Source organism: Lathamus discolor, chromosome 24 (genome assembly GCF_037157495.1).
Source record: "Lathamus discolor isolate bLatDis1 chromosome 24, bLatDis1.hap1, whole genome shotgun sequence".
NCBI classification, from domain to species: domain Eukaryota; kingdom Metazoa; phylum Chordata; class Aves; order Psittaciformes; family Psittacidae; genus Lathamus; species Lathamus discolor.
In genome coordinates, this window is record NC_088907.1 from 2,708,192 (window position 1) to 2,841,467 (window position 133,276).

Genomic DNA, 133,276 nt, shown 5'->3' on the forward strand with positions numbered 1-133,276 from the left:
AGGGAGAGGGGGGCAGAAAGGCAAAACCAACCTCCATGAAAACCCCGAAACCCACGGGTTTGAACAAAAGCCGCCTCGTTGCGGGCAGGATGCACCCTCCGGCGTGGAGCCACACAGCCCGTGGGGCTCTGCTGGGATGTAGCACACCGCGAAGCCCAGTTTCCATCCTCCTGACGGGAGGTGAAGCACGTGGAGCCTCATGGGGATGCTTTGCCTTTGCTATCTCCGGAGGATATCGACCGCCGGAGAAGCAGGGAGCAGAGCGGAGCCTGGCTCTCCTCGTGTCCCAGATAACGCTGTCACCCCACAGGAACCAGGCTCGGCTCAGCAGAGAGGCCAAAGGGTGAAGGAGATCTGTCAGAGCCTCCCTCCTGCTGTGGGATACCCGGGAGGGACGAGTGGCCGTGCTCTGCTCTCCATCACTCACCATCCACCGAGAGCATCACCCGGGGTCCCTCGCTCCCCCTCTGCCCGAGCTCAGCACCACGGTGCTGGTTTTTCCAAGAGGCTCATTCCCAAGAGCCGGATGTGACCCGGCAGCCAAACCGCAGCTTCCCCTTCCAGCAGCACCCGAGTCAGCATCATGTGCCTCGGGCCGTGCTCCCTCCATCCCTCTGCTTGCCTTAAGTATAGGCAAGAATTAAACCCAAAAGGCAAGGAAGGGGGGAAAAAAAGCACCAAAAGCTTCAAGTTAGGGCCAGCTTCAGAGAGGAAAAGACCAACAAAACCTGCTCCAGCAGCAGTCAAGGCTAAGCACATAGCAAATGCATCCATTCCCAAAGGATTCGGCACCTTCCCACTGCAGCTGCTGCTGACCCGTGATGTGACCTTGGGCTGCAGCGACCGCTGGTACCTCTCTCACGGTGCTGGGGGCCATGGGGAGCATCCATGCTCCCATCCTGCAGGGTCCCTGGCCCTAAGCTCAAAGTCACTTGTGCAGGAGGTACCCGCTGGCTCTGAACCTCTCCGGGCACGAGGGACTAATCCTGTTGTACAGATTAAGGAAGCATCTTGCCATGTGATGGGGTGGAAATAGCGCCCGAGGCTTTTCCCTGCTCCGACCCACGGCTATCCCGACTTAGAATCATGGAATGGTTTGGGTTAAAGGGACCTTAAAACTCATCCCGTTCCACGGGCAGGGACACTTCCACTGGAGCACCTTGCTCCAAGCCCCACAGCCAGGGATGGGGCATTCACGGACTCCTCCCTCGCTATGATCCCCTTCGATTGTTAACCCTCATCCCAGGATTTACTTCCTCCCATTCCCCAGGTGCAGAGCTCGGTTGCTCCTGCTCCATCCCAGGACCAACCTGCGCCCCCCTCCCCGTTCCCTTGGCACCCCCACCTCCGCTCCCTAATCCCCCCTAATCCTCATCCTCTGCCTCCGCCTCGCAGAGCCCGGATGGCGCTGCCTGCTCCAGCTCGGCAGCGCAGATAACTCACTATCTCCCACCCCAATCTCTTCCAGAGTCTATTTTCTTCCTGCCCGGAGCTGATTTCTCTCACCTAATTGCCCGGAAAGCTCTTTTCCCTTCCTCTAATCAGCCTGGAGCAGACTTGCTGGAGATAATTGTGCTGAGACCTGAGCACCCTCCTCATCTCCGTCTCTTCAACACTCCCCTTTCTTCCCTGAACTCAGCTGCCGGAGCTGCCTTCCTTGGTCTATTACAAGGCTCTGTTGAGTTACTTAAGCGCTCGTGCCAATGGGTACCCGCATCCCAGAGCATCTGGGACAGGCCGTGGCTCAGCGTAACCGGGCTTGCAGCGAATGGGCTTGCTCCAGGTTGTACAATGGTGTGAGCAGGAGCGAAACCTGCTGCTTCCCTCGCTTCTGTTTGCCCCGAGGAGCTGCATCCCACGACGGGCTGCATCCCACTGCCCACAGCCACCAATACGCTCATCTTTAGGCCACGCTGTGATTTGACCTCAGAGCAGCCTTCCAGTGGCTGAAGAGGGATTACAGGGATGCTGGAGAGAGGTGCTCGTCATCAGGGACTATAGAGACAGGACAAGGGGCGATGGGTTCAAACTGAAACAGGGGAGGTTTAGATTGGATATAAGGAAGAAGTTCTTTACTGTGAGGGTGGTGAGGCCCTGGTTGCCCAATGGGTTGTGAATGCTCCATCCCTGGCTGGTCATTCCAACCCCACGGCAGGGGGTTGGAACTCAATGGTCTTAATGTCCTTAACCCTCACTGTTCCAGTATCAAGCTCCAATAGCCCATCACACCCAACCCGATGCCCAAGGGTCCCTGCAGCCCTTGGGGGACCCAGCTGGGACCGTTTTCCTCCCATCCACCCCATTGCAGCCCCATGGAAGGAGCCATGGGGGTTGTGCCCCCAGCTCTGGTGCCCGGTTCTCGCTATCACCAACCTCATCCCCCTTCCCAGGCTCATGCAGCCACTGTTTGCTTCTGGTACCCAACTGCCCTCAGTCTCTGATGCTCCTTCCATCAAGTCGGTACCAAGGGCCACCAGGACCTTTCCTTACAGCCACCACAACATCTAAACCCTCGGGGCCTTCACCTAATTGGTGTAAAACCCGATTGCTGTCTCTAATCGCTCCCAGACCCTGATGCACGGATCTAATCGCTCCAAAGCCCTCTCACACCTCTCTGTGCATCCTCCTCCATAGGTTCCACCCCCCCTTCCCCTCCCCGCAGGTGGCTTGGATCTCTTGACTCCCTAATCCCTAATGCTTGATCTCTTTAACTAATCCAGGCAGGATTTGGCACCCCGCTCCCCTGCCCTAATGCTGGCAGGAGTGAAAACCCCACCCTGGACCAATTCCCTCCATCTTTCCCCCTTCCTCAAAGCAGCAAAGCCCAAACCATCGTGGGTGTGTGTTGGGAGGGGTGTTTCTGCCTGTTCCTCCCCTCCGATCCCCATGGGGGTCACAGTCCCCTCTGGATGGGATGTGATGGGCAATGGGGTGATGCCAAAGGAATCTCCCCTTGCTGCCGGGACGGGGTGCACCGGCTCGACCAGTTCCCACCCTGCTGCACCCATGGGAGGGGAAGCGCCGGGACATGGGATGGGGATGAAGGGAAGGGGCTTTGTGCCGCTGCTGCTCCCATAGCTCCATCAGGAGCCCTTGCTGGCAAAGGGATCCACTGCGGCCTTGGGGCTGGAGCACAGCTCACCCCAGCCGCCTCTTTCCTCCTGGTGAGTCACAGCCGCTGGGTCAAGCAGAAGAAGCTGCATGGAAAGGAGGGGGGGCACATTCACAAGCACCAGGGGGGCCGGAGCCCAGCTCCAGCCCCAGAGCTCGTTCCTTGCCCCGGAGCATCCGTGCTGAGCAAACCTTCCCCTTCCCATGGCCCTGGTCCCTGCTGGCTCAGCAGCACAAGGGGCTGTGGGGGGGTGAGTCAGGGCTTGCTCCCGGTCCAGCTCAGCCCCATAGGGGAAGGGGTTTGGGGTGCAAAGCGCTGCCTCCCCCCCCCGCCCCATCCATCCATCCAAGGGGTCGGATGTGGCTGCAAATCCCAACTCCAACCTCCCCTCGCTTCCGTTTTCCTTGCTCCTGCCACCTGGGCATGAGCCAAAGCTGCCCCCAGAGCTGCTGGGATGGAAACTGCACCAAGGAGGGGATGGGGCTGCAAAGGAGCTGGGAATTGGGGCTCACCTGGAGATGCTACAGCAGGGGTAGGAGAGCTGGGGCCTGATCCTTGCTCCCTCCCTTTGGAAGTGGAAGTGAATCCCTGTGCTTGAGGGTTTCCCCACACCCCCCACAGCTCCTGGGGGGGGGGGGTTTAACCCCCCTGCGATGGCTTCAGGTGCCACCAAAGCCCCCCCTGCGCCCAGGGAGGGAGGAGGCAGGAGGATTCCCAGCCGCTTCCCAGGTCCCTGCCTTTCGCATGGGAGCGCATTCCCAAAGCGGAGCAATGGGAATTTGCTGTGTTTGTTTGCAATCCAGCGCTGACCCCGGGACTGGGAGGAGAATGAGTCAGCTCGGAGCAGGATTCCTCCTCAGGCCTCTCCTTCCAGCTCCCACAAGCTCCATTTGGAGACAGAGCAACCAAAGGGGTGAATTAAATTGGTGCTTGGGAGCAGGGACAGGCTCCAGCCTTCCCGAGCCTGGTGCGGAGCAGGATGGAACCCATAGAACCCCCCCCACCCCTCAACGCAGGGGCTCGCAGGAGGATGCTGCCCGCATCCCCAGGAGCTCAGCGCTGCTGCTGCAGCCCTCCAAGGGTTAAAGCACAGCCCCGGTGCTCCTGGTCCCCAGGGGCAACGTCTTCACCCAGCCCCTGGTTGCTCTGCCTTGGGGATGCCTGGGGGCACAGAGCTCCTGCGCTGAGGGATGGCAGCCCCAGCCCAGCTCTGCGGGAGCAGCAGGGATGCTGGGAGCATCGCATCCTTCCCAAGCCCGCTCTTGGCACCTTTCCCTTCCTCATCCCAGCCCCAGCCTGGCCCTCGGGAGCCTGGTTCCATCCCTCCCTGCCTGAAACCAAGCTCCGGGAGACAGAAAGTGATTTCACCCTGCGGCTTGGGACCGATATAAAGGGGATGAATCCTGCTCTGGATGGAGCCGGGGGCACCCACACTCAGCAGCCACCCCTCCACAGCACTTCTGGACAAGAAGGAAGGGGATGAGATGGGGTACTCCCCATGCTCCTAGGGAGCAGCAGAGCAGGCTGCCTTCCCCATGGGCAAGAATCCATCCCTCTTAAACCACCCTTTGCTGCTCTGAGGGCCAGGTCCCTCTCAGAGGATGCCACAGCCCATGGGGGCAAAGCAAGCGCCCATCCCAGCCTCACCAAGGAGGTGAGCACAGATGTGACCGCATCCATCCTCCTCCTTCCCCCCATTCCCACAGCAGGGCTGGTACCCAAGCTCCTCACCATGGAGCGCTGGTACCCGGGATGCTCCAGCCTGGCATGTCTTCCCGGCGTTGCCACGGCAACGGCAGAAACACAACAAACAGCAACAACACACTGCAGACAGTCGGCAAACATTCCCTCTTATTTCCTCCCCGGTGCGGTTTGTGCTTTTTCCCCCCTTCTCCCACGAGGAAGCTGCTGCCATAGGAAGGGAACGACAGCACCATTCGGGAGCATCCCGCACCATCCCGGCCGGAGCTGCCATTGCGAAGCCCTTGGAAAACTGTGAACCCTGAACAGAACCCGAGCAGGATTGAGCCACTCACCTCCCTCTTTAGTGCTGCAGGTGAGGTCCTGGGGTGCTGAGTAAGGTGAACCCCTCCTCTTACAGCCGCTGGGACATTGGAATGCCCTCACCTCCAGGCTGGGATGCACCCGGTCCAGTCTTCTACAGCAGCCTCTACCCAAGTGGGTGCTCTCAGCACCCTTTTGCACAGGCCAGGGAGGCCGTGAGCATCCTCAAGGCTGAAGCAGGAGCAGGGAGAGGGTTGGGACTCGGCCCCATGTGCCCATGGAGGGGTTCTGGGTGCTTGGACACCCCGAGGCAGTGCCGCAGCCACGGCAGAGCAGGGGATTAGTGGGTGCAGCGCGGGGCGCGGGCTTTCCAAACGGGATTAGCATCGCTGCGGCACGTGATGCCGGAGCGGAGCAGTGCTCCGGGAATGCGGCCTTGGAGCCAGCACCTGCAGGAGCAGAGCTCCCAACAGCCCCATTCTGAGCCCAATTGAACAACCTGGCTTCCCACTGGGGTCTGGGGGTCCTGCAGGGGTGCTGGGGTGGGCAGAGGATGCTGCCGGGACAGCGAGCTCCCAGCCCTACGGCCCTATACACACACATGGGCTCCGATGCACAGCTCTGTTAACCCTCTTTCATACCCTTTCCTCCCTCTTTATTTTAAAGCCCACCCCTTGGGCAAGCTCCTTTCATCGAAGCCCAGCCTGGTTTAGGTTGGAAGGACCTTAAAGCTCCTCCAGCTCCAACCTCCTGCCATGGGCAGGGACCCCTTCCACTGGAGCAGGATGCTCCAACCCCTGTGTCCAACCTGACCTGGAGCACTGCCAGGGATGGGGCAGCCACAGCATCTCCATTCAACCCATTCCTACGTCCCATCACCCTCACAGGGAAGAGCTTCTGCCTAAGAGCTCATCCCCATCTCCCCTCTGGCAGGTTAAAGCCATTCATTCCCCTTGGCCTGTCCCTACCTGCCCTTGTGGCAATTCCCCCTCCCGTCAAGGCTGTGCCATGGTCACATCCAGGACCCTGCAGCGAGAGGACTGGTGGGCACCTCCGGTCCCTGTGATGCTGCAGGGTGCTCAGAGCGCCCAGAGCCGCTGCGTTCCCCCGGCTTGCAATGACATCTAGTGGAGCTGCCTCGGGAGATGGCTCAGCCCCAGCGAGCTGATGGGCTCCTTCAGCATTCCTGGTGCTCAACTTTCCCCTCCAACCTCCTCTTCCCGGAGCCAGCACGGAGTTCCAAAGCATGGCACAGCTTTCCATGAGCCAGAACCATCGCCTTTTCCCCAGCACCACACCAAGTCCCCTCCAGCCTGTGCTGAGATTGAGGCAAGGATGGAGAGCTGGGGGTTCTCATCAGCATCCTTTACATCAGGCTCCAGCCCCAAAGCGTCACAAATGAGTAGTTTTGGGGTGGCAAGTGGCTGCTGGTGACAAATAAACCCCCCCTCAAGGCACAGATGGAAGAACACCGATAGATGGGGACCAGAAGAACAAAGGCAAAGGAGGTAACCAGTACCAGGCACCCAAGTGTCTGAAAGTGGCCTCAATTCCCCTTGCAAGAGCAGAGACGATGCCTCAGGGCTGAGTCCAGCTTTGGGGATGGAGGAACCAGCACCAGGGAGAGGAGAGGACCACAACGCTGCTGGGAGGAGAAAGCAGCACCCAAGAACGGTGTTGTTTGATAGAGAGGTTTATTTAGGGCACGTGAGCAGAGGCAGCAGAGCAGGGATGCAGCGCACACACACACAGAGCAGCTTCGAGTTAAAACCCCATCAAAACCCCATGAACATCAAATCCCAAAGACAAGAGACCCTCAATGCCAAGGTCCCAGGGTACCATTAACCCCCTTGGAAGGAGCTTCCATGGAGGACAAAGTGCTTTAAAGGCAGCTCTGGCCAAACTCAACCATCCTGTAACAGTAACTCAGCACCAGAGCACGGCCCCAGGGGACAGAGCAGCCACGATCCTGGCTGAGACAGGGCCTTGGGCTTCACACCACAGCACGGTCCGGAGGAGAGGATGCATCCCTGCTCCTATGCCCCAAGGACAGGAGCAGCTCTGGAGCCCCCTTCCTCTGGTTCTGCTCCCAGCCTGCAGGAGCAGGCAGGGAAATCCATTGTGAAACCCCAAACCTCTCCTATTGCACCTTCATTTACCAGAGACGGGCCCTGGGGGGGGCCGCACAAGTTACCACCTCCATCCTCCCCCTCTGTCTACCCCTATAATAAAGTCTAATTCTGACCTTTCCCCACCTTTAAGTGGGAGGAAGAAATATATATATATTAAAATACCTTTATTTCATCACTAAAAGCACCTGTAGTGTTTGGAATGCGGAGCATCCTCGGGCAGCCCAAGCACCCCCCCACACTCCAGGTTAAAGCTATAGAAGCTGCAGGAGCCGCATCCTTCCTGCAGGAACAGTGGGTACCAGCTCTCATCAGCGTGAGCCAAAGGACTTGGTGGGGGGCCAGGGAAGGGAAACTTCAGTGCAAGCAGCAGCTTCCCCCCCACAGGGACACGATGCCCCAGGACCACTGACCCGGAGGCTTCTCTTTGGCATCTTTGACCCCCCCCCCCCTCCCAACCCACCCCATTACTTCTTGAAGAACTTCTTGTTGAGGAGGAAGATGAGCAGGTTCACGTTGACCTTGGCCTTATCGAACATCTTCATGACTGCTACACCCTCGTATTGCAGCTGCAGCAGGTCCTGGGGCAGAGGAGACCGTCACCACCACCCACCCTGCACATCCCACCCGCAGCATCCCGGTCCAGCATCCCCCAGGGACAAGGGGACCAGCACGGAGCTGGGTTTGCCCCATGGAGGTGCATGGTGATGTTGTCCCCATGGGCTCCAAGTCCACCCCAAGACCCAGCCGGCTGTGGGGACACCATCAAGCCCTGGGGCACCATGATGTGCTCCCTACCTGGTAGTGCAACTGGAACCTCTCCATGTCGATCCCCATGAACTTGGCTTTCACCTGGAAGCGGCCCGATTCCTCGCAGGGGATGATGTCAAAAATCACGTTCCTGAACCTAAAGGGACAGAGGCACCGGCTGCCAAAAGGGGCTTCATGGCTTTAAACACAAGCAAGGAGCAGGTCACCCACCCAGTACAATCCAGACCCACAGCCCAAACCCCTTCCAAATCCCAGCTCACGCAGTCATGGAATGGTTCCGGTTGGAAGCGACCTTCAAGCTCACCCAGTCCCAACCCCGTGCCATGGGCAGGGAAACCTTCCAGGCTATTTTCCTCTCCTTGCCCACTGCAATAGCTCAATCCCATGGGATGGACCAGGGGCTACGTACTGGCTGTGGGGCAGGTCCTCTATCTCCAGCAGCACTCCCTTCTCGAAGAGCCGGGCCGCAGTGTAGTGCAGTGATTGCAGCTTCTTGTTCTTCCCACTGACCCTTGAAGAGAAGAGCCCATGGAGCTGCTCTCCAGGCACTCATGAGCCTTGGGACCCCCCAACAGCAGCTCCAGGACTCAGAGCATCCAGAGAGCAATTAGAGGGGTTTCGGTAAGGAAACGTACCTGGTGCTGGCTGCCAGGTTGTCGAGGCAGGTCTTGATGTACTGGTTGTAATAATCAATTTGCTCCTCGTAAAACAAGGTCTTGGCATTGAGGCCCTGCAGGGTCTGTCTCAGCTTCAGGAGCTCCCCTTTGCGATGCTGCCGGTAGCGCCTCTGGTTCCGGATGTCCTGGGGGCAACGATGCCAATAGAATTCATTGGGAGCTTTACGGAAGCATCAAGATGCTCAGAGAAGCTGCAGCTCCCCCCATCCCCGGCACTGTTCAATGGGGCCTGGAGCAACCTGCTCTAGGGGAAGGTGTCCATGCCCACGGCACGGGGTTGGAGCTGGGTGAGGGTCTTTAAGGTCCCTTCCAACCCAACCCATTCCAGGGATTCTATGCCCAGAGCAGGAGCTCAGGTGGGTTTAGAGGCGACCTCCTTGTCCCCAGCCCACCTTGGCCAGCTCATTGATGAGCTCCTGGTACTGATGGGCCGAGTCCAGCAGCCCCAGGCTCTCCAGGCGCCGCAGGTTGCGGATGATCTTGCGCTTCTTCTCCTCCATGGACAATTGGCTGTTGGCAGCCAGGGACCGGTTGCGCTGCAGCTTGGCCGGGGTCTGCGCATCCCGCAGGGCTCTCCTGTGCATGAGGTGGGCATGGGAGGCTTCCTGGGGATGAGGAGAGGGAGAGCGTGGAGCGTGGCTGGAATGGGATGCGAGGAGATGGAGCAATCACCCCCCCACACACACACAGGAGCCTCTGCCTATCTGCTGCCTCTGAAGAACAGAGCCACACCAGTGCTGGAGCACGGAGCCTTAGGGCTTGGACACCTTTCTGCCTTCTTTGCTCTTGCCCCAAGCACTGTGTTAGCCCAACCCCAGCAGCCGCACTGCACATCCCACCTCATGCTCCGAGGCCCGTGTCCACAGGATCTCCGGGAGGGAATCTCCTGGCTGGGACTGGATCACATCCACCAGCATCTGCTTGGTGCTGGAGGCCAGAGGGAGAGAGGTCAAGGACCCGGCTCCAGCCCATCATTCTGCTCCACTGGAGCAGCACCTCCAGCTGCATCCCAAGGGTTTCCTGCCCTCTTTGAGCATCCCAACCCCGTGGAGCCTGCAGAGCCCATGCTCACCTCAGCAACAAGCTCCTGCTGTCGCTCTCCTCGCTGCTGGCCACTGGCACCAGCTTCCCGCTGAGGGTGAGGGACATCTCCACCTTGCCGAGCTGGGAGAGCATCTCCTCGGCGCTGGCATCCATCGGGCTGGGAGCGTTCTCCCCTGCGAGGGCAGAGAGAGCCCGAGTTGGCCTCCGAGGAGTGGTTTTCCCCATGCCCAAAGCAACCCAATGAGAGCTGGGAGGAGGAAGCAGCTCGGAGGAGGCTCCATCCTCCGAGGCGCTGGACCCCAGGGCTGTACCCACCGAGCAGGGCCTGGAGCGTGGGGAGCTCCCCGAGATCCTCCAGCAGCGCGTGCAGGGGGTCCCCGTGCTGCGGCGCGATGGAGTCCTGGTGCTGGAGCAGAAGCTGGCGGGGAGGGAGCGAAGTCAACGGGGCAGGAACAGGGAGAAAGGGCGGCGGGGAACAATCGCACCCAAGGGGGAAGGAAGGACAAGGACAAGCAGCAGAGAAGCTGCAGAATAAATTGCTTGCTTCAAAAGGGGTTGGGGAAAGGGCCAGGAGGAGCTGCGCTGGTGATGGGATAGAGGAGATGCAGCAGAAAGCCCAGGAAGTGGGAGCAGAAGAAACAGAGCCTGCCCGAAGCAGAGCACTGTGTGCCCTTCTGGGGTCCCAACATAAGGGGGACACAGAGCTCTTGGAGCAAGGCATGGAGCAGTGAAGTTCAGGTTGGAGATCGGGCAGAAGCTCCCCGTGACAGGGGCTTGGAGCTGGATGAGCTTTGAGGTCCTTTCCAACCCAAACCAGTTTGGGATCCTGGGTTTGAGGATGAGTTCGATGCCCTCACCTTGTGCGTGTTGATGAGCTCCCCCAGTGTGATGTAGATAACGGGTTTGGCCACTGCCACCATCTCCGAGTACTCGTCCATGTTAAACCTCTCCTCCGGCTCAGGGACGCAGCAGGCAGCAGAGATGAACCTCCTGCAGAGACGGGGACAAGAGGAAACGGCCTCAAGCTGCACCAGGGCAGGTTTAGATGGAGCTGGGGACCAGCCCCTTCCCCATCGGAACAGGCTGCCCAGGGCAGGGCTGGAGGAAGTGGTCACCCAGTGCCATGGGTTCGTGGTGGCCTTGGCAGTGCTGGGCAGTGACCGGACGGGATGATCTTCAAGGTCTTTTCCACCCTGGTTGATGCTCTGGTTCTATAACTCTAAGGCAGCTCAGCCCCAAACCCCCCCCCCCAACCCTCAGCATCCCCCTGCCATGGTGATGCCCACCTGAACCGCTGGTGGGTCTCCTCCAGGTACCGGTTGATGCCGCAGAGATGCGCGGTGTCCCCATCGAAGGGCTTGCGCGCGGCCGCGTGCTGCAGCACCTTGGCGATGGAGCCCAGGCTGCGGCGCTGCTCGGGGTGCAGGCTCGCCCCGGCGCACAGGTCCACGATGTCGAAGCCGTCGGGGGCCACCACGGCCGGGTTCATGTAGCGGTAATAGAGCAGGTTCCCCACGACCTAAGGCACGAGGCAAGGCAGGGTGATGGGGAGCAGGCTCATGGCCAAGGAAGGGGTAGCTCAGCAGGGACGGGGGCTCCATCCTTGCACTGATGCTCCTGGAGGGGAAGCAATGCAGGCCAGAGCCCACCATTGGGAAAAGGGTGGCTTGAAGGGGTTTTTAAGTCAAGAGGACTTGATCTTTGAAAGGGAGCCTGGACCTTTACATGCACATTCAATGGGATGCCCCCATGCTGTGCAGACCCCCCCCTCAGACCCGGGGTACCTTGTCAATGTCCTCTGCCGAAGCCTCGGGGAACTTGTCAGCCAAGGATGTCCTCAGGGTTTTGGCCATGTAGCGCATGCCATAGCTAAGGAGAGGGCTGTCAGCGTGTGGGGCAGCAGCAGCTCGGCCACCCTGCCCCATCCCTACTGCCCATCATCCCCCCTTCGGGGGACGGAGGAGCCCATAGCAGGGGCTGGTGGCTGCAGCATCCCTCAGCCAGGAGGATGGAGCCAGTAAATACAGGGCCAGGAAGCCCCCCCATCACCCAACCTCCCTTTCCATGGCCTTCCAGCCAGCAGCACTGCAGGGATGTGCCCAAAGACCCTCGAGATACGTACGGGATCTTGTCTACAGAAGAGGTGATGGCAGAGACAAACTTGTCCGTCATCATGAGGAGGTTGTGGATGGAGATATCCAACCGCCTTTGGACCTCGGGGTAGCTGAGAGCCTGCTCGGGGCTGACCTCATACGGGAGCTTGCTGTGAACAGAAAGCCAAGGTCCCCATCACCATCCCGACACCCATCCTCACCCCGTGGGCTGGGTTAAGGACAGAGCCCTCCTTGCCCTGACCTTTTCTGGCCGCTCTGCGACTCGCTCTGGTTGATCCAAGCCTTGTAGATGTCCACAGGGTCGGTGCGGATGCTGAGGGTCTTGTCCTGCAGGACCTGCTGCACCGGGGCCCCCAGGATGTGCCGCAGGGCGTTCTGCCCGCGGGCGTTGCGGTAGAAGCTGACCACCATCCGGATGACCGTGGCGTTCCCCAGCAGGATGTCATGGACGTGGTCCACCTTGGAGCTGGGGAGAGGCAGGATGGGTGGTGTAAAGGGGATGGGCTTGTTGGAGCACGACCACTGGGGATGGTCTCCAACGCAGGAGGCAGCAGCCAAAGGACATCGCTGCATCCGAACTGCTGCCCCTGCTTCAGCCTTTTCCCGGTCCTGAACGCAGGAGAGGGACCTGGAGGGTATCCCTATGGGATGCACGCACCTGATCTCCTCCTGCAGCGCTGCCTTGAAGAGCTGGAGCAGCAGGAAAGCCTCCCGTGGGGTGGACGCGTAGTTGTAGAGCGTGAAGATCACCGACTCCATGAACTTGGTGGACTTGCTCTGGGGCATCTGGAAGATGAGCCTGGCCAGGTACCCGGGCTGCGTCTGCAGGGATGAGGAACACCAGCATCACCCCAAAGGCCACAGGGTGCCAGGCTCCCTGGCTCTGATGGGCACCGCAGAGCCCCACCTGCAGCAGGTAGAAGAGGTGCTGATAGGCCTCCAGCTTCTGCCGCTTCTCCTTGCTGAGCGACTTGAGCCCCTTCTGCTTGTCCATGGACATCAGCTCCGAGAGCTGCTCCTTGTTCTTCTTGGTCAGCTTCTTGCAGTGGCAAACGACCTCCTGGAGCCACACGGGCAGAGGGGAGAGAAGCGCTGGGGCTTGCCAAGCTCTCCAGCAAAGAGCCTCAACGCTCCCCCATCCCTTTCACCACCCCAAGCTGTGATGCTAAGGAGGGGAGGACCAGCTCTGCAGCATCAGGGGGCCCAAGGTCGTCCCTGTGCTCCCCAACCTGCAGCGTGATCCTGTTCTTGACCAGCAGCCCAATCTTGATGTCCATGAGGTCCAGGTCGCTCTCCAGCTGCCGGTTGGCGCGGATCCTCTTCACCACCTCCTCCTGCAGCCGCAGCACCTCCGACTCTTCCCAAAAGTCCTGCTGGCTCTGCTCCAGCAAGTGGATGAAGCGCCGGAGGATGCTCAGCGGTGGGCTCCTGGCGTGCACTGACACAAGGCACAGCACCACCAATGGGCGAGACTCAGCACCACCTCCATGGTGGACCCTCAGACCCCCTACCCAAAGCAGCATCTTCTTACACGGGACAAGGTGATGCCACGAAGCCTTTGGGTGCAAAGGCACGGCAAGATCAGCCCCAGCGCTGCTCTACCCGATGCCAAGGGCTCACACCAAGGCTCTACTTGCCATAGGGACACTGGTGGCCAACTTGCCCCCACCTCCCCGCCACCCAGGGCCAACAAGGAGGGAGGCAGAGCCCCCTTCCCAGTTAATTCGCAGAGCAGGGATGAGCAGGAACGTACCCAACATCCTGTAATCCCCGCGGGCCCTATGGGCTCGCACAAAAGCCTGGATCTTAATCACAGCTTCAACCTGCCAGGACAAACAAGGGGGTGAGGGATGTTCCCCTACGGGGAGCACCCAGCTCCCTGCTCCCACCACCAGGAATCTGCTTCCCCCAACCAACACAGCCCTTTCCCCTCTACAGAACACCTTGAACTCCTTTTGGTTCGGGATGGAATTGGGGCCAGTTTTGCTCTCATCATGCACGCAAATCCCCTTGGGCCCTTTTCCCTTCCCATCTCTCCCCCTGCAAGGATGCACCCCTTTCCCTCAGCATCATCCCCTTTCCATCCACACAGGCACATTCCCAGGAGCTCTTCGACCCCAATCCCATCACTCACGTTGTGCCTGAAGTAGCGCAGCCTCTCCTGATACCTCCTCCGAGCCATCCACATCCTCACGCCCGCCTGGATCTGGGGAAGACATTGCAGCAGTTGGAGCCAGCCCAGAGGAGGTCTCATGGAAGGTGTCCCTGCCCGAGGCAGGGGGTTGGAACCGGAGGATTGAAGGTCGTTTCCAACCCAAACCATTCCAGGACTCTCCCAAACCTTTATTGCAGCATCCTCGTTGGCCCGCAGGTAGCGCAGCCGTTCCAGGTAAGCTCTGCGCTGCTTGTACCCTCTCCAGCAGGCCTGGGCATAGACAAGACAAGCAGTTCCAGGGATGGGTGTGAGGGCACCGTGACACCCATCCTCTGCAGCACATCGGGTGAGCCCTGGCTTTGAAAGCTACGGAGCAGCAACCATCAGAGCAGCTCCCAGTGTCTGAAAGGGGCTACAAGGATGCTGGAGAGGGACCTGCATCAGGGACTGCAGCGATAGGAGAAGGGATGATGGGTTTAAACTGAACCAGGGGAGGGTTAGGCTAGATCTAAGGCACAAGCTCTTCCCTGTGAAGGTGGTGGGGAACTGGAATAGGTTGAATGGAGAAGCTGTGGCTGCCCCATCCCTGGCAACGCTCAAGGCCAGGTTGGACACAGGGGCTTGGAGCAAGCTGCTCCAGTGGACCAGTTGGAACTGGATGAGCTTTAAGGTCCTTTCCCATCCAAACCATTCTACGGTGCAGCAGAGGATGCTGCAAAGCAGGCACCCATTGCCTGCACCCATCCTGGGCTCCATCACCTGGATCCTGACGGCAGCCGGATGCTGCTCCCGCAGGATGCTCCGTCGCTCGGCCAGCTCCCGGCGGACCAGGAAGCCGCGGAGCCGAGCCTGCAGCCTCACCACGAAGGCCACGTTGGCTGCCCACAGCCGCTCCCGGTCGTGCTCTGCCGTCACTCGGGTGACAACGGCCTGCGGGGACGCAACGCAGGAGCTCAGCACCGGCAGCGCCACCGGCACCCGCTGAGCCCCATCCGCCCCGTACCTGGATCTCCTCCCGGCTCAGGTGCGTGGTGTTGATGCCACCATCGGGCGGGCGCTGCCAACTGCCCTCGAAGCTCTGCAGGCTCAGGTAGAACTCAGCACCATCCGCCAGCCGGTGCCGGATCCAGCACGGCTTCGCGCTGCCTGCACGCCAAGATGGATGGGTGCTGATGGAGACGCTGCTCCCCCCCATGGATGGGTGCTGATGGAGGTGCTGCTCCCCACCATGGATGGGTGCTGATGGATGCGCTGCTCCCCACCATGGATGGGTGCTGATGGATGCGCTGCTCCCCCCCATGGATGGGTGCTGATGGATGCACTGCTCCCCACCATGGATGGGTGCTGATGGATGCGCTGCTCCCCACCATGGATGGGTGCTGATGGATGCGCTGCTCCCCACCATGGATGGGTGCTGATGGATGCGCTGCTCCCCACCACGGATGGGTGCTGATGGATGCGCTGCTCCCCACCACGGATGGGTGCTGATGGAGGCGCTGCTCCCCACCACGGATGGGTGCTGATGGAGGCGCTGCTCCCCACCATGGATGGGTGCTGATGGATGCGCTGCTCCCCCCCATGGATGGGTGCACCCCAGGGTGATGGGATGGGGCTGGTACAACCACAGCTTTTACCTGTTTGCCTCTTGGTGGCCATCAGAGCCGCGAGCTGCTCCTGGTACCCAGCGGCACAGGCGCCCACCACCCCGCACAGGGCCACGGCGGGGTTGAGCAGCACCCGTAGGGTCTGGGTCGCCTTCCCCTCCTTGATGGCCTGGTTGATGGCAGCGATGCCCAGAGCCACTGCAGGGACAGGGGGGGTCCATGTGAGACTCTCCTTGCCTCCCCCCCCCCCACCATGGATGCAGGGGCACAACACCAGGGAGAGCACTCAACTCTTCCTGGCTGCCACCGTGTCCTCATTGGCCTTGCAGACTCCATCCTGGATCTCTTGCCACCAGAGCACAGCTCCATCATCCCCTGTGGCCTGCGAGACAGTGAGAGGACCACAGATGGGCACCCTGTGCCAGCACCTCAGCACCCTCACAGGGAACAGCTTCTGCCTAACATCCCATCTCCATCTCCCCTCGGGCAAGTTAAAGCCATTCCCCCTTGACCTGTCCCTGCATCCCGGCATCCCAAGCCCCTCTCCAGCTTTCCTGCAGCCCCTTTAGGCTCTGGAGCTGCTTTAAGGTCTCCCCTTCAGGAGCCTTCTCCAGGCTGCCCCAGCCCAGCTCTCTCATCATCATCAACATGGGTTCTGGTGAGCCCCAGCCCGCCCATCACCACCCATCCAGCACCTTCTGCCCTCCCTACACTACAGGAGGAGGCTGCTGCTGCTGGAGGGGGGGTACCACATGGCCAAGGGGATATCCCCCCCCACCCCGCCCCAACCTGGGCTTTCATCCTGCGTGCGTGGGCCAGGACGCGGTGGTAGCGCCGGGCAATGGGGAGGCTGACGTGGGGCAGGGCAGCCGCCGGCAGCAGCAGCGCCGACAGCGTCTTGTCGGGGTCCTCCTGCAGCAGCGCCTCGTTGATGAGCCTCACAGCCGCGATGCCTGCATGGCAGGGATGGGAGGGATGGATCAGCATCCCCCCCACACACACAGTGCGAGACTCTCTGCTGTCTCATTAGGGCTGGGCTCCCCATGCAACCCCCCCCGTCCCCGCTCGCCCCAATGCGGGCAGCGCTCACGGTCGTTTTCATCCTGCACTGAGGAATTGGTGGCCTTCACGCTGTCCTGGATGCTGGTCCAGCTCAAGAACTCCGCTCCTGCTGCCCGGCATCGCCCTTTGAGCTGCGCTAAGTCCTCAAAATACCTGCAGGGGACACACGGGGCATCATTTGCTTTCCAAAGGGGAGAAGGCAAAGCCTGGGGTCGGGGGGGGGGGGATGAAAGGGGCCCACACAACCTGCCCATCGCCTCCCAAGGGTCTGCCCCATAGCACCCACCCCAGACACAGCCCTCACCGCTGCGCGTTTGCATCCTCAACTCCAGCGAGCCCCAGCGCGGGGCTGACCAGGCTGCTCCAGAGCGCATCGGGGTCCCCAGCATCCAAGGCTCTGTTAACCAAGGCCACAGCCGAGAGCATCTCCACAGCCACAAACAGCTCCTCCTGCACCAGCTCACCCTGCATGGGGCAAGGCAGAGACACTGAGACCCCCATACCTCGGCCTATCAGAGGCCCTGATCCCCCCACACACACACAAAGAACGGATGGGACCCGGAGCACATCCATGGGGAGCTCACCCGCGGGTGCTGGCTCTGCAGCAGGGCCAGTTGGTGCTGGTACAGGGGGGCAGCGAGCGGGTACACTTCGGGCAGCTGGGCTGCGGGATCCATCAGCGCTCCCAACGTTTCGGCTGGGTTTCCATAACGGATGGCGGCGTTGATCCGGCTGATGGCCCCTAGCACTGCAGGAAGGCACCGGCTCCAAAAGGATGCAACCAGGCAGCAGGACCCCACCTCCAGCACCAGACCCTGCCCCAAAAGCACCACGTCCACCCCAGCTACGCACTGGCTCGCTCCTCCTCGCCTTTCCTGTTCGCCGTGAGGATCCCAGCTTCCAGCTCTTCCTGCTCCAGCAGATCCACATAGCCCAGCTCCTGCAACAAGAGCTTCTGCATCCCACAGCCCCTGCTTGTGCTGATGGAGCTGCCCCGTTCAGACCCCATGCAGGGAGATGCTGATCCCCACTGCCCCCCTGCTTTGGGGGACCAGCACCTAAACACCCCCCCCAAGGCTCCTCCAGCCCCTACCAGTGCCTTCTGCTCCCGGTCCATGCTGAGCTGCTCCAAGTAGCGCTGGACATTGTCACGCTGGAGGCAGCGCAGGGCAAGGAGCGGGTCCTGGAGCGCACGGTGCAGCGCCAGCGCATCCTGCTGCTCCAGGGCATCATCCACCTCCTCCAGAGCTCCGTGCACTAGGACAGGACATGGACACCCGGAGGAGGTGAGCAACTGAATCATCACCCTTGTGCTGCAGGCCCTGCGCCTTGTCTGGCCCCTTCTCCATCACCTCAATGTCTCTGTTGTAGTGAGGGGCCCAGAGCTGAGCACAGGATTGTTAGCAGCGAGTATTAAGAACTGCTAATTTCCCTTTGGGAAAGCACCAAAAGACCCAACCCAGGCCCCCCAACACACCTGAAGCCTGAACCGATGGCTTCTTTCTGCTGTGCCCCCCCCACCCCAGGCAGGCTCTCCCTGCAGCCCTGGGTACCACAGGTAGGGGTGGCACAAGCTTTGCTCTCACCATTCACTTTGTTGATGTGGCCTTGGATCTCGGCCTGGGTCAGGTAATGGTCGTAGATGTCCTCTCCCTCGGGGATCACCTGCAGGAGCTGCAGGATGCTCACCCTGAGCATGCGCCCCAACGGCACAAAGCCAGGGTCCACGCAGATGCTTCCAAGCCCCATCCAACCTGGCCTCGGATGGGGCAGCCGCAGCATCTCTGTGCCAGCACAAGACACGCATGGGGACGGCTCCCACCCACTGGGGACCCCCCCTCCAGCCCCTCGCATCCCCTCCTCACCCTGTTCCTGGCGTTGCTGCTCTTCTCCAGCTTCGCCTGGTGCAGCATCTCCTGGTAGGCACCCGCCAGCTCCGGGCGCAGGCCGAGCAGCATCGCGCTGGGGTTGCGAAGGGCCCCCATGGTCTGGGCCACCACCCCCTGCTCCACGGCTCGGTTGATGGCCAGCACAGCGGCGTGCACTGGGGGGGGGGCAGTGGGAAGGTGAGGCAGGGACCATCCCCTATGGCCCTGAGGGCATGGGATGAGCAGCACCATGCAGGATGCTGGGAGCCAGCCCCATTCCCAATGGGCAAATCTGTGCTCTGCAGTGCCCACAAAGCCTCCACGTCTCAACACGTGAACCCTTGGGTTCTGTGCCAGCCCATGCATGGCTCTAGGGGGGAGCAAGGAGGAGCCTCCAGCATCTCAGGGCACCCCGACTTTGCTGGCCCCTGGTTTGATATTTGGGGGCACCCATCACCTGCTGCTTCATCCACAGAGAGCTCGTTGGCCAGAATGCCCCCAATTTTGCTGAAGGCAGGGAGCAGCAGCCCATATTTCTCCAGCTCCCGCTTCATGTGGTTGATCTCCTCCTCTGGAACACAGCACGGAGGCATAGAATGAGAGAACAGCTTTGGCTTTGGGGGGTACAGAAGACCCCCACATTGCGGTAGCATCACCGAGCTGAAGCCCGAGGTCTTCATTCCCCACATCCCTCCCAGTGCAGGACCCCAGAGCATCCCTGCAGCGATGCCGTACCTGTGAAGTCCACCTTCCCATACAAGTCCTGGATCTGAGGAGCCAGCCCCAGCTTGAAGAGGTACAAGCTGAAAGGCAAAGCGGATGCACACCATGACCAGTCCCTCCCTGTGCTTCTGCTGCACCCAAAGGCTTTTTCCCCCATTTGGGAATGCCACTAAAGGGCTTCTGGACACCAGCACGACCAGTCTGGGGCCAAGGGCACCCACCTGAGCGCATGGATGCAATAGACCACCCGGGGCATGTTCTTCTTGTCATAGATGTCGGTGGTCTCCGGGTGGAACATCTGCCAACAAGACAAGAGGCCGCTCAGGAGGAGATGGCACCGAGATGGTCCATGGGGAGGATGGTGGCCAATGGTGGAGGGGCAGAGATGAACCCCCCCCAGTGCCACCGGCAATGGGGGCCGTTACCGAGGGGAGCCCCACGTGGCTCATCGCATCCCTCCAGTAGTTGATGTTATCCGTGTGCCGGAAGTGGAGCCCGGCTGCCTGGAGGACAGGAGACACAGGATGAAGCTGAGCCCCCCCATTCTCCCAACCTTGGGGTCCCTTCTCCCCCAAACCCATAAGGTTAAAGCCCAAGGCAAAGCCTGTGACCCCCCCCCCCCCAGGAATGAACCCTGCAGGGGCTGTGGTGCACCCTAAGGGATGCCCCCCCCCCAGCCTCACCTTGTACCGGGTCTGCTCGGGGTCGTAGATCTTCTTCAGAGGGACCACGGTGGGGGCAAAGCAATGGCCCAGCTTGGCCAGGACCACCCCATTGCGCAGGGTCTCTTCGAGCTCCATTGGAGGGGGCAGCTCCTCACGCAGACAGGCCTCCAGCCAGCTGCAGGGCAGAGATGGGGCACATCATGGACCCCCCCCAACCCACCCCAGACCCATTCCAGGCAGGAAAAGCAGCTCCCAAAGGAGACACCCCCACCCCATCCCCATCAACCCCCCCCCCACCCTCCATGGCAGGGAGAGGTCGGCACCCAGCCCTTTGCTGCAGGATGGGGTACTCCCATTTGGCTGCTCCCCCTTTGGAGGACCAGGAAGCACCAGGAGCAGGCAGCATCCTGCAGGACCCCAAACCATCCGAGCCCCCCCCGTCCATTCCTTATCCCCCAATCCCCATCCCAGCCTTTCCCCCCTTGAAGCGGAGGAGTCCCCACATCCAGCCCCACCGCTTGGCCTCCTCCAGGTGACACAGGTACTGGTAGGCGATGCTCTGCCTCCTCTTCTCATCCATCTCCTCGGCCGTCAGGCGCTCGCCTGCGTGGGGGCAGATCCCGTTATCCCGGCGGGGGATCCTTAACCCCCATCCCAGCCAAACGAAGATTCCCACAAGGAATCCCATCAAGACCTGCCCCACACCCCCCTGCACCCCCCTGCACCCCCCGACCGGCCCCGCATCCCCCCCGGGACCCCCTCTGCAGCCCCACAACCGGTCACTCACATCCCATCGACCCCGCTCCCTCCATGGCTGTGGTTGCGGAGGCTCCACCCACGATTTGAATCTCCCGCCGCTCACGTGACACCGCGCGGGGGCCGCTGGGAGTTGTAGTTCAATAGCGGGTAGCGAGGACCGGTGGTAGTGAGGTACCGGTACCGGGTGTAGTGCGGTAATGGGGACCGGTTGTAGTGCGGTACCAGTACCGGGAACCCATTGTAGTGCGGTACCGGGGAGCAAGGACTATGGACACTAGAGGGTGGTTGTGCAAGCAGTCATCCAGCTCCCAGCGTCACCCTGCTCACAGCATCACCCTGCTCACAGCATCACCGGCTCACAGCATCACCGGCTCACAGCATCACCGGCTCACAGCATCACCCTGCTCACAGCATCACCCTGCTCACAGCATCACCCTGCTCACAGCATCACCGGCTCACAGCATCACCGGCTCACAGCATCACCCCGCTCACAGCATCACCCCGCTCACAGCATCACCAGCTCACAGCATCACCCTGCTCACAGCATCACCGGCTCACAGCATCACCAGCTCACAGCATCACCCTGCTCACAGCATCACCAGCTCACAGCATCACCCTGCTCACAGCATCACCGGCTCACAGCATCACCCCGCTCACAGCATCACCCTGCTCACAGCATCACCAGCTCACAGCATCACCCTGCTCACAGCATCACCGGCTCACAGCATCACCCTGCTCACAGCATCACCAGCTCACAGCATCACCCCGCTCACAGCATCACCGGCTCACAGCATCACCCTGCTCACAGCATCACCAGCTCACAGCATCACCGGCTCACAGCATCACCGGCTCACAGCATCACCCTGCTCACAGCATCACCAGCTCACAGCATCACCAGCTCACAGCATCACCCTGCTCACAGCATCACCAGCTCACAGCATCACCCTGCTCACAGCATCACCCCGCTCACAGCATCACCAGCTCACAGCATCACCAGCTCACAGCATCACCCCGCTCACAGCATCACCAGCTCACAGCATCACCAGCTCACAGCATCACCCCGCTCACAGCATCACCCTGCTCACAGCATCACCCGGCTCCGATGACCACGTTGCCATGGCGCTGCACACCGGTGCCAGGGATGAAACCGGAGCCACTGGGACCATCTCGGAACGTTCCTTCCCCAGGAGGAGCCCGGCTTTATCCAGGTTCGCCTGTGCCACGCACGCCTCTGCTGCTTTCCTGGTGCTCCAAAGCAGCTTTCCAGGCATCCAAGTGGGACCCAGCAGCCCTCGGACCCCCCCATCCCTGACTGGAAGGCGGCAGCGAGCGCTGGTGATGCCCCGTGTCCTTCTCCCCTCTCTCGGTGCCTAAAGAGCAAACAGTAAGTGCCTGCAACCGGATATTCTGCCTCCCATAAAGATATCCTGGGAATACCCACCCCGTGCTGCCCTTCCCCAGACACCCCGCTGCATCCTTCCCTTGCAGGCAGGTCTCACCCAGCCCATGGCTTCAGAGGAGGCAGCAAAGCCTGGACCACATCCCACAACCTCTGCAACCCCCAAAAAGAAAGGGAAGAAAGGGAAGGAGAAGCCGGAGGCCGGGGCAGATGCTCAGGAAGGAGGGGATGAGGTGGTGGAGCGGGAGGCCAGGATCGAGGGGCTGACGCGAGCCGGGCACCGGGCGCTGGTGCTGGGCGATGGGCAGGAGGCGGTTGGGTGCTTCAGGAAGGCGTTCGCCCTCTCCAGGAGCATGGGGAGCCCCCAGCTCCGCAGCGCTTGTGCCTTCAACCTGGGGGCTGCCTACGTGGAGACCGGGCAACCCAAAAAGGGCCTCGCGTTCCTCCTTCGGTCCCAATCCTCCCTGGGGAGCAATGGGGAGCCCCTGCGGGACCTTTATTTCAGCATCGAGGCGGCTCGCGAGGGGCTCCAGGACTTCCCAAAGGCTCTGGAGCACTCCGGCATCACCGCTGACGGTGAGCGCGCGGCACAGGCCGGCAGCAGAGCCAGGACCCACGTGCGGATGGGCTGCTGCTACCTGGGGATGCAGGAGCCGGCGCGTGCGGCGCGGTGCTTCCTGGATGCTGCGCGGTGCTTTGCGGCGGCCGCCAGCCCCGAGGCCGCGGCCGTGGCTCTGAGCAGGGCCAGCGGCTCCATGCTGCAGAGCGGGGGCTTCGGGGTAGCCGAGATCGCCGCGGTCCTGGCCCAGTGCCGCTCGCTCTGCGGCAGCATCCGTGATGCAGCCCTGCGAGGTAACGCCACGCTCCATCCCTTCGCTGCCGGTGCCTGGACCAGCACCCGCACCCGGCCTTGCCTCTCTGCTCCGCAGGGAAACTCTACAGCGACATCGGGCTCAGCTATTCCCAGCTCCACATCTTCACCCTGGCTGCTGAGAGCTTCCAAAGGGCTCTGGCATCCGGACCGGAGCAGCACAGGGCGGCTGCGCTGCTGCAGAACATGGGTGCTGCCCACAATGCGCTGGGCAGCTTCGGCACGGCGCTGGGCTGGCACCGGCGAGCGGCGGCCCTGCACGGTTGGTCGCACCGGGATGTCTTGCTCTTGGCTTTGCTGGATGTGCCCAATTCCAATGGGGTTCCCCATTCCAGGCGCTCTCGGGAACCGGAAGGCGCAGGGACAGTGCTTTGGGAACCTGGCCTATGCCTGCAGCCGGCTCAGGAACCATGAGGCTGCTGCAGAGAGCTACCTGCACGCCCTGCAAGCCTTCCGGGACTCGGGTAAGGGGGATGCAGGCAAATCAGCCCTGCGCTGGTGGCCCTGCAGCATCCCCATGCCGGGTGCGTGCCGGATCCAAAGGGCATCAGTGATGCTCCCACCCCAGGACCACGCTGGACCAGCGCTGATGCTGCTCCTCACCTCGCAGGGGATGTACCGGGGCAGTGGCAAGCATGCGAGGGGCTGGGAGCTGCCTACTTCCACCTGGGAGACCCCCCCAGAGCCATCGGGCACTACAAGGAGGCCCTGATGTTGCTTTCCCGTTGCCAGGTTAGGATCATGGGGTGGGCTGGATGCTCAACGGGGCTGATGCATCACGGGGTGACCACCCCAGCCCTGGGCGCTGACCGTGGGGTGCCTCCTCTGCAGGACACCCCTAGAGCTGCCCGTGAGCGGGTCGTGCACAGGCTCACCGATGCCATCCAGCACCAGCTCTGCCTCCACGGTCGCCTCTCCCATAGGGTGAGCATCACCCCATGGAACAGGGCAGGTTGGGGCACTTGGAGCATCACAGCCCAGGCAGGGCTTGGTGGATGCACCAGGGTTCAGGGGGGGAGAGATGCGAACCCCGCAGTGTCCCCCCCATCCCAGCAGGACCCCATCCCAGCAGGATGTGTCCCCCCATCCCAGCAGGACCCGGCGCAGCTGCAGCTTCCCCCCACTCAGCCCAGCACCACCAGGGCGCAGCTTCGGGGGTGCAGGATGTGAGTCGGAAACCTGCTGCATCCCCGCATCCCGGGATGTAGCCATGACCCGGAGGGGGGGGTGTGGATCAGGCACCCCCCACACCCCGTTAATGCCTTGGTGGCCTCGCTGCCTCCCCAGCCCCATGGACCAGCGGCCCCGTGGATGCCGGGAGCCCCGCACCGGGAGCCGGGAGCCCCGCACCGGGAGCCAGGAGCCCCGCACCGGGAGCCGGGAGCCCCGCACCGTGCGGAGGACGCTGTCGCTCCTCTGCATCCTCTTGTGACAACGGCAGCACCGGGAGCGCGCACCGGGACCCGGCGCCGTTCCGAAGCGGCTCCTCCGCTGTTCCCCTTCGGGCACCCGACGGGGCGGGTACGGAGGACCCGGCTCCTCCCCGGGGCCGTCCCTGCGCTTGCTCCGTGCCGAGCGGAGCCGCTCCGAGCCCGTCGCATGCCGGGGCCGAGGGCGCTGCTGGGGCTGGGGCTGCTGGTGGCGGCCGGGGGGGTGCGGGCGGGCGGGCGCTGCCTGAACCGGGGCTGGGGCCGGGGCTGGAGCCGGGGCTCGGGTTGGGAACGGGCTCCGTGGTGCGGCTCCCACCGCGCCATGCACGGCCCCGGCGCGGGGCCCGGCCCGCAGGGGCTCCGGTTCCTCGGGTACGGGCGCAGGGATGCGCTTGGGGGGGGGGGGGGGGCGCATTGGGTCGAAATAGGGGGGGGGAGAAAGGGGGTAAGAGGGTGGTTGGGGGTCCGCAGCGGGGTAATGAGGTGGAGGGGTCGGGTAGGGCCATTGGGGTGCATGGTGGGGGGGGGAAGATGTGCGCTGTGATGCGCGTCCCCTTTGGGGCTCTTCACTAAGCAGAGGGCGTCTGAGCATCCAGAACCGGGGTGCAGGCGGGTTTTGGGGTCCCCATAGGCGCCATCACACCCCCCACACCCCCCCTTGCCATCCAGGCAGGATGAGGCCCAGGCCATCGACCAGGAGCTGTTCACCGAGTACAAGTTCAGTGTGGACCAGCTGATGGAGCTGGCGGGGCTGAGCTGCGCCACGGCCATCGCCAAGGTGGGTGCACAGGAACACGGTGTGGGGCGGGGGGGGGGGGTCCCTGCATCCTCAGCATCCCCCTCCCAGCACCTCCTGCCCCTCTCCAGGTTTATCCCCCCAGCTCCTTCACCACGAGCCGCCCCGCGGTGCTGGTTGTGTGCGGGCCGGGGAACAACGGCGGCGATGGCTTGGTCTGCGCCCGGCACCTGAAGCTCTTTGTGAGTCTCTTGTGCCCCCCCACCCCATAACCCATCAGCTTTGGGGTTCCTGCTCCTCGGGCTGTGTCCGCGGTTGGAATTCCCACTCCGATCCCTGTTGTTCCTGCAGGGCTACGAGCCCACCGTCTATTACCCCAAGCGCCCCAGCAAACCCCTCTTTGAGGGCTTGACCACCCAGTGCCAGAAGATGGACATCCCCTTCCTGCCCGAATTCCCGGCCGAGGTGAGGATATGGAATCATGGAATCAACCATGGAAAAGCCCTTTCAGCTCATCCACACCTGACTGCCGAGGCCACCACTGCCCCATGGCACTGAGAGCCTCAGCTGCTCCAGCCCTGCGCTGGGCAGCCCGGTCCAATGGGGAAGGAATTGGTCCCCAGCTCCATCTAAACCTGCCCTGGTGCAGCTTGAGGCCGTTTCCTCTTGTCCCATCCCTTGGGAGCAGAGCCCAGCCCCATCCTGGCTCCATCCCCCTGAGCCTGCTCTTTGCCATCTGAACCCCCCATGTCCCTCAGCCGTTCCCCATCACTTGTGCTCCAAGCCCTGCACCAACCCCATTGCCCTCCTATGACCCCGCTCCAGCCCCTCACTGTGTGGTACCCATTGGGCCACCATGCCCAGGGCTGGTTTCCACCCTCCCCTCCGCAGCCTGCGCTCATCGATGAGCTCTATGGGCTGGTGGTGGACGCGATCTTCGGGTTCAGCTTCAAGGGAGCCGTGCGGGAGCCCTTCGGCAGCATCCTCAGCACCCTGGGGCACATCACGGTGCCCATCGCCAGCATCGACATCCCTTCGGGTGAGTACCTGCTGCCTGCAAAGGGACCCAGTTGGGGTCCCCTCCTGGCTGCAGCTTGTCCTGCTGGGGGGGGGGTGCTCCTTGCAGGTTGGGATGTGGAGAAGGGGAAGGCGGATGGGCTCCGGCCGGACATGCTCATCTCGCTCACGGCACCCAAGAAGGCAGCGCTGCACTTCGAAGGGCGCTTCCACTTCCTCGGGGGCAGGTTCGTGCCCCCAGCGCTGCAGGAGAAATACGCCTTAAACCTGCCCCCGTACCCCGGGACAGAATGCGTCCTGCAGCTCCCCTAGGGCAGGGGGGGGCTCAGGATGCTCAGCGCGCTCAGCACATCGCTGGGCTCCAGGCCTACCCGGTGCGATGGAAGCTCAGTGCACACCGGGAAGTTCCGACCTAATCCCAGTGTTTGGAGGGGTGAATGGGATCCCGGATCCCGCTGCGCTCTGGGATAGTTTCATGGCAATAAAAGCTTTATTCGTGCCCTTGATGGAACGTTTCAGTGCTCTGTGGGGTCTGTCCCCTCGCGTCCCTCTGTGATAGACCCACGGCAAAGGGGTCCCTGCTTGGATGTGGGCTGCTCCTTGATGGAAGTAAAGCTCAATCCAGCTCCAGACCAAGCAGTCCCAGCCCAGCATCCCCAGGTGGGGATGAACACGAGCCCAGAGCATCCTTGGGCACCAAGGACAGACACTGGGACCCTTGCAGCCAGATGGAACCAGCCACAGGGCCCTTGCTCACTCTGGGTCCTTCCTCCTCCTCTTCTTCTTCTTCTTCTTCCTGGGGCTGTGTCTGGCCTGGTCTGGTCCATCTGTGTCTTCCAGAGGCATCTCTGCCTCAGCTGGGTCTTCTTTGTCCTCCTGCTGCTTCTTCTTCTCCATCACAATTGGTTCTTCCTTGTTCTCCTTCTGCTGCTTCTTCCTTTTCTTCTCCATCACAGTTGATTCTTCTTTGTTCTCCTTCTGCTTCTTCTTCTTCTCCATCACAATTGGTTCTTCTTCGTTCTCCTTCTCCTTCTTCCTTTTCTTCTCCATCACAATTGGCGCTTCCTTGTTCTCCTGCTGCTGCTGCTTCTTCTTCTCCATCACAATTGATTCTTCTTTGTTCTTCTCTTGCTTCTTCCTTTTCTTCTTCTCCATCACAACTGGTTCTTCTTCATTCTCCTTCTCCTGCTTCTTCTTCTTCTTCTCCATCACAATTGCCTCTTCTTTGTCCCCCTTCTGCTGCTTCTTCTTCCTCCTCCTTGCAGCCTTCCCTTCGTCTCCTGCCACCTCCTCTTCTCCATTTGGCTCCTGGTGCTTCTTCTTCCTCCTCTTTGCAGCCTTTCCTTCGTCTCCCTCCTCCTCCTCGCTCGGCTCCTGCCTCTGCAGCACCTCGGCACTGGCTCCATCCCTTTTCCCCTTCTTTCCCTGCCTCTCGGGGGGCTCCTCGTGTCCGTACGTGGCCAGGAAGGCTCGTTCCTGCTCCTCCAGGCGCGCCAGCTTGGCGCTCATCGTCAGGCCGTGCCGGGCACCCCTACAACAACCAATGGCACCGGGCTCTGGCATCCTCCCTAGCAGGGCTCGTGCCCCACAACCTGCTCCAGAGCCCCCCCCGCCCTCCAAGAGGAGAGGGGACCCCCAGGACCCACTCACTTGTGTGCTGTGCGGCCCCCGCACACTCGCATCAGCTCCTCATCCGTCAGCCTGCGGGACACAGACAGGGCTCAGGACCCGGGGTCCCCCCTGCAGCATCCCCCCCCCCGCCATAGCCCCGCAGGGCAGGGATGGAGCCTTGCCTCCTGGCTGAAGACAGGTCCAGCTCTTCCTCCTCCTCCTCCTCCTCGCTGCTCGCCGAGCCTGTGGGCTCCTCGCCGTGCGCTGTGAGCGTGGCCGACTGCAGAGAAGGGGGCACAAGGAAAAGGGGGGTCCTGGGGGGGGCAACAGCAGCAATGGGCTGGGGGGGGGGGGGGGGGGCTGCGCTGGGAAAGGGGGGTGCAGAGCTTGGGCTGCCCCCAAAGGCATTTACCTTCACGAAGCGGCCGTACAACAAGCTGGGGGTGCCGCTGGCCTTGCGGGGCTTCCTATTGCTGATCCTGACTCCCTGCTCGGAAAGCGCCTTCACGGAGATGCCGTCCTGCAGGGATAAGAGAAGGAAAGGGCTTGGGAATGCTTAACCCGAGGGGTTTCATCCTGAAACCCCATCACCGGGACCCCCGCCGGCTCCGACCTGCCCGGGCTCCACCGCGATGTTGGCGGCCGCCTGGTTGAAGACGTGGTCCCACCAGTGGAAGGAGAAGGGCTCGGATGCGTCGTGTCCCACCTGCGGGAGCACAGGGGCCGCTGCGGATGCTGCCACCAGCCCGAGCCCCACCAGGGATGGGGGGGGACGAGGGGGGGGAACCCGCGACTCACCCCGGCCGTGCCGCACTTCACCTTCACCCGGATGGGCTCGGTGATGCCGTGCTCCCGACGGCCCAGCCCCTGCCCTGCGGACAACAGCTCCGTCATGGACCGCATTGGATCCGTCATGGGACCACGTTTGATCCGTCATGGACCACATCGGATCCGTCATGGGACCGCATCGGATCCGTCATGGGACCACATTGGATCCGTCATGGGACCACATTGGATCCGTCATGGGACCACATTGGATCCGTCATGGACCGCATTGGATCTGTCATAGACCACATCGGATCCGTCATGGACCGCATCGGATCCGTCATGGGACCACATTGGATCCGTCATGGACCGCATTGGATCCATCACGGGACCGCACTGGATCCGTCACGGACCACACCAGTTCCATTACGAACCGCACCAGTTCCATCACAGACTGCACCAGTTGCATCACGGACCAAATGGGCCCCATCATGGACCGCACCGGCTCCATCACAGACCAAATGGGTCCCCTCACGGACCGCACCGGCTCCATCACGGACCGAATGGGTCCCATCACAGACCGAATGGGTCCCATCACTGACCGTACCAGCTCCATCACGGACCAAATGGGCCCCATCACGGACCGCACCAGTCCCATCACGGACCGCACCGGCTCCATCACGGCCCGCACCGGGTGCGGGGGCTCGGGGCACACGCGCGGCGCTGACGCGGGGGTCCCGCACCTCGCCTCCAGCCGTGCCGCCGGAGCTGGCTCTCCGCGAACACCAAACCGCGGCCCGGCGGCCCCGGTGCGCTCATGGCGGCGGGACCGGGACCGGGACCAGGGATCGGGATCGGGACCAGGAACCTGGATCGGGATCGGGATCCGGCTCCCCACGCTGCCGCCCGCAGGAAGCGCAGACTGCGCATGCGCGAGGGGGCGGGACCATGATGGGGCCGGAGGGCACGTTACACACATGTACAGGCATGTAGAAGGCGTGTGGAGACATGAACACGCGTATTCACACGTGTACACACATCTACATGCACACACAGGTATAGCACACATGTACACACGTATTCACACACGTACACACATGTATACACACATCTACATGCGAATACATGTATAGCACACATGTACACATGTATTCACACATATACACGCACATCGACATGCACACACAGGTATAGCACACATGCACACACGTATTCACACATGTATTCACACATGTACACACGTATACACACATCTACATGCAAATACATGTATAGCACACATGTACACACGTATTCACACATATACACACACATCTACATGCACATACATGTATAGCACACATGCACACACGTATTCACACATGTACACACGTATACACACATCTACATGCACATACATGTATAGCACACATGCACACACGTATTCACACATGTACACACGTATACACACATCTACATGCACATACATGTATAGCACACATCTGCATATATTCACACATGTACACATACATTTACACACATGTACATACGTGTACACACATACACAAGCATACAGACACATTTACACACACATACGCAGGCAGTCACCCACGTACATATACACACATGTACGCAGTCACCCACGTACATACACACACATGTACATAGTCACCCATGCACATATACACACATGTACGCAGTCACCCATGCACATATACACACATGTACGCACCAAGCCCCCTTCTCCTGCCTGCCCCTGGTGTCCCCCCCCCCCCGGCTCTGGCCTGTGAGCTGGGAATGCTGCATCCGTGTGCACGCACCGGGAGCGCGGTGTCAACTTGCTGGGGGAAGTAAAAATAACCCCAGAGAAAGGCACGGGGAGATGGAGCCCACTGGGACGTGGCCACGTCCCGTCGGCAGCCGAGAGAGCTGATCCCAACCACTCTTGGAATCAGGGGCTTCATTGGGAATCATAGAATCATAGAATGGTTCGGGTTGGGAAGGACCTCAAGATCATCCAGTTCCAACCCCCCTGCCATGGGCAGGGACACCTCACACTAAACCATCCCACCCAAGGCTTCATCCAACCTGGCCTTGAACACTGCCAGGGATGGAGCACTCACAACCTCCCTGAGCAACCCATTCCAGTGCCTCAGCACCCTCACAGGAAAGAATTTCCTCCTTAGATCCAACCTAAACTTCCCCTGTTTAAGTTTTAACCCATTACCCCTTGTCCTGTCACTGCAGTCCCTGACAAAGAGTCCCTCCCCAGCATCCCTATAGGCCCCCTTCAGGTACTTGGGCTTGGGTTGAAGAGGGACCTTAAAGCTCCTCCAGTCCCGACCCCTTCCACTGGAGCAGGGTGCTCCAAGCCCCATCCAGCCTGGCCTTGGACACTGGCAAGGGATGGGGCAGCCGCAGCTTCTCTGGTTAAAGCCATTCCCCCTTCCCAAATCCTTCCTTGGGGAAGTTGCAGACAGGACTCCCCCCCCATTGCTTGTGCCAGCCTCAGGAGGTTAAAGCCGGGTGCTCACCTGGAGAACCCAGTGAGGCACAGAGGCAGGAGCATTTCCAGCCCACAGGCACTGCCCTGGCCTATGGAGCAACCGCTGTTCCACCTACACCAAGTATTGATAGATCCCATCTCCAACTGGGGAGCAAGCAGGTTTTACAGGTACACAGGGTTCCTCCTGCTCCTTCTCACTGCCTAATCCTCCCCCAGCAACAGGAACACCCAGGTGAGAGCAAGGATGGAAAAGCAGGGATAAAACCCACAGTGCAAGGAGGCATTGGCACCATCCAGCTGCAAGCAAACACCTCTGGAGTCAGCAGAACCCAATGGCTTCAACGACCAGGTCATCCATCCAGAGCAGAACCACCAAGTTTACCTTGTCCTCACACTTGAGAGCCCCTAATTCAAAGGCAGCTTTCCCAATGGAAGTCGGGAAGCTTTGGGCAAAGCTCCTGCAGCGTTCCTTAAGTACTTCAGTGTCCATAAGGTCCCAGCAGGAAGGGAGCCTGAGGTGGGGAGGCTGCTCGACACCCAGTGTTATCTGCAAGAAGGGGGGGGGGGATAAGAGAGTCATCACAGTTTCCATGGGGAAGCCCATCGGCTCCGGCTGGCCAGCAAGGAACATACATGGAGTGCAGGGAGACGGATGGTTGTGCGCATTTATTTCTCTTTGATAAAAATGGGATGTCAATTACACAGCCATGGAGGCTCGGGGTGGGTGGGGGGGGGAACAGGACCACGTCACCCTGCTGCTCCTCGGGGAGCTCCCCGGGCACGTTCAAACACACCAAAGTGAGGGGGAAAAGGGAGGGATGGAGAGGATGGAGCTGAAGCGGGCAGAAGATGAACTTCAGCGTTTCCCAATGAGGTGAAAAGATTCCGCTCTTTGCCTTTTGGGTTTGGTGGCAAAGAGTTCCAGAAATGAGCCCATGGTGCACAAGAGCCAACTCCCCTCCCTGGGCCACTGTGCAAGACCTGAGCCTGGGCACAAACACACCCTCTCCATCACTGTTCTGCTGCACAGCACTCGCAACTCAGGCTCCAGACCAGCAAAGCCTGAGCCCTGAAGGCATTTAAGCTCCTTTACACCACCCCAGGAGCATAAAGAGGCCGCATTTCCATGGTGTTGTCACATACATTAACCCTCTAGCAGGTCACCTGTGTGCAAGGGCACCAGGCTCAGTTCATCCAACGGAACATTAAGACAAAGAAGAGCAGAAACTTGCAGGTCACCTCTTATTTTTTTTTTTTTTTTCTCTTTTCTTTTGATCCAGGGTGAACGAAACCAAACCCCAAACTTGGCTCAAGATTTAAATATCTGCCTGAAAGGAGGGCTAAGGGCAGGGCAAATCATGTACAGTTAAAATCAAGCTACTCCAAACACAATCATTCCGGTAAGTAACTAGAATATCGCCTCTACCATCTAGAGAAAGAGAGAAGAGTGTCTGAGACAGGGCATATTTAGGAAAAAATACACATCTGAAGTCTCTGTGGCCACGATGAGAACTGGAATCCACATACAAGCCAGTTAAAGAGCATTTCAACATGAAATCTTAACTTAGTAGGAAGGTCAGGGTTAAGCTGTATCTTTTTGTGTTTTAAATACATGGACAGCTGTCAGATATGAAAATGATGGTGGGCTTTCCTGAAAGATCCCCTTGTGCATGTGTATGGATGCATGTGCTGACGCCTGTGGGGCAGCATGACAAGAGTTTAGGAGGGCTGGGAGCCCAGCAGTCTCTCAATAGCTGCATTGATGTCTCCACCAGTGGCAATAAGAGCCTGGAGGTTGGCCTCACGGTTAATGAAGCCCATGGCATTCAGCTGCTCCAGCTGCTGTTGGAATCGCACTTCAGGGCTCTGCGCCTGCAGAGGGAAAGGACAAAGACCTTCAGACTCAGACAGCAAAGAGCAGCACCCAAAAGGGGCAGCGATGGCCAGGCAGGGAGCACGAGCTCAGCTTTAGGTGCACTGAAATACTTCAGGCTCACTCATAGAATCCCAGACTGGTTTGTGTTGGAAGGGACCTTGAATCACATCCAGTGCCACGGGCAGGGACCCCTTCCACTAAAGCAGGGTGCTCCAAGCCCCTCTGTCCAACCTGGCCTTGAGCACTGCCAGGGATGGGGCGGCCACAGCTTCTCTGGGCACCCTGTGCCAGCGCCTCAGCACCCTCACAGGAAGAGCTTCTGCCTTAGATCCAACCTAAATCTCCCCTGTTTCAGTTTGAACCCATCACCCCTTGTCCTATCGCTACAGTCCCTGATGAAGGCCCCTCTCCAGCATCCTTCAGACACTCAAAGCTGCTCTGAGGTCTCCATGGAGCTTCTTTTCTCCAAGCTGAACAGCCCCAATGTTCTCAACCTGTCTCCATACAGGAGCTGCTCCAGTCCCTGCTCATCCTCATGGCCTCCCCTGTATGCTCCAACAGCTCCATGTCCTTCTGACGGTGGGCACACCAGAACCGTACAGTTCAGTGATGTTACCCGGTCTGGCACACTGCAGGCACTGGAGGAGGAGGATCCCTGACCCTCTTGGTTCCAAACCTCTCTGAAGGGTTACTGCACCCTGAAGCCATCCTGAGCCACCTTGGCAGAAAGCACCAGAGAAACCTGCTGGGGACCACATCCCTGGAGTGGGGTGGGATGGGGACAACCTCTCTCTGCCCCTAGAGATGGCCACCCCCCCCAGCAGTACATTGCCATGTAGCTGGGCATTACATACTTGAGAGCTTCCTCCGGCCAGCAGCTGGATCATCTGCTGCATGAGCTGCTGTTGGGGGTTCCCACCCCCGGCTGGAGAGGCACTGGCCGGCGTCGAAGCGGAGGGAACGGGGTTCTCCGGGATTGTGCTTCCTCCTGTGGAGGACGGGGGCATTCGAGGCATGCCGAAGGAGCCGAGGCTGCAGAGGAAGGCAGGGGGTGCTGAGAAGCAGGCTGGCACTTGGGGGTGTCCCCTGAGGCTCTGCCAGGCTGCCCCTTAGGGAGACCGTGCTACACGACATGAAACCACACCGTTTATACGCTGCTCACACGTGGTGCTGGGAGGGAGCAATGGGCCTGAAGGGAACTGCAGAGCCTGAAGGAGACCCATGCTGCCAGAGAGCAGAAGGGCTGCTCACACACCACCCTGTCCCAACCCACCCACCCTGTGCATCTCTTGTACACAGAGAGGAAACTCGTGAGCGCAGCTGATACCAACTACAGCAGACAAGAGATGGGAAGTGCTTTCCAGAAGAAAGAATTCCAGAGTGATCCGGGTTGAAGGGACTTAAAGCTCATCCAGCTCCAATCCCTGCCACGGGCAGGGACACCTTCCACTACTGCAGCTTGCTCCAAGCCCCTGTGTCCAGCGTGGCCTTGAGCACTGCCAGGGATGGGGCACCCAAACCTTCTCCATTCAACCCATCCCAGTGTCCCACCACCCTCACAGGGAACAGCTTCTGCCTAAGAGCTCACCTCAATCTCCCCTCTGGCAGGTTACAGCCATTCCCCTTGGCCTATCACTACATGCTCCTTGTCAAAAGTCCTTCTCCAGCTTTATCGCAGGGTCAAAGACTTGCCACGTGTAGTACAAACAAGCAGCAAGCGCTCATCAGCTGCAACTCGGAGCTCCGCACGCATCATGACAGGGCCCCAAGCAGATCTCCATCAATCAACAGCTATTCTGCCTGCTGGCAGGGAGCTCTGCCTGCAGAAACCCACTCAGAAGCACTTGTTACCTTGGCACTAGTCCTGGGGCCTCCGTTTGCAGCGTCTGGAGTCCCTGCTGGATCTGGAGGAGCGCCTGCATGGCGCGGGGGTTGGTGAGAATGGAAAGGGAGTCTGGGTTCTGCATCTGGGAACAAAGGCACAAAGACACAGAGGTACCAAACAGCGAGAGCTCGGGCAGCCGGGGAGCCTCCAGCTTCAAACCTGAGCAGCAAAGAGCAGAGCTGTGCCTCTCGCCCTGCAGCCAGAGCCAACCTGCGAGCCTGGTTCCTCCTCCAAGTCTCCAGACTGCAGGGCTCACCTACAGAGCTCCTCAGGGTTTAGAGCCAACTTCCTAAAGGAACTGGGTGGAATCAGATTAGAACTGGGGGCACAGGCCTTGGGAGTGCAAGGGATTATCTCTGATTTACCGGAATGAAGCAGCTGCTGGAGCACAATTTGCTGTTTTCCTTTCTGTAACCTTGTTACAGTGAGAGACTGTCCACAGAGAGGTTTCATGGAGCTCAACTACCCTAAAGGCCACCTTTAGGTAATGTGGATGACTTACTGTAGGCTGCCTCCTCTAAACGAGCTTTTCCTGGGCAAACCCCTTTCTTTCACAGCCCAAGCCACCCCAGCCCACATGCTTCCTAGTCCGCTTGACTAAGCAGCCCAGACTCTCCCTTTCCTACAGAGGATGGAGAAGCTCTGGAGCCCTGGGGCTGAGAGCAGCACAGGGCCAGACAGAGGCCTTTACCTGCTGCAAGAAGACAGGGAGCTGAAGGCGGAGCTGTTCTTGAAGCTGTGGATTCCCAGCAAAGAGGGGGACATTTACCATGATCTAGCAAGAGACAGCACACGTAGGTAGGGTCAGAGGGTTGCTGCCACTGGCCGTTAAGCCCTATGTAACTAAGCCACAAAGAACAAGTCAGTCATGCCCCTGACTCCCTCCCTGGGCTTTCAACGTGTTCCCCTGCTAAAGGGCACTGAAACAGGACAGCTCAGCTCCTGGCAGCTGTGTTGAACAGTGGCCATGGGCAAAGAGAAGGGCCATTCCCATGTCCCTTTGAAAGCCACCTTTTTTGTTAGGGGCTCTGCTAAGACACCAGGTTCAGTACTGTGGAAGCCTTCAAGCAACTGAGAAATACATCAAAACTGTCTGTACTCCCTGAGCTCCCTGCATGAGGAACCACGCAACTAGAGAAGCAAGCACAAGCACTCTGTGAGCACAGCCTGGCTGATGACAGGAGACAACTGCAGTGCTTTTACCTGGGCTGCAAAGTCCGGGTTCTGGGCAAGAGTCTGCATCATGCTCCTCATGTAAGGGGCAGAGATCATGTTCTGCATCAGCTGAGGGTTTTCAGAAATCTGCTGCAGGAGGCCTTGCATCTCTGGGCTGTTAAACATCCCTGCAAGGGGAAAGGGAAGAGAAGACAAAGGAAAACCTCTTATACAAGCTTGGGCACTGCTGCAATGCATACAACAGTAGCGTGTTCACTTCATCCCCTAGCCAACAGGGACTGTGGCTGTGGACAGCCACGGCAGTGCTTTGCTTGCCACTCTCCCATGCTCTTGTGGGCTGCAGGGACATTAGAATTCCCAAAGTAACTTCTTAACAGGGTACACCAGAAATAACCCAGCTGTGCTTGCAGCTGGGCTGGAATCAGTCATCTGGAGAGCACCCACAGACAGGCACCTGAATGCCAGAGGGGAGCTGCCCTCCCTGGAAGCCTGGGTGACTTGCTCAGGCAGCAGCATCCCCTGGCTCCTCTCTTGCCTACGTACCAGCCCCAATGCTAGCAGCATTCAGCCCAAAGGGGTTGGATACAGTCGGTGTGCTCTGGGTGGCTGCTGAGCCAGTGCTGCCTTCGCTGCTGGGCGCCTGGCTCTGGGAAGCAGGAGGTGTAGGGCTCCAGGGGTTTGGTAATGGTTCCCTGTTCTCCGTCCGTAAAGGCTGCGAGCTGGAGCTCTCAGAATTCCCCGTCAAGGAAGAGAAAGGATTGTTGCCAAACTAGGGAAAAAGAAGAAAAGGAGAACCACAATCAGTCCCAGCAGAGAATGTCAGACTAAACCCACCGCTGCAGGAGCTGGGGAACAGACCAGCACATTCATCCAGGTCCAGAACTCGCTGAGCTCATGCTGTAATTTGCCTCCTGAGAAATGTGTATCTACAACACACCTCCCTCAGAAAAAGACCAGGCCCAAGGAGTGGCCACAACCCCAGATTTGGCTCCCAAATGCAGGGCTTCCAAAGATCCCTGTAAAGCCAGGACCCGGACATACCAGTAGGTAATGTTAGACTGGAGTATGTCTGCAGAGCCTTTTGCAGACAGACCTGTGCTCCCTCCTCCTGTGCTTCAAGCCAGCTGGAGCTCAGCCAGCTCCAATCCAAAGGCATCAGGCCTGAGCTAATAAGTAAGCCAGGCTGAGAGCAGAGGGCTGTGCTAACGAAGCTTCCCAGAGGTGATGGCTGGCATCCAGCCTGCCTGCAGACCAAAGGAGCCAGGGCAGGTCTCTGCTCACATACAGCAAAGCAGATGACAGACACTGCACAACGGTCCTCCTGTTAGTGCCTGCCTTTATCATGCAGAGCAGCTATAGAATCCCAGACTGGTTGAGTCTGGAAGGGACCTTAAAGCTCATCCAGTCCCAACCCCCTGCCACGAGCAGGGACACTTTCCTTTAGATCAGGTTGCTCCAAGCCACACCCAACCTGGCCTTGAGCACTGCCAGGGATGAAGCATTTACCACTTCCCTGGACAACCTGTGCCAGGGCCTCAGCACCCTCACAGGAACGAACTTCTTCCTTGTATCTAAACCCCACAGCCCATACCTGCTCCCTGGCTGCACTGAACATGGGCTCCTGGATGTCCGTGTACATCCGGCGCAGGGCGTTGTATCCTCCTGGAATGCTCTCGAGGTTGCTCAAAGCACGGTCCTGGTTCCGCATCATCTCCTGCATCATGGCAGGGTTACGAGCCAATTCCATTGTCTGGGAGAAGGAGGAAAATGTGGAAAGCTCAGGCCTAAGTGCAGTGTGGAAGGCTGGAATGGATTAAGAGAGTGGGGAGCAGCCCAGGGGTATTCTACTGATCCAGCAGCCAAGCGGTGAAAGAGTTAAAGCTGGGCTCCCAGAAGAAAGAGTATAATTAAACCCATTTCACAGCCAGGGAGCAGAGAGATCATTTATCCAAGCAAAAAGAGCCCCCGGATCCTGGCTCCTCCCATCCCTGCTCAGCTCTTCCTTCCCAACCTCAGCTCAGCTGGAGGAGTTTGTTTTGTTTCTAAGCACTATCGGAACATCCAAACATTTAACACCCATATGTTCCCACTCAAAGGAGATGGACTGCATTCAATAGCTGAGAAGGTGGAAGAGACTGGATCCTTCCCAGTACAAGAAACCCAAGAAGTTCACCCTCTCCAAAGTTCTGATGGGTGTCCCCTGCAGAAGAAACCTCCAGCTCCCATCTGAGGTGCTGCTCATGCACAGTTTGGTCCTGCAGCTCTGGACTTTCATACGTGGCTGGCACAGTTGAAAGATAACCGAGAAGCAGATGGAAGCCAGGCTCATTGAGCAATAACCCAGAAAGCCCTTCTGACAAGGCTTCCTGGGGACAGCAGAGTCCTGTCAAGGGCTGTTTAACACTCAGGCTCTCACACTCATCCCTTATACTCCCTTTCCGACGAACCTTCCATCTTCCACTCCTCCAGGGAATGGGCTCCCTTTGTTCTGGGATTGTATGGAAACCTTTAGGATTCCAGCCTACAACTAGTGCTCCCTGCTCTGCTACAGGTGGTAAAATAGTGACTGTGCAGCTCTGTAGTCTATAGTTTATCCAGAGAAACAGAGGGAAACAAAAAGCTTTTGCAGTAGCTTCACTTCTTCGTGCCTGCTTTTTCTCTCATTCCTGACTGAGAACACAACATTTTCTATGCAGCACATTAGGATGATCCCAATATCCTTATCTTGCCCAACACACGATGAATTCAATAGCCCTGATAGGAAGATGAGAGTTGCAAGTATGTGGGCTGAGTACTCAGTATTCACATAACTCAAGACCACCATCTGTTTGTGGGGAGCTTACAGCAGGAAGGAAGAGATCTCGAAAATCACTGATCTGGCATCACACACTCCCTTTGGAAGCTGGTCCACAAAGATGCTCTTGAACACGCTTTCTACAGGCCCTGGCATGTGACTCACCTGCCTCATGAGCTCTGGGTTATTCAACATGTGGCTTATCTCTGGATTTCGCTCCATGAGCTGCTGCATCTGGGGATTGGCCATGATCATCTGCCTCATGAGGTCGGGGTTAGACATCATGTTCTGCACCAAGGGATTCTCCATTATCTGAGAAAGCATCTCTGGGTTGGACATCAGCTGCCGCTGCATCTGCTGCTGAAGCTCCATGAAGTTGGCAGAGCCCATCCCAAGGTTGCCCAGCCCAGTGATGCCACCAAAGCCAGCTGGAGGGGGAACAACACAGTGAGAAGTGTGAGTCAGTAACTGTCAGCAGCTGCAAGAGGACAAGCACCCACACTGATCTAGAGGTAGTCTATACCCCTGTGGCAGCCAGCTCTGAGGGAGAACACCCCCTAAACATGATTCATGAAGGGCTTTGGCATCACCCATAGCAGGGAAACTGGGGTACGCTGCTGGAAGCAACTCCTGCAACACCTACAGCAAGCAGAGATGGCTACAGGGCTCAAGAACCCCAAGTCCCTGGGGCAATCCTAGGAAACTCTTCTTTGGTGTCCCACCTCACAGCCGTCACTTACACAGGATGGATGGAGCACTATTAGGGCCTCCATCTCCAGGACCTCCCATGGTCCCTGAGCCACTGCTCCGCCTGCTGCCACTGCCGGCGTCGGAACCGGCGCTGCTGGATGTGGAAGGCTGAGATGGGGCAGCAGGAGAAGAAGGGGTTGCACTGGGGGCAGAAGCAGCATTGGGGGCAGAAGCAGCAGATGTTGAATCTTGGACCCTGCAAAGAAACAGGAAAGGCAGCATTAAAGTCCAGAGATGCAGGAAGGGTGAGCGGAGTCCTTTGTGCATGGCCCCAGCCAGTTATCCCCACATTCCCACCTGCACGGATGGATCCGCAGCTGTGCTTCCAGATGCCTTCCACCTAGCTGGAATCTGCCTCCCATCCTGCTGCATAACAGCCCCTGACATCTTATCCTGGCCCACGCAAAGCGGTTTGACTGGTCTTACCCCCGGTTATAGCCAACTTTTCCTTCAATCCCACTGAACTATTTACCTCAGCTATATCCCTGAGCAATGAATTTGCTCCAAACAGGAAAATCCTCCTGCTGCTCCCACAGAAACCACAGGAGGTTACAGCAGGGCTAGTGCATGGGGGAATCAAGGATCTGCTGCTCCGCAAATCCTCCCATGCACTGAATATTCCCATCAGTGCTCCTGAGGGCAAAAATAAGCATCAGCATTACTCAAACCCAAAATTCACTTTACTCACCCCAAATAATGCTATTGTGCCACTGACAAGTTGAGGTTCTCCCCCCCCCAAAAAAAAAAAACAACCTTTCTCAAACTCCTTTTCCTTTTTCACTCTTACTCCAGGGCTTTAAACATCAAACCTGAAGGGCCCTGTCCACGTTCCAGCCTCAGCCGAAAACCAGGAGGCAGAGAATGGGGAAACAAAGCAAATAGGAAGCTGAACAAAAAAAGAAGAAGGAAGCTAGAGAAAGGTCACTTGGTTTCAACTCAGCCAGGAAGAGGCTGTGATGCTCTCAGTCAGCACTTGCCTATGACTATCAGGAGGGGAAAACAAGAACGAGCAGCCCAGGAAAGCTCTTGTTTCCCCTTTGAAATGGCCCACAAGTGCCACAGCCAGCAGTAAACAGCATCAGGCTACCTGGAGATGCTGAATCCAGAGAGAGGCCTCCCGCAGAAGCTGACAATACACACGGCTTTGTAAAGAAGAGGGGGGAATGAAAAGAAGGCACTAATCTTCAGGAAGCCAATAAGAACCACACAAAGAGCCACAGCTCCCAGGGAGCCTGATGAGGCTGCAGCAGGGAGCCCCAGAAACGGTTGTGAAGGGGGGGTTGAGATCAATAAGATGTGGCTGCACATCACTGTGAAGCACAGCGACTGTTCCCTAGAACCTTCTGGGCTCCATTGGATAGCACTGCGAAGAGCCCAGCTCTGCAGGGATCCAGCCTGTGTCCCTTTCTCAGATGGACATGAGCGAGCTCAACCTGGGAGCTCCAAGGGGTGAGCCTGCTGCGTGCACGTGGCCTGAGCCTCCCGCAAGGTGCAGCGCCCACCTCTCTGCTCCTGCCCATGCAGACATGCCTCTGGGTACCACACAGAGGCACAGCTCTGCCTTACAGGGTGCTCTGCACGCATGGTGTGCCTCCCACAGCACCTGAGAGAGTCAGAGCAGGGGCTCAGAGCCGAGGATACGAGAGGAAGGGAAAGAAAAACTGGGTGTTAGTTTCCATTTCAACACAAAGCCATTGAGAAAGTAACTTCTGTCAGCAGCATCTTCTCTTGGTTGGAACTGGCATCAAGTTCCAGGGGGCTCTTTCAAGATTCCCAAGTTATAAAGGCCCAAACTACAGGAGCTGTGTTAAAAAAGAGGCAAACCCCTCAGACAGTTGCCATGAACTTACCCAGCTGTGTAACCTAGGAAAAAGACCTAGGGATAAACCCCACTGCTGCACAGCAAAGCCAGAGAGCTGGGATCCATCTCCTCATGGATGACCACCACCAAACAAGTCCTTCAGTCACCAATGGGGCAGAAAGGTCCCCCCATCATTTCCCTGCATCATCCATTTACCCTCAGCCCCCAAACCAAAGCAGTTTCTTACTTCTGGGGAGTCTTGATGACCAAGTGCACAGTCAGCCCATCTTTGATCCCATGTTGATTCAACGTGTCTCCATCCTTCAGGATCTTCCCGGCGAAGATCAGAACCAGCTGATCCTGTTTGGCTTTAAACCGCCTGGAAATCTCTTCTTTGAACTGAAAACAAACCCCAAACAAAAGCATTGCTCAGGCAAAAGGAGCAGCAATGGGACGCTCATCCTCCAGATAGCGCATCCGTGAAGGAAACAGCGCGAGGAACCGCCAGGCCCTCAGCACCTCACCCAAAAGGAGCCCATGCAGGTACCAAGCAAGCTGCTGAGGATGTTTGCTGAAGGTTTCCAAGTGCGTATCTCAAACCTAACCCAAATACCCCAACTCCATCTTCTCAATCACTGAACTGTTTCTGTCTCTGCTTGATGGTTTTCCTAAGGAAAGCCCAACTCAGCTTCAATACAGGCCAGAGCTCTCTGGAAAAGGGAACAATCCTTTATCAGCCAATGGAAATAAACTAGGTCTTCTCCAATTCCTATTCCTGCAACCGAATTCCCTGTGAGCACGCTACGCCACACGGACACCTCTTCTTTCCTGTGTGATGGGGAGGAATGAAGCCTGTCATTGCTAACCCAGCTGGGGCATTCCCCAGTTGATTTCCCGTCAAGGAAAGCCTTGCATTCGGCAGCCACAAACAGCACGGAAATTCACAGGGAAAGGCCGGGATGGAAAGAAAAGCAACAGAGGAGCTCACAGCCTTCCCACCAGAACAACAGCCCCGGCCTCATCCTGCTCTCCGGAGCTGACTGGGCAGGAGCAGGAGGCCTCCAGCCCCTGCCTACCCCAGGGCTCTGCTCTCATCCAGGCCTTGCACGCCATAACCTCGTGCCCTCCCTCTGCCCCACAGCAAGCCAAGAGCCGTGCCCATGACACCGTGGCCCAGTGGGCACAGCCACGGGGCAGCGCTGGAGCCAGTCCCTATGAACCCCCCCCCCCCCCCACAACCCACACAGGGGCTGCTGCTCCCTTCCCTCTGCTCCATTCAGCCAAAGCCTTGCCCAGCTCCATTCCTCTCCCCCCTGCTAAGTTCTGCCCCCCCCACAGCCAGCCCCCCCCGGCCTCATCCCTCTCTGCCCCCAGAGCCGCTGCTCCCCACCTCAGCCCCCCCCGGCTCCAAACCCCTCCCTCTGCAGAGCCCCCAAACCTCCCCCCCCGCCAAACCCTATCCCCACAGCCACCATTCCCCCCCCCCATGCCCAGGGCCTGCTCCCCCCCCCAAACCCTATCCCCACAGCCACCATTACCCCCCCCATGCCCAGGGCCTGCTCCCCCCCCAAGCCCCAGCCCTCACCCACCTCTCCCCACTCCTCCCTCCCTGCCTCGCACAAGGCCCCGAAGCCCGGGGGTGCCTCACACCCCCCCCCCCCCCCGCCCTAAACCCACGTCCCCCCCGCTCCCCAACTCCGCCGCCTCTCTCATCCCCCCCCCCCCCCCCCCAGAGCCAGGTCCCGCTCCTGACCCCCCCCCCCCCCCCCCCCAAACCCAACCCAACCCCGCAGCCAGGGCCCCCCCCTCGGCCCGGCCCAGGCCCCCACCTCGCGCACGGAGGCGCCGTCCGCGATGACGATCTCCTCCTTGTCCTTAGGGGTCTTCACGGTGACGCGGATGAGAGCCCCGCCGGGGCCGGCCTCGCTCTCCCCACCGGGGCCGGGCCCTCCTCCTCCTCCTCCTCCTCCTCCTCCGCCGCCGCCGCCGCTCGGCTCCGCCATCTTCGCCGCCCGCCCCGCCAGACCGGGCCGCCGCCACAGAGAGGTGGAGCGAGAGCGGCGCCACGGCCCCCCCTCCCTCCTCTCCCGCGAGGGCAACACTGCCCCCCAGCGGACCGGCGGGAGCCTGCCGGGCGGTGGGGGCTGAAATAGGAGGGACGGGGCGGGGGGAGGTCGGTGCTCGGATCCCACCTGCAGCCCCGTTGCTGGATCCATCCCGCACCCCCATTGCTGGATCCATCCTGCACCCCCATTGCTGGATCCATGCTGAACCCCCATTACCGGATCCACATTGAACCCCCATTACTGGATCCATCCTGCACCCCCATTGTTGGATCCATGCTGAACCCCATGAGCTGGATCCATCCTGCACCCCCATTACCGGATCCATGTTGAACCCCCATCACCTGGATCCATCCCGCACCCCATTGCTGGATCCATGCTGAACCCCCATTACCGGATCCACATTGAACCCCCATTACTGGATCCATCCCGCACCCCCATTACTGGATCCATCCCGCACCCCCATTGCTGGATCCATCCCGCACCCCCATTGCTGGATCCATCCCGCACCCCCATTGCTGGATCCCTCCTGCACCCCCATTACCGGATCCATGCTGAACCCCCACGACTGGATCCATCCTGCACCCCCATTACCGGATCCATGCTGAACCCCCATGACTGGATCCATCCTGCACCCCCATTACTGGATCCATACCGCACCCGCATTGCTGGATCCCTCCTGCACCCCCATTGCTGGATCCATACCGCACCCGCATTGCTGGATCCATCCCGCACCCCCATTACCGGATCCACGTTGAACCCCCATGACTGGATCCATCCTGCACCCCCATTACCGGATCCACGTTGAACCCCCATGACTGGATCCATCCTGCACCCCCATTACCGGATCCACGTTGAACCCCCATTGCCCGCTTCCCTCCCGCACCCCTTTAATGGGGGCTGCACCCCACAAGCTGCTGGGTGTGTTTGGACGGGACGGGACGGGACGGGACGGGACGGAGCCAGGCCTCGGGCTCCGGGGACCGGGAACTACGAGTCCCGGCGTGCTCCGAGGCGAGCGCGGCTCCGCCCTGCCGCGGCCGCGGCGCTGTCGGGGAGCGGAGCGGGGCCGGCGCGGCCATGCTGCGCCCCAAGGCCCTGACGCAGGTGCTGAGCCAGGCCAACACCGGCGGCGTCCAGAGCACGCTGTGAGCGGGGCCGGGCCGGGGAACCGCCGCTTACCGGGACCGGGAGGGGCGGCGGGGGGAGAGGGACGGGGGGGGGGGGGGGGGGCAGTGCGGGGTGATGGGGAGATGCGGGGTGATGGGGGGTGCGGGGTGATGGGGGGTGTAGGGAGTGCAGTGCGGGGTGATGGGGGGATGCGGGGTGATGGGGGGATATAGGGAGTGCAGTGCGGGGTGATGGGGGGATGCGGGGTGATGGGGAGGTGCGGTTCGATGGGGAGGTGCAGGGAGTGCAGTGCGGGGTGTTGGGGGGATGCGGGGTGATGGGGGGATGCGGGGTGATGGGGAGGTGCGGTTCGATGGGGAGGTGCAGGGAGTGCAGTGCGGGGTGTTGGGGGGATGCGGGGTGATGGGGGGATGCAGGGTGATGGGGAGGTGCGGGGTGATGGGAAGGTGCGGGGTGATGGGGAGATGTAGGGAGTGCAATGCAGGATGTGCAGTGTGGGGTGATGGGGAGATGCGGGGAGCACAGTGTGGGGTGATGGGGAGATGCAGGATGTGCAGTGCAGGGTGATGGGGAGATGCGGGGTGATGGGGAGATGCAGGGTGTTGGGGAGATGCAGGATGTGCAGTGCAGAGTGATGGGGAGATGAGGGATGCACAGTGCATGATGCACAGTGCTGGGGCTGTGCACCATGCCAGGACCATGCATGGTACATGGTACACAGTGACAGGACCATGCATGGTACTTAATATGCGGTGGCACCAGGACCATGCACGGTACTTGCCCACCAGCCTCATGCCTGCTCTCCACTGGGTCCTGCTGCTGCCACAGATGCAGCCACCGCAGCAGTGCTGGGCTTGGAGGGGGCTGTGATGGGATCTGGTGCCCCGCTGGGTTTAGAGGCCCCAATCCACCCCCCACACACACCCCCCCCCCCCATCTCATTTACAGGCTCCTGAACAACGAGGGGTCCCTGCTCGCCTACTCGGGCTATGGGGACACTGATGCCAGGGTCACCGCAGCCATCGCCAGCAACATCTGGGTGGCCTATGACAAGAACGGGCACCAGGCATTCAATGAGGACAACCTCAAATTCATCCTCATGGATTGCATGGTACGTGGGGCTGGGGACTGCTGACCCCCCCCACCCCGGGATCCAGCCACCAGCGTGGCTCTGGGATCCCACAGGATCAAGCTTTGGGTGCGATGGGTGCTGTTTCTCCCTGGGCAGGAGGGGCGAGTGGCCATCACGCGGGTGGCGAACCTGCTGCTCTGCATGTATGCGAAGGAGACAGTTGGATTTGGGATGCTGAAGGCCAAGGTAATGCTGGCAGGGAGGGGGTGAGAGGGGCACAGGGCCGTGTCTGTGCTGTGGGGTGGGCAAGAGCGGATTAGGGTGAGGATGGGAGTGGTGTGAGTGGAGTGAGCCACCATAGAATGGAATCACTCACGGGGCTGGGTTGAAGGGACCCTAAAGCTCATTTAAAGCCATGGGCAGGGACACCTTCCATTGGAGCAGGCCCCTGTATCCAGCCTGGCCTTGGGCACTGCCAAGGGATGGGGCATCCAAACCGTCTCCATTCAACCCATCCCAGTGTCCCAGCACCCTCACAGGGAAGAGCTTCTGCCTAAGATCCCATCTCCATCCCCGCTATGGCGGGTTCAAGCCATTCCCCTTGGGCTGTCCCTGCATCCCTGCATCCCAAGCCCCTCTCCAGCTTTCCTGTAGCCCCTATACAATGCAATATGGGCTAACAGAAGCCCACGGCGGGGGGGGGGGGGGGGAGGTGTGGGGGGGTGTGAAGCCCCCCCCGGCCCTGTTCATGCCACCCTTCACTCACAGGCGCAAGCGCTGGTCCAGTACCTGGAGGAGCCGCTCACGCAAGTGGCCGCATCCTGACCGCAGGAGCAGCGCTTGGAGATGCCACCGCATGAAGGCTGGTGCCTTCAGCACCACCGCAGAGCTTCGGGGTGCCTTTGCAAAGAAGGGGGGGAATAAAAGTGTCTCTGATGCTTGCGGCCTTTGTGTCTTCTTGTGAATGAAAGGAGCTGGAGGGGGGGGGACCTTGGGGCAAGAAGGGATGCGATGGGCTCGTGGCAAGGGGAGTGGGTCCAACAGAACCCCCCCCCGCCTGGGGTGATGGGGGGCAGCGGGGGCTCTCCCCCTTCCCGTTCTCGCCATCCTTCGCACGATGGCAGCAGAGACAAGGAAACGCGTTCAGAACCCGTTGGAGCGGGGCTGAGCGCAAGGGGTAAGGTGAGGGGGGGGGAGGCTCTCGCCCTGCTTGTCCCCCTCTGGTGCCCGCAGCCCGGCCCCGGCTCCTCCTCCTCCGTCCGCCCCGTGCCGTGTCCCATGGGTGCCATTACCTGCCCGACCTGCGCTGCGGCACCCGGGTCCCACCCCTTGAGTCAGGGCGGTTGCGTTGCGCTGCCGGCCCCGAGCTCCGCACGGCGAAGGAAACTTTGCTCCTTCCTCCCGTCTCCTACCGGTACCTCCGGGAGCCGCCGGCTTTGCGAAGGAGGAAACGGAGCGGCCGGGGCGCCATGGGCAGCGCCGAGGAGGATTATAACTTCGTCTTCAAGGGTGAGCCCCGTGTGCGCAGAGGGGATGGAGCAGGGACGGCGGCTGGATGGGGATCGGGGGCTTCATTGGGTGCCCCCCCCCCCGGGTGGTGCTGAGCAGCGAGGCCGCTCTCGTGGGCACCGGGAGCTGTGAAGGGGCAAGGGGGCAGCGAGCAGGATCCGGCCTCCGTTGTGTCCCCACTGAGGTCAGCGCTGGGGGTGTCTCCAGGCTCCATAGGGGCATGGGGAGGACCCCACATTGCGCCGCATGAGCCCATTGACCCGGGTGCCTAAAAGTCATTGGGGTGCGGGTGGTGGCACGTGGAGGACATAGGGGTCAGACCTGGGCTCCTGCTCCTCAAGCACAGGTCCTGGTGTCCTGGGTGCCACCAGCTGGACCTTGGGGCTCCCCTGGGGCAAGGAGGGATGGAGAAGGCTCCATGGGGGTGCTCACCGCAGTGGGGTGACCCTCACCCTGCTGCTGCCAACAGGTCCTGGTGGCTGTGACCCAGCTCGAGCAGCACTGGGAGCACAGGAGCAGCTTGCTCCAAGCCCCTGCGTCCAACCTGGCCTTGAACACAAGGATGCGGCAGGCACAGCTTCTCTGGGCACCCTGTGCCAGCGCCTCAGCACCCTCACATCCCTATCCACGTTATATATATCCAGCAGGATATGTTCGATGATGTCTGTGGTCATCATTGCCCAGGCAATGAGGGATGCCCATGCGCCCTGTGGCAGTGCAGATGCCACCCTGCCAAGGCAACAGGCCGCTGGCTGGCGTGGCTCAGGTTAGCAGGATTCCTTGGAGCAGCCTTTTCCCTTCCTCGGCAGCTCCAGTGGGATTTCCCTCCTTTCCTTCCGCAGTCGTCCTGATCGGGGAGTCTGGGGTGGGCAAAACCAACCTGTTGTCCCGCTTCACCCGCAACGAGTTCAACCACGACAGCCGCACCACCATCGGCGTGGAGTTCTCCACCCGCAGCATCCTGGTGGGAGACTCCGTGGTGAAGGCTCAGATCTGGGATACAGCCGGGCTGGAGCGGTACCGCGCCATCACCTCCGCGTAAGGATGCGATTCCCCAACCTGGGCTGCCCGTGGTACCCGGGTGATGGAAGATGCTGGGGGGGGGGGGGTGTGTGTGTGTGTTTTAGATGGAGCATGGGGTGATGCTGAGGTTCTGCCGCAGGTATTACCGGGGGGCTGTGGGTGCCCTGGTTGTCTTCGACATCACCAAGCACCAGACGTACGATGTGGTGGAGCGGTGGCTGAAGGAGCTCTATGACCACGCTGAGCCCAGCATCGTCGTCATGCTGGTGGGGAACAAGACTGACCTGGCACAGGCTCGGGAAGTGCCCATGGAGGAGGCGAGGATGTTTGCAGGTACAGGCTGGCACCTTGCTCTAAGGACTGGGGGGCCTTGGGGACCCCCCTGACAGCAGGGACCTGCATCAATGTGGGCACCTGGGCATCTCCAAAGGGGGCTCCAGCACGGAGCTGTGCCCTGGCCGGGGTCTGCATCAGCTCCTCTCATTGCAGACAACAACGGGCTGTTGTTTGTGGAGACCTCAGCGCTGGATTCCACCAACGTCGAGCAGGCGTTTGAGACCATCCTGACGGGTACGTGCCCCAGCACTGTGCTGCAGCGGGGTCCTGGGCACCAGGACGTTGGGAGACCCTCAGTGGGTCTCTGCACAGCGCTTCTCCTCTGCCCTGCCCAGCGGCAGCCCTTTGGGGATGGTTTCTGGTCTTTCTGGCTGGTTTGGTTCCATGCTCTCCTGTTGGGCGTTCCACTTCGAGCTCCCTTGGCTTTGTTCTCCCGGCCCCTTGGGCATTCTGCATTTCCTGGGTGTGTGTGGGGGGGAGCATCTCCTTCTTCCCCTGTAATCTCTGGTTTCCCTTCCTGTTGTCCTGGGCTCCTGACTCAACGCCTGCAGCACGCTGCGGCACCGGCCATGGGGAGATAGGGGGGGGGGCACAGGGATGGAGCTGGGGCGATGCTCCTGCAGGAGCAGCTCTCCATGCACTGGGGCAGGAGGGCAGGGAGATGGGCTGTGCCGTGCCGTGCCCCAGCACAGGCTGAAGCACTCCTCCACGTTGGGCAAGAGGAGATTGCCACAGCGCAGGGTGTTCCCCGGGCACCGCAAAGGATGCGGCTTGTAGGGAGCTGCTTCCTTGTAACCCCTCAGCTCACAGAGGGGAAGCAGCGGCACCGCTCCGATGAGCCCCCCCTTGGCACCCCTTGTTTTGCAGAGATCTTCCGCAAGGTGCAGCAGCGGAAGCAGAGGAGCGACCAAACCAACACGGTGGCACTGGGCAGCGGGAGCCCCGGCGGCGCGGCCGCGGCGCAGGAGGAGAAGCGCCCGTGTTGCGTGGCCATCTGAGGGGTGCAGGCCCCCCCCCCCCGGGGACCCCCAGGACACCGCAGTGATGCGGAGCCGGGCCTGCCGGGCCACCCTGCCCAGCCGTGGGGCCACGTCCCGAGGATGCGGGTGTCCGCGCACGTCTCCATCCCAAGCCCTAAGGAGCCAAGCGGCAGCGCTCAGAGCTCTGTCCCCATCCTATGTGTGGGGCAAGAGTGATGGCAGGACCCAGGGAAGGTGCCTCCCGGCTGCACGGTGCAGAGCCGGGTGCTGGGGCCCGGGAGCAGCTCCGTGTCCAGCGCGATGGTGGCACCATCATTAAAGGACTTGTGAAAGGCAGGTTTGCTGAGCTGGAATTCCTGGGGGACTGGGGTCCCCACCTCTGGGATACGCTGCAGGACATGGGCTCCCTCTATGGTCCCCCTGTGCCCCCTCGCCATGCAGCCTTTCCACATCCCCACATCCTCGGTGGCTTAGAGCATCAACCGGGTTGGAAATGACCTGCGAGCTCATCGAGTCCAACCTTTACCCCAAGCATTGCCAAGGGCACCACTAACCCACGGCACCAAACCATGTCTTGGCCTCAGCCAGTTATCCCAAACTGCTTGGAAATGGGAGAATTGCTGCCGGATTCCTCTAGTTCGGGGCACTTGCTTTCCCTTTGCATTGGGCAAGGCAAGGCAGCCCAGCTCCCATCTCATGTCTGTGGTTCTGCATGGAGGGCATGGCCACGGCTGTCGCTGTTGGTGGCGCACAGCCACACTGGTGGCCTTCCCCTGCTGCCATAGAGCCATGGGATGGGTTGGTTTGGAAGGGAGCTTAAAGCTCATCCAGTTCCAACCGCTGCCACGGGCAGGGACACCTTCCACTAGAGCAGGATGCTTCAAAGCCGCATCCAACCTGGCCTTGGACACTGCCAGGGATGGGGCATCCAAACCTTCTCCATCCAACCCATCCCAGTGTCCCAAAACCCTCACAGGGAAAAGCTTCTGCCCAAGAGCTCATCTCAGTCTCCCCTTGGGCAGGTTAAAGCCATTCCCCTTGGCCTGTCCCTGCATCCCTGCATCCTAAACCTCTCTCCAGGTTTCCTGCAGCCCCTTTAGGCACTGGAGCTGCTCTCAGGTCTCCCCTTCAGGAGCCTTCTCTTGTCCAGGCTGCCCCAGCCCAGCTCTCTCAGCCTGGCTCCAGAGCAGGGATGCTCCAGCCCTCGCAGCATCGCTGTGGTCCCTCTTGTGCTGTTGCTCCAGAGCTGGATGCAGGATGCAGGATGCAGGATGCAGGATGCAGGATGCAGGATGCAGGATGCAGGATGCAGGATGCAGGATGCAGAGGGGGGGGATTTGGGTCTTGCAGAGCCGTGGAGCAGCCTCATACCTGCCCCTTTACCTGGCCCAGGTGAAGGCACCTGCCCGGTGATGGGCAGCCCCTGCAGCCAATGGCTTTGGAGGAGGAAGGGCTGTGGCCACCTCCGAGTGCGCAGGGACCAGCCCCGGCCAGGGCTGGATCAGGCCCGGAAATCCCAGCCTGCCCAGTGGGATCGGGGCTGCGGTGCTGGGCAGGATGCGGGGCAAGGACGATGAGTACGATTACCTCTTCAAAGGTGGGTCTCCTGCGCTGGCCATGCCTGTGATGAGCTGAGCTCGGGCTCAGCCTCCATGCGGTGCCCTTGGGATGGAGCTGGAAGCCGGGGCTTTGGCTTGTACCGGGATAGAACACACACAGCGTCCCATTGCTGGGGACCTGGTGGGGGGGCTCGTTGGGGAGCTGGGCACAGGGAAGGTGGGTGATGGTGTTGCTGGGATGGAGGCTGCTGCCGTGGTCTGAGATGGTTGATGCCGTGGTTGTGGCTGCTGGGGGGGGGGGGGGGGGGGGCTGTTTGTGGTCCTTGTGCTAATGAAAGGACCTTGGTGCTGCTGGAGGGGCTCAGAGTAGATGAGCCCTGGGCATGGGTACTCATTGGAACCTTCGCTGCGGCTCCTGCCCAGAGCTCCAGGCTGTTTCCATGCCCACCTCCGGGCTGGGATGTGATGTGTCAGGGATGTGATGCTCAGAGGGGCAGCCAGAACCGAGCCCACCGAGTGCTTTAGTGCACGGGATGGAGGATGCTGCTAAGTCCCCTGCATCCTGCCCCCAGGCTGGGTCCCGCAGGGGTGTCCCTGCATCCGGGAATGCTCGGAATCATCAGCGAGGGCATTGGGAAATAACGAAATACCATCAAAATCCAACCCCTTTGAGTCATGAACTCAACAAACTCGATGGGGGAGCTGCGAGATAAAGCATCCAAGAGCCTGTCCCACCGGGCTCCATAGGGACCGGCCAGGGAGGAGGAAGAGGAGGAGGCGGAAAATGCTTCCTTTCAGACCAGGTCTCTTGTGCACCCTCAGGGCTGCAAAGAGGAGACCCGGTTGTGCTCGGCCTCTCTGGCCCAGCTGCCTCCACATGGGTCCGGCCTCTGCTTTCCCCCTTGTTTTATGTATACGGAGCTTTCCCATCCCTGGAGCTGGGAAGGAAACTCCTGGCGAGGTCCAGGAACGCTCTTGAGGGTTATTTTCAGGTGGTTGCGGGTGCCCAGTGGGGCTGACCCTGTGCTTGTGTGTGTGTCCCCCCCCCAAGTTGTGCTCATTGGGGACTCTGGGGTGGGCAAAAGCAACCTCCTCTCGCGCTTCACCCGCAACGAGTTCAACCTGGAGAGCAAGAGCACCATCGGCGTGGAGTTTGCCACCAGGAGCATCCAAGTGGAGAACAAGACGGTGAAGGCTCAGATCTGGGATACGGCCGGGCAGGAGCGGTACCGCGCCATCACCTCCGCGTGAGTCCCCTTGTGTCCCCATGGGGTGTCCCCAATGCAGGGCCCTGCTGTGACCCGTCCCCTCGCTGTGCCCCAGTTATTACCGTGGGGCAGTGGGGGCTCTGCTCGTCTACGACATCGCCAAGTACCTGACGTACGAGAACGCGGAGCGGTGGCTGAAGGAGCTGCAGGACCACGCCGATGCCAACATCGTCATCATGCTGGTGGGCAACAAGAGCGACCTGCGGCACCTCCGCGCCGTGCCCACCGATGAGGCCAAGAGCTTTGCAGGTACCCGCTCCCCATCCTGCCCTGTCCCGTCTCCATCCCGGAGCTGTGGCTCGTGGCACCGGTGTGAGCTCGCCCTTGTCCTTGCAGAGAAGAACGGGTTGTCCTTCCTGGAGACGTCTGCTCTGGATTCCACCAACGTGGAGACGGCATTCCATAACATCCTCGCGGGTAAGGGGGATGGCTTCGGGCACCGGTGTTCTCCCAGGGCCCTGCTGCGGTGGGATCATGCTCCCTTGGTTGGGGGGGGGGGGGCAGATGAAGGCGTTTTGGGGGTCCCCCACTCAAACCCTCACTTCAAGCTCCCGCTGTTCCCTTTGCTGGCAGAGATTTACCGCATCGTGTCCCAGAGGCAGATCCCGGGGCAGCCGGAGCCCGAGTTCGGCCCCAGCACCAGCATCGAGCCCATCCGGGTGCTGCCCACGCAGCAGGAGGGCAAGCAGGGCCCCTGCTGCCAGAACATCTGAGCACCCCCAAAACCACCCACCAAGTGACGGCATCACCTTTATCACCCTCTACCTCTGCTCACTGCAGCCCCCCCAACCCGGACACGGCGGCTGCTTCTGCATCACTGCCCTCGTGTGCACCCTCACGCTCGCCCTGTGTTTATGTAGGACCTACACAAATAGCAGGGGGAAAACCCCACCAGGGTCTCTCCCTTCTGTCCCCATTGTTTGGGACCTGGCATCTCTTTGCGTCCCTGCTTCCTCTGGCCCTGAAGGCACAGCCATGGGGTGACTCAGGGTGGCACTGAGTAAGCGCAAGCATCCGTGGGTGCAGCCCTTCAGGGCAGGGTGGGGAGGGGGACACTGGGTGCACCCTTCTTTGTGTTGCACCCAGCCCTGCCCCTTCCGCACCAAGGGCTGGGTGAGCCTCTGGGTGCTGGTGGGGCAGCCGTGGGGCACCCTGGTGCGGGCAGGTAGGGACAGGACAAGAGGAATGGCTTGAATCTGCCAGAGGGGAGATGGAGATGAGCTCTGAGGTGGCTCCATGACTCTATGATCCCTTCCGCTGGGGACATGTCCTTTGGGGCAGCCCTAAGGGGATGCCAAGAGGATGCTGTGGGTGGGCAGTGGTCCCCCTGCATGGCCAGAGCCAGCGCATGGGAGCCCTCAGCTCTGGCTGCCCGGAGGCACGATCCTGCCCCGCTCAGTGCCATCGCTGGTGGGGCTGGTGACAACCGGGCTGCCACTAGATGGAGCGGGTGCTGCACCCATGGGTGCCAATGGCCCCAGCCCCAGCCTGCTACGGCCCCAGCTTCACTCCCCATTGCCCCCAGTGCTGGGTGTGTGTCCCCGTCCCAGTGCAGGGTCCGGGGGTCTCTCTGTGGCTTCCCCCCCCCCCCCCCCCAGCACACAGGGATTCATCCCTACAATGGGAATCTGGGAAAACTCCCCCTATGGCGTTGCTGCTGGAGGCTCCAGCGGGGTTCCTCCAGCATCCCCACCTCCAGCATCCCACCCCTGCATCCCAACCTCCAGCATCCCCACCTCCAGCATCCCACCCCTGCATCCCAACCTCCAGCATCCCCACCTCCAGCATCCCACCCCTGCATCCCAACCTCCAGCATCCCCACCTCCAGCATCCCACCCCTGCATCCCCACCTCCAGCATCCCCCCCCGCATCCCGACCTCCAGCATCCCACCCCTGCATCCCAACCTCCAGCATCCCCACCTCCAGCATCCCACCCCTGCATCCCAACCTCCAGCATCCCCACCTCCAGCATCCCACCCCTGCATCCCAACCTCCAGCATCCCCACCTCCAGCATCCCCACCTCCAGCATCCCACCCCTGCATCCCCCTCAGGAGGAGGGGCAGCACGAAGGGGTCTTGCTGGAGGCCTTGGAGGTCAGATCCTGCTCCCACAGCCCAGGGTGAGCAGGGGGGTGCCAGCTCCATTGCGGGTGACCAGACCCCTCCTTGGCCACATCTTGTGGCTGTCCCCAGGGGAGTGACTGGCATTAAACCCACCCCAGCCCCGCGCCACCATCTGCCCGCACCGAGCCGCGGTGCCAAGGGCTGACGTCAGCCCTTGGCACCGGTACCCAGAAGCTGTGGCTGCCCCATCCCTGCGGTGTTCCATGCGGAAGGGGGCCCTGCCCATGGAGCTGCAGGAGCTTGAAGCTCCCTTCATCCCAACCCATCCCACGGTTCGAGGATTCCCCCCTGCAGCCCCGAGCGGTCGGAAACCAAGCGCAGAGCCTGCGTTTCTTAAGTAATAATACTTTAATAAAATTAAGTTCTTAATGTAATTTAGCACATTTAATACATTAACCCTTTCCCTTCTTTGTTTTCTACAAGTTGTGCAACATCATTATTTTAAGTTTTTCTTCTCTTTTTTCACCTTTTTTTTTTTCTTGTTTTCACCATTCCTTCTCCCCTTATCCTATATGCCTCAAAACTCAGACGACGAGCCTAACTCTACTCTAGCTTCGGTTATGTCCCTCTCAGGCCTTTCCTTTTGCATCACGCCGGAGAGATGGGAATACCGGGATGGAATATGTGATCGGTTTCCAATAGTAACAATCCCTACTACAGGTTTCCTATTGATGTTCAAAGAAAAGAGGAAGTGGGGCAGGGTGGGGGGGGAGAAGAATCCATCAAAGCAAACACAATGGAAGAAGGAATGGACTTGGAAGGGCCACACAGGGCTGGCTCAGCGCGAGGTTGGGAGTACCATGGAGCAGGACTATGGGATAGCACCCGGATCCAGTGGGAAAGCGGATACACACAGACACTTGTACGGCTTGGAGCGAGGATGAAGGGAAGCTGATGGGATGCTGGAGCAAGCAATAAGCCATGAAGGGCTGGGGGGGGGGTATCACTGAGCTCGGCGCTGGGGGGTCCCCGTGGATCCAGTTGGGGTTTAGCTCATGTTTCCAATGGGAAATCCCACCGGGAGCTCTTTGATACCAGGCCAGAGCCAGAGGGAATCCTCTGCAGGTCCCAATGGGTGCCTGGGGGCTGCTCTGGGCATCCCAGGGGATTGATTCCCCTGGAGCTGGGATCAGAGCTGCTCCGCGGCACGGCTCCGCGTGCCCTTCATGGTTGCTTAACGCTGCTTGGAAGCCCGCAGCAAAGCCTCGGCTGCAGAGCAGGATCAGGCCCCTCATCTGTGGCGTTTTCCCCTTTCTCTTTCCCATTACCTTGCACCGAAACCGAAAGGAAAAGGGAAAACCCAGCCTGCGACTGTCTCACGGAGGAGCAGAGCATCCCACGAGCGCATCCCTTCATCCCAGCCCCCAGGAGCTGAGGGAACGTTTGGGAAGCAGCGTCTCAAGCCCAGCAAACCCATTCTGCCATCAGCATTGCCACGGCTGGACGGAGTCTTCATTGGCCCCGGTGGAACGGCTCCAGCTTTCTCCAGTGTCACTTCCCTGGGGGTGACTTCCCATTGGCTGCGTTAGCAGCCCTGGAGTGATGCTGGAGCGCATCCAGCGGGAATGCCGCAGCCTGCCAGGGCTGAAGCCACTTCAGATTCCAATTGAGTAACCCCATTGAAAGGGGTGAGCTACACAGGAGGAAAGGCAGGAGCTGCCCAGCGTTCCCTACGGCACGGGGCAAAACCGAGGGCGAACCCAGCAGGATCACGGCTGAGTTTTCCACCCGGTCAGCTACGAGCACAACGGGATTGGGAGTCTCTATAGGATGTGAAACCCCACAACGAAACACAGGGATTGCTCCCTAACATCCTCGAGAGGGCTTTGGAAGAACCAGCCCATCCTGCCTCTGCCGGCGCTGACACCGAGGGAACCTTGCAGAGGCAGGATGGGACCCCGCTCTCGGTAGACAAGTATAAAGTGCATCCACTCTCCAGCCCAGCGCATCACCCATCGTCCAATGTCAATCACTGCCTCTTCTTCAAGTATCCAACCAAAAAACATGAGGTAAAACGAAAAGGAAAGAGCAAACAGGGCCCCTTGGTCACCCTGCAGGACCAGGAGCTTGGTACCACCAAGCACAACCCCTTCTGACAGCACAGGAGATGCTGTGCCCGGCGCTCCCAACCCGCTCGGATTCACAGTGCTATGTGCAGAATGAGAACTGTCTTCGCTTCCTGTCCTAACCTATTGCATGGCTTTGCTGAAGGAATGCTGGTAAGCGGCTGCCTCCTCTTGCCCCTGCTCCTGCCCTCCATGAGCGTGTCTCCAAGGCTTTTAGGATCCTTAGGGATGCTCCCGGCTCAGGGGCATCACCGATGGGTGAGCCACGACACGGAGGAGAGGAGCAAAAGCCGACCGCGGAGGTAAGAGTGGTTTTCTTCTGCTTCTCTAATGATAACGGCCTTGATGCTGGGTCCTTTGTAACGTGGAAACAGGGGAGTGGGGTTTGGTGCAGCACCGATGCTTGGGAGCAAAGTGGTGGCCTGGCTCTGTGACCCACAAGGAACAGGGTTTAACCAGCTGGGGGTGTGGGGCACATCCTGCCCCTCTCCGCCGATGCTGGCGCTCAGGGATGCCGGGGGGACCCCACAACGATGATGGTTTGAGGCTCCCTCAGGGGAGCATCTGGCACCGAAGAGCCAGCGGAGCTGGCACCCTGCGCGATGCCGGTGCCAAGCGCGGTGCGAGGCTTCCTCCGGGCTCAACGAGGATCCCAAAGGGAAAAGGAAAGAGACAAGGGAAGGACCCAACCGAGCATCCTCTGCTCCCCTGGTTCAGCGCTCACGTTACACAGGAGACTTCATCCCAGCTTCCTGCCCTTCCCCTCGCCAGGAGACGTTCAAACAGCAGGAAAAGGAGCAGGAATTGGCCCGTTTCTCCTTTTCCCCTCGGCAATTCCCTGCTCCCGACCCGGAGGTCGGGATAAGGCAAACCCCACCAGCCTGAGCCGGGATTTACTCGGTGACAAGCCAAATCTTCCTAGTTTTAGTGACAAAAAAACCAACCCAAACACCCCAAATATCTCTTTTTTTTTTTTGCTTAAAAAACCCACCCATTATTCCATCCCTTTTTTGGTTGGGTTTTTTTTTTTTTTTTTGCTTCAGGAAAAACAGGACCCAAAAAAAATAAGATGGGAATTTGCTGGGAAGTTACAAATGATTCCTTGATCTTGCTTCGGAGTTTCATTTACATTCTGCTCTGTCTGGGATCACTTGGCTCTACTATAGATTAAACAATATGGATAGCATCTACTATTTGAACTAGTTAATCTTTTCATCTTTACTCTAGGATTATAGGAAATAAATTTGAGCGTTTATTATTATTATTATTATTATTATTATTATTATTATTTTTTAATACCCATCAACATTTTTTTTTTTTTCCTTTTTTTATCTCCTTTTTGGTTAAAAAACAACCGCCACCCCCAAAAAAGAAAAGAAAATCTGCTTTTCAAAATGCTTCTCTGAAAGGCAACAGAGCAGAAGCATCCCCCAAAGCTTCCTGCTTGGAAGGGAACGGGACATGGGCTGGCTTCATATGGAAGTGTAGGACCCTCCATGCTCTGGAGCTGTTCAACCCATCCCAACTCGGGTCAAGGTCCTGCAGACCCCACAGGGATGAGGCTGAAGAGCTTCCTCTGCAAGCACAAAGCATCCCATGGGGATGCTTGCTCCAGGATGGCTTTTCCATCAGTTGTCTTGGCCATTGGGTGCCCTCTCCAGCTTGGTGGGAGCAGAAAGGGCGACATTCCCCTATCCGGGATGGCTTGGAGCTGGCCAGGAGCACTTGGGTCCTGCACAAGCCCTTAGCTCCAAAAGGAGGAGGATGGATGGGGGGATAAAACACTCCCGTCCTGGCAGGCACACACGGAACCGAAGCCTGAAGGGAGGCAATGGATGGCAACCACCCCCGTGGTGTGCAGAGCATCCCTGCGAGCGCGCTGCCATCCTGGGAAGGACCAGGAATCCGGTGGCCTCCTCCAAGGAGCTGCTTTATCCCAGGCTCCCTGCACCCTGCTGCGAACTGAACCAAGGGCAACACTGGTCCCTGGCTCCCTGCGGCAGGATCGGGCCCGTGGTGCCGGCTGGAAGAACGCAAGCTTTGCATCCCAGTGCCCAATGGTGGGAGCAACCATTCCCTAAGGAAACCCAGCAGGAGCAACCCATCCCCACGCAGCACCGGGTCGAAGCCGGACCCTGGGCAGCGGGCGATGCTCTTAGCGAGGCCGGGGCTGGATGGGGCTCACTGGGAGCAAACTGGGAGCAAACCGGGGCTCACTGGGACCACGCTGCCCCCAAGCCCCTCAAGCTTCATCCAAGCCCACAAAGCCCTTTGAGCCCTCGCAAAGGGATTCACGGACAGAGCAAGCCCAAGGCTGGGGCTCCGCGATTCCGAGCGCTCCTTTCTTTTTTTCCTCCTATTTCTCTCAGTTTTCAGCACCAGTTTTATGCTCGTTTTCTCCTTTTATTCGTCACCTTCCGCTTAAACACATCCGACTGCGTTAATGTCTCGTTTCTGGAAAGGGCTTATCTGCACCATGACTATCACCTTGTACATACACACACGCACACACAAAAAGAGGAAACATATATTAAAAACACTTTGTAAGCAATACTCTGGATACAAATGTATTTTTTTTTTTTTTTTAAACCTACATATATTCTAAACCTTCTAAACTTTTAAGGATCACTTTATCATAAAATAAAATATCCTTTTGTTTTGTGTTTTTTTCTTTTTTCTCCTTATAATAAATTACCTAATAAAAAGTACTTTTATTAGCCCAGTTCCTTGCTACATTTACACGTAATAAATGCATTTATTAAAATAGAATATTAAATTATAAAGAAATGTTCTAATCTTAAAATCTTTTTTTTTTTCCTTTTTTTTCCTTTTTTTTTTTTTTTTCCTTTTTTTTCCGCTTTTTTCCCCCCCTCCTCTCTCTCTCTCTTTAAAAAACGCATCAAAATAAACCCTTCAACTCGCAAAGGAACAGGGTGGAGCAGTGATTTCCGAGGTTCGCAGTATTAACAGTCTGAGCCTTGGTATGGATGGAGATTATTCGTTAGGTTTCTTCTTTTTTTACGTAAGAAAGAAAGAAAAGAGAAAAAAAAAATAAAATAATAATAATAATAGCTATTCCCTCCAGCTGAAAAATACTTTTGCAAATGGGAGTTAGGACGAGATATTTTTATAGGATCTCCTCATTAAATATAAATCCAATTTTGGTTCTTTTTCCCCTCTTCTCTTTTGTTCTGCATTATAATACACGCTATTCTCTATATAATTCCTGTCCAGGAGGATGGCATCGCAGCACGAGCATCCCTTCTCTCTCGGCTTTCCCTTTGTTACCTGTTGTCACCCTCTCCCCTGCACCATCCCGTGGTGCCCTGCCGACACCAGCCTAGGACCCGGCAGGTTTTGGCATCACCTCCCCGGTCCACAGCACCTTGGGACCAGGGATGCTCCCGCAGCCCTGACACCGCCTCGGCTCTGCCTCCACAAGGAAAAGGCTGCAGGATGAGGCCCCCATGGAGCAAAGCACCGGAGCCCCCGCTCCTTGCTTTTGGCGCAGGCAAAGCACACGCGCACATCCCAGCGGCATCCAGCACCGAGTCAGCCCCGTTCCCTAGGTCCACTCCATCCCCCTGGATGAGTCTGATCCTGCCTGGACCTGGAAACCTCCTGCTAACGGCTCAGCACCTTCCAACGCCGCTACCCCCTGGGTTTTGGGGACCCGACGCAGGATGAGCGCGCAGAGCATCCCCCCGCGCGTGGCAAGTCCCAGTCAGGTCCTCATCCCCACACTGGCTCCATCATTCCCACTAGATGGAAGCACTCCATTCCCCGCTGCCCCGAGGGGAAACCAAGCAGCATCCGCTTGCATTGGGCCACCCGTGAGGTCCCATCCTGCACGTGCTTTGCTTTACCACTGCCAGGAGCCCCCCACTTTGGTGGGCTCCTCAGTAGCCATAAAGTGAAGCCGTAAGGATGGGGGTCTTGAGGACCAGGCTCCCTGCAAGAGCTTTGCTGCCCCTAAACCCAAAGGAGGAAGAGGTGGGTTGGCTTGGGAAGACCTGGACAGCGTTCCTCTGCCTCCCTGGGGGCACAGGGATGGTGCCACACCAGCACCCCAAAGGGGTTCCTCAGCACCCTGGGAGGGATGCTGAGCGCAGGTGAAGCTAGCGAGGTTCAGCCTAGCTGGTTTACAGCGCCGCTCCTATCGCAAGGAGCATCCCTGCGGAGTGGGAGGAAAGAGGGAAGCAGGGAATGCCGCTGGGACCCTGGTGCAGAGCAGGGCAGGGTGCCGGGAGGAGGGCTCTGTCTTTAGTTAGCTTGAGTTATTGCTGGTGAATCGGACCAACAAGCCAGTTTGAGTCACCTCTCAAGGAAGATACAAGTCAGAGCAAATAGTTAAGGTCATGGGCATTTTTCTTGTTTTTATTGATTTTTCTTTTTTAAGCTTTTTTTTTTTTTTTGCCTTTTTTTTTTGCCTTTTTTTGCCTTTTTTTTTTAATATATATACATATATTTAAAAAGAGAGAGAAAAAACAACAACAACAACAAAAAAAAAAAATAGGTATGCAAATTCTGTTGTTTCAGCCCCGCAACCGGGCTCCTCATGGATGGATGGATGGCAACAGCACCCGGGGCTGCAGGGCCCCCCCCCCCCCCCCCCGGGGCAGCCCCATTACTCAGGCCAGAGGTAGCTCTCGGTGCGTTTTTACAGCGCCTGGTTTTGCTTTCTTCCCAAGTTGCTACATCAAACTATGGAGTCGGGACGAGGTGCGGGATGGGGAAAGGGAGAACTCAAAAGGAAACGGGGGCCGAAACACTTTTCTATTCCTTTTTAAACTAGAACTGCTACATCAAGCTTTCTTTTAATATATATGTATATGTATATATATATGTGTATATATATATATATATATAAAGGTTATTGGAACTGAAGATTTTATTAAAGGCCAACTTGGAGACTCGAGGAGGAACCTTGTCTGCAGAGAGGGGTCACGGTGCCGCCTGGACCGACGGACCAACAACCCCGCTCCGGTTCCCATCAAGCATGGACGTTTGTTTGGGTCAGAATTCCTTCTTTTTTTTGTTTGATTTTTTTTGTCTTTTTTTTTTTTTATGGTTTTTCCTTTTTTTTTTTCTTTTCCTTTTTTTTTTTTTTTTCTTAAAAAGACCTCTTTTTTTGTTTTTCCCCCTCATTTTCTCTACCATTTTTCAGCATGCAGGAGGCTTTTACATCGCTTTCGTTTCTTAAGGGAAGGGAGGAGATTTAACGGGAGCGGCCTCCCTCTTCCCTCCCCTTCCCACTCCTTAGGGTCAGTGCTAGAATAGGTCCCCCCCCCAACCCCAGGTCCCTACCACGGGTGTCTCCTTCCCCCCCCACCCCGCTCCCCCCCACCTCTTCATAACCTGGCAATCAAAGAAAGACATTGATTAAAACTTGCTCACATCATTACCACGAACAGACTTCACTCAGCCAAGAACGACTATAGCCACTCAACTAACACATCGGCCCGGGGAGGGGGGGAAAGCAATTCCCGGTGCGATTCCCAGCTCAATCCCCTCCATCATCACCGACGCCAACGCTTCCGAACGCCCCTTCCAAGGGTGGTTGGACCCCCCCCCCCACCCCGGACCCATCCCTCGCCCTCCCAACCCCGGCTCTTGCCCCAAGCACTCTCTCAGCATCAGCAGGAGAATTCCGCGCAAGGAACGGTTCAAATCCAACCCTGGGATGGGGGTGCGGGACACGGAGGAGGTGGTGTGCTGGGGAGGGAAGAGGTTTCCACCCGGAGAACAGGAATGTTCCCCCTCTCCCTTCGCCTTCTTTGACTGGGACCAAACCGAAGCCAGATTTTGAAGGAGGACCAGTTTTAGAAAGGATGAGGCCAGAGCCGGCCAGGGCTCGGAAGCCTTTGCCGAGGGGATGGAAGGATGGATGGAGGGATGGATGGAGGGATGGATGGGATGGAGGGATGGAGGGATGGAGGGATGGATGGAGGGATGGATGGGATGGAGGGATGGAGGGATGGAGGGATGGATGGAGGGATGGATGGGATGGAGGGATGGAGGGATGGAGGGATGGATGGATGGATGGATGGATGGATGGGATGGATGGAGGGATGGATGGAGGGATGGATGGATGGGATGGATGGATGGAAGGATGGATGGAATGGATGGATGGAAGGATGGATGGCTGGCTTCTGTGCCCTGCGACAGCACCGGGCCAGGGAGGCTTCGGGAGCCCAGCACCCCCAGCCCTCCATCACCCCATGGTACCCACAGCGGCGGGTCCAAAACGCGGCGCCTTCCCCCAGGAAGCTCTCCCATCCCGACCTGCTCCCGGTGCAGGGCCGGGAGAACCACACGGCCGGAGATCAGTTAAAGCTTTGGGGAGGAAGCGAGTACCAATTCCACCTGACAGTGCCCCTTTAGCACAGCATCTCTTTGCCTTTTCCTTTCTCCAGAACATCAGCATCCACTCCGGAGCTTGGGAATGTCACCCACCCCTCCAGCCACCTCTTACCCCTAGGTAACCGCCGATGCAGCCTGATGGAGGAGCATCACTTCATGCCCTTCCACCCGTTCTCCAAAGACCAAAAGTGGATCTTTAGTGAACACAGAGCACCCCAAGAGGGGCAAGCTCAGTCCACTGGGATGGAGGGCGCAACCGGGAGCAAGCGGCTTGGAAGAGGGGGATGTTCCCAGGAATGCCATGACCATGAACAGAAAGTCTCCTGTAACCGAAGGGGAAAAGCAGAACTGGCCGGAACAAGTTGGGATACTTGTTGGTTCAGCTCTAAACCAAGGTCTGGGATCTGTGAGCAGAAGTCAAGGGGTAGGAAATGGAGAAGTGGTGGCGGTGGGAGACAAATTATATATATATACGATTATATACACATATATATATATATAGGTGCTTGATGAGTTAAGTGCCTATATATATATATACACATATACTTCTAGATAGGTATAACCGGTACTCGATAGCTTAATCCAACACACATCTTTACCATCACAGCATTTTGGCATCCAGACACCGCTTGGACAAACCTGATGACGTGCAGGTGCTGGCTTGCAGCTCGCGTGCCTGGCGCACCGAAGCCAGCCTCGAAGCCCATCCTCTGCCCGCTTCCCGAGGCTTTCCAAAAGTATTTCATTCAAACAAAACCGGGAGTCTTGAAAGGATTCAAGGACGTTCAACAAGGCAAATTTTTGGGGTGGTTTGTGTTTTTTTTTTTTTTTGTGGGGTTTTTTTTTTTTTTTGTGTTTCCTTCTGAAAAAAATAGAATCTATAAAAGCGGCCAACCTCAGGAAGATCCAGGCAAAGGCCAGCGGCGAGGTTTTGGTCCATAAAGAAATACTTCTTTCTTCTTTATTCCCCTCCCCCCCTCCCCCCCTTTTTCCCCGCCCCCCAACTTGGTTTTTTTTTTTTTTTTTTTGGGTAACAAAAGGTTTTGGTCCAGTTTAAAAACGACGACAACAAAATCCTCTCTTATAAAGTCGGGGTTGGTTCGTGGTTTTTTGCTTCCTGGTGGGATGCACGTTGGGTCAGTGGGGGCTCGTTGCCTGTATTGCATGATCGTCTCTCTTAGGTTTTGGTGTGATATATAATCTCTATGCGTTAAGAAAAGAAAAGCCCACGGTTAGGGGTGTGCACGTGTGTAGCTGCAGCTGGCATCACTTGGAGAAAAGGGATGAAGAGTGAATTCCGGAACCGTGGAAGTCGATCCACTCCGGCCACGGATGGGAACGCAGGACCGCGGTTGAAATACCCTGTTAGTGACTCCTGATTCGTCTGAGGAACAAATCCCTGCTCGGATAAGGAAAGAAAAAGACCAAAGGTCCAGACTCCACGGCGGCTCAGAAGAACAAAAGAACTGCTCCGCGCCCGGTGCGATTCCAGGAGGCTCTTCCGAACCTCCTGCACCGGCGTCACCTTCCACGCCTTCATCTTCTTTTGAAGGATTTCCTTCTCTTTTTTTTTTTTTTATTTGTGTGTGTGTGTGGTTTTTTTTTTTCTTTTTTTTATTATTATCATCATTTTTGTAGAAAAAAAAAGGAAAACAATAAAAGTTCTTTAGCTGTTTTTTTTTTTTTTGTGTTTAAATCTTTGAGGTAATACAGTTGTGCCCTCGTTCTAACAGGTTCCCAGAGGTCGATGGTTTCTTTGCTGTCTCTTCCAAATCCCTGGCATCCGTTTTCCTTTCTTCCCAGTTGTTCCTTGCCGAGCTCCCAGTTGGGCTGAGACATCCCTGGGGAGGAGGAGGAGGAGGAGAGCAGGGCCTTCAGACCACAGACGAAGTGGCTGGAGAAGAAAGGCCCGCAGGGCCCTCCCCGCATCCCTGCTCCCTTCCCCATCCCATCCCCATGGCCTGGCTTGGTCCATGCCGAGAAGTCCCAATCTCACCACCAAAAAGAAACTGAACTTAAACCGCTTTGCTTGCGAGATCCGAGTGCGCGCGTCCCGAGAACTTGCTCTCCAGAAGACGTCTGCAGGCTGGAGCATCGTTTGCCCTTCCCAATTTCTGGCTTTTTGCTATTCATTTCCATTTTATTATTCACTTTTTCTGCTTTAAAAAATAACTCGTAAAATAATTTCTTTTTTTTTCTTTTTTTTTTTTTTTTCCTTTTTCTTCTTCTTCTGTCTTCTTTTCGTCTTTAAATTAATTTATTCTTTCATTCATTCGTTTGTTCTTCGGATGTCATTATTATTATTATTAGCATTATTATTATTATTATTATTATTAGCATCATCTCTTTTCTCTCCTGGACCCCCCCCCCCCCCAACTCCCTTCCTATCCCCACCTCCCCCCCACCCCAATGCCCTGGCTCTGTCTCTTTAGGAAAATATCCTAATGGCCTGAGTGGCTGCAGCGTGGCAAACGGGACACTCGGGATCAGTCCTCTCACAGATCCTCACGGCACACTCCATGCAGAAGAGGTTGTGGCCGCAGGGCACCAGAGCTGCCGTGACTTCGCTTTCGAAGCACACCATGCACTCGCGGCTGCTGGAGACGGACGTCCGGGCAGCGGTCGTCGTTCCCAGCTTGGAAAACCCTTGGAGAGGTTCCCCCTGCGACCGCCTAGGGAGACCGGAGAGATTGGGCTCTTGGATGGAGGAGGACGGGGAGCGATGGGAGTTGGGATGGATGGCGCCGGTACTGCTGGACCGCTGCTGCTTGGAGAAGAGCACCGACACCGGGTTGGTGTTCTCCTGCCCGGCCCACATCGGGGCACCCGACTCCGGCACCCCATAATACAGATCTTGCTTGTTCACCCCATAGTTGGGGAAGAGGTAACCGTAATTGAAGTCATTTTGGTCATTCAGCCGCGGCGTCTCATAGACGGGGTCGACGGAGCAGTCGCCGATGCACCCCAGGCTGTTCTGCCTGAAGGTGGACAGGGGCTTGCAGCCCGGTGCCGGCGTATGGACCCGCCAGGCCTCCGAGTAGCGGTTCTCCATGCCGGAATCGGGGCTGCTGGAGAGGAAGTCATTCTCGTTGTTGTATTCCAGGATCTTGCCCGTCCTCACCGCGATGTGGGTCTCGATCTCCTCCCGCGCGCGCTCCACGTTGCCCGGCGCGCCGGTGATCTCGAACACCGGATCCCGGTCCCGGCTGGGCGTGATGATGTAGGTGTTGGTCTGCTGCTGGATCCGCTTGATGGTAGCCCCTTTGGGCCCCACCACCAAGCCCACCACGCGGTAGGGCACGCGCACGCGGATGGTGACCTGCCCCGGCAAGGTGGGAGCGCTGCCGAACGTGGTGCCGGCTTTGTTGCGGGATGCTCGGATCATGGAGAAGTGCTCGGCAGCGGAGATGATCTCCCGGCGGGCCATGGCCACGTCCTCCCGCCGCCCCGTCACCATGAAGACCGGCTCCTCGCCCCGCACGGGGGTCTTGATGTAGGTGTTGGTCTTTGCCCGCAGGGCTTTGATCTTGCAGCCTTTGAGGAGGAGAGAGAAAATAAGGCACAGGGTTAGGGATGCCCTCGCCACGCAGCCATTCCCCCCCCCATCACCACCCTGCGCCAGGGAGGAGGTGTCTGCCATAGCCCAAAGAGCAGAGCCCTTCGTGGGGACTGGGGTGAGGCTGGTGCGACCCATTGGGGAGCCCAGGTTTGGGGCAGGAGGTAGCAGAGATGCAGCCATTGGGGCTCCCCAGCTCGGATGCTGCGGGGCAGAGGCGGGCAGGAGGACACCAGTGAAGGGGCCGTGTTCTGCCCGTGACGGATGGGCAAAGGCTTCTTCCCTGCCGCAGCAACCTGGGGGCTCGGAGCCTTTCCTTAGATCACTTCCCAAGCCGGTGCTTTTGCGGATCCCTGGTGCCCACCAAGCCGATTCCCCCCGCCGCTTCCAGCTCGAGCATCCTTCTGCTTTCCCAAAAAAGGCAAGAGACTTGCCAGCGTGTTTTGGCTCCCAAAGCCCCTTTTTAAAGGGGTTTAGAGCCAGCCGTGCGACTCCAGCTTCCTCGAGGCTGCCGTCAAGCATCAATCATCTGTGTTCCTACAGATGTGGCACAGCTCTCTAGGAACCCCTTCTGGAAAGGCTCCCGCTGACCCCTGTCTCCAAAGGCATCTCCTCTGTGGGTACCAGAGATGCTCTGACACCAGGCAACCTTCCCCAACACACCACGAGCATCCTTGAACGCCGGATGACCCCCAACCGATGCTGCTGCAACCAAGGCATGGAGAACTCATGGGCTGGAGCATCGCTCTTTATACAGCTCCTAACAAACACCATCTCCCCCAGCTGGGAGCTCGGGGCTGCCGGGCACGGAACGCTCTCAGCACCACGTACCATTAGCAAGGACCGAATCCCATATCCATCGGGATACACGCGGAGCCTCGTGCCCCTCGGGCTGCCGGGAACGCCGCGCACGCTACAACCAATAGTGAGAGCTGCACAAGGCATGCTCCAAGCGTGGAGCTCCCAAACCCCACCGCCCGTCATAGGATCCCGGCATTGGGGTGGGACAAGCGCTGGTGTCGGCTCCCGGAGCGAGTTTTAACTCCTCGGAATAGTCTCGGTTGCTCCCGTTGTGGAACGGGAATCGCTGTCTCCTGCCCGGTGTTCCTGCAGGATTCCCTGCCACGCTCAAGCATCGCGCTGCTGCTGCACTGAGCCCGTCTCAAGCCGCTCGGTTCCTGGGGACTGGGAATGCTACATCTGACCCGGAGCTGGGCACATTCCCAAACTCCAACCCGCTTCCAGCCCCTGCCAAGTCCAATGCGGCTCACGTGTTACTCCCCACTGCCTTCACACCCTGGAGTGTATTCGCAGTGCTTTGTTTAGGGAAGTTCCTAAAGAGCTGACGTGGAACCGTGGGCATCGACAGCGCGGCATCATTAGCGCTTGGGCAACCCAAAGAGCGGCGCTTGACGGTGCTCAGCGCGACACAAGCATGGGACGAAGCATCCCGAGGAGGGCAGGATCAAACCCGGACCCGCAGCTCCAGGGCAGGGTCAGCTCCCCATGGCCCATCCCTGGCAGACATTTCCCTGCCCCATTCCCATGCTGCTCGCTCCAAAGCTGGAGATTCCATCTTAGGCAGATTAACCGAGATGCCACCATTTCCCCAGGGATCTCACCCGAGCATCGCATGGAAAGAAAGAGGGGGGGGGGTGTTATCAGCTCACATCCCTATGGAAATGCATCCCGGGCATCACCTCGTGCTGAGGAAGGATCTGCTGGATCCCTCCATGCCCCACATTGTGCCTGCCAGGAGCAAAGGACCTCGGGCAGGCGTTTGCCAGGGCTGGGCTTGGGTTTGCTCTGAGGCACGGGACAATGAGAGCACCGCAGGATCCGAGCCCTGCTCCATAGGGAACAATCACGGAGGCAACCCGGAGGTCGGGGGAGCGGAGCAGCCACAAAGGACGGGGGGGTCCAGGCTGGGGGCCAGATGGGAGGCAACGGCGGCGAGGAATACACATGAACGAGGGCAAAACGCGCGCGGAGTTAGGGATGGAGGAAAGGGGATGGGAATGGAGGGGGAGGCACTGACGGAGGAGGAGGAGAATGAGGGGTGCAGAGGCAAAGGAGAGACCCCCCCCCGCCACGGCCCCAAAGCAGCAAAAGGGAGATGGGCAAGGAGAGAGCACGGCGAGAGGAGGGAGGGAGGATCTAGAAACGGACAAAAGGACGCATGGTGCAGTCGGTGGTGTGAGAAGCAGAGGGAGGAGGAGGAGGAGGAGGAGGAGGGAGGGTCTCCGTGCAGGCCTGCAGACAGGAAAGCTTTGCAGAGACAGATGGGGGATCCTGTGCTTAGGAAGTGGAGGGGATAACCCCGCAGAGGGAAAGGAGCCCGAGCCCATCAAGCCCCAGTGGGTTCAGTGGCGCAGATCTGCCCCCAGCAGCCCTGAACCGCTGCAAGGCACGGGCCAAGCCATCAGCACCACAGCTCCCCAGAGAGCTGCACTGATTTACACCACTTACATCAGCCTGGCTCCGATCTGACCTCTCCCCACACTCAGTGCCACGGCTCCCAGCCCGCCCCATCCCAACCCTGACCTTGCTCCCACACAACTGAGCCGCCTTGGCCACGGCGCAACCAGCTCAGGATGCGGCCCTTGCTACCGGAGCCAGCCGAGGAGCGTGGTCCTGAGTGCTTTTGTCCCATCAAAGTTGGCCGGGGGGGTGGGTTCTTTGGACCGAAAGGCTTTCTCCTTGGGTAACTGCCATGCGAATGCCGCACGGAACAAACAGCTTGACCCGGGGGGTTATTAAAAGGGGAGAGCTGCTTAGGAGGTGGCATTGAAAACGTACAACCAAGAGGAGGAGAGGACCTGCACAGGCTCTGCTACCACCTAACTTTGCTGTCGCGCTCTGCTCTTTAAGGCAGCAGCGCTCAGACAGCAGCTAATTGATCCCCGGCAGGCTCCTGCTCCATCACCTCGCTCCTATTCTGCTGGGCTTTGCCGGTAACGCAGACCCCAAAGCATTGGGAAAGGGGGTTGGTATGATTGTTTCCCCCCCTCCGCCCCATCCCTTTTGCTTTGTAACTTCAGTCAACTGCTTGCCGATTGAGTCCGAGTGAATGCGGGTCGCAAATGACCCCAGTCAGGCACAAATGCTAAGGGAGAGGAAGAAACCCTTGAGGACAGTGGAGCCCCCAGCACCCAGACCAGTTTCTAACTGGGATTAACCCCCAGAGCGGCTCGCTCTGGCTAAAACCCAATACATTGAGTCTACCCACTGCCCACCCGGGGATGGGGAATCAGGGGGAGATTGGGATGCACAGACCCTAAAGAGGCCTTCAAGGGCTTGGTCCCTCTATCCAGCTCCTGAGGGCAACCAGGGGGTCGGCTGCATCCGATCGGACTCTGCATGAGCCCATCCCCAGTCTTTTCTCGCACAAGGTGGCTCCCATAGGAAAAGGGCGGAGCGGCACACGGGATGCAGGGGATGGATGCTGCACCACGCCAGCAGCCACATCTCTGGGGCTCACAGGACCCCAGACTGGTTTGGGTTGGAAAGGACCCTAAAGCTCATCTAAACCCACAGGCAGGGACCCCTTCCACTGGAGCAGGATGCTCCAAGCCCCTGTGTCCAACCCAGCCTTGAGCACTGGCAGGGATGGGGCAGCCACAGCTTCTCTGGGCACCCCATGCCAGCGCCTCAGCATCCTCACAGGGAAGAGCCTGGGATCCCCCCTCTTTCAATGTAAACCCATTGTTCCATCGGGTACCACACTCCAGAGTCCAACCTCCTGACAACCTTCCCCTTCCCTGCTGCTAGAAGGCCACATCCTGCACAGGTACACGCTGGTGCAGGCTGGCACAGCTCAGGAAGCTTCACCTACAACCATCAGAGGTGCTGGACCAGCTTCCAGCCCCCAGCCCCAGCCCTGAGGTGGGTTCTTATTGCGTTACATTGTGCTTTGCTAAATCCCAGCACCCCGAATCACCGCACGGCCCTGTTTCCAGCGGGCTGGAAATGACCTCTGCAGACAAACGGATTTTAGCCCTCTTCCCATTTACACTGAGGCACTTTTCCACCGGGCCGCTCTAAATTACACCTGCAAATACCCCACTTGAGGGCATTTTGCCACTGATGCTGTGGTAGAAAAGAGCTTAAGGGCAAATTAAAACTTGGGGTTGGGTTTGTTTTGGGGGGGGGGGGTTATGGTCATATTAAAGGGGGCCATAAACCCAACAGCCCTCAAATACCCCTGCTAAGGTGGGGCACTCGTTTCCCAATGAAGAGGAAAGTCGTGTTAAAAGACAAGCACACAAAGAGCATCACAACGAAACCCTCCTGCCTGTCTGGGGGGGGGGGGTAAGGTTTTCCGCTGCATTGAAAGTGGGGTCAACCCCCCTACACGCTCACCCCGATGCGCACAAAAGGACCACGAGCAACCGACCGAACCCCTTTGCATTGGGGTTTTATCGTCCCGACCATGCAAGTTGTGTTTACAAGGGGGGGAAAAACCCACCCCCCCCAACACCCCCCCCCAACACCCCCCCCCCAACACCCCCCCCCCACCCCAAGCCACGACCGTGTTGTGAAAATCAGCAGCCACCTCCTTTCAGCGCAGGGATTTTCTGCCTTTTCCCAGAGGGATGAAAGTTGTTTATGGAGGAAGGGGTTGGAAATAAAGGGATGGAGAGGGGGGGAAATAAAGGGATGGAGGGGGGGAATAAAGGGATGGAGGGGGGGAAATAAAGGGATGGAGAGGGGGGGAAATAAAGGGATGGAGGGGGGAAATAAAGGGATGGAGGGGGGGAAATAAAGGGATGGAGAGGGGGGGAAATAAAGGGATGGAGGGGGGGAAATAAAGGGATGGAGGGGGGGGAAATAAAGGGATGGGGGGGAATAAAGGGATGGAGAGGGGGGGAAATAAAGGGATGGAGGGGGGAAATAAAGGGATGGAGGGGGGGAAATAAAGGGATGGAGGGGGGGGAAATAAAGGGATGGAGGGGGGGGAATAAAGGGATGGAGGGGGGAAATAAAGGGATGGAGGGGGGGGAAATAAAGGGATGGAGGTGGGGGGAATAAAGGGATGGAGGTGGGGGGAATAAAGGGATGGAGGGGGGGGAACAAGAAAGGAAAAGCACCAGCTCCGATGCCACGGGCAATCGCTGCCTTGTTTGTGGCGGAGGAAAGTTGGGAGCTCGGGGCTGGCATCGCATCGGGGTGGGTGTGCCCGCAGCCCCCCCCCCCTACCCCGGCACGATCCCGATCCATAGGGAAAGCGGGACAAGGCGCAGGGAAAGGGGGGCACGGCCACGCTGCAGGAGCAGGGGGCTGCCAGACAAAGGCAGGAGGACCGCTTCCCCCCCCCCCAAGCTCTCCCACTGCCCCAGATTCCTGGTGCTGCGGCGCGGTTCATTCGGTCACCGCGGCATCCAGCAGCCGGATCGGATGCTCGGAGCCTCTGTGTGTGCGTGTCTCTCCCTAGAAAATTCCCTTTGTCTCTCTCCCAGACCCGTTTTCTCCTCCCACCTCTAGTTCAAACCGCACAAAGTCAATCCCGGTCGGCACTTTTCCCTGCTGGAAATTCAGATGGATTCTCATCAACACTTCCCAACAAGCTGCCGCCCGCCCGCAATTCCTCGCTCCCTTTAAGGCCCGGCTCCAGCTGCGTAAGGAGGTTGGTCCTCAGGCCCCAGCAGCCCTTTAGCTCCGAGCTTTCCACAGAGCAAGCAGGCGACAGGATCTGACCCCCGCGCTGCTGCTGCTTCTCGGATGCTGCACATCCACCTCCTCCACATGGTGGGTGGGGGAGCTGCAATCATCAGACTTCCTCAATGGAAAAGGCTTCCTTGGACTATTTTTAAATGCCGAGAGCGTTCGAGCGTGTTTGGAGCTACACAAAGAGCCCAAATCACCTGGGGTTCGTGGGGCCTCTCGGTAATTTGACTTCACCTTGCCAAGAAAGAGCCATTTACACCAGGCTCCTCTCTCACATCATCTCACGCCTGGTGACAACAGGCTGGTTAGAGCAGGCTGGGAGAGGCTTCATCAAAGGCTGTCTCTGGGCACAGGTGACAAAGGATGCTACTACCGGGGATGAGAGTAAAGATGCTCTTACAGGGAAGGTACCCGCTGGGAGCAGCTCGCACCGCTTGCTCCGCACAGCAGCAAGCCAAGCTGGCCCCACAGCACACACACAAAGAACAGGAGCACATCGCCCTAACTACAATACCCCGCTTCCAGCCCACTTGGTCACTGGGAGCAGATTACAACAGGCGGAGAAGTCCCATGCGTGTGTTCATGGGGCTGTACCTGCCCATGGTGACATCCAGAGCAGAACACGGGCATCCCGGTGGCTGGGGAGCTCTGCCCTTCCCCAGGCTCACACTCGGAAGCACGACACCTTTATACGCTTCCTGCTCTTCCCATCTCCATTCACACCCCTTGCCTTTGCAAGGACCTTCTCCTCCTGTGCAAGCGCCCATCCTCGCCTCCGGAAACACCTCAGGGCCTGGCTCCTGACAACAGGAACAGCCCCAGGAAGGGCGTTGTTCCCTTGGGAAGAGCCACCAGACCCCCCAAAACGCAGGCCCGGAGCGGGCTCCAGAGCCAGGGAGCACCGCGCACACCCTGGCACGTGCCAGGAGGTTCGGCCTCCCAAGGTCAGCAGGGATGGAGTTGCAGGGAATGCTCAGCAGGAGCCAGGACGCGGGGAGAGGCATCCATGCTCCCCACCATAGCAGCGACAAGGGCACGTATGGAGGTCATGGCTCCGCTTCCAGCCAGGGAAGGGAAGTCATCGCCAAGCGTGGCCAGGGCCAGAGTGGAAGAGGTCATGAACATCGGTCCAAGGCGTTGTTACGCCTTTATCCCTTCATCCTTCCCTTTCCAGCTTCCTCCCCTTCAAGCTGCATCCCACCAGCACCCAGCCCTCAGACACCAGCGCCTGCCCGGCCCCTTTCCCATCATCCTGGGTCTCATCCCAACCGGTGCCCATCCCGCATGGAAAGCGGCGGTGCCGCTGCGGAAGCGCTGCTGGAATGGAGCGCACAAACTCCAGCGAGGCTCCCGCACGCGATTGGCTCCGCGAGGGCACGTTCCCAGTTCCCAGGGAAAGCAGGGAGCTGCCAAGCACGGGGTTCAGCTCCTGCAGCAGCTCCAGGTGGAAGTGGAGCCACCCCCTCCGCCACAACGGAACCGCTTCCAAGCGCTCCCATCCCGATCTATGGGGCTTTGGGCCTTATTTATACCCTGGAGGTGGACATCCCATTGCCAGGGGCATGGAAAAGGGCCCCCGTGCCCAGATCCAGGCCTCTTAAACCCATACGTGTCAGAAGGTGCACTTCCAAAGATGGGAGACAGCAGTTGAAGGTAACATGAAGGGACGGTGTGGTTCCTCACACCGCAGAACGTGAAGTTAAAGGAACTCAAGCCCCTTACCTATTAAAAGCCCTGAAACCATTTTTATTCCACTATTACTTCTTTTTCCCGTCTTTTCCCCACATTATCCATGCTCCTATGCACAAATACCCAGAACTGCCCCCAATTCCTTAGAAAACCATGAGCAGCACAAGCAAGGAGGTGACAAGGTGCACGCTTTGGGGTTCCTCCCCGAAATTCCTGGTCAGGCATCCATGAGAGCACAGGATCCATCCTCCCAGGGTGCCCTGCACCCAGCTCCGTCGGAAAGCAGACCCTCGGGATCCAGCTTTCCACACAAGAACGAGATCCAGGGCACATTCCTATAGGCCTTTAGTGTGGATCACAATCTCCGCTGGAGCAAAGCGCCGTGGGCAATCCTGGTTCCTACCAGCACAGATCCATCCCATCCGCCCCAGTGCAGGACCACGGCTTCTACCGCCCTTCCCACTAACGGATGGAGCCCATTCTGCCCCACTGACACCCCCCAATTCCCAGATGGGGGAAAACCCTCACACACACACTAAAAATGGTGGAAACCAACCCAAGGTCTCCACGTTCCTCTCCATCAGTGCGGCCACACCAGGCGCGTCGCTGCGTCCGGAACGCATCCAAACACACCCCCTTTGCAGGAGTTTGGGGCAGGAGGGAGCTCCGGGAGGAAAACAGCCCGGGTTCCCCCTTGCGCTGCCTGTTTTCCCTGGATTCTGCCTGCCGAATCCTCTCTCTTTCCTAACTTTATTAAACAAAGGGGGCCTGATTCTCCACGGCCTCGCAGAGTTGGTGCAAAGCCCCAGCGCTTCTGCCCCTGCTCAGGCCAGCAGCAAGGGGAGGAGCAGGTCCAGGCGGGATCTTCTGAGCCTTCACCCCATCTCCAGCCCCATCTCCGGCCACGATCCCAGCGTGTCCAAGGGGGGGACATCCCTGCCCGCTCCCCATCGCAGCGTGGGGACCAGCCACCGGCTTCACCAGTGGGAATGAGCAGGGCCACCATTGTTCCCAATAACCCGCGCCGATGTAGGGATGCTGAGCCATTAACCCCCCAGCCATTACCTACTAGTGCCCCACTGCACAGCCCACTGCACTGGGAGCACTGGCCCCAAGCAGCCCCCTACTATGGCAAACAGCAAACCCCTTGCCCAGGCCATTCCCATTCCCAATCCAAAAGGAAGCCTTGGAGCCGCAGTCTCTGCCCGTCACACTTCCAGAGCATCAAGTTACTTGTGTAGAGAAAGAAGAAGGAGCAAAACCCCCCACTTCACCACACTGGCATTGTTTTCCCCTCTATAAGCGACACAAAACTTCTCTCACCAGCCCCATGGGCTAATCCTGCCCCACTTCCCGCAATGGAGCTGCTGCCCACCACCCCCCCCCCCCGTTTTTCCCTGCACACTCGGGAGCCCGGAGCCGTGGGGGTGGGCGAGGGGTGACTTAAGAGTGGGTGTGGTGTGTGTATATATATATATATATATATAATTATTTCTTTAAGCCCTCCTCCATTCCACCTCGCTCCCAACAGAGCCGGGAGGAGAACAAAAGCATCCCTGTCGCGGAGCGTGCCCAGCGGCAGGGCCGGGCGTGGGGCTCCCCGGGTGCCTTCCCCCCCCCCCCCCCCCCGCCCCCGGGGCTTGCCCGTCCCGGTCCCACTCCCGTCGGAGCACTTCCAACTTCCACGTCCCGGTCCCGGTGCCGGTGCCGCTTGGAGCGGAGCGGCCCGGGCCCGCCACACCCCCGCCCCGCCGAGCCCAACAAAGGGGATTTTCCTCCCCAACAGCGCCGAGCGCCACCGGGAATCGGGGCGGGTTCGGGCTCAAACCCCAACCGGGCTCCGGGTGTGTCCCGGGGGTCGTCGTCGTGTGTCCCCCCCCCCCTTCGCCTTTCCCTGCTTTTATTCCCTGGGTTTAAGGAGCGAGGCGGAGAGCGCGGTCCGGGAAGGGCTCGTTGGGAGCAGCGGAGCAGCGGCGAGCTCGGGGCTCCGGTGCAAGCGGCCGGACCCTCGCAGGCATCCCTCATCCCTCCCCGCTCCCCGTCTCGCCATCCTCCCGCTTTGTCCCCGGTAGGGCTGAGCCGGCCCGAACAATGGCAGGGCGGGCGGAGCGGCGGGGGGCAGCGGCCGTTGGTGGGGGGGGGGGGGGTGCAGCGAGAAGGGGAAGCGGGGCTCCGGTTCTGCCGGTGCTCTCTCACCTTGCCGGCCCACGATCTCGGCCACGTGCTCGGAGCTGGGCACCGGGACGCACTCGGTGGTGTTGGAGCTGCTCTTGAGCCGCAGCTCGGCCTCCTTGTACAAGGCGCACAACTTGGGTTCCGCCGCCCCGGCGCTCGGAGCCGCCGAGCCCTTCGGGGCCGACGACGGCGGCGGTGGCGGCGGTGGAGGCGGCGGCTGCTGCTGCTGCTGCTGCGGCGGCGGCGGCGGCGGCGGCGGGGGCTGCTGCGGCGGCGGCGGCGGCGGGTTATTGTTGTTGTTGTTGCTGTCCTCCACCAGCACCACGGCGGAGGAGGAGGAGGAGGAGGAAGGCTCGCCTAGCCCCAGCAGGCAGAGCTGGTCCAGGGCGAGCTGCAGCGCCCGGTCATCCTCCAGCAGCGCTCTGTCTTTGCCGCTCCCACCGAAACAGCCTAAATCGCCGAAACCCCCGTTCCTTTCCATTATCCCTGGTACTACCAGGCTAGGCATGGCTAACAAAGACTTGAGAGGGGGTTGGGTGGTGGTGGTTGGTTGGGAAGGGGGGGGGGGGGGGTGTGAGAGCGAGAGGAGGGGAGTGTGGGGGGGGGGGGGACACACAAAGAGCTCGGGAGGGAGAAGGGGGGAAAAAAAAGGCAGAGGGAGAGAACCAGAGAGAGAAAAGGACCCTCCGCCCACCTCCCCCCGCCTGGCCAAGCCCCTTTCTCTCTGTAACCCGAGCTCCTCGCACAGGCACTTCCAGCCCGCCGGGGTCCCCCCGCTGCCGCCGCCGCCGCCGCCGCCTCCTCCGCCTCCGGGTCCCGGCCGCCGGAGGGCTCGGAGCGCCGAGGGGAGCGGAGCCCCGCAGGGGGAAAACTCTTTTGTTTGAAGGCGCTGGGCGCAGCGGAGCCGGCCCCGGCCCGCGGCCTGATGGGGGATGTAGTCCCGAGGCAGCGGCACCCCCGGCGAGCAGGGCACCGGGCACCGAGCGGGGACCCGGTGTGGCACGGGCGGAGGGGACCCGGTGTGGCACGGGCGGAGGGGGTCCCATTGTGCGAGGCGTGAAGGGGTGCGCAGGGACCAGCCGCGCCGTGGGGTGAAGGGGATATAGGGCACCTGCTGTCACATGGGGGGAGGACCAAGGGGGCATTGGGGATACCCCCCCCACACACACACTCCATGTGTACCCCCGGACATGGAGGGGCCGTCAAGAGCATCCACGCCGGTACAGAGGGTGGAAGGGGTCTGAGTGGGGGTCTGCTGATCTGGAGAGGGGCTGCACGGGGACGAGTCAGTGTGCACCCCGATAAGGAGGCGCCGTGTAGGGACCTGCCACTGCCCACCCGTGTGTGAGCTGTGGAGAGGTCAAGAGTTGGGAGCATAAAGATCCACTGGGATATTGGGGACCCTTGGGAGAAGGGCAGGGACACCCCATGGTGGCCACAGCAGTGGGGTGAGCTGGTGGGGAGAAGGGTGCTGGGCATGATGGGGCAGGTCCTGAAGGACACGGATCTCACTGGCTTTTCATGGGGGACACAGCCTTTGGGTCCTCCCCATTCATGGGGGTTCAGCCTTGCGATGGGAAGACCCCAACCAAACCCCGAGCACGCAAGGGCCAAAACCTCGTGTCCGGAATCAGCACGGGAAGAGCAGAGAAGTGGGGACCCCCAGCCCCCCAAGGCCTTGCAGTGCGAGCAGCTCCCCCTGCCCTTGGCTCCCTGCCCCAGTAAAGCCCCATCTGCAAACTGGGAACGCTGGGGGAGTGCTACGGGACAGCCCCGCTCCCCCCCCACCCTGCACCCCGCCTGCCTTTTCTCATTGAAATGAGGAGCTTTTTAGCGCGGAGGGAAGCATTGAAAAGGGCTTCCCAGCGAGGCTGGGCTCTGCGGGTGCGAGCGGAGCCTTTCCCCCCTCTTCCCCTTTCTTCCCTTTGAATCAAACCAGATGTCTCTCCTATGAAATGCGATTGCAGGAGCTTACACTGGGGAGAGACAATGCAGAGAGACGCGAGGCTCGCACCGAGCCCCATCGCGGCGGCTCGGGCCGAGGCCACGGCTGCGGTGCTGCCGGGGAAGGGGGTGCCAGGGCTGCCTTGTCACCCCCCCCTCCGCTCCTATTCCCTGCGGTCCCCACTCTCTGCCTCCCAGATCCCTGCAGCGGAAAAGGTTCCTCTCTCTTTCTCCCTCCCCTTTCTGGGTCTCCAAAGCGAGGAGAAGCTCAGCTTGCAGATGAACTAAGCAGATGGGGCACCCAGCGCAAGGAAATGTCTCATCCACTGACTCAGACGGTAAGGTGTTGCTGGAGCTTTCCCTGCAACTTTGCCCAGGCGCTTTGGGAACGGGAATTCTGCTTGCCTTTAGGCTTAGTCGGGGCGATGCTGGGGTGCTGCTGGGGTTGGTGGTGGTGGCAGGTCCCTGGTGCTGATGGGGGGCTCAATGGCTCGTGTATCTGTTCTTTTAACCCCTGCGTGGGGCTGGGGCTTGTGGAAGGCCGGCACTTTGGGATGTTTTCCGAAGTGGTGTCTGGATTGGGATGGATCACGGCTCTGTGTGCACAGCCACGCACGGAGGTGCATGGGCCAATCCGTGTGTGTTTGATACATGTGGCTGTTCACACTCGCGCTGCCTCTCGCACACGCTTAAATCCATGTCGAGAGATGGTGTGCATCCATGGAAGCGTGTGTGCTCCAGGCGTGCGTCATGGACTCATGGAATGGGTTGGGTTGGAAGGGACCTTAAAGCTCATTGAATGCATGCCTATGTGCTGGTGTGCTCCTGCGTGCATCCGTGTGCATACATGCAGCGGTGGTGTTGGGAAGCCCTCCTGTTTTGTCCTGTGGATGATAGACCAACATTCCCATCTGTCCCAGTTTGGGCTCATCCTTTGCGGCCAATAGAGATGCTCTGCAGGGATCACTGTGGGCAGAGGTTTCTGCTTCCAAGCTCCATTGTCGGTTGTGTCCCGGAGCTTTCCATAAAGTGAAAGGAAAAGGAAAGGGCAAAACCAGAGCTCCGAGCTCTCAAACGGGCCCCAAACCCATCAAACCAACTGCAAGGTCTGTGTTGGGGTCCGTGCCCAGGGAGCTCCATCACTTCGCGTCCTCAAACCCGAGCATTCCCATATCCGGGTGAATCACAGAGCTGGGAATTTCAGGCAAACAGGAATGCTTGGAGGATAATGGCGAGAGTTGGCAACAGGGGCAATGACTAATCCCGATGGGTCCCTGATAGCAACGTGTCTCGCTTCATGCTCTATTTTGGGGGTGTAGCTGGGCTCCGACCAAGACTTTTGATCCTCCTCCTGGTGCTCCGACAGCTTCGGAACGATCTCCCCTCCCGTCTGGCACTGCTGCCCTGTGGGGAAGCTGCATTGCCCTGGTGATCCAGGTTAAAGTTAGCACCGCAGGTGGCCGGCATTGCCTCCATGAGCTGGAAGCAACCACTGGGGCTCCTCTCACGGGACTGGAATGTTTGCAGCTCCCTGGATGGGGGTGGGAAAGGTTCTTTCCTGGTGCCGGCTTGGATGGGGAGCCCGGGTACTTCGGGATGGGCACGGCTCCATCCCCTCTGCACCCAGCCTTTTGGCACCAGCACAGCCTTGCAAAGCTGCTCTTTCCAAAGGCTTGGAAATCCACAGGCCTGGAAAAAGGGGGGGGGGGGGGGAATTGGAGGGGGGGGGGTGGAAAGAGGGATTAATTAAAACCAGGGATGCCGGAAGCTCTGCCAAGAGGAGAGGTTGGGATCATGTAGCAGCATCACGTGCTCCTCACCCCTTTCCTAGGCAAGAGCTTGCAGCGGGATCAAAGGGAAGGGAGGAACTGCAAACCGTGCCTGATGCCAGAGCCAGGGAAGGGGTGTTCGGGCAATGGGAAGCCCTAAAGCTGCCGCTGAGTGTCCTGAGGCTGAGCATTAACTCCCGTTCACCATGGAGAGCAAAGAGATGCTCGTTCTAGGTTCATCCCTGGTCGTAATGAACTTCCGAGGGTCATTCGTGCCCTCGATGCGAAGTGAAGTCGGGCACTTCCCAGGCCTGCATCCCTCCTCCCGTGGAAGCACCCGGGGTGTCTGTGAGACAGCCCTGCTTGAATGCCGGCTGAGCATCCCCGTTTCATCACGGAGGCACAGAACCACGGGATCCCAACCTGCTTTGTGTTGCAAAGGACCTCAAAGCAGGGACCCCTTCTACTAGAGCCGGTTGCTCCAAGCCCCATCCAGCCTGGCCTTAAACCCTGCCAGGGATGGGGCAGTTGGATTCCCTTTAACTGCTGTGAGGGGGGGGGGGGCAGCAGGGAGGCAAAAGGGTGACCAGGACACCCTTTTTTAAGCCTTTTCTTCCTTTTCCTGTCCCATGAGACTGGAGCGAGGGCTCTGGATGTCACCTCCGCATCCCAGGGCAGCTCCCTTCCATCACTGCTCAGCCACATGCGGAACAGGAGCATCCCAAAGCCTCTAAAGCCGGAAGGGATCCATCCCATCCCGCACGTAGATGGAGTTTGGAGGCCACCAAGGGCAGGGGCATGCCCATGCATCCCCATCTGCAACAGCAAGCGTCCCTACAATGGGCCCTCATTGGAAACCTCTTGGCTCGATGGCAGCACCGGTAGCAGGAGGTACCGTGCTGCCCATGCAGGATCCTCAAGTGCTTTGCAAACATTTGCTCATTAAGCTCTTGGATGAGATAAGTAAATTACCACAAAGCTTTGGGCCAAAGCTCCTTGAAGTCCATTGCTTTTGGGGAATCCAGATCCATGGGATCAGGCCCAGGAGAGCAGATTTAACCCCCCCCCTCCCCAATTTGGTTAAGAGCTCAGCATATTGCCTGCAGATGGAGGGTTAAGCCCTGGGGACAAGCTGGTGTGGTGCTGGTTTGCTGGGGATGGGAGTGGGTCTGGGGCCAAAGTGCCCTAAGGTTGGTAAAGGAATTCCTGCGACTTCCAATCTGGGTGATTTTAGGTCTGGGATGCAAAAGGGGAGCTCATTTCCAGGGCCTTTCCCTTATTCCTGCTGCTTGGTTTGTTTTCCAAGGAATGCTTTTCCCTTCCTGTTGAAATCCCACCTTTTGCAAGCAGGGCATTCCTGATGTCAGTGTGTAGAACACCCTATGGTTTTCCATGGAATCCCAGCCTGCTCTTGGCTCGAAGGGACCTTATGAAGACAGGCTGAGGAAGTTGGGGCTTTTCAGCCTGGAGAAGAGAAGGCTACGTGGGGACCTCATAGCAGCCTTCCAGTACCTGAAGGGGGCCTATAGGGATGCTGGGGAGGGACTCTTCATCAGGGACTGTAGTGACAGGACAAGGGGTAACGGGTTAAAACTGAAACAGGGCAAGTTTAGATTGGATCTAAGGAGGAAATTCTTTCCTGTGAGGGTGCTGAGGCACTGGAATGGGTTGCCCAGGGAGGTTGTGCGTGCTCCATCCCTGGCAGTGTTCAAGGCCAGGTTGGATGAAGCCTTGTGTGGGATGGTTTAGTGAGAGGTGTCCCTGCCCATGGCAGGGGGGTTGGAACTGGATGATCTTGAGGCCCTTTCCAACCCGAACCATTCTGTGATTCTATGATTCTAAAGCTCTTGCAGTTCCAACCCGCTGCAATAGGCAGGGCCACCTCCAGCTCGGCGTGCGAGCACCTTCCTCCCTCCCTTCCCCTTTCCCTGCTGTATTCCACGGCGCGTTGTGCCGGAGATAAGGAAAGTCATCGCGTCGCACGTGACGCCTCCTTCCCAGGGATGCTTTAATCATCCCATCATACTCCCGAGCTCTTCCTGCTGCTACTAATTTTAGGCTCGTGGTGGAAGCTGCCGCACGGGGTGGGATGGAGCCTGAGCCATGCAGGTGCAATCGCAGCCGCGCACCTCCTTGCTCTTCACGCTGCTCCTGCATCCCGCACGGCACCGCAGCCCGGCCGTTGGGAATGCTTGGGAAAAGGTCCCGAGAGCGCATCCAGCGGCTTTGAAGCTGCTTGTGCAAGCCCAGGGATGGGATCCAAAGGGACCCGGAGAGGTTGCGAGGGGTGGGAGCCTCTCGGATGAACTCAGCCTTGGTTGAGGCTGGTCCCGTAGGTTCGGATCAACGCGCACGCAGCCAGGGATGGCGCAGCCACAGCTTCTCCGGACACGGCCTCAACCCCATCTTTGGCTTTGCTTCCGAGGGTGCTGGAGCGTGCCAAAGCACGCGGGGAAGCAGAATCAGGCCCTGAGCCAATTGAACCCCTCTTCTTATCAGTCTAGACATCCTCATTATCCAGATAAATGTCTGATCCCTCCCTGAATCCCACTAAGCTCCTGCCTTTAGGGCTCGGAACGCAGAGGGCACTCGCCTTCACCCAGCGCTTCCCTTTGGATTCGAGCTGCTGCCCCCAGTTCCTGCGCTTGGGAGCGGGGCGCGGGCAATGCGTTCTGAAGAGTTCTTGACCACTTACAAGTCATTGCTAAGGCCTCTATCACTGTTCTTTAATAGATCCTGTTAATTATTATTATTCATTTGCTTTAAAAGAAGGGTTGCCATAGCAACGGGGAGATGGGAGCTGCTTTTCAGGCACGTCAAGTGGACACATCCTCCTGCAGCCCACCACAGGACAGGGAGGCCTGGGATGGAGCTGGTGCTGTGCTTAGATCCCTGTGTGGACTGGGACCAGCAGGGAAGGTGACAGCACAGGGAAGAGATTGGAGCAGCTCCCAGTGTCTAAAGGGGGCTACAGGGATGCTGGAGAGGGGCCTTCATCAGGGACTGGAGCGATAGGACAAGGGGTGATGGGTTCAAGGGGAGATTTAGGATGGGTATAAGGAAGTTCTTCCCTGTGAGGGTGGTGGGACACTGGAATGGGTTGAATGGGGAAGCTGGGGCTGCCCCATCCCTGGCAGTGCTCAAGGTCAGGTTGGATGGGGCTTGGAGCATCCTGCTCCAGCGCAGCCTTAAGGGGAAGCAGCAACGCTGACAACCACTTGTTCAGTGGCAGCACATCCTGTTCACCCATTCTCCATTCACCCCGGTGCCAGCCTCCATCCCCATGGGATCATGTGCTCCCTGGGGCTGGGCTCACTCTGCTCAGCCTGATGGGATGTGGGGCCGGGGCTGCCCCATGTGTGGGTAACTCAAGTATGTGCAGCCAGGACCCATGGCGGGGGTGATGCTGTAGTGGTCCCCATGGGGACAGCCCTGCAGCTCCGGGCTGCTCAAGAGCTGCCTGAGGAGCCCGAGTGGAAGAACACAAAAGGGAGGCAGGAGGGGCTGGGAAAGAGGGAAGGAGGGAGGGAGAATCCCCCCATGGCCGGCAGCTAATCCCGGCTCTGCTCCGAGAGGGATCTCGGATAACAACGCTCCACGGTGGAGGCCAGATGGGGTTGATTTAATAGCAAAGCAGGGGGCTTGGGATCACTACCGAGGGGCTGGGTCCTCTGCAGGCAGCAAAGGGCACCGGGTGTGGATCCAGGCTGGAGCTGCGGGCAGCCCAAGAGATTCCCATTGCATCCAGGCATGGAGGAAGCTTCCCACTCCTCAGCATCCTGGAGGGGAGAAGGTGGCTCAGGACAGCGCCATCCCATCCCTGGGACTTGCCACAGGGTCGGGTGAGGGAGCAGCATCCAGAGCAGCGATGCTGATGCTGGGCTTTCCACTGCTCCTGCCTCAGATCCTGCCCTGCCTTTGCCTTGGAGAGGATGGATTTGGCTCCCCTGCCTGGTGGCCGTGGCACGGAGGGAGCTCATCCCACTCGAGATCCCTGGAAACAGGGATTGGAGCATCCACGGGCAGCGCTGTCCCGGGACCGGCCTCGCCTCCTCTGCACTGCACACGGTGGACACGAGGTGGCGCTGCCGGTCGCTGCCTGGGAAACCGGGATGCGCTGAGCCGAGCCCTGTGCGGCTGGCAGCGAGCATCCCAATGCCGTTGGGATGCAGGTCCCACTGCTCAGAGTGGGCTGCTCAGAGCCTGGATGCTGGAATGATGCTGTATAACCTTTAATCATCATCCTACTGCTCAGAGTGCACTGCTCAGAGCCTGGATGCTGGAATGATGCTGTATAACCTTTAATCATCATAGAGTTACAGCATGGGATGGAGCTTAAAGCTCATCCGGGTGAAGAGCTGAGATGGAAAGGGCTGGAAGAAGGCACTTACCCCAAACAGAGTCACCGAGGCAGGGACCTGCGCATCCCGGATGGATGAGCTGTGAAGTGGAGGGGATGCTCTATGGGGTGGGCAGAGCACTGTGGACCAGGCAGGGCACATCTAAAGAGGCCAAGCTTTGCATAGAGAAGTGGAGGCAGCTGGAAGGGGAGACTCACCTCCAGCAGGAGGGCTCTGCCTTTGTGATGGGAGCCAAAGGGATTCCTGGCTTTCCATGAGTTATTCCCAGTGGCCTCTGTCCTCCAGCCCCTCTGGTGCAGCGGTTCCGGCTCTTGGCGCATCCATCTCCATCCTTATGGCTCTGGGGATGCCTGCACAGACCCCATTCCCGGTACCCCCAGCTCCATCCTGCCCAGTGCAACCCAACCCTCGCCAGGCTCTCCCTGGTTTCCCCCATCCCAAACCCTCTCTGTGGGTTGGAAACAGCAGCGGAACCACGGGGTTTGCGAAGCCCAAGCCCAGCACTTGGCAACGGGCAAACAAACAGCCCTGGGCCCAGCGAGCACGGAAGCAGCCGCTCGGTGCAGCCGTTTCCCTTTGGGGTTTCATCTGCTCCTTCCCAACCTCTGCTGCCTTTTACATCCAAATCCCTGCAGGAAAACTCCCGTTGCTCCTCCACACACGTACCCGGGCACGAGCAGCACCGGGGATCTCTGCCTGGCTTTAGCCAGCACACAGCTCCCCTTCCCAACCGCATCCCAGGGTTCCAATCCCTTCCCTGGATGCACAGAGCTTCCTCCCCATGGAATCCCAGGCTGGGTTGGGATAAAGGGAGTTTAAAGCTCTCCCTGTTACCAGCCCCCTGTGGGCTGTGTCCCCTCCTGCTGCTGAAGGCACGCTCCCTCCCCAGCACTGAGGATCCGGCTGCTCCCATGGGATGCTCGACGCGCCACGCGCACGGAAAAGTGGGAGTCAGGAGCTAAAGCCCCATCAATGCTGGGTTTGTCCCTTCAGATCCCACTCTCTGGGCTTCTCAATGGTGCTTGGTCACGCTTGAAGTTGCCTCCGCTCCTGGGTATCCATGGATGCGGCCTCTGGACACATGGCCCCTTCCCCAGGGATGCTGCCAAGCAGCACAGAAGGAGCCATCCCTGGATGCGGGATGCTGGTACCCACCCACAGGGGCTGCGGGGGATGCAGGATGCTGTTGGGATACACGGAGTGGTCCTCCTGGGATACCAGGAGCACTGAATCCGGTGCTCGCCGCCCATCCCCGGCCTTTCCCAGTTTTCCCTTTCCTAGGCAGCACAAAGGGATGTGGATATTTGCACAGCGGGCGTGTGGCTCTGGGTGTGTGTCCCGGCACCGTGCACCTTGTCCCTGCCCGCATCCCTGTTCCTATCCATTGTCGGAGGGAGGGGGCGATGCCGGCGGCTGCTCTTTGGCACAAGGTGGGTTTCATCCATAGGGAAAAGGTCAGGATAAACCCATCCTGAACCCCCCCGGGAGAGATTTCATTGCAGGATCCTAAAAGCCCCCAAGCAAGCGAGTTGGGAGCATCCACCCAGGGCACGTAGGAACCGCAGCAGCTTCCGCGCACAGGGAATTCCCTGCGGATCGAGGAGAGGTGCCAGGAGCCTGGAGCTGGGCTGGAGGATGCTGGAAGCTCAGCAGGGCCATGCGGAGCCCAGGGTAGGGGGGGATCAATGGCTTTTCCCCACCTTTCCTGCAGGCTTCCAGTGCCGCAGCCAGGGAATGCTGAGCACCGGCCATGGCCTGGCTGCTCTCCAGCTCCATCCTGCACAAACATCCCCGGCGGCAGCTCCAGTGCCCTGCGAGGAAGCAGGGAGCTGGGATTGCGCTGGCCTTGGGATGAGGCAGCTCCGCATCCTGCCCGCGGCGCTGGCTGAAGCCGTGCCAGGGCTTGGAGCCTCCGCCGGTGTTTTCCATGCGCAGCCCAAACGGGAAGGAACCTTCCCAAAGCGCATCCCATTGCCTGCGAGCGGTGCTGCTGAGGGATTACCCCAGCTTCAGGTGGGGAATGGGGGCAGGATGGAGCCCCCAGCCCTGTGCCTGCGGTGCTGGAAGAGCCAGGGCTGTTAGAGACCTTTATATAGCACAAAGAGTGAGAGCAGCCAGGGACAGAATGAATCATGGGATGAATCACGGATGGGTTTGGGTGGGAATGGGCCTCAAAGCTCCTCCAGCTCCGAATCCCTGCCACGGATAGGGACACCTTCCACTAGAGAGGATGCTCCAAGCCCCATCCAACCCGGCCTTGGATACTGCTAGGGATGGGGCATCCAGACCGTCTCCATTCAACCCATCCCAGTGTCCCATCACCTTCCTAGGGAAGAGCCTCAGATCCCATCTCCATCTCCCCTGTGGCAGGTTAAAGCCGTTCCCCTTGTCCTGCCCCTGCATCCCTTGTCCAAAGCCCTTCTCCAGGATTCCACACTCAGAAAGGTGCCTCTTGCAGGGAAATGGGGTATTCCGGGTGGATGGACACGTGGTCCAGGGGCTGTATGGAAACCAGGCTGCTCCTGCTCCATAGGAACAACCTAGGGATGGGGCAGGAGGGCTCGGCCTCCATCTGGGAGTTGGGGAAGGACCACAAAGCAACGTGAGGCCAAACCAGCTTTTCCTTCCAGCCCCTCCTCTCACAGCCAAGCCCAGGGATGCGTTTTCCATTGGGATACCTGGAGCGGCCGTTCAGCACCTCCTGGGTTAGGGAAGAGCCCAGCGCCTGCCCCAGCACCCCAGGGGTTGCTCCTGCCTCTGCTGCTCCATCCCTGGCAGAGGTGACTCATTCCAGCATCCCAGAGGGACACAGCAGGGACCCGCACCATGGACCACTCTGCTGAGCACAGCGGGGCTGAGGGTGCTCATGGATCCTGGGATGCTCGGGCAGGATTGGTGCCATTCCTGCTGCTGGCACTTCAGAGCTCCCCCCCCCCCCCCCCCCGGCCACTGCTCACTGTGAATCCCAGCCCTTGCCACAAATGCAACTGGTAAATCTATTAATTTTCCAGCTCTAATTGATGTATCGCTGTAATTACCTCTTATAACAAGGCAATTAGAGCCTATTAGAGAGTATTAGCTAATTAAAGCTCCTCTACACGTACGCACCAGCCCCCTTATGTGCACAACAGATTTGGGGGGGGGGGGGGGGCGTGGAACTGGAAGCCCAGCACAGGGCCTTGCAGGTCAGCACCATGCACTGGGATGCTGGATGGGGAGATCCAGGTCTCATCCCTGCCTCTACCGCTGCATCCCTTCATCCTTGGGCACGTCACTTGCTGTTATGGATAAAGGAGGGGGACCTCTGGGTATGGTCAACCCAGTGATTTTTGGCTGCCTGGGATCCAATGGGAATATACTTGGAGGCTGGGATCTTCTCCTGCTGGTAGCGGGGTGGGCAGGGATGCAGGGTTAATGCTTTGAGGCTTTGTTGGCCAGAAGGGAGGCTTGGAAAGAGCAAATTCCCACGTGGAGATGGGATGCGTCTGCTTTGGAAAGAGCTGGAGGAAGGATGCCAAGGGGCAAGGGGAGCGCAGCGCAGAGGGAAGACCCCCAGGCTCCTTGGGAAGAGCCCCATTCCATAGGGCTCTCACTCACGGCGCATCCCCATCCCACGGCTCTCCATGGATGCAGCCCCGGATCTGCAGCCTCTCTCAGCACCCCAATCCCGCAGCGCTCCATGGTTCCAGGCTTCCTTTGTTGGCCGAGGAGTGTTGGAGGCTGCAAAGAGGTTGGAATTCCAGGGATGGGGCTGATTCCTGCCTTCCGAGTCCCGCTGGGAGAGACAGAGCCTGTGCTGGAGCCACGCAGCCTCCTTATCCATCCCTCCATCGCCCCTCACATCCCCTGCGCACCGCTCCTCACGCTCACACTGCTCCAGCTCATGGAAACCACAGGAATTCCCAGTTCTGGGCACAGATCCTGGCCTGGCAGTGGCAGGGATGGGAGGTGCTGAGCGTAGCCTCATCCCTCTGCTCATCTGCTTCGAATTAAACCCCTCCTGCCTTGCACAAGGACCAAGAACCTCTTTGCCATCACAACCCACGGCTGTGTCGGGTCGGGTTCATCCTGCCCTGGTCCAAAGCAGGGCTGATGGGGATGATGGAGCAGGAGAAGGGCATCGCAGCAATCAGTGCAATGGGAGCCAAGCCGGGGCTGCCACCCCGCTAAGGAGGGTGACAAGAGCCCCCCCAAGCCCCCAGTGTGTGTCTGGGAATGATGAGACCCAAAGCCAGGAGCCAGGATACGGCCCCTGCTGCACCCATGACCCTTAGCTGGGATTATTAACTATTGCCCAAGCCCTTCCCTGTGCCTTTGCCCTGGCTGCGGTTTCCATGCGGAGCCAAAGCAGCTTTAACCCCGTTGCCTTCAAGCCCTCACGTCCCCAGCCCCATGCGTGGGGGTCCCGAGGGCTGGGAATGGGATAAGTGAATGGGGGACATGGGGAAGAGGAGCGGATGGGGAAGGGGCTGGAGCTGCAGGCGTGGAGGGGAAGGGCTGTTGCTTCCCAACGTTGGCTCCCTCGGCATTCCCTGTCCCCACCCCGGTGGCAGTGACTCAGGGAGCCGGGATTAATCATTCCCGGAGCGCGCATGCCCCCACACGTGTGGCCCTCGCCCTGTGCCCCATGTGTTTGTTGCTCTGGTTGCTGGGTGAGTCATCCCCAGCCTGCCCGCGGCTTTCCTGCTCCTTGTGCGCAGGGAAGGGAATGGAGCTCGGGATAGCCGCGGATCGGAGTGCGCCGGCTCCCGCTGATGTCCCCAGCCATGGGATGCAGCTCCCGTTCCAGCTTTCCTCGCTGCAGAGCCCAGCGTGGCAAGCAGGAGCCTGCAAAGGAGGAAGCTGAAGCGCCCGCAGCCACCCTTCCTGGGGTGCTGCTTCTCCATTCCCATTGCCATTCCCAGTTTTCCATCTCTTGTTTGGCTTTGAGGGGCCAATGAAGCACCCCCTTCAGTAGCACTGGGGGTGCCAGGAAGCAGATCTGGAAGTTGGGAGCTGCTGAGGCTCGTAGGGAGGCAGAACCGCCTGGATCAAGCTGGGAAGACTGGGAATCACCCCTGTGGGAACTGGAGATAGGGGGAGAATGGCTGAGGAATGGTGGGGGGGGGCTGGGAATGGTGGTGGGAGAATGGGAACTGGTGCTCAGAACTCGTGGGGGTGGGGAGTGGTTCCAAATGGAGCACATCTGGGATGGGGAATGGGAAGAAAGGGTTAAACTGGGCACAGGGACACTGGGAGCAATGGGGAGGGCACTGGTGCAGAGCGAACTGGGCTAAGCCAGCAATGGGGTGTCCTAGGGTGCCCCAGGGCTCTATGTGATGGTTTGGGGCTCAGGGGCACCCTGGGCAATGAGGGAGCTGGGATCCTGCCCTTGGATCCCCGCATCCTGGGATGCTCCATGCGCTTGGGGTACCCAGGACCCCCCTGGGGCCAGCTTGAGATGCCCCCTACCCCACTGTGTGGGGCAGCGATGTCCTGGGGGTGCCCGGCGCAGGTTCTCTGAGCCTTGGAGCACTTTGCCCTTTTCCAGAGCTGAAAGCTGGGAAAAGGGGGGGGGGGAAGGGGTTTTTCCCAATGGGCTCACCCCGAGGCCCCCCATTCCCAAGGATGCTTTTCCCAGCTTTCCCCCAGCAGCAGCCCTGCCTGATGCAAGAGCGTTGTCCGCAGCCGGGCCGCAGTAACTCCACCCTCCTCCTCCTCCTCCTCCTCCTCGCAGCTCCTCCTCCCTGCCGGGATATAAGCGGGGCACCCGGACAAGCCGGAGCCGCCGAGGCGCTCGCTTGGGGACCCCGTGCCGTGACCTGAGCCCGAGTCCTTTGGCCTCCGGACCCCGATGGCGACCCCTTCGCAGAAGCGGAGCACCCGCAGCGGGGCTGCGGGGACCCCCCTGTCCCCGACCCGCATCACCCGCCTGCAGGAGAAGGAGGACCTGCAAGAGCTCAATGACCGCTTGGCCGTCTACATCGACAAAGTGCGCTCCTTGGAGCTGGAGAACGCGGGGCTCAGGCTCCGCATCACCGAGTCCGAGGAGGTGGTGAGCCGGGAGGTCTCCGGCATCAAGGCTGCCTACGAGTCGGAGCTGGCGGATGCCCGCAAGACCTTGGATTCCGTGGCCAAGGAGAGAGCTCGGCTGCAGCTGGAGCTCAGCAAAGTCCGGGAGGAGCACAAGGAGCTCAAAGCGCGGTGAGTGCCATAGGGATGGATGGAGGGATGCGGTGGAGGCGGAGGGGGGGGGAAACGGGACCGGGACGGTGGCCGGACGATCGCTGTCGTCATGGCTGGCAAAGAGCCGGGAGTGAGGAAATAGAGACCTGGAGGAGGCCGGGAGAGGAGAAACCCGTGACCTGGCTGGAGCTGGAGTGTCCACGGCAGGGACCAAGGGGACAGGGAGCGTGTCCCGGTTTTCCTGCTCCCTCCCGGCACCAGGGATGCCCTCGGAGCGGGGTCTGTGCGATGCGGGGCCGCTGGCCCCTCCGCATTCGTCATCCCGGAGCTATTCCCGAGCAGGCTGGGGCGCAGGGCAGGAAGCGGTGCCAGGCAGCTGGCTCCGTCCTGCCCACTGAGCTCGCCCTGGTTTCCCCTCTGCTGCCTTGGGCACTTCAAGAACCTGCTCTGCTTTGGTTCGCCTTAACCCTGCCTGTGCCGCGGGGTCCCTTGGGGCGATGCCTGCATCCCCATCCCTCCGGGCGATGCATTCCTGCTCTGCTCTGAGGCTCCAATCCGCCCCCCCCCACAGCCCTTTCCTGACAGGTTTATGTCATTCCCTTCCTGCCATAGGGACCTCCCTGCTGCTGCCGGTGCCTCTGCCCTTCCCATGCTGGGAGCGTGTCCCCTGAGGACACTGGTCTTGGCACTGGGCTCCCTGGCCAGCGCTGGACCAGCCCTGGGCTTCCCTGTGGCTCCGATGGCCCCGGTGCCATTGGCTCTGCTCCCGAGCCCCGCTCCATGCTGGAGCGAGCGGGTTCCCCTCCGTCCGTGGGGCAGGGTTGGGACAACCCCTTTCTTCCTCCCTTTGCTCTTGCGCCTCTTGCTCTGGACACGTCGTTTGGAGCCGTCTCCGATGAGGCTAAAATTAACCTGCCCCCGAAGATGCCGTCAACGTTCTTCCGACAGGGAAAGGGTGAAGCGAAGCCTCTCCCAGCGCTCCCGGAACGCCGAGCGCTGGGTTATATATAGCTCCCTTCCCCATGCGCTGGGCTCGGATAAGGCAATGTCCCTGGGAGCAGGGAGCTGAGCTGAGCTCTCTAAAGGCTTTTTGCTGCCTGATGCAAACCCAGAACTATCTCGGCCGTGGTATTTGGAGGGCTGGAAAGCATTTGGAGCCTGGGAACGTGGTCTTTATGGATGATGGGCTTTATCCCTGCGATGGCAAACGCTCCCGGAGCTTCTCCATCACTACCAAACCCCCCTCGGAAAGCCGGGGGGGTTCCCAAAGAGCAGCTCTTGGGTTGGAGGCGGGTTTGGGTGCGGGCTCAGGGCTGGTTGCTGAGGGAGGGAGGTGTCTGTGACTCATGGCTGGGAGATGCGAGCGATATCCATCGCCGCCCTTTGCGTGCCACGGCGCTGGGCACCAGCATGGAGGCCTCTTTCCGCCCCCCCCCACGCACACGCAGTCGTTGCCAAGTCGTTGTCACATCCCCAGGGACCTTCTCGATGTGGTGCTGAGAGGGGGGGGTGGCACGAGCAGAGATGCTGGGTTTGGGTTTGGAAGCGATGCCCTCAACCTTTGGTTGGAGCCATTGGAAGGGTCAGGAAGGGCTCGTGTGGTGCTGCTCCATCCCAATGGGAAGGGAGGACTGGTCCTGCCCCCCCCCGGTCCTCACCTCACTGCCCCTTGCACTGGGGAGTCCCCAGCTCACCCCATCAGCCGAGGGGAAGCTCCGGGTATCTCCCATGGGGCAGGCAGCAATGGGGCTGCGTTATCAGCATCCCCCAGCATCGCTGCTGCCCGCGGCCGCGGTTGTCTCAGCAGCACAGAAGTGGGGCTGGGGCTGTCGTGGGGCGTTGTGTGGGGCACAGTTCCTGGGGCTGGGGCCGCCCCATAGCACCCGGCTCCTGTCCCTCCCATGCAGGGTGGAGGCTGTGCAGCAGGAGACCGGTCTCACCAGCTCCGGACGCACTGGTGCAAGGGCTGGGTGGGTGAAGGAGGGTCCAGCCAGCCCAGTATTCCCTAGCTCCCTGCCCTGTGCCTCCTCCATCCCGCTATTCCCAGCCGGCTGCTCTTCCCTTGGGCTGGAGCCTTCCCATTGTGTGTTCAGCTGCTCCCGATGCCCATCCAGGAAGGGTTTCCCAATGTCCCCAGCACCATGAGGAGATGCTGGAATGTCCCTGCCCTCCGGTCCCCAAGTACGGGCAGGAGGGTTTGAAGGGCACTGGGCTGCTGTGGGGAGATGCTCTGCATCCCGGTCCTGCCCATCCTGCCCTCTCCGTGAGCTGTAGGGACTTTGGACAAGGGATATAGGGATAGGACAAGGCCGGAGGGGAGATTGAGGCTGGATGGGGCTCGGAGCAGCCTGCTCTAGTGGAAGGTGCTTGGATCTGGATGAGCTTTAAGGTCCCTTCAACCCAGCCCTGTTGTGGCTCTATGGAAACCGGAGCCTTTGCCATGCTCCAACGAGGATCCCTCTCATCCCAGATCCCTGCAGCATCACTCGGGCAGAGGCAGCTCCCTCCTCCGGAACCAGATCCTTGTTGGAGCGCGACTGCTGAGCGATGACTTCCTCAATTACAGCCCTTAATGCGATTAAACTGGTGCTGGAAGAGCCTCTTCCTGCGCTCCCGGACCTCCGAAGGAGGAAAGCTGCGTTTTCCATAGTGGTTGTTGAGGGGGGAGAAGCTCCTCAAGGGCAGACCCAACCGGCCCTCATCCCGCATGGATTTTACCCCATGTCCAGCAGTGACCACCCAAGCAGGAGCAGGAAAAGGGAGCTGGAGGAGTGGAGAAGGGATAAAGAACCCCAATCCCACGCCCGGAGCCTCCCGCTGCAGGGCCGGGCGCTGCCTGCAGCAGTGACGTGCTTGTGCTGGAACATTTTGCGTGGTGGTGGTGGGGGGGAAACCTCAGGCTCTTGGCCTGTTTCCCCCTCTGTGTCTTGGAAAACCTTTGCCAGGGAAGGAGCAGTTGGGATCTGAGGAGGCTTTGCCCTTTCGGAGCACACAAAGAGCAGTTTGTGCTGCTGGGGGATGCTCTGGGGGAGCAGGAGATGCGGAGCCAGGGGCTGGGCCAGGCCCCCTCCATCCCTCATGGACCCCTTTACACCCGCGGCTGTTTCTCCGTAGGGATATTTCTTGTCCAGCCCCACTTGATCCCAGTAGGAATATTTCAGGCAGAGGAAGCTGCTCCAACGCTTTCGTTTCGGTGGCTCCGCTCCCATTGCTGGCTTCTTCCCTGCTCCTGTTGCAAGGGCTGGGCCGCCCGGGGAATGTAGGGAATGAGAGGAAATCCTATTGCCTTCACCACTTATATTGTGATGGGATCCACCCTGGCAAATTAAGGGCTTTCTCCCCGAGATAGGGGATTAAAGAGAAGCAATTCCAAAGGGAATTGTGGCTGCTTTTGGGGCAGGGCTGCATCCCCCCCCCCCTTCCCTACAGCGCCAAGCACGGCTTGTCCCAGCCTGCCCTGGCTGCACTCGCTGCCACAAGTGTTTTCCTGCCTCTTGCCCGTCACTTGATTCCCAGTTAACGCTTCAGCTCCGGAGCCATTCCCAGCGTGTGGAGAGGCTGCTCCCGGCTCCTTGCTGCGCTGAATTGATGCCCTTTGGGAATTGATTCCTGGCATCAGGACAGGAGGAAACCACCGGAGCTTTCCCTCCTGGTCATGGCCAAAGCGAAGGTTGGCACGGATGAGTTCCAACCCAAACCACTCTGTGGTTCCATGTATAGAGTCCTTAGGAAGCATTGGCCTGGTGGGTTTGGGATGGGAAAGCCGGGAATCCCTTCCTGCTTTTTTGCTGCCAGCTCCGCTCCCTAATTCCCGGTCTCTTTCCAATGCCATTTGCTGCACCAGCCCCTTGGTGCCTGGCTCAGCACATTCCTGGCAGCCGGTGCCACGTGCGCGCCCGCAGCCCCTCACCGTGGTGCCAGGCCCTCAGCCCTGGGATGAGGGATGAATGGTCCCAGTGTGGAGGGAGCAACTGGAGCAGCACCGGTGCTACGGCAGCTGCATCCGCGCCTGTGCTGGGTCGCATCCAGCGCGTGTCTGAGCCCCGCGGTGCCGGTGGGGATTAAGGGGAGTCCAAGGGGGTGGAAGTCGGATGCTGGAGAGGGATCTCCATGGGACGAGGGGTGATGGGTTTGAGCTGAAACGGGAAGTTCAGGCTGGAGATAAGGAAGTTCTTCCCTGGGAGGGTGCTGGGGAACTGGAATGGGTTGAATGGAGAAGCTGTGGCTGCCCCATCACTGGCAGTGTCCAAGGCCAGGCTGGATGGGGCTTGGAGCATCCTGCTCTAGTGGAAGGGGTCCCTGCCTATGGCAGGGGTTGGAGCTGGGTGAGCTTCAAGGTCCCTTTAACCCAACTCAGCCTGACCCTATGACGAGTTGGTTGATGAAGTGCATTGAGCCGAGCCCATGGGAATGCCAGGAAACCAAACTGGGGTCGGGCCATCCCTGTTCTGAGCGGTGCTGAGCCAGCATCACCGCCCATTGCCCACCATAAACCAGCAAGGAAGGTGAAGGCGCCGGTGTTACCCTCCCAGCCATGGAGCTCTATCGCTGCCATCCCATGTTCAGAGCCAGGAGATGCTGCAGGAAGAGGGCCAAAGTCCCCTGCCAGCCCAAGGAGTGGGCACAGTGACTGCATCCTGCCTGGACTTTGCCCTGCTCCGTTATGGGGCTGCACCTCCGCAGGCGCTGGCACCGTATCCCTACAACATGGGGATGGAGCCAGGACTGGGAGCCAAGAGCTCTTATGGATCCCTTGGATTCCTGCGCTGGGGCTGCGAGTGGCTCTGTAGGAGGTGGTTTCTGATAGCCTTGGTCCTCTTGGACAAAGGGCCGGGTTGGAGCGAGCTGCTCCAGTGGTAGGGGTCCATGGCAGGGATTGGAGCTGGATGCGGTCCCTTCATCCCAAGGCAGGCTGTGGTTGTGTGATGGATGAGTCAGGCTCAGCCCCGGCGCTGGGTGCGGTTGCTGGCGCTCTCTCCTGCCCCTTCCTTCCTGATGTGACGGGTGCTGGTGGCAAACCCGCTCCCGGCAGCGCCCATGGGGTGCAGGGATCCATCGTGCTCCTCTCCCCGCATCCCTACGGAGGAGAGGAGCGAGGGTTTGGCAAAGCCGAGCCTTCATCCCATGGGTTTAAACCTGCACCTCCCAGGGATGCTGCCCCGTGGCCAGGGGGAAGCAGGGATGCTACAGCAGGGAGAGGGGAGCTGGGAGCATCTGCTGACGCAGCACAGCGCCGGCCTCCTCATCCCTGCGCCCCGGCTGCCTTTTCCCAATGGAATCGCATCCAGACCCGCCCCGGCTGCAGACGGCAAACAAGGCAGCAGCAGGCAAACAGACCTTGTGCAGGGTAAACACCTCCCTGCCCCTTATCTGCCTGTGCTCCAGAGCTGGGAGCAAACCCTTATGCTCCCTGCAAGACCGGATCCCACAATTCCTGCTTTGTTCCCTGGCTGGAAGCTTTGTGGACCTGGATTGATGGCAAAGGGGGTGAGGCGCCGGGCAGGATGGAACCCTCGGGCTTGCTCCTTGGGTTGCCCCTCCTGGGTCCTCTCTGCCTTGTCCCATTTGGGACCCCATTGCCAGCCATGGATCCGTATAAGTAGAGCGGCCTCGCCACTGCTTTGCATGCAGAGATGCCGCTGGGAAGGGGACCACAGCCACATTTCCATGGTGGCAACCCATTTCCTTGCTCCTGGAGCTGGAATTTGCATCCCTGCTCCTTTTCTGCTGCCCTAAGCCCTGGCTGCATCTAAGCACAGGTTTAGGGCTGTTTTCCCTGCCTGCTCCAAGGAAGACGCAGCTTCATGCCTGAGGGATGCACAGTGTGGGCAGTGGAAAGCCCATTCCCATCCCTTTCCCCATCGACTCCCACTTTGGAGCCGGCCAAACCCCTTTTTCCAGCTATAAAACCCTTCTGGGAATAGCATCCGCCCTTGCAAACCACGGAGCCCTCCCGTTTCCAGGGGGAACTCAGCCCAAACAGCCACGTCGCTCCGTGATTTGGGATTTCCATTGGAGCTGGGATGAGTCACCAGCCTGGGATAAGGAGCGAGTGGCACTGGGGCTCCCCACGGCTCTGTGGCTTTTGAATGTGTTATTTATCCTCCAGAATCCCGTTTCCAGCTTCTAAGCCGTGCGGGAAGGGGCATCATTCCATGCCGTGGTCCAGCGGGTCCATGCATCCCGGTGCTGATGAAGCCAGGTTGCTTTTCCCTGTCATGAGAGGCGAGGATGTAGGGAGACGGCACAGGGTGGATCCATGGAAAGGAGGAAAACTCCTTCCGAGGCTTCATGGGGAATGTTTGTAGCCGATTCCTGCAGGAATCAAGCTGGGAGCAGCTCCTGGTGATGGGATTTGTGGAGCGAGCGGGCTTCTGGGTCCATTTAGATCCCTAGGAAATGCCCTTTCCTGGTTCCAGCGGGTTTGCTTCCCCCTTAGGATGCATGGAAAAGCCAGCTCCCCATTCCAGGCAGGGGAAGCTGAGCTCTTCGGAGATGCCAACAAGCTACGTGGAGCTGAGCAAACCCCTCATCCCTAGGGATGAGCACCGGGAATGAGCTTTGGCCTAGCGGATGCTGGAGGGTGGGAGCCATTTCCATGCATCCGTGAGCACTGGCATTCCCTGGCTGTGGACCCAGCAGGATGCTGGCTGCGTGTGGATCCTGTTGTCCCTATACGTTGTGCCGGCTCTTTGGGATCCGTGCTTGGAGACGGGCTCTGTTTATCCTGGTGACCTGGCGGAGGCATGGATGAGTCAGGAGCCGGGAGAAGCTGCTTTGCCACATTCCCTGTGCCCCGCCATAGAGGCTTTCCTCACCCTGGCCCTGCTGCTTGGCACTGGGTGATGATCCCTGGGAGAGGAGGAGTGATCCCTGGGATGGGGGTAATGATCTTTGGGATGGGGGAAGTGATCCCTGGGATGGGGGTAATGATCTTTGGGATGGGATAAGTGATCCCTGGGATGGGGGTAATGATCCTTGGGATGGGGGAAGTGATACCTAGGATAGGGGTAATGATCTTTGGGATGGGGGAAATGATCCCTGGGATGGGGGTAATGATCTTTGGGATGGGATAAGTGATCCCTGGGATGGGGGTAATGATCCTTGGGGTGGGGGAAGTGATCCCTGGGATAAAGGGAAAAGATTTATCCATGAGGAAGAAGCTCCTGACTTGGTACCTTGTCTGGGTCGGGATGCAGGGCAGGAGGGAAGCACCTGGTTCTCCAATACCGGCTCCATCCCATTCCATGGTCCCTTCCCAGCAGCCTGAAGCCTCAGCCAGGGCTCGGGAAGGGATGAGGAGTGGGGTTTGAGCATGCCCAGAGCATCCCTCCCTGGTGAGCCGTGTCCTGCCTCGGCATTCCCAGAGGGAGAGCCCAGATCCGGGCTCCTTCTGGGATTCTGGGCCAGAGGGAAGGGCAGGAATAGAGCCAGGGCCAAGGATGCCAAGGTCTCCAGAGCCTTTCTGCAGCCACCCCATGCGCTCTGCAGGCTCGTGCCTGTGCCCGTGCCGAGCCCGCTCCGAGCAGATCCAATTTTCCATGAACGTTGGGATTTTCTGGCAGCGGCAATGGGGATTTTTTTTTCCCCTCCTTCCTGCTTTTAAAAGCTATAAATAGTTCGGAGGCCCCTTTTCCCTCTCGAGACGTTTGTTCCTGAAGGATTTGATTCCCTCCTTGTGTTTTCTCCTCTTGGCTTCAATGGACGCTCGGGTTTACGCTCGCCTCTCCCAGCGTAGGGAAGCAAATCCCATGGGAGCTGCTCCACAAGTGGGGCCGCGCTTCCCTTTGGGATCCGCTCTCGCAGGTGGGATGGGGAGAGCAGTGGAACAGGCGGAGGAGGAGGAGGAGGATCCCTGTTCATCCCATTCCCAAGGGACGTGGGAGCAACGCAGCTGCCATGGAAGTGATGTATTTTTAGCCCAGCGCCAGTTGGAGCCTGGGAGGCTGCAGGGAAAAACGAGCAGGATCCGATGGGAAGCGAGCAGGGAAAAGGGGATTTTTCCTCGAGTCTCCCGGGATTTACCATGGAGCTTCCCGAGCATCAGCGGATCCAATCTCAGCCTTTTCACTTCTAAACGGTGCCGGTGCCCCCTAAAGCATCAGAGGTCCAAACCCCATCCCAAAGAGCCACTGACCCCCCCCCCCCCCAGTATACCCAGGTCCCAGCGTTAGGAGGTGGATAAATCCATCGGGAACAGCAGGATCGATCCCTGCCGGCAGCGAGGAGCTGCTGCCAGATGGGACAACTCAGGCTCTGGATCCGCTCCCAGATGGCATTTTTGTCCCATGAGTCAGTGGCATGAAAGGAGTGGGATGCACTGGAAGGCCCGCGGTGCCCCAGGAAGGGGGTTAATGGAGTACGGCACCGGGTGGATATCTTGGAATGACTTTTCCATGCCGGCTCAGGTCAGGAAGCAGAAGGAGAAGCAGGAAAAGCTGCTGCTGGCCAAGCAAGGAGCTTCCCACACACAAATCTGGGAATGCCGGTGCTTGCCAGTGGTGGGCAGGAGGAGTGGAGGCAGCTCCTCCATGTGTTCCCTATGGGAAGCGGGGCTGATCCTACTGTGGGGCCGCCAGCTCCCCCATGCTGTTCCTGAGCCATGGGGCAGGAATTCTGCCTCAGGAACGTGCCCATCCTGCCCCATTGTGAATGGGGGGGGGTGTGTGTGTGTGATGCTCCCTATCCTGGTGCTGACGGGCACCCGCAGGGCTGTGCTTTTTATAGGACCTACCAAAATAGCGTCAGGTTGTGTCTGGGGGGGGGCTCGGGTCGGGTTCCCCAGGCACAGAGCGATGGGTCCATAAGGAACAGCCTGGACCTGCTCTTGGAGGGCTGGAAGAGCGAGGGGAGGAGCGAGGGATGGGATGGGGCGATGCTGGAGGGCAGGAGAGGCACCGGCAGTGCGGCGTGGGGCTGTGCCTGCCACATGCACTGTGCTGTATACACTGCTGCGTACACTGTGCTGTACCATATACACTGTGCTATACCTTATACACTGTGCTGTATACACTATGCTGTATACACTGTGCCGTATACACTGTGCTGTATACATTGTGCTATACCATATACACTCTGCTGTATGCACTGCGCTGTATACACTATGCTGTATACACTGTGCCGTATACACTGTGCTGTATACATCGTGCTATACCATACAGTGTGCTGTATACACTATGCTGTATACACTGTGCCGTATACACTGTGCTGTATACATTGTACTATACCATATACAGTGTGCCGTATACACTGTACTATACCATAGACAGTGTGCTGTATACACTGTTCCATATACACTGTGCTATACCATATACACTGTGCTATGCTGCACTGTGCCATATACACTGTGCCATGCCATATACACAGTGCTATATACACTGCACTACACTGTGCCATATACACTCTGCCATATGCACTGTGCTATATACACTGTGCTGTATACACTGTGCTATGCAGCACTGTGCCATATACGCAGTGCTATATACACTGTGCTACACTGTGCTATATACACTGTGCTATATACACTGTGCTGTATATACTGTGCTATGCAGCACTGTGCCATGCAGCACTGTGCCATATACACTGTGCCACACACACCGTGCTATATACTGTGCCATATACACTGTGCTATGCAGCACTGTGCCATGCAGCACTGTGCTATATACACTCTGCCATGCTGCACTGTGCTGTATACATTGTGCCATATACACTGTGCCACACACACTGTGCTGTACCATATCTGCTGTGCCATATACACTGTGCTATATACACTGTGCCGTATACACAGTGCTATATACACTGTGCTATGCAGCGCTGTGCCATATACACTGTGCCATATACACCGTGCTATGCAGCACTGTGCCATATACACTGTGCCATATACATTGCGCGATATACATTGTGCCATGTACACTGCGCCATTTACACTGCCATCCACACTGTGCCACGCAGCCCCGCGCCGTAGCCCTTCACCCATCCCATGTGGTCCCTGCAGGAACGCCAAGAAGGAAGGGGACCTGCTGACGGCGCAGGCGCGGCTCAAGGACGTGGAGGCTCTGCTCAACTCCAAGGAGGCCGCGCTCTCCACGGCGCTGGGCGAGAAGAGGAACCTGGAGAACGAAGTGAGGGACCTGAGGGCGCAGGTGGCCAAGGTGAGCACGGGCATCCCCTGTCATCCCCATGGATCCCCATGGCCGTGGGGCAGAGCTGGGGCTGGGTACCAGGGAGCCCGCTGTGAGCATCCTCACTGCCCTGCAGCTGGAGAGCGCCCTGGGTGAAGCCAAGAAGCAGCTGCAGGATGAGATGCTGCGGCGCGTGGATGCCGAGAACCGGCTCCAGACGCTGAAGGAGGAGCTGGAATTCCAGAAGAACATTTACAGCGAGGTGAGTGTCCGTGTGCGGGATAACCCCGCTCCGACCGTGTCGCGTCCCCGTTCCCAAAGCTCATCCCCCCCGTGTCCCGTCCCCCAGGAGCTGAGGGAGACCAAGCGCCGGCACGAGACGCGGCTGGTGGAGATCGACAACGGGCGGCAGCGGGAGTTCGAGAGCAAGCTCTCGGAAGCCCTGCAGGAGCTGCGGAGCCAGCACGAAGCCCAGATCAGGCTCTACAAGGAGGAACTGGAAAAGACCTATGGGGCGAAGGTGAGCAGCGCCCCACGGGCCTTGTCCCCTCCTCACCCTGCCCCATAGGGCTGATGGGCATGGTGACCCCTCCATCCATCCATCCCTCCATCCTTCCTTCCATCCCTCCATCCATCCCTCCATCCATCCATCCGTCCCTCCATCCATCCATCTATCCCTCCCTCCCTCCATCTATCCATCCCTCCATCCTTCCTTCCATCCATCCCTCCATCCTTCCATCCATCCATCTATCTCTCCATCCATCCATCCCTCCATCCTTCCACCCATCTATCCATCCATCCATGAATCCATCTACCCCTCCCTCCATCCATCCACCCATCCATCCATCCTTTCCTTCCTCCATCCACCCATCCATCCCTCCCTCCTTCCATCCATCCATCCCTCCATCCATCCATCCTTCCATCCATCCCTCCCTCCATCCATCCCTCCATCCATCTGTCCATCCATCCATCCATCCCTCCATCCATCCCTCCATCCTTCCATCCATCCATCTATCCATTCATCCATCCATCCATCCATCCATCTATCCCTCCCTCCGTCCATCCACCCTTCCCTCCCTCCATCCACCCATCCATCCCTCCCTCCTTCCATCCATCCAAACCTCCATCCATCTATCCTTCCATCCATCCCTCCCTCCCTCCCTCCATCCCTCCATCCATCCACCCACCCATCCATCATCCATCCCTCCATCTGCCCATCCATCCATCCATCCATCTCTCCATCTATCCCCCTCTCCCTCCATCCATCCCTCCATTTGTGTCCTCCAGCTGGAGAACGCCAAGCAGTCGGCTGAGAGGAACAGCAACATGGTGGGTGCTGCCCACGAGGAGCTGCAGCAAACCCGGATCCGCATCGACAACCTCTCCTCGGAAGTCAGCCAGCTCCAGAAGCAGGTGAGTGAGGACCGGGGATGGGGGGGGTCCCTCTGGATGCTTCACCTCCAAGGGTGGCTTTAGATGGAGCGGCCCCCCCTCACCTTCCCTTCCCAATGCAGTTGGCTGCTAAGGAAGCGAAGCTGCACGACTTGGAGGATATCCTGGCCAGGGAACGCGAGACCAACCGGCGCCTGCTGTCCGACAAGGAGCGGGACATGGCCGAGATGAGGGCACGCATGCAACAGCAGCTCGATGAGTACCAGGAGCTGCTGGACATCAAACTGGCTCTGGACATGGAGATCAACGCCTACCGCAAGCTGCTGGAGGGCGAGGAGGAGCGGTGAGCGTCCAACCCAATGGGCTCGGTGGCTCCCGGTCCTCGTGTCCTCACTGATTCCATCTCCCCTTCTCCTCCTGGCCAGGCTGAGGTTGTCGCCCAGCCCTTCCTCCCACAAAGGGACATCCCGGAGCCATTTGTCCACCCCGGGTTCCTCCAAGAAGAGGAAGCTGGAGGACAGCGAGAGCCGGACCAGCTTCTCCCACCATGCCCGGACAAGTGGCCGCGTTGGTGTAGAGGAGGTTGACTTGGAGGGGAGATTCGTGAGGCTCAGGAACAAGTCCAATGAGGTGTGTTTGCCTTTGGGGAGGAGCCAAGGTGGGGGGGGGTTGGTTCAGCCCTATTTCACCCCATGGGTGGGATGGAGCCGGGACAAGCCGGGGTGGAAGGGAGGGATCTAAGCATGGGTCTCTTGCAGGACCAGGCGATGGGGAACTGGCAGATCAAGAGGCAGAATGGAGACGATCCCCCCATCACCTACCGCTTCCCCCCCAAGTTCACCCTGAAAGCTGGCCAAGTGGTCACGGTGAGTCGCTGCCCAGTGACGGATCCGGCCCGGATCCCAGACCCACTCATGGAATCAGAGAACCCCCTGATGGGTTGGGTTGGGTTGGAAGGACCTTAAAGCTCATTGAATTCCATGGGCAGGGACCCCTTCCACTAGAGCAGGATGCTCCAAGCCCCTGTATCCAACCTGGCCTTGAGCACTGCCAGGGATGGGGCAGCCACAGCTTCTCCATTCAACCCCCAGTTGAATGCTCTGTGCTCTCCCCCCTAGATCTGGGCCTCAGGGGCTGGCGCGACCCATAGCCCCCCCAGCAACGTGGTGTGGAAAGCCCAGAGCAGCTGGGGCTCCGGGGACAGCCTGCGCACTGCCCTCATCAACTCCAATGGGGAGGTAAGAGCCCAAGGGCAGCTCCAGGGCACGGGGTGGGGGTCAGCAGCCCCCAAACCCCCCCAACTCCTTTGGTGTCGCCTGCAGGAGGTGGCCATGCGGAAGCTGGTCCGCACTGTGATCATCAACGATGACGATGAGGATGAGGATGATGATGAAGTTAACATCCACCACCGCCATCACCACGTGAGTGATGCAGGGGGCTGTTGGGGGGGGGGTGATGGTAGTAATAGGGTCATGGAATGTAATAGTAACAGGCTCTATGGAATTAGAGTAATAGTAATAGGGTGATGGAATGGGTTGGGTTGGGAGGGACCTGAAAGCTCATCCAGTTCCAAGCCCTGCCACGGGCAGGGACCCCTTCCACTAGAGCAGGTTGCTCCCAGCCCTGTCCAACCTGGCCTTGGACACTGCCAGGGATCATCACCATCATCATCATCATCATCATCATCGTCATCAGCTAATAGTATTAATAATAATTAGAAGAGAAGAAGAAAAACAAGAAGGAAAAGAAAAAGAAGAAGAAAAGAAGGAGGAGGAGGAGAAGAAAGAGAAGAATGAGAAGAAGGGGAGAAAGAAGACAAAGAAGGAGAAGAAGAAGAAAATGAAGAAGAAGGGGAAGAAGAAGGAGAAGAAAATGAAGAAGAAGGAGAAGAAGGGGGAAAAGAAGAAAATGAAGAAGAAGAAGAAGGAGAAGAAAATGAAGAAGAAGAAAGAGAAGAAGGGGAAGAAGAAGAAGAAGAAGGAGAAGCAGAAGAAAATGAAGAAGAAGGGGAAGAAGAAGGAGAAGAAAGGGAAGAAGAAGGAGAAGAAAGGGAAGAAGAAGGAGAAGAAGAAAATGAAGAAGAAGGAGAAGGGGGAAAAGAAGAAAATTAAGAAGAAGGAGAAGAAAATGAAGAAGAAGAAGGAGAAGAAGGGGAAGTGGAAGAAGAAGGAGAAGGAGAAGAAGAAGAAAATGAAGGAGGAGAAGAAGAAGAAGGCGAAGAAGAAGAAGGGGAATAAGAAGAAGAAGAAGGAGAAGAAGAAGAAAATGAAGAAGAAGGAGAAGAAAATGAAGAAGAACAAGAAAAATAACAATAAGAAGAAGGAGAAAATGAATAAGAAGAAGAAGAAAGAAAAGAAGAAGGAGAAAATGAAGAAGAAGGAGGAGGAGGAGGCTGCAGAGTCATAATTAATGATAGCACAATTATTATTGCTATTAGCACTGTTCGCTCCAACGCAGGGCACGGGTGGGATGGGCGGCTCACGGACCCTCTTTGCAGAGCCCTCCTGGCCCCCACCGCGCTCCTCAGGGCAGGGTGCTTGATGCCGAAGCTGCTCTGGCCGATGCTTGAGGTCCTTTTGTGTGTCCCGTCCGTCCCCCCCTCCCTCCCCTTCCGTCCGGTGCAGGGCAGCTGCGGTGGCCCCGGCGACCCCGGCGAATACAACCTGCGCTCGCGCACCGTGGTCTGCGGCACGTGCGGGCAACCGGCCGACAAGGGGGGCAACCAGAACATGGCCACCATGTCCTCGGGCTCGTCCACCTCCAGCGTGACCGTCACCCGCAGCTACCGTAGCATGGGCGACACCGGCGGCATCGGCCTCGGCGAGACGCTGGTGACCAGGAACTACCTCCTGGGCGACTCCGGCCCTCGCCGGCAGGTTGGTGCCCACCAGCAGCCTCGTGTGCCACCAAGGCAGCGCCTTCCTCTTCCTCCTCTCTGCTCTTCCTCTTGCTCCGGGCCCCTTTGGAAAGGGAGGGATCGGGAGGGGTTGTCCGCAGCATCCCCGCATCCCGTGCTTGGTCCCCCGGGAGCATCCCTCATCCCCGTGGCTCTCATTCCGCCCATCACTCATCCTCAAGAGCAATCCGTACCCTCCTCTAATCCCCAAATTCAGGGCTTGGGTGGGGTTGGGATCGCATCCCAAGGATCCCACTTGGAATTTGCCATCTCCATGGCACTGGTTTGGGGCTCAGGCGCTGCTTTCCCTCTCTTCCTCGCAGGCGCAGGCTGTGCAGAGCTGCAGCATCATGTAACTCCGCGGCACCATTCCTGGGATCCCTGGGCAGGATTTGCTTTCCCAAAGGCGGAGAATTCCGGTGTTTTCTTTTCGACCCACCGGGATCCAGCGCCGACGTCGGGATTTTTTTTTTTTTTTTCTCCTTTTCTAGGGCAGGAATTTTATATATAAACCTATTGGAAATGCTTCCGGATGCTTCGATTTTTTTGGGTTTTTTTTTTTTTGTAGAGAAAAAAAAAAATATAATCTATTTCTATAAAAACCAAAAAGCAAACCAAAAAAAAAAAAAAAAACCTCACAAAAAAAAAAAAAGAAAAAGAAAAAAAAAGAGCTTTTTCAGCTTCCAAATCCTTTTCAAAGCGCAGCCAAAGACAAGCGGGAATCGCGTTTACGGAGCGGGAGGTTGGGAATCGACTGCTCCGTCGATGCGATCCCAGTGTTTGCCAAAGCTTTTTCTCCAGGGCTGGGAGAAGCGAAGCCATTTCCATGGGGCTGATGCTGGTGCCTGACGTGGAGCGTTGCAACTCTTTTTTTGGGATTTGCCCCGCAAATCCCTGTTTTTTTTCCCCCTTTTTGCCCCCTCCCCCCCATTTTCAGGGCGTCCGGCAGCATTCCCGTCGCTCCATGTACTGTATTCCCCATCCCAAGCGCCTCTTTGCCCCTTGGGGTCTCTCTTTTATAAGCAGTCAAGTTGTGCCTTAGCCAAAGGTGGGAGCCGCTCCGGAGCAGGGATCCCACCCGGCATCGAGGGGTGGATGGAACATGGGAAGCGAAAGGCCCCGGAGCTGTATCCTGGGACCAGATGGATTTGGTGGATGGGGAGATGGACCCCGCTCCTTGAACCTCCTCTTCGGGGGATGCTGCATCCAGTGGGGTTCGAACCCTTCTTTGTTCTCCAATGGCAGGAGCTCAGGAGCCCTTTTCCAGGCAGGATGAGGCCAAGGATGCTTTAGGAAGCATTGAGGAAGGTTTTGCCATTGAGCGAGGGGGGAGCTGGGGGGCAGCTCCCCTCACTGCCAGGCTCCATCCAGCTCTGGGGCAGGATCAGGCCCCCTGCTCCGGTGGGATGTGGTGACACCGCGTTATGTATCTGTGCTTGCCAAGCTTCTGTATTCCTGCCTCTGTTTCCTTCTGGAATCAATAGAGCTGATCCCTTCCCATCCTGTGTGCTGTTGTCATTGATGGCCTGGGATTTGGGGATTGGGGGGGGGGAATTGTGGGGTCCCCCATCTCCAACACTAATGAAGAGGGGATGGAACGTGGGGAGGAGGCTCAGCGATTCCCTGCCTCTATGGTGTTGGGAAGCAGAAATCCCCTTGGATGGGATTGATGGGGAATGGGGCAGGGGGGGGGATGCAGAACCTGAATGAGCCCCAGGATGCAGCTTTGCCCATCCCATGGGATGACCCCAGCACCGCACCGAGGGGCCCCCTTTTCCCTGTGTATTCCCACCCTGCCCAGGCTGTGCCAGGCACTGGAATGGGGTGGGAGGAGAAGTGGGAATAGGGAGGGAGCCGTAAAGCCGGTCCTTAATCGGCTTTACCGGGCCCGGCGCCGGGAGCCGCGATGTGAGCAGCACGCACGGGTGGGCGCAGGCACAGGTAGGTGCCCACCCAATGGGTCCCCCCCATTGGGTGCAAGCAGGGTTGAGGGCAATGGGTGCCAAGGGGAGGCGTTGGGGGGGGGGGGGGGGGGATGAATGGGGCTGGTGACATTGGGGACCGGGGCTGGTGGCACTGGGGAAGTCAATGCCCCTTTGCCAGCCTCGGTGCGCTCCTTGCATGGCCCCATAGGGGCCTTGTACAGCCCATGGGGACACCACGCATCCCATATAGACCTTGCACAGCCTCATGGGGACCTTGTACCCATAGGGACCCCACACATCCCATATAGACCTTGCACAGCCCCATTGGCACCTTGCACAGCCCCATTGGCACCTTGCACAGCCCCATTGGCACCTTGCACAGCCCATGTACAGCCCACGTAGGGCCCATGGGGACCCCACACATCCCACATAGACCTTGCACATCCCATATAGACCTTGCACAGCCCCATTGGCACCTTGCACAGCCCATGTACAGCCCATGTAGGGCCCATGGGGACCCCACACATCCCATATAGACCTTGCACATCCCATATAGACCTTGCGCAGCCCATGTACAGCCCATGTAGGGCTCATGGGGACCCCACACATCCCATATAGACCTTGCACAGCTCCATTGGCACCTTGCACAGCCCATGGGGACCCCACACATCCCTTATAGACCTTGCACAGCCCCATTGGCACCTTGCACAGCCCCATTGGCACCTTACATAGGCCATGTACAGCCCATGTAGGGCCCATGGGGACCCCACACATCCCATATAGACCTTGCACATCCCATATAGACCTTGCCCAGCCCATGTACAGCCCATGTAGGGCCCATGGCACCTCACCCAGCCCACGAGGACCACGCACAGGGCTTGGGGGTCCTCCAGCTCCCTGCGCCCAGCCCCTGGCTCCCCCCATGGTGGGTGCCAGGATGGAAACGGGGCCCCCGTGCACCAAGCGCCTGGGTCTCTGCACCGAGAGCCTCGGAGCAGCCGTGGGGCTGGGATGGAGCCAGGGATGCTCGGCACATCTGGCAGTGGGGGGGGGGGGGGGGGCAGCAGCCCCATAGCGGCCCCCTCCAGGCCCCTGCGTGCCCGGTGGGATTAAGGTCAGGTCTCCCTGCTAATCCCAAGGGTGCTTTAGGATGGGAGCTTGCGGCCGCTGCCACCCCCTAAGGCTGCACCCTAAGGTGCTGCTTGTGATGGGGCACCCATAGGGGACCAACAGTGGGGGGGGGGGAAGTGGGGGGGGATGAGGTCTCATTGCTTGGGGTGGGATGGGGCCGGGGCAGGCTCCGCATCCCCATGGCTTTGGTTAAGCCTCCAAGGCACGAGGCACAAGCTCCTTACGGATCCCAGGCAAAGGCTGCGGAGCATTGGGAAGTGGGGAGCAGGTAAAGGTGGGGGGGAAAGGGGCTCCTGGATGGGCTCGTTCCAGGCCTGATGCTTTCGGGGTTGGGGTGCCTTGTGCGTGGTCCAGGCTGGGGATAAGGGACTCTCATAGGGATGTGCATTGAGGAAGTGGTGGAGGCAGGATCCTGTTTGGGGGCTCTGGGAGGGGGAAGTGGGATCAGGGCAAACTTCCCCTCACGGGAAGTGCCATTGAGCGAAGTGGGGTGCTGGGGGGTGCTCAGGATGGGGCCCTGCTGGTGGGACATGAACCCCCTCTGGGGACACCCCCCCCCAAACCAGCACGATTGGTCCAAGAGTGGGAATGAGGGTCTAGGGATGCAGTGTGGATAGGGGGGTGCAAGGATGGGATTCAGGGATGCAGTGTGGATAGGGGGGTGCAGGGATGGGATTCAGGGATGCAGTGTGGATAGGGGGGTGCAAGGATGGGATTCAGGGATGCAGTGTGGATAGGGGGGTGCAGGGATCGATTCAGGGATGCAGTGTGGATAGGGGGGTGCAGGGATGGGATTCAGGGATGCAGTGTGGATAGGGGGGTGCAGGGATCGATTCAGGGATGCAGTGTGGATAGGGGGGTGCAGGGATCGATTCAGGGATGCAGTGTGGATAGGGGGGTGCAGGGATGGGATTCAGGGATGCAGTGTGGATAGGGGGGTGCAGGAATGGGATTCAGGGATGCAGTGTGGATAGGGGGGTGCAGGGATGGGATTCAGGGATGCAGTGTGGATAGCGGGGTGCAGGGATAGGATTCAGGGATGCAGTGTGGATAGAGGAGTTCAGGGATGAGATTCAGCGATGGGATTCAGGGATGCAGTGTGGATAGGGGGTACAAGGATGGGATTCAGGGGTGCAGTGTGGATAGAGGAGTTCAGGGATGGGATTCAGGGATGCAGTGTGGATAGGGGGGTACAAGGATGGGGATGCAGGAATGCGGTGCAGATGCTACAAACAGGGGCAGAGCAAAGTGATGCAGTTATGGGGTGTCCAGAGCTGGGGGGGGGGGGATTAAGAGGGGGGCTGCTCGGGGGTGTCTGCGCTGCTCGTGGCCCCCCCCCCCCCCGCAGCACACGTGTGCCTGTGTGCGCGGTCACACATGTACCGTGGACACGCGTGTCCGCCCGTGTGGCCGCCCCGAGCCGTTGCCATGGCGACGTGAGCAGCAGCATCCGGCGGCCCCGGGGATGCTCCCTCCAGCCCGGCCCTGGGCTGCCGCAGGTCGGTACCGCCGCGCACCGGGACCGGGGCTCCGAGGGGGCTGCGGGCGGCCGCGATAGCGGGGATGGGCTCCGGGACCACCCCACCCCCCCCCAAGACCGCTCTGGTGCTGCCGGGCGGGGACAAAGAGCCCCAGGTCCCAGCCTCGGGCATCGCTTCCCTGCATCCCGCTTGGCAGCATCCCCCCCCCTTCATCCCACATCTCCGCGCATCCCCTCGCATCCCTCCTCTACCCGATTCCCTCCTGTGCATCCTCCTACCTCTTTCTATCCCCACCCTTTGCATTCCCCACCTCTTGAATCCCTCCCCATCTGTTCTTCCCCAGATTCCTCCCCTGCATCCTCCCATATCCTTAGTGCATCCTTTGCTTTCCATCTCCCATCCTTTGCGTTCCATCTCCCATCCTTTGCTTTCCATCTCCCATTCTTCGCTTTCCATCTCCCCCACTCCTCCTCCTGCCCAGGCTCTGGGGGGGGTTAAGGTTGTTCCTGGGTGTTGGAAGCATCCCAGCACCTCCCCATTCCACAGGGATGCTCCTGAGGGGTGACATGTCCCATCCTGGCCAGGATGGATGGGGTTTGGAACAACCTGTACTAGTGGAAGGTGTCCCTGCCCACAGCAGGTGGTTGGAGCTGGGATTTAAGCTCCCTTCAACCCAGGCCTCGCTGTGGTTCTGTTCTATGGCACAGGCAGAGGTTGGGACCTCAATGGTCCCTTGCTGAGCACTTGGCCTGGGTCTGGCTCCATCCTGGCGCAGCTTGATGGGAGGAGGACGTGTGCTTGTTGGCAGCACAGCATTCCCTGGCCTTGGAGGGAAGGTGGAGAGGGGACCCACGGAGCCACGGTGATGCCAAAAGCACCAGCGCCAACCAAACTATCCCAGCATTGAGTGATGCTCGCTTCCAAATCCCATCCAGCGCGGCTTTCGTGTCCATACGGGCCCTGCTCTCACACTTTGGATCCAGACAGGATGAGGGCCAGGGCTGGGATGGAGCTCCTGGAGCAGCTCCCACCCTGTACCAGACCGTGGTGGGGGGACAACAACACCCTCAGCCCCACCATGGCCCCCCAGAGCCTTCAGCCTCACCGAGGAGCCTCTTCCTCCCTTTTGCCATCCCTCGTCCCCCTCCGGAGGCCCCGGTGGCTCCGGCCCAGGGCAGAACAATGGGGCCGGTCCGAGGCTCCGGGTGTCCCCAAGGGGCAGAGTAACCTACTTTGAGTGCTCACAAGGAGCTTTCTGTCCCAGCCAAGCGAGGTGCTGGCGGCAGCGCTGCCCTCCGGGGGCCCTGAGGCCGGATGCTGGCCCTGGGGGATGTGGGTAAGGAGGCACGGCCAGGGCAGGATGAACCCGGAGCCGGGTATTGGGGGGCTCGGATGTGGCTCTGGCCTTGGGGGCAGCTCCAGGGCGGTGGTTGCAGGGGGTTCCTTGCCCCGGAGATGCCTGGGTTGGAGGATGGAGCCTGCCCCGAGCTCTGGTTCGTGGGGGGCAATATCCAGCCCCATGGCTCTGTTTTAGGGGATGATGCCCAGCCCCATGGCTCTGTTTCAGGGGTTAATGCCCAGCCCCATGGCTCTGTTTCAGGGGGCAATGCCCAGCCCCATGGCTCTGTTTTAAGGGGTGATGCCCAGCCCCATGGCATTGTTTAAGGGGCTAATGTCCAGCCCCATGGCGCTGTTTTAAGGGTGATGCTCAGACCCATGACTCCGTCTTAGGGGATGATGCTCAGCCCCATGGCTCTGTTCTAGGTGTTAATGCCCAGCCCCATGGCTCTGTTTCAGGGGTTAATGCCCAGCCCCATGGCTCTGTTTCATGGGGCAATGCCCAGCCCCATGGCTCTGTTTCAGGGGTTAATGCCCAGCCCCACGGCTCTGTTTCACGGGGCCATGCCCAGCCCCATGGTCCCACTCTCAGGAGCGCCTCTCAACAGGCCCCCTTTGCTCCCCCCTCACCCCAAACCCAGCGGGGCCCGTGGGCTCTGGGACTCCCCCCCCCCCCCCCCCCCCCCCCCGCCCCATCGCAGCGGGCGGAGCAGCAGCTCCCATCCCGGCTCCCTCCGCCGGGCTCCGCAGGGCGGGCGCGGAGCAGGCTGAGGCTCGTCCCCTTCCAGCAGGACTTTCTGGTTCCTGCAGGCGCTGCCGGGCTGGGCCCGGGCCCCGACTGCGCCGGGAGCCCCGTACCGGGAGCTCCGTACCGGGACCAGCAACGGGCATGGGGCCGGGGGCCGCTTCTGGCCGCATCCCCCGCTCCGGGGTGAGGGTGATGGTGATGGTGCAGGGCTGGAGGTGAAGCGGCTCGGTCCTCGCCCGCCCCAGAGGTAACGCTGCTCCATGGGGACGCGGTGCCTGCTCCAAAGGGACCAGGGGGTCCTCCAGGAGCTGTTTGGAAGTTGGGGGGGGGGGGGATGCTGAGCTCCATGGAGCTGTTTGTGGGGACAGGGTCCAGCCCCATTGCGTGTGTGTTTTGGGGGGGCTTTTTCCCTGTTGCTTCCATCAAGAGGGGCAAAAAGAGCTGGAGGAGGTTGGGGGGGGGGGCGTTTCCGTGGTTTAGACCCAAACACCCTCCTCTGGAAGCCAACTGATGGAGCCACACGGGGATGGCACCGCCGGTGCCCAACGGGACTCTCTGCCCCACACTTGGGGGGTCACACGTGGCTCGATGCCTTTGGGCCCCATGGTTCCCCCCCCCCCCCCCGCGCCTGGTGCTGGTTCCCCCTCGTGTCATTTCCTCCCTTGGGGGCGGGCGGCCGCCGGGCCCTGATCCCTCGTCCTTCCCGCAGGGATGGTGCCGGGACGCTCCATGGGGGCTCCCCCGCTGCCCCCCAACTCCCTGCGCCTGCTCTGGGCCCTGCTGGTACCGGTTGCGCTGCTCTGCGCCGAGCCCCGGCCCCGCTCCACCTTCCACAGCGGTGAGAGAGGGCAGGGAGAGGGATGCGGATGGGTTGGGGAGGGGGGGGGGGGGCACCATCGGCATCAGGGGGCCATGGGATGGGTTGGGATGCAGGGACCTTAAAACCCCTCCAGGGACAACTTCCACTCCTTGGGCTGGGATCCATCCATGGGCTGGCCCCCATCGTGTTGGGAAGGTGGTGACGGCGCTGGGGCGTCCTGGGTACCACAACGGGGTGGCACCAAGGGTGATGCAAAGGGCACCGATGGGGGTGAGGCTGTTTGGTACCCAAACCCCTTTGGGAGGGGGATGCTGAGTGGCACCCCAGCGGGGGGGGGACCCCAGTCCCAAAGCAAAGACTTCGGTGCCCCCCACCATGGCCCGCGGCCTTGTTGCCACTTCCACTTCCCCATGCAGCCATTACGAGAAGTGCAGCACTTCCCTCTGCTCGCTCCCTGCCCCCCTGCACTGATGGGGCCAACAAGAAGCTTGAGGGCACCAGGGAGGGCTTGACCACCCCCCCCTCAATTCATTCCCATTGGGGTGATGGACGCCCCAGAATACCCCCCACCCCCCCCAGTTCATCCCCATTGGGATGATTGGATGCCCCAGAACATCCCCCCCAATTCATCCCCCACTGGGGTGATGGATGCCACAGAACACCCCCCCCATTCATCCCCACTGGGGTGATGGATGCCCCAGAACATCCCCCCAATTCATCCCCACTGGGGTGATGGATGCCCCAGAACATCCCCCCAATTCATCCCCACTGGGGTGATGGATGCCCCAGAACACCCCCCCCAATTCATCCCCACTGGGGTGATGGATGCCCCAGAACACCCCTCCAATTCATCCCCATTGGGGTGATGGATGCCCAGAACACCCCCCCCAATTCATCCCCATTGGGGTGACGGATGCCCCTGGACGAGCATCACCCCATGGCCATGGGCACGGGCAGCGCTCGCAGCCCCATAGGGACAATGAAGGGGGCTGGGGGACCCTGCAGCAGGACCTAGAGGGGGAACGGTGCTGGGGGAAAGCACGGAGGAAGCAGCGGAGCCCATTGCCAACACGGGAGCTGCCGCATCCCCTCCGCTCCGGCGCTGCCGCATCCGGGCTCCGCGGTGGTACCCAGCACCTCTTTTGGCTCTCATCACCATCACCCCCCCGTCCTTTCTCTTTGCCCAGGGGGACCCCCGTCGGACCCTGACCCACTTCAGCCAGGCCAACGTCTCGCACTACGACATCTTCCTCCTGCGCGAGGATGAGGAGGAGCTGTACGTGGGCGCACGGGACCGGGTGCTGGCCCTCGCCGTCGGCACCGCCGGCACATCCGCGCCCAGGCCTCGGTGAGCAGCAGCGGCCACGGGATGCCCTTGGCTCCCCTGCCTCAGTTTCCCCCCCCCCCCCTCATCTCCCATCCCTCCCATAGATAACGTGGGGCCCCACGGCCGACAAAGCCTCCCAGTGCGCTTTCAAGAAGAAGAGCCAAGAGGTGGGACCGCACCATGGGGCTTCGGGGGGGGGGGGGCCATAGGGGTTATGGGGTGCTCAACCCCCCCTACTTCTTCCTGTTCCCCCCCCCCCAATGCAGACCGAGTGCTTCAACTTCATCCGGGTGCTGGTACCCCTGAACCAGACCCATCTCTATGTGTGTGGGACCTACGCCTTCAGCCCTGCCTGCACCTACATCGTGAGTGGGCCCCATAGATGAGGATGGGGACCCCGAATCCTGCGGGATGGGGGGGTTGGAGCTTCAGTGCATCCCGGGACACCCCCTGTGCCTCCCCATCATTGCGGTTGTAGAAGCCCTGGATGGAGGTGGTGAAGCCCTGGTTTTGGGGTCCCTCAGGCTTGCCCCTGCCTCAGTTTCCCCACTTGCCCAGGGACCCCACAGCTGCTTCTGTGCCCCTTTGGGCCTGATCCTTCCCCCCCCCCCCCCATCCCCACAGCTCCTGGAGAACTTCACGCTGGTGACCAGCAGCAGAGGACAACCCCTCCTGGATGGGAAGGGCCAATGCCCCTTCGACCCGCAGCACACCTACACGGCCCTGCTGGTGGGTGAGTACGGGGCCCGGTGTCCCCTATGGGTGCGCACCCATGGGTGGGATGCAGGGTGATGGAGAACGGAGCTGGTGTGTGTGTGTGGGGGGGGTTGGATCCCGGTGTCCCCATGCAGACGGGGAGCTCTACGCCGGCACCATGAACAACTTCCAAGGCAACGAGCCCATCATCTCCCGCTCGCTGGGCAGCAGGACCCTGCTCAAGACGGACGCGTTCCTGCGCTGGCTTTCGGGTGAGCCAAGGGGATAACCCTAGGGATAACCCCCATGGAGCGGTGGCACCGCCAGCTCCTCACCCGCTGCCCCACAGCCGACGCTGCCTTCGTGGCCTCCTTCAGCATCCCCGGGGATGACAAAGTCTACTTCTTCTTCGAGGAGAGCGCCGAGGAGTTCGACTTCTTCGAGCGGCTCCTGGTGCCGCGCGTGGCGCGGGTCTGCAAGGTGGGAGCGGGGCCCCTGGGCCGGGGGCGACGGTCCCGGGGGAAGGGGCCTCTCCTGTGTCCTTGTAGCCCCCTTCAGCAGTGGGGATGGAGGGGGAGGATGGGGGGGGATGGAGGAGGAGGATGGAGGAGGAGGATGGAGGAGAATAGAGGAGGATGGAGGAGGGGGATGATGGAGGAGAATAGAGGAGGATGGAGGAGGGGGATGATGGAGGATGATAGAGGAGGATGATGGAGAGGGATGGAGGAGGAAGATGGAGGGGGATGATGGAGGAGGGGGATGGAGGAGGAGGATGGAGGGGGATGATGGAGGGGGATGGAGGAGGAGGGTGATGGAGGAGGGGGATGATGGTGGAGGGGGATGGAGGATGATGATGATGGAGAAGGATGATGGAGGGGGATGATGGAAGGGGATGATGGAGGGGGATGATGGAGGAGGATGATGAAGGAGGAGGATGATGGGAAGGATGATGATGGGGGAGGATGATGGTGGGGGAGGATGTTGGAAGACTATGATGGAAGACTATGATGGAGGAGGATGATGGGGAGGAGGATGATGGGGAGGAGGATGGAGGAGGAGGATGATGGAGGATGGCAATGATGGAGGATAACGATGATGGAGGATGATGATGGAGGATGATGATGGAGGAGGACGATGGTGAAAGAGGGTAATGGAGGAGGAGGATGTTGGATGATGACAATGGAGGACAATGATAGCAGATGACAACGTGGGTACCCAGCTCCTGCCACCCCGGTGCTGACCCCCCCCATCTCCATCTCCATCACCCTCAGAGCGATGTCGGTGGGGACAAGGTGCTGCAGAAGAAGTGGACCACGTTCCTCAAGGCTCAGCTGCTCTGCTCCCAGCCCGGCCACTTCCCCTTCAACGTCATCCATCACGCCTTCGCCCTGCCCCGGCCCGGCGGCGCCGACGTCTACGCCGTCTTCACCTCGCAGTGGTGAGTGCCGGCACCCATGGGTGCTACCGTTGGTGCCGGCACCCATGGGTGCTGCTGTGGATGCCAGCACCCATGGACCCCATCCTATCCCCGCAGGCAGGCGGGCAGGGAGGGCAGCGCCGCCGTCTGCGCCTACAGCCATGAGGCGCTGGAGGAGGTCTTCGAGGGCAAATACAAGGAGCTGAACAAGGAGAGCTCCCGCTGGACCGTCTATGGCGGCCCCGACGTGAGCCCCCGGCCGGGCAGCGTGAGTGGGACAAGGCCCCATCCCTGGGGATGCTGCTGCTCCCGATGGGAAGGGTTTTGCCACTGCAGTTTGCAGGGAATGAGAGCGATGGGAATGAGGGCAAAAAGGGGGAAGGTCCCATCGCACCCAGTGATGCTGCATCCCGTCCCCCCCCCTCCATCCCGTGCATCAGCGCTGCCTCCTCTCTCCCCATAGTGCTCCATGGGTCCCTCCTCTGACAAAGCCCTCACCTTCATGAAGGACCATTTCCTGATGGACGGCACCGTGGTACCCACCCGGGGCCGGCCGCTGCTGGTGAGGACGGACGTCACCTACACCCGCATCGCGGTGGACGAGACCCGCGGTGCCTCGGGGACCAGCTACCGCCTCCTGTTCCTGGCCACCGGTGGGTTGATGTGGGGGTACCCGCACCGGGGTCCCCCCCCCCTCTTGCCAAACACCACCCCCCCCCCCCCCCGGTGATCCCCCCTTTGTGCCCCACAGCGGACGGGTTCCTGCACAAAGCCGTGGAGCTGCCCGGAGCTCCGCACATCGTGGAGAGCATCCAGCTCTTCGGAACGCCGGAGCCGGTGAAGAACCTGCTGTTGGCACCGGGGAAGGTACAAGGGGATGGGGTAAGAACCGGCCCCAAAGCCGGGATGGGCTCAATCCTGTTCCTTGCCCTCCGTAGGGCATCCTCTACGTGGGTTACTCCGGTGGAGTCCTCCAGGTGCCCGTGGCCAACTGCAGCCTGCACCGGAGCTGTGCCGAGTGCGTGCTGGCGCGGGACCCCTACTGCGGCTGGGACAGCGCCCGGGGCTCCTGCCAGCCCATCCGCAGCGCCCAGGACACGTGAGCCGGGATGAAGGGGGGGAAAGGGGATGTGGAGCGAGAGCAGGGGTCATGGAAGGGGATCCTGCCCTTCTATGGGACCCCCCACCCCGCATCCTGCAGCACAAGGGGGATGTGGAGCCGATGGAGTGGGGCTGGAGCAGATCCCATAGGAGCCAGGCTGAGGGAGCTGGGCTGGGTCAGTTCCTTGTGGGGAGACCTTAAAGCAGCTCCTGTGCCTAAAGGGGTGCAGGAAACACGGAGAGGGGCTTGGGATGCAGGGATGGAGGGGCAGGACAAGGGGAATGGCTTTAACCTGCCAGAGCGGGGATGGAGATGGGATCTGGAGCAGATGCTCTTCCCTGGGAGGGTGCTGGGACACTGGGATGGGTTGAATGGAGGAGGTTTGGACGCTCCATCCCTGGCAGGGTCCAAGCCTGCGGCTTGGAGCATCCCGCTCTAGTGGAAGGTGCCCCTGCCCATGGACCTGGGTGAGCTTGAAGCTCCCTTCATCCCACCCCATCCCACCATCCCCACTGCTGACCCCACTGTCCCACCGCAGGAGCCATTGGCTGCAGGACATCGAGGAGGGGAACCCGGCCCCCCTGTGCCACGGTGGCCGGAACGCGGCCATGCCCCGCGCATGGGGAGCACCGGAGCCGCCCTCCGCAGAGAGTTGAGTGTGGGCACCCTAAGGGATGAGGCTGAGGATGCGCACGCAGGATGCGGCCCCCATCACCCCATTGTCCCCCTCTTCTTCCCCCCCCCCCCCCCAAACAGGGCTCACCCCTCCTCTCAACGCCGTGGTCCGCCTGCCCTGTCCCCATCCCTCGGCGCTGGCCACCTACCACTGGGAGCATCCCGACGGTGCCCGAGGGTCCACGGCGTTGCTGCCCGGCCACACGCTCGTTGTCATCATGCAGCGGGGCACAGCGGGCACCTACAAGTGCCAGGCCAGCGAGAACGGGTACACATGGACCGTGGCTCATTACCAACTGCGGGACCCCGGTGGGGATGCCCCGGTCCCGGACGGGCTGGCTGAGGCCGGGCTGCCCCGGGGCTCCGAGGCTTCTCCTCCCCGCTTGTACTGGCCCGAGTTCGTCACCGTCACCGTGCTGCTGGTGGTGACCCTGGCCGCGGCAGCCTGCTTGGCTCTCGTTGCCTACCACGACCAGCTCAAAGCCAGGAGCAAGGTTCGGGGGTGCAGCGCACCCCAAAGCCCCCCAAGGCAGCGAGGGGAGAAGGTGCCTCTCAACGGGGGCACCGCGGAGCGCCTGGCACCGGGAGGCACCACGGAGGAGGAGGAGGAGGAGGAGGAAGAGGAGGAGGATGAAGGCTCCCACCCGTGCTGCGTGCAGCTCGATGGGGACAAGGATGCTGGTAACGACAGGCTCCGTGTCCCCGGCGTGACGGTGCCATCGCAATGAGAGGAGGGGGGGGTTTTGGGGTGAATGTGAAGGGTTTGGGGTTAATTTAACACACCCGAGGTGATGTTTTGGGGTGGGATGGGATGGGATGGGGGGGGGGGGGCACAGGGATGGGGGACAGTGCCGTTAGTGCCACCCTATGGAACAAGTGCCCCCATGTGCAACCCTGGGTGCTGAGCAATGGGGCGGGGGGGGGTTACCCCATGGCTCTGCCCCATAGCCATGGTGGGGATGGAGCCCCCCTCGAGCCGCTATTTTGGAAGCTGTAAATTTCCCTTTTCTTTGTATATTTGATGTTTTGTATTAAACACAAAAAGGAACGAAAAGCTCCCCCCCCCCCCCCCCCGCCTGGTGCAACACGAGGGGTGGGGGGGTGCGTGTTCAAGGAGCATCTCCAACGTTGGGTGCAGAGCTGGAATCCGGCGCTGGCCCTTTAAGAAGAGGAAGAGGGAGGGAGGAGGGCGTCGTGCTTTACGCATGCGTATTCCATCCCGTCTGCAGCTCCTCCCCTGGGCGCCGCCATCTTTACTAAGGGCAGAAGTACCGGTGAACGGCTCTCTTCCGGCGCTGCTTCAGCCCTTTTCCAAGATGGCTCCGCCTCCCTGGTTCTGATTGGTTACGGGGCTCCGCGCCGGCGCACTTCATTTCCGGCCGGTGTCCGCCATGGGGCGGAGGGGAGCTGAGGGACCGGGTGGCGGAGCGGCCGTGGGGTGAGGAGGAGGAGGGGGGCACCGGGAGTGGGGGGGGGGTACCGGGAGTGGGGGGGGGGGGCCCTGATGGGGAGCACCCGGTGCGGGCAAGCCGGGGGGGGGGGGGAGCGGGTTGGTACCGGATAGAGCCCCGTTGAGGGGGGGGGGGCACACACACACGGGCCATGGCAGCGCCGTGCAACCGGGGCCGTGGGGCTCCGCGCAGTGACCTTGAGCGGGGCCGGGGCCCGAGGCCTCCCGTTCGCCCTCGGGGGTGATTTTGGGGTGCAGCGTGAGGCTGCTCCGCTTGGCTTGCAGAGGGATGGAGGCCGGGAGCCGCGGCCTTGCCGGGCTGAGGGCGATGGGGAGGGAGCTTTCCCCTTGGAGAGCATCGCCACCGGCACCAGGGCAACGGGGAGGGGGGGGGGCTTGGAAAAGCCTTGGGATGCTCGCCATTAGTATGCCGGGCAGGACGGCTCCTCGGCCAGGGCCGCACAAAGAGCCCGTTTGTGCGTCGCAAAGCGTCGGGTTTAGGTACAGCGCAAGCAAAACGGGTTTGGATGGGGAAAAAGGGGGTAAAATGGGGGGGGGGTCGTGTGGAGATTGAAGCTGGGTGCTGTAGAGCAGTGGGAACGCAGCAGCGGTTGCGGTTGCATCCATCCCCCCCCCCCCCCCAAGTACTTGGAGGTACCAGTGGGAGATGGGGATGGGGGGGAAACGGGATGGACTTTAAGGTCCTTTTAACCTAAATCAGCTTTTTTAGCCGCTTTTTTTTTTGCTATGGAAAGGACGTTTTGGGGGTTTCCTGTTGGGTCGATGCTTTGAGATGCTTTTCCCTCTTGGCTTGGACCCGGCGAGGAGCTGGGCTCATCCCAAACCTGCTTCAGGCACCCCAATGGGTGCAGCAGTTGGTGGTGATGGGGAGAGCAGTGGGGCAAGGAGGGCTCTGCTGGAAGAGCCCCTTCCGGGTGCTCTGAATGCTGCCAAGGCCATGGAGAAGGCGGTTTGGGAGCGGGGATGTGGTGGTTTCTATCCCTGATTGCCATCGGCTTCCAGGCTTGGAAGATCCGGATGGAAAGGGGAAAACGGGTCTGATATGTGCAGGGAATCTGGGAATGCAACAAGGAACTTGTGTTTTCCTTCCTGGTCCAGAGCCTGGGACTGAAAAGGGCCATCCCGGCATCTAAGGAACCCGGAATGAGTGGGGAGGAGCTGCTTTCGGTGACGCCTTGCATTGCTGGCTGCCTGCTCAAAGGTGATGCTTGCCATCGGAGCTGTGCTCGTCCTCCATCTCCATCCCCGCTGCGGCAGGTTCAAGCCATTCCCCTTGTCCTGCCCCTCCGTGCCAGCTTCCCTGCAGCCCCTTTTTGGGGACAGGAGGGGGCCTGAAGTGCTTCATCCCCTCCTCAAAGCATCTCTCCTTCCAGATGCCTCCCCTTTGCGCTGAGCCCTTTTGAGGTGGGTCTGGACCATCCCAGCCCTCCCAGGGAGCCATGGAGGACAAACGCAACATCCCCATCATCGAGTGGGAGCACTTGGACAAGCGCAAGTTCTACGTCTTGGGCATCTGCATGACCATGATGATCCGGGTGAGCGTTTACCCCTTCACCCTCATCCGCACCCGCTTGCAGGTTCAGAAGGGCAAGAGCTTGTACAAGGGCACTTTCGACGCCTTTGGGAAGATCCTGCGGACGGAAGGCACGGCCGGGCTCTACCGGGGCTTCTTGGTCAACACCTTCACCCTCATCTCGGGCCAGTGCTACGTGACCACCTACGAGCTCACCCGCAAATACGTGTCCCGCTACACCAACAACAACGCCGTCAAGTCCCTGGTAGCGGGGGGGTCGGCATCCCTGGTGGCCCAGAGCATCACGGTACCCATCGACGTCGTCTCCCAGCACCTCATGATGCAGAGGAAAGGCGAGAGCATGGGCAGGTTCAAGGTGCGCCACCAGGATGGCAAAGGCCTCTTGGTCTTCGGCCAAACCAAGGACATCATTGGACAGATCTTCAAGGCCGATGGCTTCAGAGGTTTCTACAGGGGCTACGTGGCCTCGCTGCTCACCTACATCCCCAACAGTGCCGTCTGGTGGCCCTTCTACCACTTCTATGCGGGTGAGTGGAAGGATGCTCGCCCCACAAGCCCCTCACGTTGAGGCTGGGGGCCAGGCGTGGTTTGCTTTATCCATTGGATTTGGGGTGGGGGGAAGCCTTGGAACACATTGGAGCTGTTGGCTTTAACCTTCTCTTCCATTGAGCCCAAATGCTTGCTTGCTGCATGGAAGGCTGGTTTCCTGCATGGCAATGGGCTTGGAAGCCACTGTGCGAGTGCAATTCCAGCTCACGCGGACAAAAAGGCCTCTTCGAGCCGCAAACCCTATGGCAAAAGCCCAGGGGTGAAGGGCAAATCCTGCATGGTTCTGTCTGCCGATGGTGCTGCGCTTCCTGTAGCTGTAAAAGGAGCACGGAGCCTTGGGGTGTAAAACTGCACCGAGTTAAGCTCGGTGCCTCTGGGCTTCCCAAAGGAGCTGGGGCTTTGGGACAGCTTGAATGGGTGGGAGATGGGAATCCCTGGGATGAGCTGGATGTGTTCCTTAGGGATCCCCCAGCCGGATCCCAGCGTGCTCCCTGGGTCTGGGTGCACACATGCCTGAGTCTAAAAGCTTTAAAGGATGCGGGATGGTGGGGAGCGGGGGGGGAAGTGTTTTGATGCTCTGGTTTGGGACCACGCAAGCTCCTTCTGCCCTGGCTGCCCAGCAGGGCTGGGGCTTGAGCCCATTGCTCCCTGCCCTTGGCTGATCTGGTGGAGAACATCGCTGGGGGTGAAGGAGGGTTAGGGTTGGGTTAGGGTTCGGGTTAGGTTAGGGTTGGGTTAAGGCTAGGGTTAGGGTTACGGTTGGGTTAGGGTTAGGTTAGGGTTAGGGTTAGGGTTGGATTAGGGTTAGGTTATGGTTAGGGTTAGTTTAGGGGTTAGGGTTAGGTTAGGGTTATGGTTACGGTTGGGTTAGGGTTAGGTTATGGTTAGGGTTATGTTAGGGTTATGGATAGGTTAGGTTTATTGTTAGGGTTGGGTTAGGTTATTGATAAGTTAGGGTTATCGTTAGGGTTGGGGTTAGGTTAGGGTTAGGTTTAGGGTTTAGTGTCTGGAGGAGGAGGAGGAGAGGGCCTGAAGCAGCCGCTTGCCCTGATGCTTGGCTCCTTCCCATTCCCAGAGCAACTCTCCAGCCTGACTCCTAAGGACTGTCCCCATCTCCTCCTCCAAGCCATCTCGGGGCCCCTTGCGGCTGCCACGGCTTCAACGCTCACCAACCCCATGGATGTCATCAGGGCTCGGGTGCAGGTGAGAGCTCAGCACCAGCAAGGATGCGGGCTTGGGGGTTTGGCCTCAGCGCTTTCAGCTCGCTGCCTCCTCCTCTCTCTGCTTGCAAAGGCTCTTTTGGCCTGCTTAGCCCAAGGCTTCGTTAGCCCCCAGCATTAATGGGGCTGGATTTGCCTACCTGGGCTGCCCCACATGAGGTCCCCTTAAAGCATCACTGAAGGGGCTGAATCTGCCCCTTCCAGTGTCAGAGCTGATGGCAGCAGAGGGGAGGAAGCAGGAGCCAGGGCTAAGAAGCCCACTGGCTGCTGCCTCTTTAGGGCTTCTTCCCTTTCCTTCCCCCCGCTCCCTTTAGGGAGTTCTGGAGCCCACATCAAGGCCGCTGGGACCGCGCTGAGGCTGAAGGTGGCTTTGCTGTGGCTTTGCAGGTGGAAGGCAAGAGCTCCATCATCCTGACCTTCAGGCAGCTCCTGGCAGAGGAAGGGCCCTGGGGGCTGACCAAGGGCCTCTCGGCCCGCATCATCTCAGCCACTCCTTCCACCATCGTCATCGTGGTGGGCTACGAGACCCTGAAGAAGCTGAGCCTCCGCCCGGAGCTGGTGGATTCAAGGCACTGGTGAATTGGAGCCTTCCTTTGTATCCCAATTGGACCATCCCGATGGAAGCCAGGGGGAGAAGCCGCTGCCTCCTCCTTCGCCTCCAAGCTGGTTGCGCACTACAAGCGCAAGCAAATCCCCCAGCGCCCTGCTGCGAAGCATCAGGATGCGACCTTGGTGCTCCATCCAGGAGCACATCCTGGCACCATCTGCGTGCCGGGGATTGGGGGGGGGGGTGGGTTTAGATGGAAAACGGCCCTGGATGGAGCCAAAAGCCGGGTTCTCCATGGAGTTAATCCCAGCCTTGCACCCGAGGAGGGGAGGGCACCGCGCTCCAGCAGAGCCCTCTCGCGGCCCCGCTCCTCATTGCACTTGTGCCGGGGGAAGGAAGCGACCTGGACCCGCTCCATCCCTCGTTGGAGGTGCTTGGAGCATCCCCTTTTTGGACGCCTTCGAAACACGGTTCCTTGGCCCTCAACCTCCGGGCAGCCGAGGGCAGGAGCGGAGCTGTTTGGATGCTCAGTCTGTGCTTTGCATCTGGTCTTCGTTCACGGTTTTATCATGGGGGGGGGGGGGAATGGGGGGGGACTGAGGGGTTGTGCTGTGGCCTTGTTCAACCGGGAGCACATGGGGCTGCTGCCCCTTCCCACCTTTTCCTTGGTGGGAGCGTTTGGGAGCTGTTGGGAAGCAGCAGGAGAGGGGCTTGAGCTCCAAGTGGGGAAGGAAGAAGCCTTGGAGTGGCTTCTGCTGCAGTCCCAGCCCGATGGGCACGGTCCTATTGAATCAGAAGCAATGGGGCATGAAGACGTTTGGATGTTGCAATCCTGCTCCTCCTGTTTGGGAAGGGCAGGGCTGATTTTTGCACTGTGGCGCTTAAGCCCTGCTCCTTTCAACTTGCCATCGAGGGATGAAGCAAGAGGGAAGAGCTTCAAGGGGTTGCTTTGATTTGCCATGGTTGCTCATCCCAGGTAGCTTCACACCGGAGAGGGAAGGGATGCGCTTCCCATCCTCTTGCTGCTGGAACTCTGGGTGCTCGCACTGATCCTGCTGCATGGAGCAAGGGGGGGGGGGGGGTCCTGCCAGCCTCTTGGCTGCCTTTGCCACCCCGGCAGGGACAGCGCTGCTGGGGATGAGGGGCTCAGCGCCGCGGTACCCGTGGATGAGGCAGGAAAGGCCTTTTAATGCCCCCGTTGTGTCACCCCGTGGTGATGCTCTCTGCCAGCTGCTCCTCTCTCGCTTTGCTCTTGGTTCCCTCTGGAAGAGCAGCTCCAAGGGGATGTGCAGGGAGCATCCTGAGCGCGTGGCAGCCCCGCTCTCACCTCCGAGGCGGTGCCGGTCCCAGTCTCTGCGCGATGGGGAGATGGCGGCAGGGATGCGGGGGTTCTCCAGCTTCCTGTTCCCCTCGTCACCAGCGACGTTCCTGACCGATAATAAACTCCGGAGACCTTCGTTGTGATGCCCGAGTCTCAAAGCCTGGTGGTTTTAATGCTGTGCCTTCCGAGGGGAATGCCAGCAGAGAGGAAGCAGGGACACGGAGCTGGAAAGACACCGGGAAAAAGCACATGGATGGAGCCACCGGGAGCTGCGGAGATCGAGCAAGCCCAAACCCCCTTGGAGCCGGGCGAGGCCAGGATGGATGCGGTTGTGGACAACCCGCTCCGGTTGGAGATGCCCTTGCTCATTGCAGGGCTTGGACTGGGTGAGCTTTGGGGGAGTCGCTTCCAGCCCAAACCGCTCCATGGCTCTGCGATCCCGCTTCCCAAATGGGATGGGTGCTGCTTGGCTCCTATGAGCGGTGTCTCGACAAGGGAGAGCTGCTTTTGCTCCATCATCCCCTTTGGAACGGGTCGGGATTGGGCGTTCGGCTTCATCCGTGACGGATAATACTTGGGGGGGGCGGGGCATGGGCTCTCAGGAGCGTTTATGCCCACCGGGACAAGGCCCCTGGAGCGTTAAAACCGGGGTGGGGGGTGAACGCATCCGCGTTTTTGACCGTTTTAAGCCGTTTCCCAACGTCCCGGGGCTGAGCCGGGTCCTGCGCACCAGGCCACGCCCCCTTCCCCATAAACCACGCCCCCCCTTCCCCTAGACCACGCCTTCTGTCTGCATAAACCACGCCCTCCACTCGGCAGCCCGCTCTTAGAGTGGGCGGGCTTTCCCCGGCTCAACCACCAATGGCAGCGGCGCGGCGCTGAGGCGGCAGCCAATGGGGAGGCGGCGCGGGCGGCCGTCTGTGGAGAGGCAACATGGCGGAGGCGAGGAACGGCGGCAGCAGCGGAGGCGATGGCGGCGGTAGCGGAGGCGATGGCGGCGGCGATGGCGGCGGCTCCCCGGGGCCGGGCCGCGCTGAGCTCTTCAGCACCGTGGTGGACGCGTTCCTCGGGAAGCTGGTGGCGGCCGGGAGGTGAGGGGAGGCGGGGGGGCCGGGGCTGAGGCGAGGGCCGGGGCTTTGCATGGCGGCCCCCCTCAGTGCCCGGCTCCGAGCACCCTGCCCCCGGTCTCAGCTACCAGCGCTTCGCCAGCTGCTACCGCGGCTTCTCCAGGCTGCAGCCGGAGCTGACCAAGAGCATCCACAGCCAGTTCGTGGCCCAGCTCCAGGCCTCCATCAAGGTGAGGGGCAGCCGGGGTGGGGGGGGGTGCGGCTCCGGGCCGGGCCATGGCCCCGGCGCTGACCCGCAAGGACCGGGCCCCCCCCCCCGCCCCGTTCGCAGGCGGAGATCCAGGAGGTGATGGAGGAAGGGAACCTGAGGGCGATCCTCAACAGCCTCGATGCGATCGTGGAGCAGGGAAAGAGCCAGGAGGAGCCTGCGTGGTACGGCCCGGCCCGGGGGGAACGCACCCCACAGGGGCTTCTGCTCCGCTTTGGGCCTTCCCCTTGGTGGCTGCGACCCCGAGCCCCCCCCCCCCCAACAGAGCTCCTCGCCTCCCATTGGAGTCCGGGGCCTCCCATTGCCTGGAGCAGGCGGGGGGGAGCGGAGCCGGAGCCTCCCCGGGGGCCAGGGCCTCGCTCTCTGCCTGCTCCGCGTCCCCCTGTACCCGCCCTTTATCCACCCCGCATCCCCCTTTGCCCCCTCTGCATCCCTGTTTTCTCCCCTCCACATCCCCCTTTATCGGCTCCCATCTCCCTTTATCCACTCCGCATCCCCCTTTGCCCACTCCCATCCCCCCTTTCCTGCTCCACATCCCCCTTTATCCACTCCACATCCCCCTTTGCCCCCTCTGCATCCCCCTTTATCCGCTCCCATCCCCCTTTATCCGCTCCACATCCCCCTTTGCCCCCTCTGCTTCTTTCTGCTCTGCATCCCCCTTTATCCACATCCCCCATTGCCCCCTCTGCATCCCCCTTTGCCCACTCCTATCCCCCTTTATCTGCTCCGCATCCCCCTTTGCCCCCTCCGCTTTTCTCTGCTCTCCATCCCCCTTTATCCACATCCTCCTTTGCCCCCTCTGCATCCCCCTTTTCCCGTTCCACATCCCCGTTTGCCCGCTTCTCATCCCCCTTCGCCCCCTCTGGATCCCCTTTTATCCACTCCGCATCCCCGTTTGCCCCCTCCGCATCCCTGTTTTCTCCTCTCCGCATCCCCCTTTTCGTGCTCAACTTCCCCCTTTATCCGCTCCCACCCCCTTTGCCCACTCCCATCCCCCTTTTCCTGCTCCACGTCCCCCTTTATCCACTCCATCCCCTTGCCCACTCTGCATCCCCCTCTATCCACTCCACATCCCCCTTTGCCCCCTCCACATCCCCTTTTGCCCGCATCCCCCTTTGCTCACTCCCGTCCCCCTTTATCCACTCCCATCCCCATTTGCCCCTTCTGCATTCCCCTTTTCTCCACTCCGCATCCCCCTTTTCCTGCTCCACATCCCCCTTTATCCGCTCCCATCCCCCTTTATCTACTCTACATTCCCGTTTGCTTGCTTCTCATCCCCCTTTTCCCCCTCTGCATCCCCCTTTGCCCCCTCTGCATCCCCCTTTATCCACTCCGCATCCCCCTTTGCCTCCTCCACATCCCCCTTTATCCACTCTATATCCCCATTTGCATGCTTCTCATCCCCCTTTTCCCCCTCTGCATCCCCCTTTGCCCCCTCTGCATCCCCCTTTATCCATTCCTCATCCCCCTTTATCCACTCCATATCCCCATTTGCCTGCTTCTCATCCCTTTGCCCCCTCTGCATACCCCTTTTTGCCCACCCCCATCCCCCTTTATCTACTCCCATCCCCCTTTGCCCCCTCTGCATCCCCCTTTATCCGCTCCACATCCCCCTTTGCCCACCCCCATCCCCCTTTGCCCCCTCTGCATCCCCCTTTATCTGCCCCCATCCCCCTTTACCCACCCCCTATCCCCTTTTGCCCCCTCTGCATCCCCCTTTTTGCCCACCCCCATCCCCCTTTATGCACCCCCATCCCCCTTTGCCCCCTCTGCATCCCCCTTTATCCGCCCCCCATCCCCCTTTGCCCACCTCCCCCTTTGCCCGCAGGCGGCCCAGCGGGATCCCGGAGGACGACGCCCGCAGCGCCCTGGTCCCTTCCCTGCTCAAGCACCGCTCCTGCCTGCTCCGCGCTCTCCGGACCAAGCAGGAGGAGAACAGGAAAGCGGCGGCCGCGGTGCTGGAGGGAAGGGGCCGCATCCGGGAGCTGCAGGAGCAGATCCAGGCCCACAGCCGGGGCTGGCAGGTACCGGGGCGGGGGGTACAGAGCCGCCTCCAGGCCCTGCATGGAGCAACCTGGGAGCCTTGAGCTCAGGAGCTGTCGTTCCCCTCGCAGGCGCTCAATGAAGAGCAGCAAGAGCTGGTCCTGAGCCTGCAGGAGCCGCAGCGAGGACGTGGGGATGCCCTGGAGCTGGAGTCCTCATCCCGGAGGGAATGAGCTCGGGCTTGGAGCCAAGGGATAACCAAGGACCCAGGCGCAGCTTTGGGACTTAGGGGCAGTTCCCTGCTCTCGGCCCCAGTAGGGAGGAGAATCCTGGGTGGGGAGGGAGGGGGGATAGGGGTGGAAAGCGTGGTTCTGGCTCCTTACCCATGAATTATGTGGGAATGGGGGCCTGGTGCATGGAACCCTCGGAATCCACCTCCGGAAATGGTGTTTGGAATAAAGATCCCATGGGATGCTCGGCACCACGAGGTCGCAGTGTCCGTGCCTGGCAAGCACGGAGCCCATTGGCATCCCTGCAGGAGCCTGCCTGACTCGGGCACCGTTCCCTCCTCTGTTTCCCCACTGCCTTCTCATCAACGGGAGCCGCCATTCCCTTGGGATGGGCTTGGCTCCTGTGCTCTGTACTTAACGGCTCGGTCGGACACGGGCTCTGCTCCAGCCCTTCCCTCCTCCCATGGGATCGAGGTGCCCTGAGCGCTCCGGGCTCCCATGGAGAGCAGGATGGATGCTGAGCGCTCCATCCCCGCTCCATCCCCTCCCTGCGGGCTCTGCCCATTCCCAGACGGATCAGGTTCATCCCAAACCACAATTGCTGCTTGGGCTGGGCCCGGATGTGCTGGAAATACCCAGGGCCGGGCTCCTGCGCCCTATAAAGGTGCTGCAGGAGCCGGGCAGCGAGGGCAGAGCCGGCACGGAAGCACCATGAGGCTCCTGCTCCTGCTGCTGCCCCTCCTGGCCCTTGGCCTCTGCCGCACAGGTAATGGGGACCCTGGCATGGAGCATCCCATCCCTATCCCCATCCCCATCCCTATCCCCATCCCGGCTCCCTTCCATCACGTTAAAGCCATTCCCTTTCTCCTGTCCCTGCATCCCTGCATCCCAAGCCCCTCTCCAGGCTTCCTGCAGCCCCTTTAGGCTCCGGAGCTGCTTTAAGGGCTCCCCTTAAGGAGCCTTCCCCATCCAACCCAGCTCCCTCAAGCCTGGCTCCTATGGGAGCTGCTCCAACAGCTCCACATCCCTCTGGTGCTGGGGTGGGGGGGGGTCAGGGATGCAATTCCAGAGTGGGAATGGGGCTGCTCTGATCCCTCTGCTCCATCGCCAGCTCCGGAGGGCTCCGTCAGCACCGACTCCCTGAGCTCCAAAGGTGAGTGAGCGGCTGCATGCGCCCTGATGGGGATAGGGATAGGGATGGGGATGGGATGGGGATAGGGATGGGAATGGGGAATAGGGATGGGGATAAGGATAAGGATGGGGATAGGGATAGGGAATAGGGATGGGGATGGGGAGAGGGATGGGAATGGGGAATAGGGATGGGGATGGGATGGGGATAGGGATGGGAATGGGGAATAGGGATGGGGATGGGGAATAGGGATGGGGATAGGGATGGGATGGGGATAGGGATGGGATGGGGATAGGGATGGGAATGGGGAATAGGGATGGGGATGGGGAATAGGGATGGGGATGAGGGGGGGTCCCTATCCTGTCCCCCCGACCCCTGCTTTGTCCCCGCAGCCTTTGTGTCCAAACGCGCCAGCACGGAGATGCGGAGGCACAAGAGGAATTATGCCTATGATAGGTATGGGGGGGGCACACACACACGGACCCCACTGCATCCACCCCTATGGCTGGAAGCGGGGGGGGGGGTGTCCCTGCTGCAGGACCCCCCCCACCCCATAACCTCCCCATTGTGCCCCCAGCAGTGCCTATGGGGCCGTGCGGGACCCGCTGGAGGCCAAGCGGGAGGTTTGCGAGTTCAACCCCTCCTGCGATGAGCTCGCCGACCTCATCGGCTTCCAGGAGGCGTACCGGCGGTACTACGGCCTCGCCTGAGCTCCACAGCGCCCCACAGCGCCCCACAGGGCTCCCAGCACCAGCTTTCCCCTCCCAACGGCTCCGGTTTCAGCCCGTGCCTGGGAACGGGATGAAAATAAACGCACAAAACGGTGGTGGGAGGGTCTGCCTCATCCGTCCCCATAGCTCCAGCCCCAGTGATCCATCCCCATGGGCTCCATCCCCATGGGCTCCAGCCCCATGGCTCCATCCCCATGGGCTCCATTCTCATGGCTCCATCCCCATCAATCCATCCCCACTGCTCCGTCCCCATGGCTCCATCCCCATGGGCTCCATCCTCATGGCTCCATCCCCATCAGCTCTATCCCCATGGGCTCCAGCCCCAGTGATCCATCCCCATGGCTCCATCCCCATGGGCTCCATCCCCATCGATCCATCCCCATGGGCTCCATCCCCATCGATCCATCCCCATCAGCTCTATCCCCATGGCTCCATCCCCAATGATCCATCTCCATGGGCTCCATCCCTCCGTTATCCATCCCTCCCTCTGTTATCCATCCCTCATCCATCCCTCCATCCATTATCCATCCCTCCGTTATCCATCCCTCCATCCATCCCCATCCACCCCAGCCCCACAGGAGCACAGCACAGGGACTACAAACATCCTGGCCTTTATTAAGCTACCCAAGGTGGGGGGGCACAGCCAAGCCCCTGCTCTGAGAGCCCCCGCGCTCCCCTTTGCCCTGCGCACCGATCCTGCGCTGGGCTCAGCACCCCTGGGCTCCAAGCAAGCCCCAGGGAGCTCAAGGAGGAACCAAACCCAGTGCAAGGCACCCCCAGGCAAGGCTGGGAGCAGGGAGCGGTGCTCGGCCCAGCCCCGGAGCCCCTGAGTCCAACCAGCACCAAAGGGAGCGAGGCCTCAGCACCCCCCTAAGCTGTGCCCTGAACACCCCCCCCCCCCCCAACAACCCCGGAGCCCATTGTGGTGCTTTGCAAGCCAAGAAGCACAAACCCCACCTCAACACCGCTGCTTCGGGACCCCCAAAGGATGCGGCTCCCTTTGTGCAGCCCCATCCCCGCAGTGGGGCGGGGGGCAGCGCTGGACCAGCCCCATCACCCAAAGAAGGAAGCTCCGGACCCAGCTTGGACCCCCCCCCCCCCCCAAGAGGAGGAGCCAGGGGCCGCATCCTGCTCTTTAGTGCTGGGGCCTTGCTTTAGCCTAAGAAAAGCACCACGAGGCTCAGGAGGAGCAAAACCCTGGTTCCGGGGTCCCTTAAGGGATGGAGCTTGCAGGTTCCTGCTGCGCTGCAAGGCTGCATGCGGCAAAGGGATTGGGAATGAAGGAATCCACTGGGATTTGTGCTGGTTTGGGGGCTTTACCTGATCCCCAGGAGCATCCTGGTCCATGCTGGGAAGTCGCCAGGGGCACTCGGGGCCTTAGGGGCCACCCCCCCCCCCCCACCCCGGCTTCATGTAGCAGCTTCTGGCCTGGCCCATGGAGGAGATGGAGAAATGGAGTGGTTCGGTACTTGCATAGCTGCTGAGGCCATGGGGATGGAGGAGGCATCTCCTGGAGCATCTCCTTCCGGAGCATCTCCTTCTGGAGCATCTCCTGGAGCATCTCCTTCTGGAGCATCTCCTTCTGGAGCATCTCCTTCTGGATCACCTACTTCCAGAGCATCTCCTGGAGCATCTCCTTCCGGAGCATCTCCTTCCGGAGCATCTCCTGGAGCATCTCCTTCTGGAGCATCTCCTTCTGGACCATCTCCTTCCGGAGCATCTCCTTCTGGAGCATCTCCTTCTGGATCACCTCCTCCTGGACCACCTCCTTCTGGATCACACTGACCCGGATGAGGGAGCGACCCATTCCTTCATCTCCAAGCCCGGCGGTGGGGCGGGATGGGAGAGCCAGGCTGCCCGCGCTGCCATCCGGATGGAGATCTCCAAGGTCCCTTCGTGCAGGGAATGAGCTCTTCCAGCATCCATCCCGCAGCAGCACCAAGCCCTTCCCTTGGGGATGCGTCTGCCTCTGCCTGCCCCGGAGGGATGCGAGGAGATGGGGCAGGGGGGGACAACACCCGAGTTCTGCCCCCTCTTTATAGCAGCAGGGGTGTCAGAGCCAGCAGGGAACGGCTTCCAGCTCCTTCCTCCTCCATAAACCCCCCGTGGCAAGGGGGAAAACCCCATGGAAAACGGACAGAAAGAGGCGGCATCGGGCTCCTTCCGCGACGGCGCCGCCATCCCACAGGGATCTTCTCCCTTCCAGCGGCTCCACTGCGATTCCCTCCCGCTGGAAGCAAAGAGGTGGGAATGAGGAAGCAGGAGCGGAGTCTTCTTCACGTCTCGGTGCTCCTGCAGCTTGGGGAGGGGGGGAGAGCCAGGATGTGCTCCCTTTCCTTGCAGGAAGCATCCCTTTGCACTGAGCCCGCACGGAAGGGGGACGGGACACTGGGAAAGGATAATAAATAACGCTGCTTCCAAGCCAACACTATTCTATGGCGAGCTTTTAAAGAGCATCATCCTTTCCTTTTTGCTCTCTGCCGGGGGGAAGAGGAGCCAGATCCCAAAGGAATTCCGAGGGGGCTGGTGCTTTAAGCTCGTTTCTACATCGGAAAAAAAAAAACCAAACCCTAAGGATTAAAAGGGGAAAAGCCCTTGAAAATGAAGGGATCCACAGGAGGGGGAAGGAAAGGAAAGGGGAAAAGGGAAAGGGGAAAGGAAAAGAAGGGAAAGGAAAAGAAGGGAAAGGAAAAGAAGGGAAAGGAAAAGAAGGGAAAGGAAAAGAAGGGAAAGGAAAAGAAGGGAAAGGAAAAGAAGGGAAAGGAAAAGAAGGGAAAGGAAAAGAAGGGAAAGGAAAAGAAGGGAAAGGAAAAGAAGGGAAAGGAAAAGAAGGGAAAGGAAAGGACTTTCTGCTCCCCTGGCCCCAAGGGCTCCACCACTCTCAGCATCCCCTTTCCCAAGCTGCTTCGGGGGCTTGGAGCTCAAGTCCAGGCTTGAGGAGCTGGGATGAGGTTGGAGGGGGGGGGTTGTTCCAGGCCTGCCCAGCTCTGCCCCATCCCTGCCCATTGGGAAGCAGGGCAGAGCTCTCCTTGGCTCTCGGTTGGAGCCGCCTGCTCAGGCCCTGGCTGGAGGCTGGAGCCCCCCTTGGCTTTGGGGGCTTCCTTTGGGGTAGAGATTTGGTTGATGGTGCTGATGCCGCTGCGGCTGCTGCTGCTTCGGGTCCAAGCCTGGAGGTTGGGAGCCTTGGTTCAGACGCTGCACGTTCCAAGGGGGGGGGCACAGACAGGTTCATACCAGCCCGGGCCCCGCGCGGCCTCAGCCCAGCTCCTTCCACTGCTTGTAGAAGTCCAGCACGTTCCGGAGCTCCACGCTGGCGCCGGCGGCCGCCTGGATGGCAGCCTGCAAGCAGGGAACCCCGTTACCATGGCAACGGATGCACACACCCAGAGCCCCCGTTACCATGGCAACGGATGCACACACACGTGTGAGCACACAGAGACCCTGCTACTATGGCAACGGACGCACACACAGAGATCCCGTTACCATGGCAACAGATGCACAGAGACACTGTTACCATGGCAACGGATGTGCGCACGCACACCCCGTTACCATAGCAACGGATGCACACATACAGACACACACACAGAGGCCCCGTTACCATGGCAATGGATGCGCGGGCGCGCGCACACACACACGGTACCATGGCAACGGATGCACACACAGACCCTGTTACCATGGCAACGGATGCACACACACACACACACAGGCCCCGTTACCATGGCAATGGATGCACACATGCGTGCGCGCGCACACACACACACACAGACCCTGTTACCATGGCAACGGATGCACACACACACAGGCCCCGTTACCATGGCAATGGATGCATACATGCGTGCGCGCACACACACACACAGACCCTGTTACCATGGCAACGGATGCACACACATGCACGCACACGCACAGACCCCATTACCATGGCAACGATGCACACACCGACCCCGTTACCATGGCAACGGATGCAGGGGCAGCACGAGGGGAATGGCTTTTTCCTGCCCGAGGGGAGATGGAGATGGGATCTGAGGCAGTTGTGCCCTGCGAGGGGGCTGGGATG

At 59.8% G+C, this 133,276-nt stretch overlaps 14 protein-coding genes across 20 annotated transcripts in view; 9 read left to right on the forward strand and 5 right to left on the reverse strand.

The window, feature by feature from the left end:
* Nucleotides 1-7,395: 7,395 nt before the first annotated feature.
* On the reverse strand, nt 7,396-20,758 carry IQGAP3 (IQ motif containing GTPase activating protein 3). The gene is made up of 38 exons (XM_065660106.1): nt 20,716-20,758; nt 20,444-20,531; nt 19,947-20,103; nt 19,689-19,766; nt 19,485-19,561; nt 19,276-19,343; nt 18,998-19,111; nt 18,538-18,716; nt 18,259-18,346; nt 17,766-17,929; nt 17,525-17,612; nt 17,257-17,420; nt 16,977-17,137; nt 16,701-16,825; nt 16,400-16,563; nt 15,902-15,992; nt 15,641-15,808; nt 15,010-15,152; nt 14,766-14,936; nt 14,193-14,276; nt 13,986-14,057; nt 13,605-13,674; nt 13,081-13,289; nt 12,759-12,911; nt 12,510-12,673; nt 12,093-12,317; nt 11,860-12,000; nt 11,522-11,606; nt 11,024-11,256; nt 10,595-10,727; nt 10,053-10,155; nt 9,766-9,910; nt 9,533-9,620; nt 9,086-9,298; nt 8,652-8,818; nt 8,426-8,527; nt 8,044-8,152; nt 7,396-7,826 (listed from the first exon to the last, which is right to left on the reverse strand). Exons 1-38 carry the CDS (start codon nt 20,738-20,740, stop codon nt 7,713-7,715), a joined length of 4,923 nt encoding a protein of 1,640 aa, XP_065516178.1. The 5' UTR covers nt 20,741-20,758; the 3' UTR covers nt 7,396-7,712.
* Nucleotides 20,759-24,015: 3,257 nt separating this feature from the next.
* Nucleotides 24,016-26,646, forward strand: NAXE (NAD(P)HX epimerase). Its single transcript, XM_065660145.1, has 7 exons — nt 24,016-24,123; nt 24,245-24,759; nt 25,057-25,165; nt 25,255-25,365; nt 25,475-25,588; nt 26,015-26,162; nt 26,250-26,646. The coding sequence occupies exons 1-7, from the start codon at nt 24,031-24,033 to the stop codon at nt 26,450-26,452; spliced, it is 1,293 nt and encodes a 430-aa protein (XP_065516217.1). The 5' UTR covers nt 24,016-24,030; the 3' UTR covers nt 26,453-26,646.
* On the reverse strand, nt 26,609-29,433 carry LOC136004046 (G patch domain-containing protein 4). Its single transcript, XM_065660146.1, has 7 exons — nt 29,260-29,433; nt 28,550-28,623; nt 28,365-28,457; nt 28,164-28,271; nt 27,934-28,031; nt 27,791-27,841; nt 26,609-27,671 (listed from the first exon to the last, which is right to left on the reverse strand). Exons 1-7 carry the CDS (start codon nt 29,333-29,335, stop codon nt 26,894-26,896), a joined length of 1,278 nt encoding a protein of 425 aa, XP_065516218.1. The 5' UTR covers nt 29,336-29,433; the 3' UTR covers nt 26,609-26,893.
* A 2,215-nt stretch (nt 29,434-31,648) lies between these two features.
* UBQLN4 (ubiquilin 4) lies at nt 31,649-43,301 on the reverse strand. Of its 2 annotated transcripts, XM_065660095.1 has the most exons (11): nt 43,113-43,301; nt 41,531-41,682; nt 39,473-39,678; nt 38,898-39,160; nt 37,530-37,688; nt 36,482-36,707; nt 35,966-36,105; nt 35,454-35,537; nt 34,729-34,844; nt 33,732-33,909; nt 31,649-32,873 (listed from the first exon to the last, which is right to left on the reverse strand). In XM_065660095.1, exons 1-11 carry the CDS (start codon nt 43,284-43,286, stop codon nt 32,721-32,723), a joined length of 1,851 nt encoding a protein of 616 aa, XP_065516167.1. In that variant the 5' UTR covers nt 43,287-43,301; the 3' UTR covers nt 31,649-32,720. The 2 variants fall into 2 exon arrangements, with proteins under 2 accessions (XP_065516167.1, XP_065516168.1); XM_065660096.1 differs by lacking the exon at nt 35,454-35,537.
* Nucleotides 43,302-44,369: 1,068 nt separating this feature from the next.
* On the forward strand, nt 44,370-46,487 carry LAMTOR2 (late endosomal/lysosomal adaptor, MAPK and MTOR activator 2). Its single transcript, XM_065660043.1, has 4 exons — nt 44,370-44,494; nt 45,426-45,588; nt 45,706-45,795; nt 46,318-46,487. Exons 1-4 carry the CDS (start codon nt 44,427-44,429, stop codon nt 46,372-46,374), a joined length of 378 nt encoding a protein of 125 aa, XP_065516115.1. The 5' UTR covers nt 44,370-44,426; the 3' UTR covers nt 46,375-46,487.
* A 331-nt stretch (nt 46,488-46,818) lies between these two features.
* Nucleotides 46,819-49,733, forward strand: RAB25 (RAB25, member RAS oncogene family). The gene is made up of 5 exons (XM_065659984.1): nt 46,819-47,058; nt 47,901-48,096; nt 48,221-48,414; nt 48,571-48,651; nt 49,285-49,733. Exons 1-5 carry the CDS (start codon nt 47,019-47,021, stop codon nt 49,413-49,415), a joined length of 642 nt encoding a protein of 213 aa, XP_065516056.1. The 5' UTR covers nt 46,819-47,018; the 3' UTR covers nt 49,416-49,733.
* A 1,144-nt stretch (nt 49,734-50,877) lies between these two features.
* On the forward strand, nt 50,878-54,722 carry LOC136004041 (ras-related protein Rab-11A-like). Its single transcript, XM_065660139.1, has 5 exons — nt 50,878-50,994; nt 52,008-52,203; nt 52,280-52,473; nt 52,561-52,641; nt 52,798-54,722. Exons 1-5 carry the CDS (start codon nt 50,955-50,957, stop codon nt 52,935-52,937), a joined length of 651 nt encoding a protein of 216 aa, XP_065516211.1. The 5' UTR covers nt 50,878-50,954; the 3' UTR covers nt 52,938-54,722.
* Nucleotides 54,723-65,200: 10,478 nt separating this feature from the next.
* On the reverse strand, nt 65,201-76,409 carry MEX3A (mex-3 RNA binding family member A). Its single transcript, XM_065660097.1, has 2 exons — nt 75,886-76,409; nt 65,201-66,311 (listed from the first exon to the last, which is right to left on the reverse strand). The coding sequence occupies exons 1-2, from the start codon at nt 76,370-76,372 to the stop codon at nt 65,206-65,208; spliced, it is 1,593 nt and encodes a 530-aa protein (XP_065516169.1). The 5' UTR covers nt 76,373-76,409; the 3' UTR covers nt 65,201-65,205.
* A 13,243-nt stretch (nt 76,410-89,652) lies between these two features.
* Nucleotides 89,653-106,012, forward strand: LMNA (lamin A/C). Its single transcript, XM_065660042.1, has 12 exons — nt 89,653-90,121; nt 100,098-100,254; nt 100,361-100,486; nt 100,574-100,744; nt 101,512-101,637; nt 101,739-101,959; nt 102,042-102,246; nt 102,375-102,482; nt 102,735-102,854; nt 102,939-103,037; nt 104,241-104,492; nt 104,836-106,012. The coding sequence occupies exons 1-12, from the start codon at nt 89,772-89,774 to the stop codon at nt 104,866-104,868; spliced, it is 1,968 nt and encodes a 655-aa protein (XP_065516114.1). The 5' UTR covers nt 89,653-89,771; the 3' UTR covers nt 104,869-106,012.
* A 5,605-nt stretch (nt 106,013-111,617) lies between these two features.
* SEMA4A (semaphorin 4A) lies at nt 111,618-118,226 on the forward strand. The gene is given in 15 exon segments (XM_065660164.1): nt 111,618-111,972; nt 113,143-113,281; nt 113,284-113,303; nt 113,387-113,449; nt 113,549-113,647; nt 113,907-114,015; nt 114,134-114,250; nt 114,328-114,458; nt 115,250-115,416; nt 115,513-115,663; nt 115,859-116,048; nt 116,147-116,262; nt 116,334-116,494; nt 117,036-117,148; nt 117,254-118,226. Coding segments are annotated over 15 exon segments (2,349 nt in total). The 5' UTR covers nt 111,618-111,846; the 3' UTR covers nt 117,901-118,226.
* Nucleotides 118,227-118,510: 284 nt separating this feature from the next.
* Nucleotides 118,511-123,957, forward strand: SLC25A44 (solute carrier family 25 member 44). Of its 4 annotated transcripts, none has more exons than XM_065660134.1 (5): nt 118,512-118,610; nt 119,742-119,900; nt 120,017-120,704; nt 121,802-121,929; nt 122,334-122,618. In XM_065660134.1, exons 3-5 carry the CDS (start codon nt 120,083-120,085, stop codon nt 122,523-122,525), a joined length of 942 nt encoding a protein of 313 aa, XP_065516206.1. In that variant the 5' UTR covers nt 118,512-118,610; nt 119,742-119,900; nt 120,017-120,082; the 3' UTR covers nt 122,526-122,618. The 4 variants fall into 4 exon arrangements, with proteins under 4 accessions (XP_065516204.1, XP_065516205.1, XP_065516206.1 ...); XM_065660135.1 differs by having other exon boundaries at nt 122,261-122,344; XM_065660132.1 differs by lacking the exon at nt 121,802-121,929 and having other exon boundaries at nt 118,511-118,610; nt 122,334-123,957.
* A 790-nt stretch (nt 123,958-124,747) lies between these two features.
* PMF1 (polyamine modulated factor 1) lies at nt 124,748-127,617 on the forward strand. The gene is made up of 5 exons (XM_065659875.1): nt 124,748-124,905; nt 125,006-125,111; nt 125,213-125,313; nt 126,978-127,173; nt 127,264-127,617. Exons 1-5 carry the CDS (start codon nt 124,748-124,750, stop codon nt 127,363-127,365), a joined length of 663 nt encoding a protein of 220 aa, XP_065515947.1. The 3' UTR covers nt 127,366-127,617.
* A 98-nt stretch (nt 127,618-127,715) lies between these two features.
* On the forward strand, nt 127,716-129,317 carry BGLAP (bone gamma-carboxyglutamate protein). 2 transcript variants are annotated; one of them, XM_065660136.1, is made up of 4 exons: nt 127,716-128,128; nt 128,474-128,515; nt 128,884-128,947; nt 129,069-129,317. In XM_065660136.1, exons 1-4 carry the CDS (start codon nt 127,861-127,863, stop codon nt 129,199-129,201), a joined length of 507 nt encoding a protein of 168 aa, XP_065516208.1. In that variant the 5' UTR covers nt 127,716-127,860; the 3' UTR covers nt 129,202-129,317. The 2 variants fall into 2 exon arrangements, with proteins under 2 accessions (XP_065516208.1, XP_065516209.1); XM_065660137.1 differs by having other exon boundaries at nt 129,072-129,317.
* Nucleotides 129,318-129,817: 500 nt separating this feature from the next.
* Nucleotides 129,818-133,276, reverse strand: part of SMG5 (SMG5 nonsense mediated mRNA decay factor) — a 17,925-nt gene continuing 14,466 nt past the window's right edge. The window contains exons 22-23 of one of the 2 annotated variants that reach the window (XM_065660044.1): nt 132,457-132,561; nt 129,818-131,452 (exon numbers count right to left, since the gene is read on the reverse strand). In XM_065660044.1, the coding sequence (XP_065516116.1) occupies nt 132,478-132,561 (84 nt within the window). In that variant the 3' untranslated portion in view covers nt 129,818-131,452; nt 132,457-132,477. Of the gene's footprint in view, nt 131,453-131,509; nt 132,390-132,456; nt 132,562-133,276 lie in introns of those variants that run through there. The other variant, XM_065660045.1, reaches the window with a different exon arrangement.

Coding starts and splice junctions, on each gene's coding strand:
- IQGAP3 (XM_065660106.1), bottom strand. CDS start 20,740: ATGGAGGGAGCGGGGTCGATGGGAT. Junction 9,299..9,532: donor CACGGGCCTCGGAGCATGAG/GTGGGATGTGCA, acceptor CCTCATCCCCAG/GAAGCCTCCCATGCCCACCT. Junction 8,819..9,085: donor TCATCAATGAGCTGGCCAAG/GTGGGCTGGGGA, acceptor CGTTGCCCCCAG/GACATCCGGAACCAGAGGCG.
- NAXE (XM_065660145.1), top strand. CDS start 24,031: ATGTGTCCCCCCATCCCAGCAGGACCCGGCGCAGCTGCAGCTTCCCCC. Junction 24,124..24,244: donor CAGCTTCGGGGGTGCAGGAT/GTGAGTCGGAAA, acceptor CTGCCTCCCCAG/CCCCATGGACCAGCGGCCCC. Junction 25,366..25,474: donor CCCGGCACCTGAAGCTCTTT/GTGAGTCTCTTG, acceptor TTGTTCCTGCAG/GGCTACGAGCCCACCGTCTA.
- LOC136004046 (XM_065660146.1), bottom strand. CDS start 29,335: ATGAGCGCACCGGGGCCGCCGGGCCGCGGTTTGGTGTTCGCGGAGAGC. Junction 28,032..28,163: donor TGTACGGCCGCTTCGTGAAG/GTAAATGCCTTT, acceptor CCTTCTCTGCAG/TCGGCCACGCTCACAGCGCA. Junction 27,672..27,790: donor GGGGGCCGCACAGCACACAA/GTGAGTGGGTCC, acceptor TGGTTGTTGTAG/GGGTGCCCGGCACGGCCTGA.
- UBQLN4 (XM_065660095.1), bottom strand. CDS start 43,286: ATGGCGGAGCCGAGCGGCGGCGGCGGCGGAGGAGGAGGAGGAGGAGGA. Junction 37,689..38,897: donor ACCCAGAGCTCATGAGGCAG/GTGAGTCACATG, acceptor TCCTTCTCCCAG/ACAATGGAATTGGCTCGTAA. Junction 36,708..37,529: donor TCAGTGCAGCCAGGGAGCAG/GTATGGGCTGTG, acceptor CTTTTTCCCTAG/TTTGGCAACAATCCTTTCTC.
- LAMTOR2 (XM_065660043.1), top strand. CDS start 44,427: ATGCTGCGCCCCAAGGCCCTGACGCAGGTGCTGAGCCAGGCCAACACC. Junction 44,495..45,425: donor GGCGGCGTCCAGAGCACGCT/GTGAGCGGGGCC, acceptor TCTCATTTACAG/GCTCCTGAACAACGAGGGGT. Junction 45,589..45,705: donor TCATCCTCATGGATTGCATG/GTACGTGGGGCT, acceptor CTCCCTGGGCAG/GAGGGGCGAGTGGCCATCAC.
- RAB25 (XM_065659984.1), top strand. CDS start 47,019: ATGGGCAGCGCCGAGGAGGATTATAACTTCGTCTTCAAGG. Junction 47,059..47,900: donor TTATAACTTCGTCTTCAAGG/GTGAGCCCCGTG, acceptor TTCCTTCCGCAG/TCGTCCTGATCGGGGAGTCT. Junction 48,652..49,284: donor GTTTGAGACCATCCTGACGG/GTACGTGCCCCA, acceptor CTTGTTTTGCAG/AGATCTTCCGCAAGGTGCAG.
- LOC136004041 (XM_065660139.1), top strand. CDS start 50,955: ATGCGGGGCAAGGACGATGAGTACGATTACCTCTTCAAAG. Junction 50,995..52,007: donor GTACGATTACCTCTTCAAAG/GTGGGTCTCCTG, acceptor CCCCCCCCCAAG/TTGTGCTCATTGGGGACTCT. Junction 52,204..52,279: donor TACCGCGCCATCACCTCCGC/GTGAGTCCCCTT, acceptor GCTGTGCCCCAG/TTATTACCGTGGGGCAGTGG.
- MEX3A (XM_065660097.1), bottom strand. CDS start 76,372: ATGCCTAGCCTGGTAGTACCAGGGATAATGGAAAGGAACGGGGGTTTC. Junction 66,312..75,885: donor CGAGATCGTGGGCCGGCAAG/GTGAGAGAGCAC, acceptor TCCTCCTCAAAG/GCTGCAAGATCAAAGCCCTG.
- LMNA (XM_065660042.1), top strand. CDS start 89,772: ATGGCGACCCCTTCGCAGAAGCGGAGCACCCGCAGCGGGGCTGCGGGG. Junction 101,638..101,738: donor TCAGCCAGCTCCAGAAGCAG/GTGAGTGAGGAC, acceptor TTCCCAATGCAG/TTGGCTGCTAAGGAAGCGAA. Junction 102,855..102,938: donor TCATCAACTCCAATGGGGAG/GTAAGAGCCCAA, acceptor TGTCGCCTGCAG/GAGGTGGCCATGCGGAAGCT.
- SLC25A44 (XM_065660132.1), top strand. CDS start 120,083: ATGGAGGACAAACGCAACATCCCCATCATCGAGTGGGAGCACTTGGAC. Junction 120,705..122,333: donor CTTCTACCACTTCTATGCGG/GTGAGTGGAAGG, acceptor GTGGCTTTGCAG/GTGGAAGGCAAGAGCTCCAT.
- PMF1 (XM_065659875.1), top strand. CDS start 124,748: ATGGCGGAGGCGAGGAACGGCGGCAGCAGCGGAGGCGATGGCGGCGGT. Junction 124,906..125,005: donor AAGCTGGTGGCGGCCGGGAG/GTGAGGGGAGGC, acceptor CCCCGGTCTCAG/CTACCAGCGCTTCGCCAGCT. Junction 127,174..127,263: donor CCCACAGCCGGGGCTGGCAG/GTACCGGGGCGG, acceptor TTCCCCTCGCAG/GCGCTCAATGAAGAGCAGCA.
- BGLAP (XM_065660136.1), top strand. CDS start 127,861: ATGGAGAGCAGGATGGATGCTGAGCGCTCCATCCCCGCTCCATCCCCT. Junction 128,129..128,473: donor CCTTGGCCTCTGCCGCACAG/GTAATGGGGACC, acceptor CTCCATCGCCAG/CTCCGGAGGGCTCCGTCAGC. Junction 128,948..129,068: donor AGGAATTATGCCTATGATAG/GTATGGGGGGGG, acceptor TTGTGCCCCCAG/CAGTGCCTATGGGGCCGTGC.